The 144,179-nt window shown below is 43.0% G+C and overlaps 2 protein-coding genes and 1 long non-coding RNA gene across 10 annotated transcripts in view; 2 read left to right on the top strand and 1 right to left on the bottom strand.

The window, feature by feature from the left end:
- Window positions 1-10,174, bottom strand: part of ITM2A (integral membrane protein 2A) — an 11,634-nt gene extending 1,460 nt beyond the window's left edge. The window contains exons 1-5 of the mRNA XM_082208499.1: window positions 9,865-10,174; window positions 4,020-4,151; window positions 2,458-2,646; window positions 1,409-1,519; window positions 309-459 (exon numbers count right to left, since the gene is read on the bottom strand). Coding sequence (XP_082064625.1) covers window positions 309-459; window positions 1,409-1,519; window positions 2,458-2,646; window positions 4,020-4,151; window positions 9,865-9,948 — 667 coding nt within the window. The 5' untranslated portion in view covers window positions 9,949-10,174. The remainder of the gene's footprint in view (window positions 1-308; window positions 460-1,408; window positions 1,520-2,457; window positions 2,647-4,019; window positions 4,152-9,864) is intronic.
- A 39,884-nt stretch (window positions 10,175-50,058) lies between these two features.
- Window positions 50,059-116,120, top strand: LOC309524095 (uncharacterized protein). Of its 8 annotated transcripts, XR_014215779.1 has the most exons (5): window positions 50,300-50,513; window positions 52,672-52,784; window positions 60,805-60,962; window positions 96,943-97,003; window positions 116,009-116,120. XR_014215779.1 is itself a non-coding variant. In XM_082208492.1 (4 exons), exons 1-4 carry the CDS (start codon window positions 50,105-50,107, stop codon window positions 98,621-98,623), a joined length of 486 nt encoding a protein of 161 aa, XP_082064618.1. In that variant the 5' UTR covers window positions 50,059-50,104; the 3' UTR covers window positions 98,624-98,772. The 8 variants fall into 8 exon arrangements, 1 of the variants encoding a protein (XP_082064618.1); XR_014215782.1 differs by lacking the exons at window positions 96,943-97,003; window positions 116,009-116,120 and adding an exon at window positions 50,059-50,237 and having other exon boundaries at window positions 50,357-50,513; window positions 60,805-62,163; XM_082208492.1 differs by lacking the exons at window positions 50,300-50,513; window positions 52,672-52,784; window positions 116,009-116,120 and adding exons at window positions 50,059-50,237; window positions 98,490-98,772.
- A 9,748-nt stretch (window positions 116,121-125,868) lies between these two features.
- LOC309523850 lies at window positions 125,869-129,738 on the top strand. Its single transcript, XR_014215670.1, has 2 exons — window positions 125,869-125,946; window positions 129,631-129,738. It is a non-coding gene; the product is annotated as an uncharacterized lncRNA (long non-coding RNA).
- Window positions 129,739-144,179: the final 14,441 nt, after the last annotated feature.

Raw genomic sequence — 144,179 nt, 5'->3', positions numbered from 1 at the left:
AATTTCTGACTATCAGAATATTCATGCTTGAACTGCTGCTAGAAGTGTTAACATTGACTTTTCACCAGTTTAATTTAATGATTTAGTCTCACTATGTACCTCCACTTTCCCATATGTAACCTTAGAAAGAAAAAGCCTTTTCTATTAAAGGAAAATTAAAAAAGAAAAAACTAGATAGATTTATCAAGTAAAACTAGATAGATTTATCAAGTAAAGCTCTTTCTGGAAGCTTACAGAAGATTTTTAAATTTTATTTTTTTCTGCTTAAGATAAGAAGCTAAGTTTACATTCTCAGTTGAAATACTCACCATTGGTCTTATCTCTGTGCTGAAGCCTGAAAGTTTCCTTCCCTACACAGAGCTGGTAAATGAAAATGCCCAGATCCGACACATTATCAATCTTTTCTGTCACAACCATTTCTTCACGAACAAGGTAAGTCTGAGGCAAATAGGAACCAGTCTGTGGAAAAACACAAATATCACCAATATGAATATTTGCAATTCTTTTTTTTCAATACCCAAAGAAGAAGATTCACATTTGCAAAGGAACTTTAAATAAAGGGAGCAACTATACATGTGGAATCTATGAGAAAAGGTGAAAACTTCAGATGATTAAAGCAAGATTTATTGCAGATAGTGTGCCCAGACCTTGATCACAAAAGGTTGTTCCTTGGGGTCATGTTTCTAGGAGTTCTTACCAAATGCACTTGATAAAATTTTCTGAAGGATTTGTCCATGAATAATGATAATTTCTCTTGCTTCCTAGTATGGTGTGTGTGTGTGTGTGTGTGTGTGTGTGTGTGTGTGTGTAAACCTCTGGCTTTTGCATGGCTAGAATGTAGCCTCCTGTACAAAGGTAGTAGTTAAATCCATTACTCCACCTCCTGTTGGCATTTGGGTTCCAGGCTGCCCAGAAGTGAATGTGAACCTTAGACTGAAAAAGGCTCCCCACACCAATCCACTTGGAAGGAAGTCTTATTTTAATGTAGTTTACTATTTAAGTATGCTTGATTTAGGAAGCAGCCCCTGCCCGGGCTTGTAACAAAGTTAAGTAGAGATCTATTCAGTCTCACCAGCTGCCCGCTTCTAAATGCAAGTAAAAAGGTCTAGACATAGTTAGGCTTGTCTTATCTCTGCCTATAAATTCTGAGTGACACGAATAAAAACATTACGTGAATCATACTGAAAACAGTGTTTATACTTTCGGCATCAGTGATACAGATGCTCTCAATAAGCCATCAGTCAACCAACACTGGCCATCAACAGACTTTTCGTAAGCAAGCTACGTGCCAGCTAAAGAAAGATATCGCTGAAGAAAAGATACCATCGATAAGCAAGAATACATTTCACTGTCTTCATAGAAAAAGAAAACTCTTCCCCATGTTACACTGAAATATAACAATGCAAACCGTTAATTTTGAAAAGAGGTCCATCAGATTCCGTGGTGGCATAACAATGGACGTGTTCAGAGGGATCACATAGCAGTTACCCAGCTGCAGATCAAGGTAGGCAGTCAGGAGCTGCAAGAAGAAACAAGAAATCTCAGTAATTTGAATACATACCTTAATATGCCTGTTGTCTTGGTCTCTAAGATAACGGAAGGAATCTCAAGAGAAGGAAATTTTCCCATCTCCTCCTTTTTCCAGCAGCTCCATGTGATCAGTTCCACATTTTTCAAGAGGGTTCCCCAACCCTCTAGAGAGGCAGTTTAGGAGTCTTAATGAGTGAGTATAGGTGGGAAGAGGGGGCAGAAAACTTTCCTTCACTTAACTTCCTTAAGTCATCTTACGACCAAGTCATTGTTTTCAAATTAGTTCCTATAAAAATGTTCCAAGAGCTTTACAGATTAAATCAGTGAAATTATGTAACCGATTTGAAGAGAAGCAATAAAGTTTCAAGTATTGGGGATTTATCAAAAGGTTCCTTTCCAACACAGAGAAAGAGTCCTTTCCAATGGAGTAAGAGAATCTATTTTGGCAAGCAAAGATGCTAATAACTTTTTAAAACAGCCATTCTAACCATAGGTCTTAGAGTAATACATTCTTGACATCCATTTTGAAGATAAGCAATTTGCACATAAATCACTTACAACTCATGTAACAAGTTTAGGGGTGGCAGAGAGAAGATGACATAGTGACATCAGAACCAAGAATAAAAAAGGAGACTAATAATGGACAATTTAACACAAAAAATTAGGACTCAAAAAGGGAGAAACATTCCTGATCTTTTTTAGGCAAGACTAGTGGCCAGTAAGCTGAAACTGTGAATTATGTGCTTGTACTAACTTGCACCAGGTGAACCAAAATTAAAGCAAGCAACAAGGCTAGCTGTTACTAACATCATTTCTGTTATTTGATGTAGAAGGATGAGGGTGTTTGTTTTTTGTGTTGCCAATTATGAAAATTCAACAGATGGTGTAATTTTCAAAAAGAAAAGTTCTAGATTTGTCACAACTCACCCTTTCAAAGTCATGAACAATAGCCGCAGGATCACTGTCAGAGAATTTTGGAACAGGAACCTGAATGATGGCAATATTATCATCCTCACGAATGTCAGCTTCTTCAGCAATGGGCAAGAAGTAGGGTTCAGCTGCCTGCTCTTGCTGATCCTCTCCCGCGTAACACATTTGCCCACGCATCATTGCACGCTAAAAATAAATCACAGTAATCAATTATGAGACTTCTTTTAGGGACAGATTATCCAGTGCTATTTAGAGCAGACCCATTTAAAATTATTAACTTGGGTCTGTTAATTGCAATGGGTCTACTCCAAGTATAACTTAGCTGGGTACAACCCAGCATTGGTTTGCCACAATCATAATGCATTTTAGCAGATTTTCCACTTCTGTAGTGTCACCTGAAATAAAATCAATATTGGGCAAAAAAAACACCAACAACTAATGAGGGCAAGTGTTTTTGTGGTTCTGTTAGTTGCAATAAAGTCATTTAATTACATTTCAAACACAACAAAAAAATACAAAGAAATACAAAATACTTCCAAGTTTGTTGTTTTCCAGCAAAGATGCTGTAATTTTTTAAGTTAATGTGGAACAAATGTACAGGATACCGTTTCGCATTTGTTTAAGTCTTTTCAGTTTATTAGAGGAAGGCATTTCTCCATTTCATTGGATGCATGATAGAACTGTAATAAATGACATTCCAATTGTACCCAATCCCTTGTAAAATATATGTGCAAGACTGGTGCAGACAAGCAGAAAAGGTGACTTTCTATGTGTGAATTGTGTGATGGCACTGTTGTAACAAATACTTTTATTAAACATTTCCACAAATTCCTCCTGACTCAATGTTTTGTCTATTAAACTTTGTTCAGAACATGTGGCCTATATATATTCTGTTAATGTATAAGCTCACAGCAGTTTGAGTTGTGTTTGCAAAGTCCTTCAAGAAAATAGCAGATCTGCTACAATCACACAGTTAAATAAAAGTTTTGAACTTTTCTGCATATTTTTTTAAAAAATATTTTGGTGGGGGGCAGGAAGACAAGACTTGGTCCCCAACACCACTAAGATGTCCAAGACCAGCTTACCATCTCAGGATGCTTCAGTGCAGAGTCTGGCACCCAAATCATGGCAAGCAGCAGAACCGCCAAGAATGCCAGTCCTACTGAGGCAGACACGGAAGCTTCAGGGAAGGATGCATCTGAGATCCTGCAAGACCCAAGGATCTCACAGGGCCCCATGGGGCCTGTCACAGAACAAGGACAAGGGGGGGGAGCCAAGATGGCGGCTCCCAGGACTGAGGCCTCAATTCAGCAAGATAACTCTGGCTGTCCCAGTCACAAACATGAGAGGAATCCAGGCATATTCACTTTTTAAGTTCTTAGCTTCCTCACTGCCACAGCTTTGAGGCGCAGATCTAAGTTTAGACCCATATTCCAATTCAGTTACATATCATGCTTACACTGTGTGGAATATTTTGCTTATTTTGTATGTTTATATTTGCTTTGTCAATTTTATCTGCAAAAGAAAAAAAAAGGGAAAAAGAATTGTATTTCCATTACCCTTGGCATGAAGTACTTATAGAGGCAGGCTCCACCAACCACCACTCCTGCCAATATAAGCGCAAGCCCCAAAAGAATCAGCAGACATCTTCCAGATGAACTTTCGTGCCCATGTGTTGCAACTTCTGGATCCTTAGGAGAGAGAGAGAGAGAGAGAGAGAGAGAGAGAGAGAGAGAGAACTTAAGTTCTTTGTTGTCTTGGAGACAATGTTTTCTTTAACTAATTACACCTCACCTTGACTCAGCAGGATGATACTACAATTCAAGGTGAAAGCCAACAGTGCCAGACAACACACTTGAGAAATGTTTGACCCAAGGATGCCATAGTACACCTATATTTCATTCATAGGAGAATGGAACGTGTTTTGAGCCCTTTGTCTGTGTTTAAAAGAAGGATGCCATAGCATCTGCTTTAAACAAAACTGAATAGCCTTTAAAAAACTACAGATGGATTTGTGCCTCCTGTTAAATTACAGAACGGTGCTACAGTGAATTTTGCCTACTAGGCTGCAAAAATAAACTTCCCTTAACATAATTCAGCTCATTGTTCCCTTCCCTCCCAAGGCAATCCTTCCTTAAGTGTTAGGCAGGGATGGGGAACCTGTGACATTCTAAATGTTGAACTCCAATTCCCATCAGTTCCAGACATCATGGCCAATGGTCAGGGGTGATTGGAGCTGTTCCTCAGCAACATCTGTCAGTTATAACTTCTATAACTCTTTAAAGTTATAAAAAGTCAATTTATCTATTCAACAGCATTTGCTCCTTGCTCATATTTATGGCAAAGAACATTTAAAGGGGTTGTGGTTAACTGCAAATATACACAAAACCACAAAATTGTGATGACCTTCCAATCCATAGTTGCTAACATCAAGATCATATTTATGGGGTGTGTGACTTCAAAAGGAAGATTATTTCCATAATTCTAAAAACAAAAGCAGTATGACTCAATGACATGCATATTTAGCCTTGTTTGTTCAAGAGCATTATCAGCTGAGAGGTTTCAGTGTGGCATTTGCTTTTAACATTCAGCTAAGCACATTTTAAAAAAATAATGAGTTTTAAAACAGGAAATTCATATGTTAAACTGATTTCAAGGATCTCTGTCCACTCAAATCATCAGTACAATAGGACTATAAAAGTATTCAAAGGGTTGGCAAGATGAGACATTCCTCCTCCTTACCTCTCCACCCTCAGATTTAGAAGAGGAACAGAAAGTTATAAACTATCAAAAAAGAAGCATCAGCAGATTCTGAACTTCTACTATGCAAATAATATTCTAGTTCTTTGAGAACCTAATATGCTGTTGAAGCAATTTTGCCAGTTAACAATGCTAGATATGTGGCTTTTTTTTTTTAAAGGGCAATACTAACAGCCAAAACATATTTGCACTTTTAGTAAGCAAGTAGATGGGGTTCTAAAGTTTCAGAATCCATATAATTGTCTAATATCATTTCAGTTCTGCTCTACAGATAGTTAACTTCAGCTGTGTATATACAAGCCAGGAAGATTTCTTCACTAGTTTGCTCAAGCATCTTGAAATCTGATGCTAGCATGTTAAAATTAAATATGCTTTTCCAGGTTCAATTATGTCATTTAGTTGAAGCCAAGCATCTTCAAAAATCCAGAGTCAGGCACCGTGGTCAAGTTGTAACCTGCCTTTTAACTGAGCCAGTGTAAATGAAGAAAAGAGCAGGCACCAATGTGCTACCTGTACAATCATAAAATGTACAGCTCCTGCACAGTTCACAAGGAATTACTAGCAACACTGGTTATTTCCACATCAGCTTTTGGGACAACTACTCATGTACTATTGCAAAGATCAAGACAATTTTATTTCATGCACAAATATACATTTTAGTCCAGTCTAAGCCTGGTTTAATTCAACTTCATGTATTACAGAAAATCCCAATATTAGGAACACCAAGACCAAAATATTTACAATCATCTCTTTTTAGCCCTTTTCGCAAGGAACTCAGCGAATTGCAGGGTGGGGGACAACCCTGAAGCTGGAAAGCTAAACATTCTTCTGAATGTGCCAGACACAGGATAATACACAAACAGTTGCGCCCCTAGCCCACAGAAAAAAATTCAGAAAGCAATAAACTCGACCTTATTCTTATGCAATGTTAGACAGTTCAGAATGTTAAAACTGTATGTTCAAGTATAAGTTTTGCAAGACTGCAGATAATAAAATAGCATTCTGCACTAAATAGCAAAATTAGTATTAGAATGTAGCAGCCACAACAGTATTTCCTTTCTGCCCAAAGAACTGTCATGCGTCTTCTTGATATTTAATAACAAGTGAGCCTGCACATTAATTGGCTAATCTCACAATCCCAAACAGCAATTCATTCTTTTCAAGTAACTACCTGCAAAATTTCATTATAGTACTAATAGCTGCATGTTTAAACATATGAAGCTGACTTATAACTTGCCCAATATTGTCTATTCAGCAGACAATTGGTTCAACTACACAAATCAGTGGCAGATGCAGGCCAAGTGGATGTCTGCTGCAGTCCTGTCTAGAGGTGGGAGTAGAATATGTGATTTATATCATTAGAGAAAGACATGAAAATTAGTTATTCATAGTCTATAACCTGACTGGGAAACTTTTGAGGGACTGAATGTGGGAGCGGAGAGGATTAAGAGTACCTTTTGGCACATTACATTGTACCACTGCTTTACAGAGATTACATAGTAACCCAGCATTTGAAGACAGGTCTGTACCTATCATGTCTGCCTAGCAGCATCTCCTAAAGGCTCACAAATAAATCTTTCCCAGACTCTCTGCTCCAAGAAGTTCTTTGGCTGGTTATCAGGAATCAAACCAGGAATGTTGCATAAACTTTGCTAGTCATCAGTAGCCTCCACCCTCTGAATCATTATGCCAATACAAATGCTGAATTGCAAAACAAATTTCTCAAAATGCTTTTACTTGCACAATATCAAAAGTGAACTGTAACACTAGAAAAAGCAGGCCTGCCACTTGTTGGAAATTTGTAGGAAATAAGGGTTCAGGCACATTTCAGTTCAATTATTTCACCTAAAATGAAAGTAAGAAGAGAGGAAACATCTGTGAAAACAAAGCAACATTTCCATTTTATGTTTGAAAGGATTCTATTTATGCACCACTCGTACCTGGTTTTTTTACTGCTAGACAGGAAACTAGGCAAGGCTGTCTAGTTAGACTCCTCTTGGGTGAGGAGGATGCATGTGATGGTTATCTTTTTTTTGTTTTGCTAAGGGACATACCAGGCCTTATGTAGATTTTGTTTCCATGTAAATATGCTTAGAACCATAAAATATAGATCACCTGTAATGTTGAGACACTTTTGTATAAATGAAAACTCAAAGTTTTGGAACTAGGCCTTCACATGCCTCAAATTTAGGCATGAACTCTCCATCAGAGTCAAGACATATCTGCAAACCAATCAAATGTACATCTTAAATCAGAAACAAGCCCCACTGCATTTAGTGAGCTTTCTCTCAGGTAAAAATGGGCAGGGATAGAAGGCCAAATTTAAGATTATGTTATAAAGAGCTTGCATTTAGTTTCTAATGCATTGTGGATTTTACTGAAACTTAAGGATTTAAAATATTCAGTGATCACATGGGAGTTACAATCAACCAGCTTTCCACTACCTAGATCTATCCTGCAATGGAAGTGTAGCTATTCCCAACATGAGGATAAAGCAGAGATCTGTTGGCACTGAGGCAATTAAGGTTGCTTTACATGCTACAAAGTTAGAGATGGCACACAGCTATCACACGTGAAGCAAGTATTTGTGTCACAATGTGGTGTTCTTCAACTGCCTGCAGCTCCCCAGTACATGTTTGCAACCATTTCCAAATGCAATCATGCACAAACATATGCACTGTCAATCAATCACTTCTTTAAATTGAGAAGGAGTCACAACTTTTGTGCAGGAAAACACAGAAAAGAGCATTTGGCCAGAAAAAGGCAGACACTAGCTATCCTAATGTATATAAGCAAAACCCACCAACACGACACTTAGGGCAACTATGAAACAGGCAAAGCACCACCTGTGTGTTAAGTCTCAGCTGTGTGGTGTAGTGGTTAGAATGTTGGACCTAGAAGAACTTGGATTTCAATCCCCTCCTGAGTCATGACGCTCATTTGATAACAATGGAGTAGTCACCATCTCCCAGCCTAACCTCTATCACAGGGGGATAACATGTATGCTACCTTAAGGTCCTTGGAGATACTAAGGGAAGATGGCTCTGAACAGAGGCAGAGTGATATTAATGTGTTAAAGAAAACTGCACTTTCCATGCAGGCTTGCACCAATAATAATAATAATACCAGGAAAATTAATGCAAAAAGTTCCACTGTTGCTTTGCATGCAGCGAGTTCCAGGTTCAACTCCCAGCCCCTATATAGAGCTATGAAAAGTTCTCAGGGAACATATACAAAACATTGGGACAAGGGTGGTTTAAAAGAATAGAAGTGGTCCCCTAATGCATTTGAGACGGCTCCAGAACCTGAAAGAAGTGGAAGACTTATGCTGAAATCCTACCCTCACTTGCCTAGGGCTCATTCAACACTACCCATATGTGTACTCTGATGTATATATTTTGGTTAGTCACACTGATAAGTTGTTTAAAAGGCAAAGTAGAAACCCCCATAATGAACAGGTACATTTACACAGGTGCAACGCCCCCCCCTTACATGCGTGGGTGTGACCTACTTCTGCACTTTTAACTAGTGGACTTAGAATCAATGTCAGCTTAAACTACAGTGTCCCGGGATCTCAGACAAATGTCTTGCACATGCTAGCAGAGATCCTTTATGTAGCCGGAGAGGCAAGGGATTAAAACCTGGCAGCCTCTTCATGCAAAGCATCTGCCATACCATTGTGTTATGGAACACCAGCATCCTTTTATAAGGTGCAGTGTCTGGGATGCTTGCAGCAGGCTACTCCACAACTAAACCACTGCTGGGTTGCAAGACTAAGGGAGTCACTACACCCAGTCAAACGCAGGAGAAAATATGTTTTAATGCTATTGTTGTTATTATAAACCCCAGCAACTATTACTTAAATTTCACATACACTCAAGGCAGCTTTGCAATCCAAATCACAAGCAGCAGCAGCATTAATTCTCCCCTTACCCTTAAAACCACCACTGTCACTATCACTTCCTCTCTGTTTTTTGGTGCCGTCTTTTTGGGGAGTATGAGTCTGCAGGCAGAGGCTGTCGTGTATTATTATTATTATTATTATTATTATTATTATCATCATCATCATTATCACACACTTTATACGGGCCTAATGCAGGTGCGGGCTAGAAAAGCTAGGGGGGTCCGCGGCCTGATCCAAGCATAGCTGTCAACGTTTCCTCTTTTTTTAAAGGGAAACCCCCTTATTCTGAATAGGATTCCTCGCAAGAAAAGGGAAAAGTGACAGCTATGGATCCAAGGCACCTGCCGATTGCGAAATGGGTTTAAATAAGGGGGGGGGCAGATGGGTGTGTGAGTCTGAAAAGAGCTGTCCGGCTAGAGATGACAGGACCCGGTCTCTGAAGTGGCCAAGGGAGGCTTAGGAATGGGGCTGCCTTTGGGGTTAAAGAGGCCTTCGCCAAGGCAGCGCCACCATTATTTTGCTCCCCGAAGGTGCGTTATTGGGGTGCTAGTGCTGGTGGAGGGAGCGCTCCCGATGCGCGCCCCCCCCCCCCGCCTCGCACTCTTCGTCGTGTGTTTTTACTTCCCTTCTAATTCCCGTTCCGCTGCCGCCGCCGCCACCACAAAATGGCGCCGGTGGGGGAAGGGAGATTAAAGGGCGGCCGGTTACGGGCCGACGTCGCAGCTTCGACCCGCGCTCACCTTGTCGGCCACCAGCACCTCGGCCGCCTCCTTCTTGGACTGGTCTTTGCCGGCGAAGGGCGGCTGGAAAGAGATCTTCACCATGTTGTTGGCGGCGGCTGCGGCGGCGGCAGCGGCTGTGATAGGAGCCGGGTGTCCGCCTCTCGCGCGGCGGTCGTAGTTCGCTCTGCTCCGGTTCCTTCTGCTGCTGAGGCGGCTGCTGCTGCCACAAGCGCCGATAGGGCCTCTCGGTCGGCCACCTAGATGGAGGGGCGGGGCCTAACGCGGTAAAGATAAAAAGAGTCAGGCTTAGGTTAAAAACAACAACAACAACCACCTCAAAGTCTCCCTCTCCCGGCAGCGAAACGTGTTGGCCGAGACTGAAACGCGCGTAACGTGAGAATGCGCACACACGCGCACAAACACACGCACACATTAATTTTGTGTGTATATACACACACACATTCCGTTTAGAAGCACTTCAAGAAGATGTAGAAATGATTTAATACTGGAAACTCAGATGAACCGAAATGGACAAGATTCGCCCGTCCTTACGTATGCTACACACAAGTGGCATTACTGCCCTGTCAGTAGATCTTAAAAGAATTTCTGCCAGGGGGTGCAAACTTGAATAAAATACTGGGGGATGGGGATGGGGCCGGTGCCGCGCAGGTAAGCCCCACCCTGCATAATCAATCACATGATGTAGCACACATGCACTATTTGAATGGCAATACCCATCCACTTTATTTGGGGGGGGGCAGCCAAGGGGGTGCAACTGCCCCTCCATCCAGTAAATAAATGAATAAAAGTGTTTAATTAACTGACCAATCATGCTGCAGATAACTCGGTTCTGCCCGCCCCGCCCCCGTCCAACAAAGCGCCTCTACATCCATGCCTGGCCCCCTCAAATATTTTATGGGGGGCAAAGGGACCTCAAGCCCCTAGGAGTTGGCTCCTATGGATCCTGCAATGAAACGTGTAGAACTTTGGAATAAGCCTGCTAAACGTGCCTAATACTGTACTGTATTGCAATATACCCAGGGACCAGAAAGGTTCTTGTCTGACTCCCATTTTCAAAACATAAAAAGTTGCTGCTGCTCTTAAGATTAAATAGCATAACCTGAAATGAAAGCAAGCCAAACCACCAAGAAAACAGTTTCCGGATGAGGCAGGAAAATTACCCAGCAACATGTGCTGTATGATAGCACAGTGCCAGCACTCAGTCATCATTTTGTATCTTTCTGGTATCTCTGAATTTCATACAGCGCTAGTCAACTGCACACTCAGAGATGGGTTACCTCCGCTTCAAACAGATAGTGGAAACTTAGTGCAAGATGTTTTTGTGAGATGATCTGATACATTAACCACATGTCAGGGAAACCACATGTAAAGTGTGTGTTCTGTATACATTAGAACTTCTGCAAGTACTGTTTAGATAGGCCTTGGGTGTCTCCACATAGTTTGTTGTGGCCTCAGTGCAGCTCACACACGCAAGTTTGTTTGTTTGTTTGCAACAATCACATGACTTTATATTCATTAAAAATAGCACCCCATATTTCTTCCTCCCCTCATTTAATCCAGATTCATTGCTTCAGTTGTTTGTATGTACTTACCACCCTAGCAGCTCCTCTTAGGGTCCGTTTTCTGGCATTGTCTGAACACCTCATCTTGCTCTGTGGTCTATCAGCCCCTTGATCTCCTCTGCAGCACCTTCTCTTAACTAGGCTTTGGAACTTTAGGCTGATGTTGTGCCACAGTCCTTCCCCACCCGCTTCCTCATTTATAAGGATCATAGAACCCCATTGCCAACAGCTGTATGTCTCCCTCACTCAGCCCTTTCTTATTTGTCTCATCAGGTCCCACTGCAAGGAGGAGAAATGGTTGTTTGGTTGCAGGGTTGTTTCTCAGCTGATCTCCATCAGCAAGCCTTGCTCACCTGCATATTCACAAGATAGAAGCACAGAGCAGGGCAGTCCCTGGTTATCCTCCACACCAGGTCTAATGAGGAAAGAATATGGGATAGCATTTTGATGAAGACAAAAGTTATGTGGCTGCTGTGCAAAGCTTACATACATGCACGGAGTCCAGAATAAACTGTTACGTGGAAGCATCCTGTCATATGGAAGTCACAATCTTTTTAAGCTTTCATGTTCTGAAGAACTCATAGTCCCAGCATCTTCTTCGAAGCCCCTTGATCACAGTCTCACCAACAAAGGTGAGGCTGGGATAAATGGGTACACAGTCCCCACCTATGGAAGTTTTTAATGTTTGATGTCTTGTTATTTTTTATTATTATTCTGTTATAAGTGCATAGGCCTGCGCTTTCCTGGTCTGTGTATGAGCATTTTCTCCCCCTCTCCCATTTTTCCCAGGAAGACCCAATATCTACCAATGATTTGGAGCAAATGGCAATTCAAGTTTTCTGTGGATTATTGTTTGCTCCAGTTCAGCAGCAAAGAAGAGCACTTTCTCATGGAGAAAGTGTTGGGGCAAAAAACCCAACAACACTCTGACACAGACCTGGAAAGCCTAGAAATGTAGAGCATTGGTAAATGTGGGTGGAGCCTTACTCAACCTTTTTCTAAACCAAAAAGTCCCAGACACTGTAATTGTTCTTCATAATGGTGTTGGCATTAAATCTGGACCAAGACCTGTGTTTTATTTCATCCCAGACAAACTATGAGCAGCGCCAAGCTTTGTTCAGTTGCCTTTTTTGTGCTTTGTGGGCGACAGGGGGTGGGGGTGGGGAAATAAAAAAATGTACCTATTTCATGCTACAGTCATATCCACACCATGTATTTAAAACATATTTATAACACTATGAGTCATGGCTTCCCCCAAAGAATCCTGGACCTAATATGTCAGCGGTCCCTTTATCTTTACCTTTAAGAGTGCTTTAACGCTGCTGAAAAGTTCTGCAGGTTCAGGTTGGAGAGTCAGACAAAGATTATAGCCAGGATATAGAAGCAAAACAGCAGCCAAGGGGCTTGATCTTTATTGTTGCAACGATGACTCCAAACGACAACATAGGAGATACATAGAGAAGCCCTGAACAAAGGGTGACACCCTCTTTTAAAAGTTTTCCGGATCCTCCATAATCCCACATTGAAATCGTCACACATATGTTGCAAACTAGGAGTAGCATCTTGGCTGAAAACTGATGCCTTGTCCATCAGGGATAGTTGGCATCCCTGGCGCTAGTTGAGACAGGTGATACTAGCAATCTCTGTCTTCCCGGCCAAGTCAAATACCCCCCCCATTGCCTCTCCCAATATCCCAGTACACTGAAACCGGTTGGTTATTGTTCTCAGAATGGGTTTGAGTCTGGCACTCCAGAGTCGGGAAGGTGAGACTTAGCACCTATTGAGAATGGGCAGGGATACGTGACCATACGCCTGGGGGGGTATGGCTACCCCAGGCCTCACATTCCTCCTCTAGTTGCCATCTTTTCCCTGAGCAAAACACCGTTGGAATGCTGAAAATCCGTCACAAACGTGATTTTATATTGAACTTTAAAGCTTTATACTATAGAAAATAGACTACGGATCTACTGGGTACAAAATAACAAGGCTAGATACAATGTTGCAAGTGAGTTTCACACTTTCACTGACTTTCAGCAGGGTTCCTCTGCAAGTCTTAGCTGCTTTTGCGGGCACAGGCGCTAAACCCGGCCAGCTGTCCATTGTCCTCCCTGGCCGGGGATGGTTCAAAGGCCCGCCCAAGCAGGTGGGAGACACCCGCCCAGATGAGCCCCCGCTCGGTGCCGCCAACCCCGCCCACCTGTGGGGAAGGGAGCGTGGAAATTGCAGGTGCATGGTTTGACAGCGTCTGGCAGCTGCAGTACCTGCATAGTCTTTGTTAGGGGGCGCTGTTTCGCAAGCAGCTGTCAAAATAACAAATGTCAAGGGTCCGCTGTATGCTACGTTGTACAGCCCTTATCTACGGGTGTATGCTTATACTATTATTAAACAATAAAGGGTTTGAAAATTAAGACGTTGGTTGGTTCATTTTTTTTGTGTATTTCTTCTTTATTTTTTCCGGTAATATTAAATGTATGGCGTGGATGAGACCCAAGCCAAACAGTGGCATAGCTCACAGCATTGCAATAGCAGCCACACTGTAAGAGGAACAGAGCACCTGAGATATTCTCTGGGAACCTGCATGTTTGCTGTCTGCACTAAGTCATGGTTTCGTTCAGAAATAGATTTGACCAGGGCCAAGGATTAGAGTTCAACAACCAATCCCACATATACAGGGTCAAGGGTTAGACTACTTTGCTTCCACTGAGACTTCAGTCAAAGCACACATTCTTTGAGGGTGTGCAACATTTGCTGCAGTACATAAGCTGCTTTTATGGGAAAACATTATTGGCAAAGTTTGGTTGTTTGCTAAATGTTCTTCAAGAGCCACATCAAGCAAGAGCCAGGGGTATGATCTTGCTGAACACCTACAAGACCTTTTTTCTTATCATTTTGTCTGCAAATACTGCATGTCAACTTTGCCCTTCAGACTGTCATTGTGTCACTTCAGCAAACAAACTTTCCAGATAGCTAGCCCAACCAGCAGCATCAGTTCACTAAAACACTTGTTTTGCATTTGTTTTTCTTTTTACATATTATTAAAGATTTACTAATATTTACTCTAAGGCTGAATACTTGTTTGGCAGCAAGCCTAGCTGAACTCATTGGGAAATACTTCTGGAAAAACATATGCAGCATCAGCCTTCACGAAGAATTGCTTGATCAGAATGAAGGATTGAACAGAGAGCAACATGTAAAAATTTAGTGCTTATCCCAACTCAGATGCATACTTTTGCACCACTTAGAGAATAATCATATGCTCCCAGGAAGGGCATCCCAGGAGCCATGGAAACATTGGATATCCCCCTCCAAGGCTGGAAAGTCTGTGCCAACTTCAGAGTAGGGCTGGGCAATGTCTGGTTTTCAACACCATAGTATGTCACCAGCTAAACATCTTGATATACCAATATAACATGATGTCCAAAATAAGAATGGAGCTATATAGCGGTCTAAAACTTACACATTTTTACTTACCTTTAACATATTGTTATAACTGTTATTTTATAGTACAGATAATTTTTACACCAGCACATTTTCTCCAGAATTCAAACTGAAGAAGTAATTAGAAAACAAAGGTAAAGTGAGAGAATGTTCCCCAATCAACATTGGAGGGGGGGAGGGGAGAAAAGAGGCTTAAGAACAGGCAAGGTTGGATGAAGTAGATGGCCCTGTCTTAGCTGCTGCTTGTCCACCAGATTTCTCTTAAGCACAGCAACCCAGGTCATGTGGGCAGGGAGGGGCAGGTTTGCAGTGATTTTTAGGAAGCCACTAGCTTGCATTAGGCATCCAACTGGGAAGACCCAGTTTTCTGAGTGCATGTTCTGGAAGTTGGGCAATAGGGGCAGTACAGGATTGCTTCAGGTCGTGGTGGATGTTCTCCTGGAAACACCTAGTTTAGTTGTCCTAGGGGATTTTAACATCCAAGCTGACAAGACCTTACAAGGGGCTGCTCAGGACCGTGGAAAGCATGGCCTCCATGGGGCTGACCCTGAATAAGTTTGGCCCAACTCATAGTCACGAACATGCCTTAGACCTGGTGTTCACCTCTAGTGACGGGGGTGATCTGAAACTAAGAAAAAGTGAAACAAAAGAAGTGCCATGGTCAGATCACTTCCTGGTGCAACTGGACTTCTCCTTGACCCTTTCCCTCTGCAGGGAGGTGGGACCAATTTGGAGGGTCCACCCCGCCGCTTAATGGATCCAATTGGCTTCCAGAGAGTGGTAGGGGATGCTTTATCCCATGTTGATAGCCTTTCAGCTGATTCCATGGTGGTCTGCTGGAATGTGGAGTTAACCAGGGCTATCGACTGTCTGGCTCTGAAGTGCCCTCTCCAATTGCACGGAGTCCGGACAGCCCCATGGTTTTCTTCAGAGCTGAGGGCGAGGAAACAATTGCTGAGATGGCTAGAGCTTCGGTGGCAGAAAACTCCTTCTGAACCAGACCATACACAGACTAGAGCTCAACGTCGAGCCTACCAAATGGTGATAGCGACGGCGAAGAAGATTTTCTTCACTGCCTCTATTGCATCTGTAGAAAATAGTAGCAGGAGACGCTTTCAGGTGGTTCTCAATTTAACGGAACCACCTTTACCATTGGGGCCTAGTAAAGACCCAAGATCTTCTGCAATGATTTTGCAAAGTTTTTTGCAGATAAAGTCGCTCAGATTTGGGAAGAGGTAGACACCACCGTGGGAGCAGGGCTGGGGCGGGAGAGTGCTAGCGCCCTGTCTGGTCAAGTTGCATGGAATCAATTTCAATCCATTACCCCCAAGTATGTGGACAGGCTGCTTGGATGTGTGAAGCCAACCACCTGTCTCCTTGATCCTTGCCCATCCTGGCTAATAAAAGCAAGCCGGGAAGGGCTGGGCAATGGGCTGTGCAGGGTGGTGAATGCTTCTCTCTGTGAGGGAGCCTTCCCAGACCCACTGAAAGAGGCGGTCATTAAACCGCTTCTTAAAAAAAATCTTTAGACCCGGCCAATATGGCCAACTATCGCCCAGTCTCAAATCTTCCATTCTTGGGCAAGGTGATTGAGCGGGTGGTTGCTGAACAACTCCAGGCACGCCTGGAGGAAACGGACCATTTGGATCCCTTCCAGTCAGGATTCAGGCCTCATCATTGGACTGAAACTGCCTTGGTTGCACTGGTTGATGATCTCCAGCGGGCTAGGGACAAAGGTGAGAGCTGTTTTCTAGTTCTGCTGGATCTCTTAGTGGCCTTTGATACAATCGACCATAACATCCTTCTGGACTGTCTAGAGGAGCTGAGAGCTCTGTTATACAGTGGTTCCACTCCTTCCTCTTGGGCTGTGTTGAGAAAGTGGTGGTGGGGGATGAGTGTACAGACACCTGGGCCCTCACTTGTGGGGTGCTTCAGGGTTCCATCCTCTCCCCCATGCTTTTTAACATTTACATGAAGCTGCTGGGAGAGATAGTCAGGGGTTTGGTCTGGGTGTCCATCAATATGCAGATGATACCCAGCTCTACCTCTCTTTCAAATCAGAACCAGTGAAGGCAGTGAAGGTCCTGTGCAAGTGCCTGGAGGTGGTTGGAGGATGGATGGCGGCTAATGGATTGTGGTTGAATCCTGACAAGACAGAAGTACTGTTTTGGGGGGACAGGAGGTGGGTGGCTGTGGAGAACTCCCTGGTTCTGAATAGGGTAACTGTGCCCCCTGAAGGACCAGGTTTGCAGCCTGGGAGTCATTTTGGACTCACATCTGTCCATGGAGGTGCAGGTCAATTCTGTGTCCAGGGCAGCTGTCTACCAGCTCCACCTGGTACGCAGGCTAAGACCCTACCTGCCCGCGAACTGTCTCGCCAGAGTGGTGCCTGCTCTAGTTATCTCCCACTTGGACTACTGCAATGCACTCTACATGGGGCTACCTTTGAAGGTGACCCGGAAACTACAACTAATCCAGGATGCGGCAGCTAGACTGGTGACTGGGGGCAGCCACCGAGACCACATAACACCGGTCTTGAAAGACCTACATTGGCTCCCAGTACGTTTCCAAGCACAATTCAAAGTGTTGGTGTTGACCTTTAAAGCCCTAAATGGCCTCAGCCCAGTATACCTGAAAGAGCATCTCCACCCCCATCGTTCAGCTTGGACGCTGAGGTCCAGCGCTGAGTGCCTTCTGGGGGTTCCCTCACTGCGAGAAGCAAAGCTACAGGGAACCAGGCAGAGGGCTTTCTCGGTAGTGGAACATGCCCTGTGGAACGCCCTCCCATCAGATGTCAAAGAGATAAACAACTACCTGACATTTAGAAGACATCTGAAGACACCTGTTTAGGGAAGTTTTTAATGTGTGACATATTAATGTATTTTTAATCTATGTTGGAAGCCACCCAGAGTGGCTGGGGAAACCCAGCCAGATGGGTGGGGTACAAATAAATTGTTGTTGTTGTTGTTGTTGTTGTTGTTGTTGATAACCAAAGTTTATTTTTTCATGGTGGTGCCAGGGCTCTGGTATCCAAAGCCCTTGCACTGCCCCTCCCCCAAAGCCAGACTTCAGTAATCTTTTGAGGCCAATATGTGTCATTCCCCCAACTGGATCTTCTCAGTAATGGATCTTTTCAATATTACACTATCTCACCTCTCCCTGTGTAGGAAAACTGTCAGATCTCAGACTGCAACTAAGCAAGGTGCCAGGGAAGCACTTACTAGGCTTCTGGTTTAGGAAGGGTGGTACCAGGGTTCTGAGAAAGTGGTGCCAGCAGTGCTCTGATAGCATCCCAGGGAATCATAGAATCATAGAATAGAATCATAGAATCATAGAGTTGGAAGAGACCACAAGGGCCATCGAGTCCAACCACCTGCCTAGCAGGAAACACCATCAGAGCACTCCTGACATATGGTTGTCAAGCCTCTGCTTAAAGACCTCCAAAGAAGGAGACTTCACCACACTCCTTGGCAGCAAATTCCACTGTCAAACAGCTCTTACTGTCAGGAAGTTCTTCCTAATGTTTAGGTGGAATCTTCTTTCTTGTAGTTTGGATCCTTTGCTCCGTGTCCGCTTCTCTGGAGCAGCAGAAAACAACTTTTCTCCCTCCTCTATGTGACATCCTTTTATATATTTGAACATGGCTATCATATCACCCCTTAACCTCCTCTTCTCCAGGCTAAACATGCCCAGCTCCCTTAGCCGTTCCTCATAAGGCATCGTTTCCAGGCCTTTGACCATTTTGGTTGCCCTCCTCTGGACACATTCCAGTTTGTCAGTGTCCTTCTTGAACTGTGGTGCCCAGAACTGGACACAGTACTCCAGGTGAGGTCTGACCAGAGCAGAATACAGTGGCACTATTACTTCCCTTGATCTAGATGCTATACTCCTATTGATGCAGCCCAGAATTGCATTGGCTTTTTTAGCTGCCGCGTGACACTGTTGGCTCATGTCAAGTTTGTGGTCAACCAAGACTCCTAGATCCTTTTCACATGTACTGCTCTCAAGCCAGGTGTCACCCATCTTGTATTTGTGCCTCTCATTTTTTTTGCCCAAGTGCAATACTTTACATTTCTCCCTGTTAAAATTCATCTTGTTTGTTTTTGCCCAGATCTCTAATCTGTCAAGGTCGTTTTGAAGTGTGATCCTGTCCTCTGGGGTGTTAGCCACCCCTCCCAGTTTGGTGTCATCTGCAAATTTGATCAGGATGCCCTTGAGTCCATCATCTAAGTCGTTGATAAAGATGTTGAACAAGACCGGTCCCAAGACAGAACCCTGTGGCACCCCACTAGTCACTCTTCTCCAGGATGAAGAGGAACCATTGATGAGCACCCTTTGGGTTCGGTCAGTCAGCCTGGGTGCCATCCTCCAAAAAAGCAGAAAAAAGGGACATACTTGGTAAATATTCATGAAATGGTGCCCTGTGTGAGGCCAATATTTAGTACCCCAAAATAGTATTTCTCAGTTATGGATCTTCTCAATCTTGCACCACCTTGGCTAAGCGCCCTGTGCAGGGAAACTGCTGAGCAAGGTGCCAGGCTCTGGGAAGGCAGCTCCAGGGCTCCAAAGCTGGAATCCTAGTAAGTGCTCCCCTACCTTTGCAAAGGGAGGAAGGGCTCTTGGCAAAGCCCTGGCGCTACATTTGCTGAAGCAGGTGCCTTCCTCAGCCACAAGGCTGGATTTCAGACTCAGAGCTGAAGTGCTGCAATATTAAGAAGATCCACTTGGGGGAGCCAAATATTGGCCTCACAAGATGCCATTTTAACACAGATAAGAGATGAACCAGATAAGATAAACTTCATAAAATGGCACCCAGCGTGAAGCCCATTGGCGTCCCCAAGTGGATCTTCTTAATTTTGCAGAATCTAAGCTCAACCCGATGTTTGGTTTTCAACATCGTGATACTCAACATTGTGATACATTAACAGCTAAACATCATGATGTACCCATATTGCATGATGTCTGAAATATGGATGGAACTATCTGGAGAAGCACATTTAAGGAGACACAAAAACAGAGAGGCAGATAGACACCTCAGCACTGCAGATTGTGCAAAGAAACTGTTGGCACCACTCTAAATCCACCGTGGCTAAACATTGCAATATCCCGATAAAACATGGTGTTTGAAATTAGGATGGAACCACGTGGAGGTGAAGAGCATAATGTCCTGGCAACTGCTGCTTCTGAGGTTGTCTTGAAGTTACAAATTTCTACTTCCCTTTAATATATTGTTACAACTGTTATTTTATAGTACAACACATTTTCTCTAAAGTTAAAGCAGTAGAAGTAATTAGTATCATAGACCTCAATAGTAAGGTGACAGATTGTTCCTTAATAGACACGATGGTGACACAGAAACACACACAGAGAGAAACTCACAGAGAGACACAAAAACAGGAGGTGAAGGGAGGAAATAGGCTTAAAGAACAGGGGAGGGTTTTTTTAAAAAAAAAAACCTCAGAAGTAAACAATCCCAGTTTATTCTTCCATGGGATCAGCAGCGGCAGCTTCCAAGCAAGTCCTGGCTGAGGGCAGCAGCTGTTTAACAGGCACAGCTGGGCAATAATTGGGGGGGCATTTCAGAGGCAAGGGGGAAATTGGGGGACAGTGCCTCATTACAGCAGGTGAGTGGAGAAGTAAATTCAGAGAAGGAGAAAGGGGAAACCCACTCTCCATTTATTTATTCCCCTCCTTCCCACCCCCCACCCCTGAGCAAACCTGTGGTCAGATGAGGTCTACCTGGCTTTGTGAAGGTGGGGATGGGGTGGGAAGGAGAGCCCTGACACCGCCTATGTGCAGGTAAATGCTGGATCCCGCATTGAAGCAAATAAAGGTGTCTGATTCTGGGAAGACAGTTCCAGGGCTCTGGCCGGGTCCTAGAGCCCTTCTCTCCTTCCCAAAGCACATACTAGGCTTCTGGCTTCGGAAGGGTGGCACAACCTTCACAGAGATCGGCCTCACACAGCTCGCCGTTTTATATTAGATCACAAATAGACCACACAAAATGGACTTCATAAAATTGCGCCTGGTGTGGACCAATACTTGGCGCCCCCAAGTGGAACTTATTAATTTTGCAGCTGAGTGCACTGCATAGAGAAACTGGTGTCAGAATTCTAATTCCGCACTGCGGCTGAGCATGGCACCTGCTTCTGTGAAAGCAGCTCCAGGGCTCTGGCAGGGTCCTAGAGCCCTTCTATCCTTCCCAAAGCTGTGGGATTGCTTACTGGGCTTTGGGAAGGGGAATGGAGGGCTCTGGGGCTCTGCCAGAGCCCTTTCTCTACTTTCCCAAGATCGGCAAGGAGCCCTCCACACAGGTTTTTTCCGCATACAGCGGAGGTGAGGCAAGGGCTCCAGGACCCCAGCGCAGGAGGTACGTGTGGAAGTAAATACAGGAACCAAAGCTAGGATCCGATGATATTTTTCCCAGCTTTGGGGAGGCAGTGCCAGAGCTCTTGTACCCCAGAGCCCTGGCACCACCCTCTCAAAGACTGATAAAATGGATGGAGCTTAGTAATATTTTGAAGCAAATATGTTGCCCTCTTCAAAAAATGGATCTTCTCCATTATGAATCTTACCAATTTTACACCTGACCAGATCAACACCTATGCATGAAAACTGCAGGATGCTGCAGTGCAGCTAAGCAAGGCGCCTGCTTTTGGGAAGGCAGCTCCAGGGTTCTGGCAAGGTCCTAGAGCTCTTCTTTCCTCCCTAAGGTAGCACTAGGCTTCCGGCTTTGGAAATGCAGCAAGGGCTCCCAGATACGGCCAGAGCCCTGGCAACATTAAGAAGATCCACTTGGGGGCGCGAAACATTGGACTCGCACAGCACGCCATTTTAACAGATAAGAGATGAACCAGATAAAATGGGACTACATAAAATGGCAGCACCTCAGCTCTGCACGATGTTTGGTTTCCCAACATCGTGATATGTTACCTGCTAAACATCGCAATATACTAATATAACATGTTGTCTCAAATAAGGATGGAAATATCTGGAGGTGAACGGGGGTGATGTTCTGAAAACTGCTACTACTGACGGGGTCTAAATCTTACGTATTTTTATTTGCCTTTAGCATATTGATACAACCGGTATTTTATAGTACAGATAATTTTTACATCAGATGTTTTCTCTAAAGTTAATACTGTGAAAGTAATTAGTATCATAGATACTCCACACACAGAAATAGGAGGAGAAGGCATGAAAGAGGCTTAAATTACAGGGAAAGATTTTAATTATTTATTTTAAACTCAGAAGCAAGTAATCCCAGTTTATTCTGCCCTGGCTGAGGGACTAGCAAGGGAGCCCTGGCTGAGGGCAGCAGGGCTGGGCGGCAACATGGGAGGGTGTATTTGGGACCCGCCTTCACTGACATAATGCAACATTTAGAAGATCCACCTGGGGGCGCCAAATATTGGCAAGATGCCATTTTAATAAAGATAAGAGATGCACTAGACAAAATGTAAAATAGTGCCTGGCGTGAGGCCCGTTGGTGCCCCCAAGTGGATCTTCTTAATTTTGCAGCATCTCAACTCAACCCGATGTTTAGTTTTCAATATCGGCATAAATTACCAGCTAAACATCGTGATGTACCAATATCACATGATGTCTGAAATATGGATGGAAGTGGAACTATCGAGAGAAGCACCCTGGACAGAGAAACTGCTGGCACCACTCTAAATTCGGTTACTGTTGCTGAGCAAGGCACCTGTTTCTGGGAAGGAAGCTCCAGGGTTCCAGCAGGGTCCTAGAGCCCTTTTGTCATTGCCAAAGCAAGAGACAGGAGGGGTCTGGGATGCTCCCAGACTTAATGCCACCCTCCCAAAGTCAAGTAAACAGATCTCCACCTTGCTGAGCCCATTCTGGTGTTTTGTGGCTTTACACACCCCCCCCCCCATGTACGGGATCCTCCTGTACATTCAGTTGAGTGGGGCCTCTGATTTCCCCATCCCCCCCAGCGTCCTGCCCTGACAAAACCACAGATGAACATCTACCTGCAGCAAAATGAATAGTGGAACCACTGTTCATATCCTTCCCCCAATCACCTGTTTCTGTTCTTGTAGCACTAGCTCGCAGGTGGGTGATAATGCTGAGGCAAAGGGATATGCACAAGAAGGACCCCCCCTACCCACCCTCAATGTTGGTTTGGCTGCAATGGAAAGCATTGAAATGATCTCTCCAGCAGCACACAATCCTGGGCAATGTACATGGAAGTCCTGGACTGCACAGACAACAAGACAATCCCCCCCCCCATTTGAAGTAAACCTATTCTTCATTTATTTAATTTGATGCACACAGACAAAACTGTGCAAAACTGTGATCACATAATGTTTACCTGACTATAGGAAGGCACTGCCAAAGCTTACACAGCCCTCCCAAAGATGTCTATATTTGGCAACCCCAAATGGATCTTCTACTTCAGAGCGCCAAACATTGGTCTAGTGCTGGCCACCATTTTCTGCTCCATTTATGATCTGTCATAAAATGGTGCCTTTGGAGGCCAGTATTTGGCACCCCTAGTGGAAATTCTTAATGTTGCACCTCTTCCACTCCACACCCTAAATCCGCACTGCAGCTGAGCAGAACACCTGCTATTACAAATAATAATGCAATGCCATACTTCCCTGGTTTTTTGAAGGAGCGACGGGCTCTAGGACCCTGCCTGACCCCTGGAGCCTGCAAGAACAGAATGCGCTTTCCCCTGCCACCTCAAATGCACCCCAAGTTGCTGCACAGCCCTGCCTTTTGAATAGTATTGGCCTCTGCTGGAGCTCGCTTGGAAGCTGCCGCTAGTCTGGTGGAAGAATAGACTGGGATTATTTACTTCTGAGTAAAATAAAATAAAATAAAATTGAAACCTTCCCCTGCTTTTTAAGCCTCTTTCCTCCCTTCTCCTCTTTGTGTGTATGTCTATGTGTTTCCTTATCCATCCTGTATCTTCTAACAGTTTTAATTTTAGGGGAAATGTGCTTACTTAAAAATTATCTGTATGGTAAAATTACATTTGTAACCATATGTTAAAGGTAAGTAAAAATTTGTTAGTCTTAGATCCCTCAGTAGTAGAAGTGGCCAGGACATTATCCTGATCCCTTCTAGATAGCTCCCTTTTTTCAAACATCATGTTATCCTGGTATATCACAATGCTTAGCTGGTAACATATCACAATGAAACATCGCGCTCAGCTGAGGTGGTGCCATACTAAGAAGATCCACTTGGGGGTGCCAAATATTGGACTAGAACCAGCCACTATTTTGTCTGTAATCTGCCATATTATGGCGTTTTGGCGAGGCCAATCCTTAGCGCCCCCAAGTGGATCTTCTTAATGTTGCAGCACCTCCGCAAAGATGATGACATCCGAAGAGCCCTCATGCCGCCCTTCCAAAGCTGGAAGCTTAGTAATTGCTTCCCCAGCTGCGGGAAGGAGAGAAGGGCACTAGGACCCAGCCAGACCCCTGGAGCTGCCTTCCCAGAGCCAGGCACCTTGTTTTGCTGCAATGCGGGATCTGAGCTGAAGTGGTGCAAATTGTGAAGATTCATAATTGAGAAGTTCCACTTAGGCGTGTCACATTATGGCTTCAAAGATTATTCAAATCTGTCCATTTTATCCTTCTTTGGGATAAATATCCCACAGCTCTGGGATATAGTCAGAGCTAAGGCTAGTCCTCTGAAAGAATAAAATGTGTTAATTTACTTCTGAGTTAAAAAATAATAATAATGAAACCTTCCTCTGCTCTTTAAGCCTCTTTCTTCCCTTCTCCTCTTCTTTTTATGTTCATATATGTGTTTCTTTGTCGACCTCATATCTATTATGGAACATTCTCTCACCTTACTTATGACATATATGCTTCAAATTACTTCTACAGTTTTAATTATAGGAGAAATGTGCTGATTTAAAAAATATATGTACGGTAAAATAATATTTGTAACAATATATTAAAGGTATGTAAAAATTTGTAAGTTTTAGATCCCTCAGTAGTAGCAGTTGCCAGGACATTACCCTGTTCATTTCCGTGCAGTTCATCTTATACTGGTATATCACGATGTTTAGCCGGTGACATATTATGATAAACCGTGCATCGCACCAAGCTCAGGTGGCACAAAATTAAGAAGATCCACCTGGGGGCGCCAAATAGTGACCTTGAACTGGGCGCCATTTTCTGGAGTCCATTTTCTCGGGTCCACCTGTAATCTGCCATAACATGGTGCCTTTGGGATATCTGGTGCCACCAAGTGGATCTTCTGAATGTTGCACCACCTCAGCATAGGCGGCGCCAGGGCTCTGGTAGGCAGTGCTATGGGAGGTGTCATAGTCCTGGCACCGCCTTCTAAGAGCCCTAGTATCACCCTCCCAAAGCTGGAAGCCTAGCAAGTGCTTCCATGGCTTTGGGGAGGAGAGACGGGCTCTAGGACCCAGCCAGAGCCTGGGAGCTGCCTTCCCGGAGCCAAGGATCTGGCATCCTGCAGTTTTCCTGCAAAGGGCTCTAATCTGATGTGAAGTGGTTCAAAATTATGGAGATTCATAATTGAGACGCTCTGTTTAGGCATGCCACTTATTGGCTTCAATGATTATTAAAATCTGTCCATTTTACCTGGCTCTGAGAGGGCAGAGTGAAGGACCTGTGATGCTTGCTACAAGAGTTCTGGCACTTCCTTCCGAAAGCTGGGAAAACTTGATTTGAACCCAGCTTTGGTTGCTTTATTTAATTTCCCACACACCTGCACTGGGACACTGGCCTCAACTTCCAACCCCCCACCTCTTTCTGAGTGTGTATATTTTTCTGTGTATCCCTCCTGTATATTAGGGAACAGTCTCTCACCTTCTGATATCTGTATTGCCAATTACTTCTACTCCTTTAATATTCCAGAAAATATGTTGATTTAGAAATTATCTGTTCTATAAAATAAGAGTAGTAACAATATGTTAAAGGTAAGTTTAAAAAATGTGCTTAAACCCCTCAGTAGTAGTCGTTGCAAGGACATTATCCTATTTGCGTCTAGATAGCTCAGTTTTTCAGACATCATGTTATATTGGTAAATCACAATGTTTAGCTGGTAACATATCACGATGTTGAAAACCAAACATCGGACTAGACTGATGCCGCAAAATTAAGAAGATCCACCTGGGGGCGCCAAATAGTGACCTTGAACTGGGCGCCATTTTCTGGAGTCCATTTTCTCGGGTCCACCTGTAATCTGCCATAACATGGTGCCTTTGGGATATCTGGTGCCACCAAGTGGATCTTCTGAATGTTGCACCACCTCAGCATAGGCGGCGCCAGGGCTCTGGTAGGCAGTGCTATGGGAGGTGTCATAGTCCTGGCACCGCCTTCTAAGAGCCCTAGTATCACCCTCCCAAAGCTGGAAGCCTAGCAAGTGCTTCCATGGCTTTGGGGAGGAGAGACGGGCTCTAGGACCCAGCCAGAGCCCGGGAGCTGCCTTCCCGGAGCCAAGGATCTGGCATCCTGCAGTTTTCCTGCAAAGGGCTCTAATCTGATGTGAAGTGGTTCAAAATTATGGAGATTCATAATTGAGACGCTCTGTTTAGGCATGCCACATATTGGCTTCTATGATTATTAAAATCTGTCCATTTTATCTGTCTCTGAGAGGGCAGAGTGAAGGACCTGTGATGCTTGCTACAAGAGTTCTGGCACTTCCTTCCAAAAGCTGGGAAAACTTGATTTGAACCCAGCTTTGGTTGCTTTATTTAATTTCCCACACACCTGCCCTGGAACACTGGCCTCAACTTCCAACCCCTCACCTCTTTCTGAGTGTGTATATTTTTCTGTGTATCCCTCCTGTATATGAGGGAACAGTCTCTCACCTTCTGATATCTGTATTGCCAATTACTTCTACACCTTTAATATTCCAGAAAATGTGCTGATTTAGAAATTATCTGTTCTATAAAATAAGAGTAGTAACAATATGTTAAAGGTAAGTTTAAAAAATGTGCTTAAACCCCTCAGTAGTAGTCGTTGCCAGGACATTATCCTATTTGCGTCTAGATAGCTCAGTTTTTCAGACATCATGTTATATTGGTAAATCACAATGTTTAGCTGGTAACATATCACGATGTTGAAAACCAAACATCGGACTAGACTGATGCCGCAAAATTAAGAAGATCCACCTGGGGGCGCCAAATAGTGACCTTGAACTGGGCGCCATTTTCTGGAGTCCATTTTCTTGGGTCCACCTGTAATCTGCCATAACATGGTGCCTTTGGGATATCTGGTGCCACCAAGTGGATCTTCTGAATGTTGCACCACCTCAGCATAGGCGGCGCCAGGGCTCTGGTAGGCAGTGCTATGGGAGGTGTCATAGTCCTGGCACCGCCTTCTAAGAGCCCTAGTATCACCCTCCCAAAGCTGGAAGCCTAGCAAGTGCTTCCATGGCTTTGGGGAGGAGAGACGGGCTCTAGGACCCAGCCAGAGCCCGGGAGCTGCCTTCCCGGAGCCAGGCACCTTGTTCTGCTGCAATGCGCGATCCGGCACAGAGATCTGAGTTGAGGTGGTGGAAGATTGTGAAGATTCATAATTGAGAAGTTCTATTGAGGCATGCCACATAACTGGCTTGAAATATTATTAAAGCCTGTTCATTTTATCCATGACTTCACTGAGGAGGTGCAACATTAAGAAATTCCACTGGGGGGTGCCAAATACTGGCCTTGCACAGGGTGCTGTTTTATGACAGATCATAAATGGAACAGAAAATGGACTTTGTAAAATGTCGGCTTGTGTAAAAACAATGTTTGCTGCCCTGAAGAGGATCTTCCTAATTTTGCCCCACCTCAGATGAGCTGCAGAGAAATTGCTAGTAAGGCACTAAACTAAATGCACTGTAAATCTGGTACTGTGGATGAGCAAGGCACCTGTTTCTGGGACAGCAGTGCCAAGGCTGTGCCAGAGACCTAGAACCCTTCTGTCCTTCCCAAAGCAGAACAAGCACTTATGACAGGGGTCAGCAAACTTTTTCAGCAGGGGGCTGGTTCATTGTCCCTCAGACCTTGTGGGGGGCTGGACTATATTTTGGAATAAAAGAAATGAATGAATTCCTATGCCCCACAAATAACCCAGAGATGCATTTTAAATAAAAACATACATTCTACTCATGTAAAAACACCAGGCAGGCCCCACAAATAACCCAGAGATGCATTTTAAATAAAGGGACACATTCTACTCATGTAAAAACACTCTGATTTCCAGACCATCCACAGGCCGGATTTATAATGTGATTGGGCTGGATCCGGTCCCCGGGCCTTAGTTTGCCTACCCATGACTTATGGGCTTTGACAAGAGGCAGGAGGGCTCTGGCACCACCTTTCCACAGTGGGGCAAGCAGCCCCTCACCTTGCTGGTGCAGGTTCTGAGGTTTTGTGTATTTATTGGTGTTTTTTTTACATGTATGGGATCCTTCTACATATTCAGCTGTGGGGGTCCTCAGATTCTACCCCCCCCCCAACATCCTACCCACAGACAAACATATAATTGCAGCAAAATGATATGCACAATAAAGTGTCCCCCCTTTAATGTTTGTTTGGCTGCAATAGCAGTACTGAAGTGATCTCTTTGCAGCAGAAGGCTGGGCAATGTGTGAGGAGGTTCTGGGCAGCACAGAAGACAAGACCCTGTCTGAGAAAGTGGAATGCAAGGCGCTATCCAACCACCTTAGGGACTCCACTCAGGATTTATGTAGAGTTTACTCCTGAGCAGTTTCTTCTCTGGAAGATATCCCCCAACACTGAGATTAAAGTGAGATAAGGGTTTGACTCTCCTGAGTTAACAAAAGAGCAACCCTTAAATGCCACAAGCTGAAGGGCAACAACATTTCTCAGAAATAATGATTACAGGTACCACAATTAAGAAAAGTGGTTGTGTACTATTATATACTTATTCAATTCTGGAATTCCACTTACTGAAATAGCATAACAGTATGTAAGAATCATAACAGAAATAACAAACTAGAAACAGCATTAAGTACCACAGGAGTATCAAGAAAAGTAGATCCTACAGGCAATGTATTCTATCATATATGAGGTTCTGTTAACTGAAAAGGCATGCAGATTGACAGACTGAAAGAGCATCCTACGCAAACAAAGACAAAGGTGGTTGCAACAAGTTCTGGGCAATGTCTGGTAATGCAGAGCCCTGGCAATGCAAAATTGTGTCCAGTGAGGTTCTGATATTTGGTGCTCCCGAGGTCATCTTCTTAATATTGCACCACCTCAGCCATCTCAGAGCTGTTCCACCAGGCCTTTTGTCAGGGCACAGCCTGACCCCCTCCTCTGGCAATCTGCACAAAACTTTGCCTGATGGTTGCCATTAATTTGATTTTAATTTGATTTAATTTTATAATGAATGTTTTACAATGTTGAACCATTTGATTGTTGTTAGCCGCCCTGAGCCCGGCTTCGGCTGGGGAGGGCGGGATATAAATAAAAATTATTATTATTATTATTATTATTATTATTATTATTATTATTATCTTCCCAAAGTTGGGTAAGCAGCACTCCAAACATTTTTTTCCGCATATATGGGAAACTCAGACACATTTAGTTGAGTGGGGCCTCAGATTCCCCCCCCCCAGTATCCTATGCTGACAAAACCACAGAGGAACATATATTTAAATAATAATAATAATAGCTTATTCTTTATTAAACTGGCAGCTGCTTCCAAACAAGCCTTGCCTGAGGGCAGAAGCTGCTCAAAAGGCAGGGCTGGGCAGCAACTTGGGGGACTTTTGGGATGTGAGACCGTGGCCCCAGGGCAGACATGTGAGGAAGAAAATGAAGAAATCAAAGCTGCAATCAAATGAGGCTTTCCCAGCTTTGGGAAAGCAATGCCACGGCTCTGCTAACATCCCATATTCCTTGCGCCACCCTCTCAAAGGTGGATAAAATGAACAGGCTTTAATAATATTTCAAGCCAGTTATGTGGCATGCCTCAATAGAACTTCTCAATTATGAATCTTCACAATCTTCCACCACCTCAACTCAGATCTCTGTGCCGGATCCCGCATTGCAGCAGAACAAGGTGCCTGGCTCCGGGAAGGCAGCTCCCAGGCTCTGGCTGGGTCCTAGAGCCCGTCTCTCCTCCCCAAAGCCATGGAAGCACTTGCTAGGCTTCCAGCTTTGGGAGGGTGATACTAGGGCTCTTAGAAGGTGGTGCCAGGACTATGACACCTCCCATAGCACTGCCTACCAGAGCCCTGGCGCCGCCTATGCTGAGGTGGTGCAACATTCAGAAGATCCACTTGGTGGCACCAGATATCCCAAAGGCACCATGTTATGGCAGATTACAGGTGGACCTGAGAAAATGGACTCCAGAAAATGGCGCCCAGTTCAAGGTCACTATTTGGCGCCCCCAGGTGGATCTTCTTAATTTTGCGGCATCAGTCTAGTCCGATGTTTGGTTTTCAACATTGTGATATGTTACCAGCTAAACATCGTGATTTACCAATATAACATGATGTCTGAAAAAACTGAGCTATCTAGACGCAAATAGGATAATGTCCTGGCAACGACTACTACTGAGGGGTTTAAACACAATTTTTAAACTTACCTTTAACATATTGTTACTACTCTTATTTTATAGAACAGATAATTTCTAAATCAGCATATTTTCTGGAATATTAAAGGTGTAGAAATAATTGGCAATACAGATATCAGAAGGTGAGAGACTGTTCCCTCATATACAGGAGGGATACACAGAAAAATATACACACTCAGAAAGAGGTGGGGGGTTGGAGGTTGAGGCCAGTGTTCCAGGGCAGGTGTGTGGGAAATTAAATAAAGCAACCAAAGCTGGGTTCAAATCAAGTTTTCCCAGCTTTTGGAAGGAAGTGCCAGAACTCTTGTAGCAAGCATCACAGGTCCTTCACTCTGCCCTCTCAGAGACAGATAAAATGGACAGATTTTAATAATCATAGAAGCCAATATGTGGCATGCCTAAACAGAGCGTCTCAATTATGAATCTCCATAATTTTGAACCACTTCACATCAGATTAGAGCCCTTTGCAGGAAAACTGCAGGATGCCAGATCCTTGGCTCCGGGAAGGCAGCTCCCGGGCTCTGGCTGGGTCCTAGAGCCCGTCTCTCCTCCCCCAAAGCCATGGAAGCACTTGCTAGGCTTCCAGCTTTGGGAGGGTGATACTAGGGCTCTTAGAAGGCGGTGCCAGGACTATGACACCTCCCATAGCACTGCCTACCAGAGCCCTGGCGCCGCCTATGCTGAGGTGGTGCAACATTCAGAAGATCCACTTGGTGGCACCAGATATCCCAAAGGCACCATGTTATGGCAGATTACAGGTGGACCCGAGAAAATGGACTCCAGAAAATGGCGCCCAGTTCAAGGTCACTATTTGGCGCCCCCAGGTGGATCTTCTTAATTTTGTGGCATCAGTCTAGTCCGATGTTTGGTTTTCAACATTGTGATATGTTACCAGCTAAACATCGTGATTTACCAATATAACATGATGTCTGAAAAAACTGAGCTATCTAGACGCAAATAGGATAATGTCCTTGCAACGACTACTACTGAGGGGTTTAAACACAATTTTTAACCTACCTTTAACATATTGTTTCTACTCTTATTTTATAGAACAGATAATTTCTAAATCAGCACATTTTCTGGAAAATTAAAGGTGTAGAAATAATTGGCAATACAGATATCAGAAGGTGAGAGACTGTTCCCTAATATACAGGAGGGATACACAGAAAAATATACACACTCAGAAAGAGGTGGGGGGTTGGAAGTTGAGGCCAGTGTCCCAGTGCAGGTGTGTGGGAAATTAAATAAAGCAACCAAAGCTGGGTTCAAATCAAGTTTTCCCAGCTTTCGGAAGGAAGTGCCAGAACTCTTGTAGCAAGCATCACAGGTCCTTCACTCTGCCCTCTCAGAGCCAGGTAAAATGGACAGATTTTAATAATCATTGAAGCCAATAAGTGGCATGCCTAAACAAGGCACCTGAAGCTGTGCTGCCTTTTACTTGGCATTGGCAGGAGGGCTCTGGAACGTTGTCAGAACCCTTATGCTACCTTCTCAAAATTGGGTAAGCAGTCCACCATCTTGCTGCAGAAGCCTGGGCAGTGTGTGTGGAGGTCCTGGGCTGCTGCCCAAAGGAGGAGTACAAGACACAACCCAAAGCCATCCCGTAATGTCCCACTTTTCCTTAGGGTGTTCCTATTTTCTTTGAAGAAATGTTGGAGGGTATGGAGTAATTTGATCCCTGAACCATCTGAAGGCAATCCTGTATAGGAAAGGTATTTTAAAAAATGTTTTATTATGTTTTTATATATGTCAGAAGCTGCCCTGAGTGCTGGGGCAACCCAGTAAGATGTGGGGGGGCGGGGCGGGTGTAAATAGTAAAATTATCATTTATGGAATGGTACGACCCTATTTTCATCGGAGAAATGTTGGAGGGTATGAAACAGCAGCCCTTAAAGCCCACCAGCTGAAGGGCAATATAATTTATCAGAAATAATCATTGAAAGTACGTAGAACGATTAAGCACAGTGCTTGAATTGCACATTTTTGTGCAAAGTACACATGCAATTCTGGAGTTCCACCACCAGAGGTGCAGCTGGATAACTGAAATAGCATAGCTCTAAGTAGAAATGAGAACAGGAATAACGGACTGGAAACAGTGTTAAGTACCTCAGGGTGAACATACCATACAAAAAAGCAAGCCTTCTATGCAATGTGTTATATTAAATTTCTGCTACTTGCAAAGGCATGAAGAGCCACAGACTGAGCATCCTACAGAAAATAGTTCAAAAGTGAAAAGGGCCACAAGGAGGGCTGTGCAATGTCATTGTGATATATCACCATCTAAATATTAAGATATACTGATATAACATGATGTCTGAAATAAGGATGGAGCTATGGGGGGCAAATGGGGCAATTTCCTGGTGACTTCTACTATTTAGGTGTCTAAAACTTACAAATTCTTATTTACCTTTAATATATTGTTACAACTTCTAGATTCAGGTAGGTAGATGCTGTTGAAATAAATTAAAAAATTGTCCAGTAGCACCTTAGAGACCAACTAAGTTTGTTCTGGGTATAAGCTTTTGTGTGCATGCACACTTCTTCAGATATCTTCAGATATATTGTTACAACTGTTATTTTATGGTACAGATAATTAATACATCAGCACATAGTCTCTAAAACCACCAAAGTAATTAGTAGCATAGATATCAAAAGGAAAGTGGGAGAATGTTCCTCAATAGACACAAGGAAGACACAGAAACACACATGCGTGCGTATAGAAGCATATAACCAAAGTTTATATTTCTATAACTGGCAGGGGTTTCTAAGCAAGCGCCAGCTATGGACAGCAGCCATTCAAAAGACAAGCCTGGGCTACAGCTTGGGGGGATTTTGGGAGGAGAGCAGGAAAGGGCTTTCTTCTCTTGCAAAGGCCCTGAAGAGTCCTGTTTGTATGTTATTTTCCCCTTTCACACACACCTGCCCAAAGCTGGGATCACATGAGGTTTACCCGGCTTTGGGAAGGTGGTGCCATCCCAGAGCCCTTGCAGAGTCCACCCAAAGATGGACTTTAGCAATCTTTCAAGTCCAATATTTGGCACTCCCTATTGGATGTTCTTAATTTTGCACCACCTTAGTTTGACTCCTTATGCTGGATCCAGCACGCAGCTAAGCAAGGAGCCTGGCTCTGGAAAGGTGGCTCCAGGGTCCTAGAGCCCTTTCTCCTTCCCAGGTGCAATGTTAAGAAGATCCACGTGGGGTGCCAAAGACAGTATTGGCATGGACCAGAAAAAATGGCGACCGGCACAATACCAGTATTTGGTGCCCCCAAGTGGATCTTCTTATTTTTTCAGGCATTTGTACAGAGAAACTGTACAATAAATCTGGCACTGCGGCTTAGCAAGGCACCTGCTTCTGGGAAGGAAGGCCAGGGCTCCAGCAGGGTCCTAGAGCCCGTCCATTCTTACTAACACTGTGCAAGCGCTACCAAGCTTTGACAGGAGACAGTAGGGCTGCCAGAGTCCTTGCAGCACCTTCCCAAAGTCAGGTAAGCAGCCCTCCACCTTGCTGGGGCCCTATTCTGGGGCTTTATTTGGGGCACAAGCCTGGGCAGTGTGTGTGGAGGTCCTTGGATGCCAAGAGGGCAAGACACACACACACCCTTGACCTCACTGATGTGGTGCAAAGGAAAGCAGAGCAATACATTTGGCACCAGCTTGTCTGCAGGAGTGGCCCAAAGAAATCGTACAAGGTGCCATCTAACCGCCTTAGGGACTCCACTCTGCATTTATGTGAGGTTTGCTCAGATTGTTGCAGCATTACAAACACCCTCGACATAAGAGACAGCAGTAGGTTAAAGTGAGATCAGTTGGTAACTCTCCTGCAGTAACAAAACAGCAACCCTTAAAAGCCACCAGCTGAAGGGCAACCTCATTCATCAGAAATAATAATTTGAAGTAACATGATTAAGCTCAGTTATTCAATTGTACCTTTTTGTACAATTAAGTACTTATTCAGTTTTGGGGTTCCACCACTAGAGGGGCAGTTGGGATTTTTGGGCTGACTGAAAAAGCATAGCACTATGATGCAGGTGGCACTGTGGGTTAAACCACAGAGCCTAGGACTTGCTGATCAGAAGGTCGGCAGTTCGAATCCCTGTGATAAGGTGAGCTCCCATTGCTCGGTCCCTGCTCCTGCCAACCTAGCAGTTTGAAAGCACGTCAAAGTGCAAGTAGATAAATAGGTACCGCTCCGGTGGGAAGGTAAACGGCGTTTCTGTGTGCTGTTCTGGTTTGCCAGAAGCAGCTTAGTCATGCTGGCCACATGACCCGGAAGCTGTACGCCAGCTCCCTCAGCCAATAAAGCGAGATGAGCGCTGCAACCCCAGAGTCGGTCACAAGTGGACCTAATGGTCAGGGGTCCCTTTACCTTTACCTATGAATAAATGAGAACAGGAATAAAGGACAAGAAACAGTGTTAAGTGCCTCAGGGGTATTGTACCCTTCAAGAAAAGAAGATCCTACAGGCAACATATTCTTTCATATATGAGGTTCCGCTAACTGAAAAGGTATGCAGATTGTCAGACTGAGATTAGCATCCTACATAAACATAGTTAAGAAGAGAAGAGTGTTGCAAGGAAGGCTGGGCGATGTTTGGCTTTCAACATCATTATATATTACCAGCTAAACATTGTGATGTGCCTATATAGCATGATGTCTGAAATAAAGATGGAGCTCTCTAGAGGAGAACGAGATAATGTCTTGGCAACTGCTATTACTGAGGCGTCGAAAACTTACACATTTTTACTTACCTTTAACATATTGTTGCTATATACAACAAATACAATATTTTCTCTCAGAGTAAAGCTGCAGAAGCAATTAGTAGCATAGACATCAAAGATATGGTGAGAAAATGATCCCCAGGTGACATGAGGGAGACACAGACACACAGAAACAATCACAAAAAGGAAGAGAAGGGTGGAAAGAGGCTTAAACAAGAGGGGAAGGTTTAATTTTATTTTTTAAATCTCAGAAGCCAATACAGTGGTGCCTCGCAAGACGAAGAGAATCCGTTCTGTGATTCTCTTCGTCTAGCGGTTTTTTCGTCTTGCGAATCAAGCCCATTGAAGGATTAGCGGTTTAGCGCTATTAGCGGCTTTTAGCGGCTTTTAGCGGCTTTTAGCAGCTTATCTGCTGATCGGATCAGCTGATAAGCGGCTTAGCGGCTTACAAAAAGGGGGGGAAGGGAAAAAAAACAGCAGGAACTCGCAAGACATTGTCGTCTTGCGAAGCAAGCCCATAGGAAATTTGTTTTGCGAAGCACCTCCAAAATGGAAAACTCTTTCGTCTAGCGAGTTTTCCGTCTTGTGAAGCATTCGTCTTGCGGGGCACCACTGTAATCCCAGTTTCTACTTTCACAGGACTAGGTTTTTTAGGAGGTAATCAAAGTTGTTGAGCTCTCTTTTAGGAGATAGCTCCCTAAGTTGTTGAAGTTTTTTGGGGGAAATTACAGGTAAAAAATAACCCCCAAAAGAGGACATTATAGGGGGCTGGCTTTACTGGGGGGGGAGCTTATGCTGGGGCAGCAGAACCATTTTTAAAAATTGGTTTTCACATATTGCATTATAATACAGATGTACCAAAGCCAACACCATTTCCTCCCCATTCCCCCATACCTTTACATTTCTATTTCCTCAATCCATCAAATTATTTTTTTCTCCTTCCTCCCACATTCTTCTGCCCCCACTCAATTTCCTCCACATTATACAATTTACAATAATCTTTGCATTCTACAATCCTCTCAAATCATCTATATATTATCATTATCTTTCCTTACTAATTTTGCTTTCATACAGTACTTCACATTTTAATCTGGGCATATTAGTGTATCTTTTTTTGAGCAATATTTTGCCATATATTTATAAAAAACATTTCCACTCTTTTTTAAATTTTTGATATGACTCATTTCTTATTATAGCAGTTAATTTTGCCAAAATTAAATATTTGTTTAGTTTACAAATCCATTCCTCCTTTGTGGGTAGTTTGTGACTTCCACCTAGCAGTGATCACTATTTTAGCAGCTGTACTTGCATATAGAACACGCCCCCGTGGTATCTCTTAATCTATCAATCCAAGGAGATATATCTATGGTTTCTTTGTTACTGATATTTTCAAAAGTTAGTTGAGTATTTCAGTGCTTTTTAATAATTTTTGTGGATGGGGGGGACAGGAACCCGGGGTCTACCTGGCTTTGGAAAGGCAGTGCCAGGGATCTAGCTTCTCAGAATAAAGCTGCACGGCTCTGGCGGGGTCTGAGAACCCTTCCATTCTTCCCAAAGCTACACAAGCGGTTTCTGGACTTTCAGGAGATGGGAGACCTCTGGGGTACAGCATCCCAAAGTTAGGTAACCAGCCCTCCACACATTTCCCCCCACATTCAGCTGAGTGGAGACTCAGATTTTGTCACCCAGCATCCTGCCCTAGCACCAAAAGGAATAATCACTAGCACCAAAAGGAATAATCACAGTTTATTTTTCCACGGCACTAGCAGCAGCTTCTGAGTTAGTTCCGGCTGAGGACAGTGGCTGCTCAAAAGGCAGAGCTGGGCGGCAAGCTGGAGGATTTAGGGGAGGTATGGCAAGGGTCCCAGTGAAGGTGTGTAGAGCAGTTAAATAAAGAAACCAAAGCTAGGATCAAATGAGGTTTTCCCAGCTTTGGGAAAGCACTGCCGGGGTTCTGGTAACACCCCAGATCCCTCACACTGCCTTCCCAAAGGAGGATAAAATGGACAGATTTTAATAATCTTTTAAACCAATATGTGGCACGCCTAAATGGAACTTCTCAATTATGAATCTTTTTAATTTTGTACCACTTCAGCTCAGATCCCTGTGCTGGATCCCCGCATTGCAGCAAAACAAGGTGCAAGCTCTAGGGCTCTGGCAGGTCCTAGAGCCCGTCTTTCCTTGCCTAGCTTCCGGCTTTGGAAGGGCAGTGTGAGGCTTCCCGGATGTGGTCAGAGCCCTGGCAGTGACTTGCCAGAGCCCGGGCACTGCCTTCACTGAGGGATGCAACAGCACCATTTTATGACAGATCGTAATGGGAGCAGATAATAGACTTAATGAAATGGCGCCTGGTGTACAACATTGTGACATGTTACCAGCCAAACATTACAATATACTGAGATCACAAACTTATACTTTAACATATGGTGACATATTTTATAGTACAGATAGCTTTTTTACATCAGCAGATTTTCTCTTAAATTAAAAATTAAAATTAAACAACAGGGGAGGGGTGATTTTATTTTTTTCAACTTAGAAGCAAATAATCAGAGTTTATTGTTCCAAGGCACTAGAAGCAGCTTCTGAGTTTGTTCCAGCTGAGGGCAGTAGCTATTCAAAAGGCAGAGCTGGGCAGCAACATGGAGGATTTAGGGGAGGTATGGCAAGGGTCCCAGTGAAGGTGTGTAGAGCAGTTAAATAAAGATGCCAAAGCGAGGATTAAATGAGGTTTTCCCAGCTTTCGGAAAGCACTGCCGGGGTTCTGGTAATACCCAGATTCCTCACACTACCTTCCCAAAGGAGGATAAAATGGACAGATTTTAATAATACTTTAAGCCAATATGTGGCACACCTTAATGGAACTTCTCAATTATGAATCTTTGTAATTTTGTACCCCTTCAGCTCAGATCCCTGTGCCGGATCCCCGCATTGCAGCAAAACAAGGTGCCAACTCTAGGGCTCTGGCAGGTCCTAGAGCCCGTCTTTCCTTCCCTAGCTTCCGGCTTTGGAAGGGCAGTGTGAGGCTTTCCGGATGTGGTCAGAGCCCTGGCAGTGACTTGCCAGAGCGCGGGCAGTGCCTTCACTGAGGGATGCAACAGCACCATTTTATGACAGATCATGATAGGAACAGAAAATGGACTAAATGAAATGGCGCCTGGTGTACAACATTGTGATATGTAACCAGCTAAACATCGTGATATACTGAGATCACAATCTTTTACTTTAACATATGGTTACATATTTTATAGTACAGATAGATTTTTTACATCAGCACATTTTCTCTTAAATTAAAAATTAAAATTAAACAGCAGGGGAAGGGGTGATTTAATTTTTTTTCAACTTAGAAGCAAATAATCATGGTTTATTTTTCCACTGCACTAGCAGCAGCTTCTGAGTTAGTTCTGGCTGAGGGCAGTGGCTGTTCAAAAGGCAGAGCTGGGCAGCAACCTGGAGGAGTGAGGGAAGGTATGGAAAGGGTCCCAGTGAAGGTGTGTAGAGCAGTTAAATAAAGATGCCAAAGCTAGGATCAAATGAGGCTTTCCCAGCTTTGGGAAAGCACTGTGGGGGTTCTGGTAACACCCCAGATTCCTCACACTGCCTTACCAAATGAGGATAAAATGGACAGATTTTAATAATATTTTAAGCCAATATGAGGCACGCCTAAATGGAACTTCTCAATTTTGAATCTTTGTAATTTTGTACCCCTTCAGCTCAGATCCCAGTGCCGGATCCCCGCATTGCAGCAAAACAAGGTGCCAGCTCTAGGGCTCTGGCAGGTCCTAGAGCCCGTCTTTCCTTGCCTAGCTTCCGGCTTTGGAAGGGCAGTGTGAGGCTTCCCGGATGTGGTCAGAGCCCTGGCAGTGACTTGCCAGAGCCCGGGCACTGCCTTCACTGAGGGATGCAACAGCACCATTTTATGACAGATCATGATGGGAGCAGATAATAGACTTAATGAAATGGCGCCTGGTGTACAACATTGTGACATTTTACCAGCCAAACATTACAATATACTGAGATCACAAACTTATACTTTAACATATGGTTACATATTTTATAGTGCAGATAGTTTTTTAACATCAGCACATTTTCTCTTAAATTAAAAATTAGATTAAACAACAGGGGAAGGGGTGATTTACTTTTTTTTGAAACTTAGAAGAAATAATCAGAGTTTATTGTTCCAAGGCACTAACAGCAGCTTCTGAGTTAGTTCCAGCTGAGGGCAAGGCAGAGCTGGGCTGCAACCTGTGGATTTAGGGGAGGTATGGCAAGGGTCCCAGTGAAGGTGTGTAGAGCAGTTAAATAAAGATACCAAAGCTAGGATCAAATGAGGTTTTCCTAGTTTTGGGAAAGCACTGCCGGGGTTCTGGTAACACCCCAGATCCCTCACACTGCCTCCCCAAGGGGAATAAAATGGACAGATTTTAATAATCTTTTAAGCCAATATGTGGCACGTCTAAATGGAACTTCTCAATTATGAATCTTTGTAATTTTGTACCACTTCAGCTCAGATCCCTGTGCCGGATCCCCGCATTGCAGCAAAACAAGGTGCCAGCTCTAGGGCTCTGGCAGGTCCTAGAGCCCGTCTTTCCTTCCCTAGCTTCCGGCTTTGGAAGGGCAGTGTGAGGCTTCCCGGATGTGGTCAGAGCCCTGGCAGTGACTTGCCAGAGCGCGGGCAGTGCCTTCACTGAGAGATGCAACAGTACCATTTTATGACAGATCGTGATAGGAACAGAAAATGGACTAAATGAAATGGCGCCTGGTGTACAACATTGTGATATGTTACTAGCTAAACATCACGATATACTGAGATCACAATCTTTTACTTTAACATATGGTTTCATATTTTATAGTACAGATAGATTTTTTACATCAGCACATTTTCTCTTAAATTAAAAATTAAAATTAAACAACAGGGGAAGGGGTGATTTAATTTTTTTTCAACTTAGAAGCAAATAATCAGAGTTTATTGTTCCACCGCACTAGCAGCAGCTTCTGAGTTAGTTCCGGCTGAGGGCAGTGGCTGTTCAAAAGGCAGAGTTGGGCAGCAACCTGGAATATTGGGGGAAGGTATGGCAAGGGTCCCAGTGAAGGTGTGTAGAGCAGTTAAATAAAGATGCCAAAGCTAGGATCAAATAAGGTTTTCCCAGCTTTGGGAAAGCACTGCCGGGGTTCTGGTAATACCCAGATTCCTCACACTACCTTCCCAAAGGAGGATAAAATGGACAGATTTTAATAATACTTTAAGCCAATATGTGGCACGCCTTAATGGAACTTCTCAATTATGAATCTTTGTAATTTTGTACCCCTTCAGCTCAGATCCCTGTGCCGGATCCCCGCATTGCAGCAAAACAAGATGCCAGCTCTAGGGCTCTGGCAGGTCCTAGAGCCCGTCTTTCCTTGCCTAGCTTCCGGCTTTGGAATGGCAGTGTGAGGCTTCCCGGATGTGGTCAGAGCCCTGGCAGTGACTTGCCAGAGCCCGGGCACTGCCTTCACTGAGGGATGCAACAGCACCATTTTATGACAGATCGTGATAGGAGCAGATAATAGACTTAATGAAATGGCGCCTGGTGTACAACATTGTGACATGTTACCAGCCAAACATTACAATATACTGATATCACAAACTTATACTTTAACATATGGTTACATACTTTATAGTGCAGATAGTTTTTTAACATCAGCACATTTTCTCTTAAATTAAAAATTAAAATTAAACAACAGGGGAAGGGGTGATTTAGTTTTTTTCAACTTAGAAGCAAATAATCACGGTTTATTTTCCCACTGCACTAGCAGCAGCTTCTGAGTTAGTTCCGGCTGAGGGCAGTGGCTGTTCAAAAGGCAGAGCTGGGCAGCAACCTGGAGGATTGAGGGAAGGTATGGAAAGGGTCCCAGTGAAGGTGTGTAGAGCAGTTAAATAAAGATGCCAAAGCTAGGATCAAATGAGGCTTTCCCAGCTTTGGGAAAGCACTGCGGGGGTTCTGGTAACACCCCAGATTCCTCACACTGCCTTCCCAAAGGAGGATAAAATGGACAGATTTTAATAATACTTTAAGCCAATATGTGGCACGCCTAAATGGAACTTCTCAATTTTGAATCTTTGTAATTTTGTACCACTTCAGCTCAGATCCCTGTGCCGGATCCCCGCATTGCAGCAAAACAAGGTGCCAGCTCTAGGGCTCTGGCAGGTCCTAGAGCCCGTCTTTCCTTGCCTAGCTTCCGGCTTTGGAAGGGCAGTGTGAGGCTTCCCGGATGTGGTCAGAGCCCTGGCAGTGACTTGCCAGAGCCCGGGCACTGCCTTCACTGAGGGATGCAACAGCACCATTTTATGACAGATCGTGATAGGAACAGAAAATGGACTAAATGAAATGGCGCCTGGTGTACAACATTGTGATATGTAACCAGCTAAACATCGTGATATACTGAGATCACAATCTTTTACTTTAACATATGGTTACATATTTTATAGTACAGATAGATTTTTTACATCAGCACATTTTCTCTTAAATTAAAAATTAAAATTAAACAGCAGCGGAAGGGGTGATTTAATTTTTTTCAACTTAGAAGCAAATAATCACGGTTTATTTTCCCACTGCACTAGCAGCAGCTTCTGAGTTAGTTCCGGCTGAGGGCAGTGGCTGTTCAAAAGGCAGAGCTGGGCAGCAACCTGGAGGATTGAGGGAAGGTATGGAAAGGGTCCCAGTGAAGGTGTGTAGAGCAGTTAAATAAAGATGCCAAAGCTAGGATCAAATGAGGCTTTCCCAGCTTTGGGAAAGCACTGCGGGGGTTCTGGTAACACCCCAGATTCCTCACACTGCCTTCCCAAAGGAGGATAAAATGGACAGATTTTAATAATACTTTAAGCCAATATGTGGCACGCCTAAATGGAACTTCTCAATTTTGAATCTTTGTAATTTTGTACCACTTCAGCTCATATCCCTGTGCCGGATCCCCGCATTGCAGCAAAACAAGGTGCCAGCTCTAGGGCTCTGGCAGGTCCTAGAGCCCGTCTTTCCTTGCCTAGCTTCCGGCTTTGGAAGGGCAGTGTGAGGCTTCCCGGATGTGGTCAGAGCCCTGGCAGTGACTTGCCAGAGCCCGGGCACTGCCTTCACTGAGGGATGCAACAGCACCATTTTATGACAGATCGTGATAGGAGCAGATAATAGACTTAATGAAATGGCGCCTGGTGTACAACATTGTGACATGTTACCAGCCAAACATTACAATATACTGAGATCACAAACTTATACTTTAACATATGGTTACATACTTTATAGTGCAGATAGTTTTTTAACATCAGCACATTTTCTCTTAAATTAAAAATTAAAATTAAACAACAGGGGAAGGGGTGATTTACTTTTTTTGAAACTTAGAAGCAAATAATCACAGTTTATTGTTCCAAGGCACTAGCAGCAGCTTCTGAGTTAGTTCCAGCTGAGGGCAGTGTCTGTTCAAAAGGCAGAGCTGGGCTGCAACCTGTGGATTTAGGGGAGGTATGGCAAGGGTCCCAGTGAAGGTGTGTAGAGCAGTTAAATAAAGATACCAAAGCTAGGATCAAATGAGGTTTTTCCAGCTTTGGGAAAGCACTGCCGGGGTTCTGCTAACACCCCACATCTCTCACACTGCCTCCCCAAGGGGAATCAAATGGACAGATTTTAATAATCTTTTAAGCCAATATGTGGCACGTCTAAATGGAACTTCTCAATTATGAATCTTTGTAATTTTGTACCCCTTCAGCTCAGATCCCTGTGCCAGATCCCCGCATTGCAGCAAAACAAGGTGCCAGCTCTAGGGCTCTGGCAGGTCCTAGAGCCCGTCTTTCCTTGCCTAGCTTCCGGCTTTGGAAGGGCAGTGTGAGGCTTTCCGGATGTGGTCAGAGCCCTGGCAGTGACTTGCCAGAGCCCGGGCACTGCCTTCACTGAGGGATGCAACAGCACCATTTTATGACAGATCGTGATAGGAACAGAAAATGGACTTAATGAAATGGCGCCTGGTGTACAACATTGTGACATGTTACCAGCCAAACATCACAATATCCTGAGATCACAAACTTATACTTTAACATATGGTTACATATTTTATAGTGCAGGTCGTTTTTTAACATCAGCACATTTTCTCTAAAATTAAAAATTAAAATTAAACAACAGGGGAAGGGGTGATTTAATTTTTTTCAACTTAGAAGCAAATAATCACAGTTTATTTTTCCACGTCTCTAGCAGCAGCTTCTGAGTTAGTTCCGGCTGAGGGCAGTGGCTGTTCAAAAGGCAGAGCTGGGCAGCAACCTGTGGATTTAGGGGAGGTATGGCAAGGGTCCCAGTGAAGGTGTGTAGAGCAGTTAAAGATACCAAAACTAGGATCAAATGAGGTTTTCCCAGCTTTGGGAAAGCACTGCCGGGGTTCTGCTAACACCCCAGATTCCTCACACTACCTTCCCAAAGGGGGATAAAATGGACAGATTTTAATATTACTTTAAGCCAATATGTGGCACGCCTAAATGGAACTTCTCAATTATGAATCTTTGTAATTTTGTACCACTTCAGCTCAGATCCCTGTGCCGGATCCCCGCATTGCAGCAAAACAAGGTGCCAGCTCTAGGGCTCTGGCAGGTCCTAGAGCCCGTCTTTCCTTCCCTAGCTTCCGGCTTTGGAAGGGCAGTGTGAGGCTTCCCGGATGTGGTCAGAGCCCTGGCAGTGACTTGCCAGAGCCCGGGCACTGCCTTCACTGAGGGATGCAACAGCACCATTTCATGACAGATCGTGATAGGAACAGAAAATGGACTTAATGAAATGGCGCCTGGTGTACAACATTGTGATATGTAACCAGCTAAACATCACGATATACTGAGATCACAATCTTTTACTTTAACATATGGTTACATATTTTATAGTACAGATAGTTTTTTAACATCAGCACATTTTCTCTTAAATTAAAAATTAAAATTAAACAACAGGGGAAGGGGTGATTTAATTTTTTTCAACTTAGAAGCAAATAATCACAGTTTATTTTTCCACGGCACTAGCAGCAGCTTCTAAGTTAGCACTGGCTGAAGGCAGTGGCTGTTCAAAAGGCAGAGCTGGGCAGCAACCTGGAGGGTTTAGGGGAGGTATGGCAAGGGTCCCAGTGAAGGTGTGTAGAGCAGTTAAATAAAGATACCAAAGCTAGGATCAAATGAGGTTTTCCCAACTTTGGGAAAGCACTGCCAGGGTTCTGGTAACACCCCAGATTCCTCACACTGCCTTCCCAAAGGAGGATAAAATGGACATATTTTAATAATACTTTAAGCCAATATGTGGCACGCCTAAATGGAACTTCTCAATTATGAATCTTTGTAATTTTGTACCCCTTCAGCTCAGATCCCTGTGCCGGATCCCCGCATTGCAGCAAAACAAGGTGCCAGCTCTAGGGCTCTGGCAGGTCCTAGAGCCCGTCTTTCCTTCCCTAGCTTCCGGCTTTGGAAGGGCAGTGTGAGGCTTCCCGGATGTGATCAGAGCCCCGGCAGTGACTTGCCAGAGCCCGGGCAGTGCCTTCACTGAGGGATGCAACAGCACCATTTTATGACGAATCGTGATGTGAACAGATAATAGACTTAATGAAATGGTGGCTGCTCGATGCGATGTATTGTTTTCAACACCGTGATATGTTACTAGCTAAACATCGCAATATACCAAGAAAACATGATGTCTGAAATAAGGACCGCATCAAGTGGATGTCAGCAGGGTAATATCCTTGCAATGGCTCCTACTGAGGGGTCTAAAGCTTACAAATTTTTATTTACCTTTAAAATATTGTTACAAGTGATATTTTATAGTAAAAAGGTCAAAGTAATTAGTTCCCTAGATATCAAATGTAAGGTTTATAGACATAAACACACACACACACACACACACACACACACACACACACACACGAGAACAGGAATAATGGACTGGATGCAGAATTAAGTATCTCAAGAGTATTATACTCTACAAGAAAAGCAGATCCTACAGGCAATGTATTCTCTCATATATGAAGTTCTGCTAACTGAAGAGGCATGCAGATTCAGAAACTGAAAGAACATCCTACATAAACACAGTTCAGAAGATAAGGGGTCGTAACATCGGATATAACACATAGTCTAAAATAAGAATGGAGCTATGTTGAGGGGAACGGGGCAATGTCCCACCAAGTTCTACTCCATAGGGGTCTAAAACAGATTCCAAGGAAGCTCCAGCTAAAGGCAGAAGCTGTTCAGAAGGCAAAACCTGGCAAAAACTAAGGGGGGGCTTTAGGGAGATGAGGTAAGCGCCTCAGTGCAGGGATGTAGGGAAGTAAATAAACCAAAGCTGTGATAGTATGAGTTTTACCCAGTACAGTGGTACCACAGGTTAAGTACTTAATTCATTCCAGAGGTCCGTACTTAACCTCACACTGTTCTTAACCTGAAGACCACTTTAGCTAAAGTTCTTAACCTGAAGCACCACTCCCGCTGCTTTCACGCCGCCGGAGCACAATTTCTGTTCTCATCCTGAAGCAAAGTTCTTAACCTGAAGTACTATTGCTGGGTTGGCGGAGTCTGTAACCTGAAGTGTATGTAACCTGAAGCATATGTAAACCCTCGCACCGCCCTCCCAAAGACAGATAAAATGGAACGACAGCTGACTCTGAGAAAGCAGCTCCAGGACTCAGGCATGGTCCTAGAGCCCTTCTTCCTTTACCAAAGCTGGGCAAGCTATGACTAGGAGGGTGGTGCCAGGGCTCTGTGAAGGTGGTGCCAGGGCTCTGACACAGCCCTGCCTTCCCTGAGCCCTCCCACCGCCTTTACTGATGTGATGTAACATTTAGAAGATCCACTTGGTGGCGCCAAATATTGGCCTCACTCAAGGTGTCAGGTAATGGCAGATTACAGACAAAATATACTTCATATAATGTCGGCAGGTGTGGGTTCAATGTTTGGCGCCCCAAGTGGATCTTCATAATTTGACATCACCTCAGCTTGGTACAATGCCTGGTTTTCAACATCATGACTATTTTATTGACTGATACGTTATCAGTTTAACATCAAGATATACCAATACCACACTATATCTGAAATAAGGGCGGAATTATTTGGAGGAGAAGAGCAGGGGCAAAACTAGGCTTTATTTCTTCTGGGTCAAAGACCCAGTTTGGCACACACCCCACTCACATCTGTGATCACATACACACACAGAGGCTGGACCATCAATAGCCCCCCTCTGTAGGCTTTACATGGGGCCAAAAACTTGTTAGCCCCTGTTACTACTCATGGGGTATTAAATTTATAATTTTTTACTTACCTTTAACATATTTTTGCAATTGTTTTTTATGGTACATATAATTCTTAAATCAGCACATTTTCTCTAATATTAAAACTGCAGAAGTAATTAGTAGCATAGATATCAAAAGTAAGGTGAAAGATGGTTCCCTGGTAGACAGGATGGGGGCACAGAAACACACACAAAAATATATTTTTAACTCAAAAGTAAATAATCCATGTTTATTCTTCCACAGCACAAGCAGACCACTGGCAGATTTCAAGAAAGCTGGAGCTGAGGGAAACAGCTGTTCAACAGACAAGACTGAGGAGCAATTTGGGGGCAATTTGGGAGGCAAGGGGGAAAGGGCTTTCTTCTCTTATGAGGTCCCTGGTTTTGGGAAGGCAGTGCCAGCCTTATCTCCTTCCCAAAGCGGGGCGGGGGGGGGGGGGGACGGGTGAACAATTACTAGGGTTTTGATGGTTAAATATTTACAAAATCCACTTGGAGGCGCCAAATATCGGTCTGTACTGGCGCACTTTGTGACAGATTACAAATGGACTAGACAAAATATACTTCTTAAAATGGCGGCCAGAGCAAGACCAATATTTGGCGCCACCAAGTGGAATTTCTTAATTTTGCACCAGCTCAGTGCCCTGTACAAAAATACTGCTGGCACCACTTCAGCCCTGCAGTGGATCAAGGCACTTGTTCCAGGGCTCCAACAGGGTCCTAAAGCCCTTCCACTAGCTGCACAAGTGCTTATTGGGCTTTGGCAGGAGGACTCTGGGACATGTCCAGAGCCCTTGCACCACCTTCCCAAAGTCAGGTAAGCTGTCCCACACCTTTCTGGGGTCTGGACTGGGAAATTTGTGGCTTTACACATTTTTCCCCCATATACGGGATCCTTCTACACATTCAGCTGAGTGGGGCCCCAAATTTTGTCTCCCAGTGTCCTGTCCTGACACAGTGACAGACAAAGATATACTTGCAGCAAAATAAATAGTGGGTCCCCAGTTCATAAGCATATGCTCCACTCTGCCACCTACTTCTGTTCTTGAAACACTAACTAACTGGTGGGTAATAAGCCTGAGGCAAAGGGATATGCATAATAAAGATCCACCCTTAATGTTGGCTCGGTGGTATTAGCAGCACTGAAGTGATCAGTCTTCATAAACCCCCTCGACATGAGAGAGAGTAGTAGGTTAAAATGAGATAAGGGGGTGGCTCTTCAGAGGTAACAAAACAGCAGCCCCTAAAAGCCACCAGATGCAGGGCAACCTCATTTCTCAGAAATAGTCATTAGAAATATGACAATTAAGCAAAGTAGTTCAGTCGTACCTTTTTGTATGATTAAGAACTTATGCGCATCACAGGTTTCACTACTAGGGGCACAGTTGGGATTTTTGGGCTGGCTGAAATAGTATAGAACTATGTAGAAATGAGAACAGGAATAATGGACTGGAATCAGTGCTAAGTATCTCAGAAGTATTATACCCTACAAGAAAAGGAGATCGCTACAGGCAATGTATTCTATCATATATGAGGTTCTGCTGATTGAAAAGGCATCAAGAATGACAAACTGAAATGAGCATCCTACATAAACATAGTTCAGACGCTAAATCCACTGCAATGAAGGCTGGGCAATGTTTGGTTTTCAACATTGTAATGTGTCAACAGCTAAACACTGTGATATGCCAATATAACATGATGCTGAAATAAGGGTGGGACTATGTAGAGGCAGGGCAACATTTTTCCCAACATTAAAACTACAGATGCAATTAGTAGCATAGATATCAAAATAAGGTGAGAGAGTGCTCCCTAATAGAAGAAGAAGAAGAGAAGAAGAGTTTGGATTTGATATCCTGCTTTATCACTACCCTAAGGAGCCTCAAAACGGCTAACATTCTCCTTTTCCCTTCCTCCACCACAACAAACACTCTGTGAGGTGAGCGGGGCTGAGAGACTTCAGAGAGGTGTGACTGGCCCAAGGTCACCCAGCAGCTGCATGCGAAGGAGCGGGGAATCGAACCCGGTTCACCAGATTACGAGACTACCGCTCTTAACCACTACACCACACTGGCTCTAGTCAAACAGGAGACTCAGACACACCACACACACACACACACACACACACACACAGAGGAGAAGGGAATAAATATGCTTAAACAACAATACAAGGCTTATTTTTATTTTCTTAACCTCATAAGTAAATAACCCCAGTTCTTTCTTCCATGGGACTAGCGGTGGCTTCCAAGCGAGTCATGGCTCTTGGTGAGTCCAGGGTCCTAAGGTCCCAGTGCAGGAGGTGCAAGGGAAAGTAAATAAAAAAATGGACAGTGAAGGAATCCCACACTGCATTTATTTATTCCCCCATTTCCACACACACACCTGAGCAAAACTCAATCATATGAAGGTGGGGCCATGGCACTGTTGGCATCCTAGAACGCGGGGCTCTAAGAAGGAGGTGACAGCTCCGCACTATGTGCAGGAAAACTGCTGGATTCTGCATTGCAGCAAAACAAGGTGCCAGCTCTAGGGCTCTGGCAGGTCCTAGAGCCCGTCTTTCCTTCCCTAGCTTCCGGCTTTGGAAGGGCAGTGTGAGGCTTCCCGGATGTGGTCAGAGCCCTGGCAGTGACTTGCCAGAGCCAGGGCACTGCCTTCACTGAGGGATGCAACAGCACCATTTTATGACAGATCGTGATAGGAAAAGAAAATGGACTTAATGAAATGGCGCCTGGTGTACAACATTGTGATATGTAACCAGCTAAACATCACGATATATGAGATCGCAAACTTATACTTTAACATATGGTTACATATTTTATAGTACAGATAGGTTTTTTATATCAGCACATTTTCTCTTAAATTAAAAATTAAAATTAAACAACAGGGGAAGGCGTGATTTTATTTTTTCAATTTAGAAGCAAATAATCGCAGTTTATTGTTCCACGTCACTAGCAGCAGCTTCTGAGTTAGCTTCTGAGTTCTGAGCTTCTGAGTTATGACAGATGGGAGACCTCTGGGGTACAGCATCCCAAAGTTAGGTAACCAGCCCTCCACACATTTCCCCCCACATTCAGCTGAGTGGAGACTCAGATTTTGTCACCCAGCATCCTGCCATGACAAAACCATATACTAGTACCAAAAGGAATAATCACAGTTTATTTTTCCACGGCACTAGCAGCAGCTTCTAAGTTAGCACTGGCTGAAGGCAGTGGCTGTTCAAAAGGCAGAGCTGGGCAGCAACCTGGAGGATTTAGGGGAGGTATGGCAAGGGTCCCAGTGAAGGTGTGTAGAGCAGTTAAATAAAGATGCCAAAGCTAGGATCAAATGAGGTTTTCCCAGCTTTGGGAAAGCACTGCCGGGGTTCTGCTAACACCCCAGATCCCTCACACTGCCTTCCCAAAGGAGGATAAAATGGACAGATTTTAATAATATTTTAAGCCAATATGTGGCACGCCTAAATGGAACTTCTCAATTATGAATCTTCGCAATTTTGTACCACTTCAGCTCAGATCCCTGTGCCGCATCCCCGCATTACAGCAAAACAAGGTGCCACCTCTAGGGCTCTGGCAGGTCCTAGAGCCCGTCTTTCCTTCCCTAGCTTCCGGCTTTGGAAGGGCAGTGTGAGGCTTCCCGGATGTGGTCAGAGCCCTGGCAGTGACTTGCCAGAGCCCGGGCACTGCCTTCACTGAGGGATGCAACAGCACCATTTTATGACAGATCATGATAGGAACAGAAAATGGACTTAATGAAATGGCGCCTGGTGTACAACATTGTGATATGTTACCAGCTAAACATCACGATATACCAAGATCACAACTGTCCCAGAGCCCTTGCACTCTATTCCTAAATTCAGGTAAGCAGCCCTCCACCTTGCTGCCACCCCATTCTGGGGATCTGTGGCTTTACGTACCCCCCCCCAATATTGAGATTACAGTTTATTTTTCCACTGAACTAGCATGGCCCTGCCTGCAGAGAGAGCCCAAAGGAGGAGCAAGGAAGAGGGAAAGAAGTTCCTAGCAAGAACCGTAAGGCATCTCGCACTGGCATCTCTCTCATATCGTACCAGCCTGGTGCCTGGTGCTTAAAACAAGAAGCTCATGGTATCTATATTACTAAGGAAAGTTCCCAGGTAGGCTGCTTTCTTGAGTGCCTGTTCTTGTGGTTTGCTGCCCTCTGCAGGAAGCAGGGGACAGTTGAGGCAGCAGCAACCACAAGAGAAGTGATGACCAGCTTCACAGACCGGCTCCGACACTGATTTTTTTGACATACCACATGCACATATTGTTATGTATATCACCACATGGAGTATGATGATCTAATGTTGAACTCCCCCTCTCCACTGCCCTGGAAACTTCCACAGCCCTTGTGCTACTAGGGATGTTGGATAAAATCTGTTCCGTTCACTTTTAATGGAGAATCTCGCTAACCCACACTTCCTGAATCAATACAAGAACCAAAATGCAGCCATCCTTTGAAATTCACGTCTCCAGATTTTGCAATGCAGTTCTCCAGCCAACAAATCACTTTTGTTCATTTTCATTCACACACACACACACACACACACACACACTGCTATATCATGAAAAATATCAAAGTGGTTTACAATAATATCTATATAGTATAAAACCACATAAAATTATAAGCTTTTCTGAAAGATGTATAAGGTTAGCTGAACAGAATTGATTAAGGACTGATTTAGAAGGCACCTGTTGAATCTCTATTGGCAGAGTATTCCACAGCATCGGGTGGATGTGTACAAAATGTCGTGTACCATGTGTACCAAAATGCTGAGGTAATGTGCACATAAAAAGGCAGATTCATGGAAAAAAACATACAAAATGCATTGTAGTGGTAAAATTGCTTTCCAAGATGTATATATAAGGATACATTTGCACTAAATGCTGATGAATTTTCATGAAGTGTGTGTGTGTATCTCACAGACTGATGTGGAAATGTGAATAACTGAATTTAAGATTAAAAAAAAACAAACAGGAGAAGCTGAGAGAAGCCAAAATGTACATATTCACCCAGTTCTGGGCCCTACTGAAGTCAGAATCCTGACGTCAGTAGACACAAAAAGTAAGAGCATGGCTCTGAAGACTGTTTGGAAACTTCAGCTGGTGCAGAATTCAGCGGCCAGGTTGTGGGCAGGATAGTTTGAGCATATAACACCAATTGCAATACCTCAAGGACCGCCTCTCCCCATATGACCTACCCAGACCTTTAGATCATCTTTTGAGGCCCTCTCCTCCAAGGTCCAGAGGGTGGCAGCATGAGAACAGGCCTTTTCTGTAGTGGCTCTCTGCTTGTGGAATGGCCTTCCCAGGGAGGCTCACATCACGCTCTCATTACATACCTTTCCTCTTCTCCTACGACTCTGGCTAGTTAAACAATCTCTTAAACTGTGCAGGAGAGTTATTGCTTTGTTTGTTTGTTACTATGCTATGTATTTTTGCCTATTGTAAACTGCCCTGTGATCCTCAGATGAAGGGTAGTATAGAAAATAGATAGATAGATGATAGATAGATAGATAGATGATAGATAGATAGATAACTCTGCCCTGCACATTACCTTTCCACAAGCAATTGCTCTGGCTGTTTCTGCTGCTTCAAGCTCTGATAATGGAAGTGAACCAGGATGAAAGGAAAGTTGTGCATGACCCCCAAAGAGGATACAGTGGTACCTTGGGTTACAGACACTTCAGGTTACAGAGGCTTCAGGTTACAGACTCCACTAACCCAGAAACAGTATCTCGGGTTAAGAACTTTGCTTCAGGATGAGAACAGAAATCGTGTGTCAGCAGCACAGTGGCAGCAGGAGGCCCCATTAGCTAAAGTGGTACCTCAGGTTAAGAACAGTTTCAGGTTAAGAACAGACCTCCAGAACGAATTAAGTTCTTAACCCAATGTACCACTGCACCTCTTTTGCATAAAATGTCCATGTGTGTGGACACACATATATTAGGGTTGCCATATTTCATAAAGTTAAAATCTGGACAGGAAAGTTGTTGAGCTTTTTTCTTTTTGCCCAAAGTTGAGTTTTGCTTTGTTGGTTTTTTTGCAAAATTTCCCAAATAATTTTTTTGCCTGGACACTGCTTGGGGTTGCAGTATGCCAGATATGTCCAGATGTATGGCATTCCTAATACACACACAAACACACACACACACACACCCTGCAAATTTAAAAATGATATAATTTAAATATGAAGACACACCTTACTATAACAGGGAAAACTGTGTCTGGGTGAGCTGTGTCTTTATTTATATATTTATTAAATTTCTACAGGAAATTACTGTAGGAGATTGTAGGATATGGTGACTTCAAGCTGCTGCAAACACCCTTTGGATCATCACTGCTCCAACTGCCCAACACCAGGTCACATAGGAAGCTGCCTTAAGGTTAGTCAGACTCCTAGCCCATCCAGATCAGTACTGTTTACACTGATTGGAAGTGTCTGACCAGGGTTTCAGAGGAGTCTTAACCAGCTCCATCTGGAGATGCCAGGGACTCAACCTGTGACATTCTACCATGTTCTCTACCACTGAGCTACCACCTTTCTTCAACCAGGAGGTACACAGGAAACTGCTTTACATATTCAGACTGTTGAGCCATCTAGCTCCATATCATCTACACCAGGAATAGGAAACTTGTGGCCTTCTGTATGTCGTCAGACTACATCACCCCTGACCACTGGACATTCTGCCTGGGGCTGGTGGGAATTCAACTGTAACAAGTTTTGGAGGCGCACAAGGTCCGCATCCCTGGTATCCACTGACTGCTGGAAGCTCTCCAGGGTTTTAGACATGGGAGATGCTGGGGGTTGAACTTGAGACCTTCTATCTGCAAAGCATTTGCTCAACCACTAAGCCATTGATCATAAAACACTAGACCGAGAATCCCCCTTAATCCTGGAATTGACTCTGCCAGGCTACTCTCTACTTCAAACATAAGCAGCAAACCAGTGCACAAAGAAGGACATGTCACTTGGCTCTCATTTTAGCACCATCTTCACCAACCTAGTAACTTTCAGCTCTTTTGGATTCCAACTCCCAATAGCCCCAGGCAGCTTGTGGCTGGTTGGTGAAGCTTGGCCTAGCACCTCAAGCATCAGAAAGCTCTTAAGATCTACATAGGGGTGTAGGGGCATTCTGTCCAGAACCTGAAATTGTCTCTGTTGCGAGCCCAGATTACTTCTCTTAGGCTCTTTGACTGTAATCCTGGGTCACCCTGATGCTGTGGGTGTTTTCCCATATTGCAACAGGAAACCAACAGAAATGGCGCAATGTGTGGTTATTGCTAAGAACTTGAGATCAGAAGTCCTATGCCATAGTTCAAATCTTGCCATAGCCATGCATTCGCTAGGCCTATGACAGTTTCAGCCCCAGAGTAGTAACAATGCTCCCTCTGTTTAAGTGTTTTCACCTATGCAGTCAAAAGCAGCCCAATAAGAGTGAGGAATCAGCCAACTAGGGGAAGCCCTGAAGTTTGCATAAGTGCAAAAATATGTTTGGGGGTGGGTCTAAAGGGAAGGAAACCCCTGAAACAGTCCAACAAGGACTGAACATGCTGAGTAGCCACATAATATTGGCTTATTTTATTTTTTAAGTGGGGTGGGGAGAGAGGAGAAAAACTGGGAGGAGGAATTGAATGGTGTATCTGGAACAGGAGAACTCATCCAATACAGCAATATTTTGATTATAATGGCTAGTTGTGAGAGGCATATATTAGTTCTTATGCATGCGAAGGGAATACAGTACAGTGGTACCTTGGGTTACATACGCTTCAGGTTACATACGCTTCAGGTTACAGACTCCGCTAACCCAGAAAGAGTACCTCGGGTTAAGAACTTTGCTTCAGGATGAGAACAGAAATTGTGCAGCGGCGGCGCAGCAGCAAGAGGCCCCATTAGCTAAAGTGGTGCTTCAGGTTAAGAACAGTTTCAGGTTAAGAACAGACTTCCAGAACGAATTAAGTTCTTAACCCGAGGTACCACTGTACAGATAATGAAAGCTCTTTTATCAATGTTCTCCACCCTGTTCTTTTCCCACTTGTATCTTTTTGATACAGATGTGGAATTATTATTATTAAAATAATTTGTTTTCAAGACTGAAAAGTGACTTGAGAAGTGAGGAAAATCCTCACCTTTACAGGAAAATCATATAATGATAAATATTGCTTCTTTTGCAATTGGAGAACTGTGTAGCTGAAGAAAAAGAAGAGTCTGACTGAGATTACCAATTGTGCAACATAGTAAAAATGAAAGGGGGGGGGCAAATCCTCCAACATATACACCTATGTAATTACTGTATTCTGCTAACCAAACACTGTGGAGAATTGTAAAAGCACTGAATCACAAGACATTCCATCAATAGCTTTTAAAGTTTCCATGACAAATCCTGCGCTATAGAAATAAGCCAGATGACTGTGAGCTAAGGGCCATTTCAAAGGCAAAGTTCCTCTCATAAGCCACACACTGCCCACTGGCAAGAAGCTTTCTGCTGTTTCAGACAGGTGACATTCCTAGTCTTACCGGGAGATACAGGGGATGGGACCTGGGACCTCCTGGTTACGAATCAGATGCTCTGCCACTGAACCTGTAGATCTTCCCTGGGCCTAATGAACTGCAGTGAAGGGGTGTTGGGCATTTGGCTCTGGGATAACTAACTCAGTGGTAGTGCCTATGCTCTCCTCCCATATGCATGTCTCAGGCCAGGTCATCCTTGCATAGGGATGGGTGGGAAATTGGATTCAGTCTGCATTTAAAGGCGAACCTACCAAATCCACTCTTCCTGACAAACCAGAACACAACCATTTCTCTAAATGCACACTACCTCAAATTTTTCAGTAGAGTACCACAAGTAACACATAAAACAATGCATTTATGAATGTAAAGTCTGCATCAAAGTGCATACAGTAGTGAAAACAGCATGCAAAAATGCATTGTAATGGGAGAAGTTGCTTTGCAAAAATTTACATTAGCAAGATTTGCAAGGGTCTCTCCCAGCCCAACCTGGAGATGCCGGGGATCGAACCTGGGACCTTCTGCATGCAAAGCAGATGCTCTGCTGCCAGTCAGACTTCTGTATATGGAGCGTGTGTGTGTTTGTGATACCATTTCATCCTTTACACAAGACATTAAAAATGTCTTGGTCTCAGGTTCCAACTCCAGAACCTCCAGCTAAAAAATCTAAGGTACCAGGGCTGTGAAAGATAGATGACAGTTGAAGTAGGCAATTATGGAATAGATCGCTGGGTTTACTGCACAATAGCGTCTTCCACCTGTCAGTCCAGTGGTGTTATTGCACCAGAGACAAATTTGGCCAAAGAATCAAGTCTTCAGGAAAATACTTCCCAAAGAAATCCAATACAGAATCCCTCTCTCCGTTGCCAAAAACAAACCTACTATTGTTGCAATTTAAAAACATATATATGGGGTGCGGGGAAAGCCAACCAATACTTCTGCTGAATTCATAAGGAAATGAAGAAATACAGCAAGAAACTAGAATTCGGCTGAACCAAGCAAAAGAAACCCAGAACACCACGTTTTACCTTGGCTTTCAGGGGTGTCACTGGAGACCTTTCTTTCTCCCTCTCAATCGCCTTTGGCACTGATGCCACCCTCAGGGGCTCCATGTTCCAGCAACCCTTTTGCTTCTGCCACAAGTGGGCAAGAAGAACCAGCTTGCTCCTTCTTCTCTCATCAATCTGTTGGTCCTATGCATTGTTGGCCCTGAGGAATAGCTATGCTGGAGAGCGATTGCGGATGGCCCTGTCCAATCTCCTGGCCCTCATGCGGCTGAGCGGAGATTTACCTGTCAAACGCCTCCACCCCACCCCACCCCACCTTCTTTATCCTTGGGCTTCGCTTGATTTCCCAATGGCCTCTTGCTTGGTGACTCTAACAGTGCTGTGTCTCACCTTTCACCCGGAGTAAAAGGACAACTCCTTGGTCGGTTTGTTTTAGTTATGGCTCAAAACTGCCTGGAATGTAGTGAGGCAGAGGAATAAGGTTGCTGTCCTGCCATAGGCAACTTTTTGCTCTATCTCACTCCTTGTTGTCCACACCAGGGAAAGTACCTTGATGACGAGGGTGCCTGTTGATGAGGGCAGCAGCTGAAATGGCACAAGCAAAATTTTTTCCCTGCAAACTAGTCATCGGTTGCTTTTCCCTCCACAGAGGAGGGAAAAAATATGTCTACAAGAGTCAGTGGTCGCTTAGTGGGGGAAAAATAGTCCTTGTTAAATTCAGCATCATTTTAGTGCAAATTTTTCATAATATGCATATGCTTGTATGCACTTTGTCTAATATACACATTTTGGAAAGTGGTGTTCCTTCATATAATCCATTTGTGTATATTGTTTTCATGGGTACATTCATTTTTATGCTCACTCTCCCCCAAAATGTGCATAATGGAGTACTGAATTGCTAAAAAGGAAGGAAGGAAGGAAGGAAGGAAGGAAGGAAGGAAGGAAGGAAGGAAGGTGTGAATTGTGAACAATGTCTGTTTCATGTATTGTTTTGGAAAGTGAATATTAGGTATAGATTCATATTTAAATGCAAACTAAATTGAGTTTCTCCCTCATCCCTATGGGAGAGACAGTGTGGACAGACAATTGGATTCAGATATGGAAGATGTGAATTCACTGGGGTTTCCCCAAAGATAATGCTGTTCCCTAGTCTCAATTTGTAAAACAGGGGAAATTGTAGTTTACAGGTTTGGCAGGAGAACAAAACTATGAAGCAGATATTGAGAACTTGTGGCCTGCCATGTTGTTGTTGTTTAATCGTTTAGTCGTGTGTGACTCTTCGTGACCCCATGGACCAGAGCACGCCAGGCACTTCTGTCTTCCACTGCCCCCCGCAGTTTGGTCAAACTCATGTTTGTAGCTTCGAAGACCCTATCCAACCATCTCGTCCTCTGTCATCCCCTTCTCCTTGTGCCCTCCATCTTTCCCAACATCAGGGTCTTTTCCAAGGAGTCTTCTCTTCTCATGAGGTGGCCAAAGTATTGGAGCCTCAGCTTCACGATCTGTCCTTCCAGTGAGCACTCAGGGCTGATTTCCTTCAGAATGGATCGGTTTGATCTTCTTGCAGTCCATGGGACTCTCAAGAGTCTCCTCCAGCACCATAATTAAAAAGCATCAATTCTTCGGTGATCAGCCTTCTTTATGGTCCAGCTCTCACTTCCATACATCACTACAGGGAAAACCATAGCTTTTACTATACGGACCTTTGTTGGCAAGGTGACATCTCTACTTTTTAAGATGCCGTCTATGTTGGCCATTGCTTTCCTCCCAAGAAGCAGGCGTCTCTTAATTCCGTGGCTGCTGTCACCATCTGCAGTGATCATGGAGCCCAAGAAAGTAAAATCTCTCACTGCCTCCATTTCTTCTCCTTCTATTTGCCAGGAGGTGATGGGACCAGTGGCCATGATCTTCGTTTTTTTGATGTTGAGTTTCAGACCATATTTTGCGCTCTCCTCTTTCACCCTCAATAAAAGGTTCTTTAAGGTTCCTTACTTTCTGCCATCACGGTTGTGTCATCTGCATATCTGAGGTTGTTGATATTTCTTCCAGCAATCTTAATTCCGGCTAGGGATTCATCCAGCCCAGCCTTTCGCATGATGAATTCTGCATATAAGTTAAATAACCAGGGAGACAATATACAGCCTTGTCGTACTCCTTTCCCAATTTGGAACCAATCAGTTGTTCCATATCCAGTTCTAACTGTAGCTTCTTGTCCCACATAGAGATTTCTCAGGAGACAGATGAGGTGATCAGGCACTCCCATTTCTTTAAGAACTTGCCATAGTTTGCTGTGGTCGACACAGTCAAAGGCTTTTGCATAGTCAATGAAGCAGAAGTAGATGTCTTTCTGGAACTCTCTATCTTTCTCCATAATCCAGCGCATGTTTACAATTTGGTCTCTGGTTCCTCTGCCTCTTCTAAATCCAGCTTGCACTTCTGGGAGTTCTCGGTCCACATACTGCTTGAGCCTTCCTTGTAGAATTTTAAGCATAACCTTGCTAGCATGTGAAATGAGTACAATTGTGTGGTAGTTGGAGCATTCTTTAGCACTACCCTTCTTTGGGATTGGGATGTAGACTGATCTTCTCCAATCCTCTGGCCACTGCTGAGTTTTCCAAACTTGCTGGCATATTGAGTGTAGCACCTTAACAGCATCATCTTTTAAAATTTTAAATAGTTCAGCTGGAATACCATCACTTCTACTGACCTTGTTATTTGCAGTGCTTTCTAAGGCCCATTTGACTTCACTCTCCAGGGTGTCCGGCTCAAGGTCAGCAACCCCACTACCTGGGGTGTACGAGACACCCATATCTTTCTGGTATAATTCCTCTGTGTATTCTTGCCACCTCTTCTTGATGTCTTCTGCTTCTGTTAGGTCCTTACCACTTTTGTCCTTTATTATGGCAATCTTTGAACGAAATGTTCCTTTCATATCTCCAATTTTCTTGAACAGATCTCTGGTTCTTCCCATACTGTTGTTTTCCTCTATTCCTTTGCATTGCTCGTTTAAGAAGGCCTTCTTATCTCTCCTTGCTATTTTTTGGAAATCTGCATTCAATTTCCTTTATCTCCCTCACATTTTGCTTGCCCTCTCTCCCCCGCTATTTGTAAGGCCTCATTGGACAACCACTTTGCTTTCTTGCATTTCCTTTTCATTGGGATGGTTTTCGTTGCTGCCTCCTGTATAATGTTGCGAGCCTCCATCCATAGTTCTTCAGGCACTCTGTCTAGCAAATCTAAATCCTTAAACCTGTTCCTCACTTCCACTGTGTATTCATAAGGGAATTGATTTAGATTGTATCTTACCGGCCCAGTGGTTTTTCCTACTTTCTTCAGTTTAAGCTTGAATTTTGCTGTAAGAAGCTGATGATCTGAGCCACAGTCAGCTCCAGGTCTTGTTTTTGCCGACTGTATTGAGCTTCTCCATCTTTGGCTACAGAGAATATAATCAATCTGATTTCAATGCTGCCCATCTGGTGATGTCCATGTGTAGAGTCGTCTCTTGTGTTGTTGGAAAAGCGCGTTTGTGATGACCAGCTTGTTCTCTTGACAGAACTCTATTAGCCTTTGCCCTGCTTCATTTTGCTCTCCAAGGCCAAACTTGCCAGTTGTTCCTTTTATCTCTTGATTCCCTACTTTAGCATTCCAATCCCCTATAATGAGAAGAACATCCTTCTTTGGTGTCACTTCTATAAGGTCTTGTAAGTCTTCATAGAATTGGTCAATTTCAGTTTCTTCAGCACCAGTAGTTGGTGCATAAACTTGGATTACTGTTATGTTAAAAGGTCTGCCTTGGATTCGTATTGAGATCATTCTATCATTTTTGAGATTGCATCCCAGTACTACTTTCGCCACTCTTTTGTTGACTATGAGGGCCACTCCATTTCTTTTGCGGGTTTCTTGCCCACAGTAGTAGATATGATGGTCATCCGAACTGAATTCACCCATTCCCGTCCATTTTAGTTCACTGATGCCCAGGATGTCAATATTTACTCTTGCCATCTCATTTTTGACCAGATCCAACTTACCCAGGTTCATGGTTCTTACATTCCAGGTTCCTATGCAATATTTTTCTTTACAGCATTGGACTTTCCTTTCGCTTCCAGGCATATCCGCAACTGAGCGTCCTTTCGGCTTTAGCCCAGCCGCTTCATCAGCTCTGGATCTACTTGTACTTGTCCTCCACTCTTCCCCAGTAGCATGTTGGACGCCTTCCGACCTGAGGGGCTCATCTTCCAGCGTCATAACTTTTATATGCCTGTTGTCTTTGTCCATGGAGTTTTCTTGGCAAGGATACTGGAGTGGCTTGCCGGTTCCTCCTCCAGGTGAATCACGTTTGATCAAAACTCTCCACTATGACCTGTTCATCTTGGGTGCCCTGCTCAGCATAGCTCATAGCTTCTCGGAGTTCTTCAAGCCCCTTCGCCATGGCAAGGCATATGTTTGTGGCCTGCCATATGTTTGTTTGTTTGTTTGTTTGTTTGTTTATAAAGGCATTATACAGGGTGGCCCCAAAGTAGGTATACAGTTGAATAAATGAAATTCATCACAACAGGTTATATGGGTACACATTACTGGCACACAACAAAGTGGCAGTTAAATTTCAGGTTGGTAGTCGGAAAGAATAGTGGAGTCAGATAAAAGGATTACCGGTATTTTTCTTTACTGATACTGTGACTGATGACAGTGAACATGAGTCAAGAACAAAGAAAGTGGATTCTAAAGCAGTACACCTACCTTGGGGCCACCCTGTATGCTACCATATGATGAATCAGGACAGTGTACAATGATAAAACACAATGAAAAGCAGTACAAAACAATTGCAGTGAAAAGCAGTACAAAACAATTGTTAAAATGACTGGCTAATTGTGGGTCTTCATCTCCCATCAGCCTCACCCAGCATGACTGATAGCCAAGGAAGACTGGAGCTGGAGGTCAGCAACATCTGGAGTGCCCACAGGTCCCCACCTCTGCTGCAAAGCATTCAGTGGTGCTGTCAGAACAAGACTTTGGGGCAGATGTCCAAGGCCCCACTCAGCAACTTTGCAGTAAGTGAAGTAACACAAATTGCCATCCAAGGACCTTTCTAATCCAGAGAAGACTGGTGTTTTATTGCAGGAGAATTCTGCAACATATGGTTGACATAATATTAGTGCACGGGTGGTGAGTTTATTCTGTTTTTGTTGGTTCTGCAATGTTTCCCTATTGTTAACACATTATTGCTGCCTGTCCAGGGGGGCTACGGCAAAACAAAAGCAGGACATAAATAAACCAGTTATGGATTTTGGCAGGAAGTTACAGGATATGCAATGACTGGATGTCAGATGTGCAGCAGGTAAGGACAGGGCTTCAAAAGAACAACCAGTCACTTAGAGTGGGCTGCTGATTGCTCCTTTGCTGGCACAAGGTGTGCTCCCAATGGGCCCTAGGAGCATGCCTTGCTCAAGGAGTGGAAAGCAGTTTAGAATAAATATAAACTGCTTCTCCTTCTTAAACTGCTCTTTGAAACCACAGTGTGCTGTTCATTTCAACCTCCAGTTTTTGAGGCTTGCAAAAGGCTTTGTGAGCCATTTCCCGCTGCTCCTTTCAACCCCTGAAATTAGGCTGACAAAGCCCCTTGCACTGTGGTTTCCGAGTTTGGGGATCCCATGCAAGGGATTTTAACAGGTGGGGAGGACAGCCCAGCTGTCAATCCTGTGATATCATATTGACACAATATGATTGAGAAATAAATAGGTTGGCTCACCTGCCTGTCAAAGCTGGCACCCAAAGTAAAAAACCCCAAACTGATTTATTGCCTCTGCATTTGCTAGCATAATCCTCTGTGTCTTAGAATAATAAAGTTGTAGAGTTGGAAGGGACACCTTGTCCAACCCCCCACAATACAGGAATAAATTGTATATCCCAGTGATATTCTGAATATGCAATATATTAGTGTTTTGATGTATTTTGTTATCACTTTGTTGTTTTATTGCTTTGTGTGGTCCCAATTTTTAAAAATGTAAGAAAGAAATCAGAAAAGAATTGCGGACAATTTTTATTTTAATTAGGACAGCCTTGTTGTTATTTTACAATCTTTTGTAAATTTACAAAATTAAACGTACCCATTTCATTACAGGACCGCCCTATTGCAGATCACCATGCCACACTGAAACTTTCTTAAATGATTCATTTATTTACTTATTGCATTTATAAACCAACCAATTTGAAAATATTGTAGTATTGTACAAAAAAGAAATAAAAAACTAAATGCTGTTACAACAACAAGAATACATTAAATCCCTCTGCAAAATCAGCATGAAAAATATCCAAAAATGCTACCCCTAAAAAGTCTGACTAATATATGTATATAGCACTTGAAAGAACAAAATGTTGATACCATTCTGATTTTAGGTGTTGGTGTGTTCCAAAGTGCAGGTGCTACTTGCACCTGCTCCAGTTAATTCTTAAACAGGCCATGTGAAACCCACACAAATGACTTATATTTGGATGTTATCCCTGCACTGTTATAAATAAGAACCTTTTGTACATTGAAGGGTAAATTTTGTTGCTTTGTGGTAAACCCAAAATAAGGCTGTTATGTCAAAAATAGAAAGGGGGAAAAATCACAGGTACACCTGCAAAGCCTCTGGCCTTCTGTCTCCTTCCTGAAAATTATGTCAAATACAAAGGGCACACTTCACCGGCTGTTTCACCCTCACAAGGTCTGCTGAAAAGAGTGCAAGGGGCACATGAATAATCAGCTTCCTAAGCATGACACAAATGAAGAGAGTCCTGCTGGATCATATTAGGGACCAATCTAAGGAAGTATTTTGTTTCCTAAAGTGGTCAATTGGACAAATCCCTTAAGTAGGGCAAGAAAGCAGTATTTTTGTTTGTTTGTTTGTTGCATTTATGTCCCATCATTTCCCCCAAGGAGCTCAAGGAAACATAAATGGTTCTCCCCCCTCCTCATTTAAACCACAACAACAACCCTGTGAGGTCAGTTAGGCTGAAACACAGTGACTGGGCCCAAGATCACCGAGTGAGCTTAACAGTTGAATAGGGATTTGAACCCTCATCACCCAGGTACCTAGTCTGATACTCTAACCATTACACCACACTGGCTCTCAACAGCCCCTCTTCCATTGCTGGCCCTACCATTAGGCAACTGCCTCAGGTGGTAGTCGCGGTTATTCCTCCTGAGCCCCCAGCTGTTGCTACATGGCCTCTCCAGGGCTCACTAATCTGGCCTGATGCCTCAGGTGCGGTGGACAATGCTGTCCCACCAAAATAAGATTCAACTGCCAGCCCAGTTGGCTCTGAAGTGTGGAATCAGGAGGGGGTACCATCTTGTCCTTCACCTCATGCAGCAACATTTCTGATCTTCAGTAACTGCCGCGTGTCATACTGCCTTTGTGGTCGGCTATCATGGCTAATAGCCACTGACAAGTGGAAGCTGCCACACAATATTGCAATATATCCCCTCAGGGACAGGGATTTTTTTTTTTTTTTCCTGTCAAGGACTGCATTCTTCACAAATTATCTGTCAGGGGCCATGCTGATAGTGGGCAGGGCAGAAGTCAGTGTGTGGGGGGGAGGTGTCGCTATTTGTCCTTCTCTCTCCCTTACTCTTTCAACTTTTCTCTGCCATCCTACACTCCACTTTGCCTTCATTGAAACTGGGGCAGGCCCACCAATAAAGTGGGTTGAAGCACCTACCTCAGTTGGTGGAAAAACAAAGGACGTTTTCCCACCTGCCCCACTGCTCCCACCAGTGCCAGAAACTCCCCCCCCCTTCTTCCAGTGAGAGGGAGGCATTCTGGTGCAGTGTTGCCCCTCATCTTCCCCCCCTCCTGTATCACTCTAACAACTACATCACAGAGGCTGTCTTCTGGCAACTAAATTCATAATCGGATGTAGCATTTTTTAAAGCATTTGATAGCAATGAGGAAGGCAAATATAAAAAGCAACCTCACCTGCCCCCTGTGTTGAGTGAATGTTCCATAAAGAAAATTTCTTTTTAGATAGAGAAATTGGCTATGTGAGCAAAAGGTTCCTAGCAGAGCCAACTTAAATGCCCCTTTCCTCATTGTTTGTTTGTTTATGTATCTTTCTGGACCAGAGAGCTATATCTTCAGTACAATGGTAACCGTAGTGTTGAATTCAGGGAGTGTTGCTGTAAATTATTGCACCAAAGGAGACTCAGGAAACACTGATGATGATGCAAGCACCTTATTTAGAGTTAACTTTCTCTCTCTTTTTACTGGCAGAGTTCCAGGTCCCTTAACACAATTGCATGATCACATATCGAAACTGAACTTTGGAGCACCCTTATATGAAGGTTTAAAATTACTCCAGCCAGGGTTGGCATCAGTTTTGAGAGGTCCCCTGGTGTCAGGGAGGGACCATGAGTAGTGCCTAAGATGAGGCAGGCATTGGGAGTCATAATGGGCAAGCCAGTGGTCAGGGACTGAGGAGCAAACCAGAGGCAGGATCTAATAAGCAGTAGAAAGCGAGGACTAAAAAATATATAACCAAGGATGGAATCCCAAGCCCAGGAGCCAAATATAGGCCTCTAGTTCTTTCTGCTTAGTCCTTAGTTAACCCTAGTTGTGGGCAGGGTTGGTGAGGTCTCACAGGTCCCATTTAACACCCAGGCTGCCATGCTAAGCATCCTCAGGCTGCTGGATCTAGCCACCCTTTCAATTCCTTTTTTGATTAGAGCATTTATTATTACAGGCAGGTTCACTGATGTGCCACCTGCAAGGGTGCCCCTGAGTTGCGTCTCGCTGCTCAGAAAGCCTCTGAGCCCCAGCTCCCCTTTCTCTGTGTGACAGCTCACCTGTGGGAAAGTTCTGCTGAATTTGAAAGCCTGTCAAAATTTTGTGACCTTTTGGTCTGTCCTAATAAAAATTATTTGCCCAACAGTGGAGTTGGGATTTTTTTCTCAAGCTGATATTAATACCACAGTCCCTTTGAGGGTTAATAAAAAAATTCTAAAAGTGGCTGTCCATACAGTGATTTTAGGTGTTTATCAGTGACGTAAATAAATAGGCTTGGATTGTTTCTCAGTGCCATTGCAGGCTTTAAGAACCTGCTGCTGTTGTTTTTGTTTATATCAAGTGAATCTATGGTTTATGCACAATTACAGACCTTTACTTAAGTCAATTAATTTTCTCCCCCTAAAACAATACATTCATATGCTTTGTTAAGTAAAGCTGGAGCTAGACAGGGTTAAAAGCAGTTACACACATACACACATATATTTCTTTTTCCCCAATATTGGATTTTGGTCAAATATATTTTCAGATTTTTTGAAGCTTTAGGGGGGAAACAATGAACCTGTTTACTGGAATAAAAAGGTGGTAATTGTCTACCACACATTATAACGCACACCCCCTTTCTAACTACCTTCCTTTTTCTTGGGGGGGGGGGGAGAGAATATTATACAGTAATATTGTCTGCATCCCAATGTATTTGAATGCTCCACCTTGTGGCAGTTTGGAACAAGTGCAACTATACTCCATTCATCAATTCTGAGACTTGTATGAATTCAAGTCTGTGTAGCCCAAGCATAGGAGCCAATTCCTGGGGGCTGAGGTTCCTTTGGCCCCTCCAATAAAATATTTGAGGGGGCTGGGTCCCTGCAGAGTTGATGGGCATTGCCATTCAAATGGGGTGTGTGCACCACATCTTGTGATAGATTATGTGGGGCAGGGCTTATCTGCCCCTCAATATTTTATTCAAGTTGGCAACCCTGAACCCAAGACTTGCTTTTCTATATGAATATAGAATTTTGAATTTCTTATTCAAATGCGTGTTGCTGAAGTCAATGCGTGTTGCTGAGGTATGAACATTGCCTGCATAAAGTAGCTATAAGAAATATTTCATCCAATGAAATCAATGTACGAGAGATTGAGGACAAACAGGGAAATACCTTCTTACAACACATAAACCTGCCCAGGTATTAAGATCATCAAGACAAACCTCTGTTGGAAGTGCCACCACCCTTCATAGTTCAAAGGGTGAGAGAGAAATTCAATTCAATTTGCATTTGAATGAGAACCTACCTAATTCACACTCACTGATAGATAGCTGCAAACCAAAATGCAGCTATCTATCAAAATTTGAACTTATCCAAATGTTGTGATGCAGTTCGTCCATCCCTGGGTCATGGGCATAGCCAAGGGGTGTGTGTGGAGGGGCAGCTCCCCCCCCATCAAGTAAAACAATAGAAATACTTAACTAACTAACCAATCACGTCGGTTCTGCCCCCCCCAACAAAAGTCTGCCCATGCTCTGAATGCCTTCCCCATTTACTTCGATGAACCCAATTGCTCTAAGTGAACTGAGGTAAAGGTAAAGGGATCCCTGACCATTAGGTCCAGTCATGACCGACTCTGGGGTTGCGGTGCTCATCTCGCTTTATTGGCCGAGGGAGCCGGTGTACGGCTTCTGGGTCATGTGGCCAGCATGACTAAGCCGCTTCTGGCGACCCAGAGCAGCACACGGAAATGCCGTTTATCTTCCTGCCGATGTGGTACCTATTTATCTACTTGCACTTTGACGTGCTTTCAAACTGCTAGGTTGGCAGAGTAGGGACCAAGCAACGGGAGCTCACCCCATCGAGGGGATTCGAACCACCGGCCTTCTGATCGGCGAGTCCTAGGCTCTGTGGTTTAACCTACAGCCCCACCCGCATCCAAGCCACTTTAAAACAGGACAACCCCATATGCATATCCAGAAGCCGCCCCCCCACAAGAAACACTGTTATTGGAGTACTGGTACTGGTATTGGAGTACACTGATCAGCCCTTATCTCCCACCCAAAAAAATAATATTTGAGATATCCTTGTTTGATGGCTCCTGAGAGCTGGGGACTGGAGCACTGACAACCCCAGGAAGCCATGGCAGCTTTATTTACTTAGTGTGGAGAGAAATATTACGGCTAGGAAACAATTATCGCATTGAAATATCATTCCCTCTGTTTGCCTTTTCATTGCCCTCTCATGCAATATTGAGTTACTAATTAATGTGGCATGGCACTGTACTGGATTGGAGGCAATCGTTTTTCTATGGTATTCTTTAAGTTGCATTATTAAAGATCACTATAAGGAGTGCTAACCTTGAGGGTTTCACCTGGCTTTTAACTAAAAGAGCTGTTGACATGTTACATTCAATGAGTGTTCAAGCTATGCAGAAATGGATGAGCTGTACATTCATTCAATTATTCATGTGTAACATTCAATGAAGGTACAGTCTGGGTACACAATGGCTGAGCTACACAAATAAAAAAATACACTCACATAAAAGCTTGTACATGTGGAGAGACACCTTCTTACTCCGTTCAGTGCAATGGTGTGAACAAACCCAAATCAAATCATCAAATAGGAAACTTGGCAAATAGGAAACTGGCTTTTTGTAGTTCCTTGCATAATATATGTCCTACTCAGCTCCTGTATGGTCAGAACATTAAGGGGCAGGTGAGGTGTGCTAAGAAGAGCTTGGCCAACAGGCAGGTTTTGGAACAGAATAGGGTGACCAAAATGATCAAGTGGGGTGGCGCATCTAGCATAGGAAGATAGAGCAAGAACATTTGAGACTTTTTAGCTTGTGAGTGGGTTGGGGGAGATGATAAATTATGTGTGATGTACAGAAAGGGAATAGAGATAACTTTTTCTCCCTATCCCCTAACCCAGGAACTTGGGATGACCCAGTGTAACTGATTGGCAATAGAACAGATACCACCATGAACAGGTCTCCCCATCTTCAAATCACCTTGTTAGAATTCCTGCTCTGTGATTACAGTCATGGGATTGTTGTCTTTCACATGATGGTGTATGTTTTGACTCCACAGAGTGGGAAGTGACGGAGACAGGATGTTTGTGTTACTGTGTTCCATGAAGTGGGACTATTGACCTTTGTTCTCTCTCTTTGCTGTCTGATGCTAGAGAGAGAGGGAGCCATGTTGCAGTGCTCTCTGTGTGTTTATATGTAAACAATGTAGATTAGCCAAAATGCTGAGTTGCTGAGGTCTGTTATGCGAACTGAGCAGACTCTGCAGATCCCTAAGTGTGCCGCTATCTGTTGGCATCGGTCGCTGTGATGTTTGGGCAGAAGAAAGCTTTTGAAGCTCCCGAACGATTGACCAAGAGGGAGAGAACATGACAGTCAGGCATGTATCTCTGCCAGGGTCCTACTTGAGAGGACAAGCTCCTGAAACACCTGACATCATAATGATGTCAGGTGTTGGACACCTATCAAAGTTTTGGGGTTGCTGTAACTGCCAATCAGCTGATCGTGGGTTAGAGCAACTGCCTTTGAAGATACACTTTCAGTTTATTGGTGCTGGGGGACACACCTTCAAAGAGCCTACCTGTTCATTGGTCAAGGGGAGCTCCTTTGAAGTCTCTGCTGTTGTGCTATTGTGCAGTGCTTTCCAAACACTCAACAATGATGGTACAATGCTTCCAAAACACCATGCACAGGGCTTGCAAAGTGTCTTGAGCAGTGCTTCTGAAGATCATCAATCAGTTGCTTGTTGGTGCCTATGGTTCCTTTTCCTGTCTTTGTCCATCTTTAAAAGAATCCCTATCCTATATCCCATATCCAGAGCTCTTTGTAAGCAGAACATGGATAGGAAACCTTGTGCCTCACCAGATGCTGTTGGATTCCAGCTCCCATCAGCTCTAGGCAGAAACGCCTGTGGTGAGGGATGATGGGAGCTGTAGTCCATCGGCATCTGTACTCAGTACTGAGGGTGCATTCGGACGTGGAGAATATTGCTTTAGTTTTCCAGATTATAATCCTAGTGCCTCCGTCCCATTTTCTAATGTTTCTGCAGACATGCTGTGTTATGTAACTATGACTTCATTACCTTTATACCAGCATGCCATGCTAAATTTCATTCGCACCAGTGGGCATGGTGCAACATCTTTGGACAACGCTGTTACTCCCCCACTCTTTTATCCATGGAAACAGCAGGAAAGAACTGTATGCCAGTATGCCACCCCAAATTTTCTCACTTTACTCCCATAATTTTCAGGGTTAAGGAGGCTGCAGTTGGATTTTTTTCTGGAATCAGCACAGAAATTATCTCTAAACATGTGCTATATTCCACCTGTCTTCTAGAAGTGGCTTTTACAACATGTGGAAGCTCAATTATAACACAAAAATTAACAGGGAAACATCGGGAAAATGCAGCGTGTGTTAGATGGACCAATGGTCTGATTAGGTATAAAGTGGCTTCCTGTGTCCCTACTGATTGGGGAAGGGTTGTAATAGGAGCAGTGCTTGTGTTTTACATGCAGAAAATCTCAGGTTCAATCCCTAGCATCTTCAGGTAGGCCTGGGAAAGACCCTAATTGGAAAGCCTGGATAGGCACTGCCAGTCATTGCAGATCATACTGTTCTCAATGGACCAATGATCAGTCTCAGTATAAGGCACCTTCTAATGTCCCCCTCCCCATTTTTTGTATTAGCCTGCCAATAAGCCAACAAATTGCATCTACCCAATGACATTTCCGTTGACTTGAAAGCACACTGATCCCTGCCTTGTCCTGTACAAGTTGAAATGTGATGCTAAACCCTCCGTCATCTTACATTTTCCAGTCCTTTTGTCCCTCGCTGCGTAGTAATTGCAAATGGCTTGCAAATAAACACCCGGGATTGTTTTTTTCCAGAAGGTTGGGCATTTCCTTGAGAGGCTGTTCTATCTATCAGCAGCCCATTTAAGTGCTTTTGAAGGCTTGTATACAGGTTCCTTTTACAGTGTATTTGAAGTTTGTAATCCTGCTTAAATACACATAAATAGGAAGGATTAACAAACTGCTGTGCAGAGGCCAAAAGAAGACAGAGCTAGAGGCAATCAAGGGCTGGCCTATCAGATGCAGGGAATGAAATGGGGGGAAAGTGGGAAACTGTCAACAAAAATAAAATGTTACCGATCCTCGGCCCTTTCTGTTTATGCTGGAGGAAGCTTAAAATAATCTGTGGTTTCTGATGCTTGATTTAGTTTTCCACAAGCCTAATTAGCACCAGATTAAGTTTGCTGCCACTCTCGCTTAGGACGGAGATTGACAAATTCTTGCTGTTTATTTGTTTTCCGTTTTTAAAAAAAGGACCGGAGGCCATAACAACATGACACATTTAATAAGGCTGAAAGTAATGTGGGGAAAAACATTCATGTATATAGAAGTTTGGCAGCTGAAAGGAAAGTGGAGATTCCTCGGATCTCTTTGCTCTTTGTTAAGAAGAGTATTCTGTTGACTGACAGTTTTAAGGAACAATAGCGTGATCCAGCCAAGGTTAAGCATTCCTAAATCCCACTGACTTCAAGATTTGAGATGGGCTCATTATCTGTTCTAAGAAGCAGGCTTGCAGCTTGAGGACAACTGCTGGATCCAGTATTGCTGAGAGATTATCAGGTGGGCTGTGGCTTGGGATGAGTGAATCTGTCAATAATGGTTTCTTTCAGTTTCTCATTCTTCCACTCTTAAATTCAGTTCTCCGCATTTCCACAGCAATCTGCCATTAAAAAACAACACAAGTAGCATTTTAGTGCAAAGTTCTCCAAATATAACCACCTTGGAATTAATTTTTGCCTAATATATACTACACACACACATACACACACACACATTTTCATACTTTTTTCTGCTAATATTTGCATTCATATGCATAATTTTTGTACACGTCGCCTGGCTGGAGAACTGCACTGCTAAATTTGGAAATTTTGAAGAATGGCTGTGATTTGGTTTGGGAAACTGTGAATTAGATGTGTTCATCTATATATGTGAACGGAATCAAATTTCTTTCTCATTCCTGTAATGGTATGTATACAGTAGTACCTCGGGTTACATACGCTTCAGGTTACATACGCTTCAGGTTACAGACTCCGCTAACCCAGAAATAGTGCTTCAGGTTAAGAACTTTGCTTCAGGATGAGAACAGAAATCGTGCTCCGGCGGCGTGACAGCAGCAGGAGTGGTGCTTCAGGTTAAGAACTTTAGCTAAAGTGGTGCTTCAGGTTAAGAACAGTTTCAGGTTAAGTACGGACCTCCGGAACGAATTAAGTACTTAACCCGAGACACCACTGTAATAGTAATAATAACAACAACAACAACAACAACAACAATAATAATAATAATAATAATGATAATAATTTTTTATTTATACCCCGCCCTCCCCAACCAAGACCGGGCTCAGGGCGGCTAACAACCAATAATAAAAACAACTTGATTAAAATACAATTTAATCTAGTTGACAGTAGTCATCTTGCAGGGGCTTGGGACTCATCAGATACTCAACAATTGCCATTTCTGACAACAATGGCCATTTCTGATTTGCACACCATTTATGGATGCCAGTTTAGCTGAACAGGCTTGGAGTTTAATCCAACTGGAGAGGGGGGAAATGGACTTTAAAAGTTTGCCTCTCACTTGAGATGGGCTTCTTTGACCCTCCAAAGCTTCCTCAGGAGAACTTTACCATATCTCTAATAGCTGCTGCCCATGCATAATCCTCTTCCTCCTTTGCCACTTAAGGGCGTAAGAACCCTGCTGGATCAGGCCAGTGGCTCATCTAGTCCAGCATCCTGTTCCCACAGTGGCCAAACACATGCCTGTTGAAAAACTGAGAACAGGACCCAAGCAGGAGAGCATTCTTCCCTTCTGTAGTTTCCAGCAGCTGGAATTCAGAGGCATAATTACTTCTGACTGTGGAGGCAGAAGCATTTCCCTTCTGCTGGAAAACTTTTCTGATATGTCTGTCTCAGACTTTAATGTATCTCTGTAACTTTAAGTTTTGTTTCCAAACATGCAAGCAGGGTTTAGGTGTAGGCAAGTATGCCTGCAGTGAACCAACTGGGCAGCTCTCTCCAGCTGGGAACTGTCAGCCCCCCCCTCACACTGCCCCTCTGCCTTATCCAAAACTGTCAACAGCTGTTTCATGCACACATACACACATCTGGCCCCTCCCTCAGTTGGAGGAGTCATTTTCTCTAAGGCACAATGGGTATCTCCTTCTAAGGCATGGGGAATGTCCAAAGGAAGATCTTATAATCAGGAGCTTCCTTGAACCTCTCTAAAGGAACCTTGTTATAAGATAATGGTCCCATACACTAGTGGGACTTGGGTAAATTATAAGGGTGGATTGTAGGGTGCCTCCAAAATTTCGCTATTTTGCAGGAGGGAGTCAAGTGCATACAAGGAATATAGGTTTGTGCAATTAAAGTAGATTCATAAGCTTTGTCATCTTAGCACAATAAATCTACTTTTAATATGTGTGTTTATACGTTTGTGTGTTTGCATGACTTTTTATGCTTAGGAAAGTGCTAGTGAAACGCACTGAAAAGTGTGGGTTGTATGAATAATGGGAAGACTTGTAAACACTCTGAAAGTAAATTAGGAGGAATGTTTTTGTCCTGTAACCACGCTGTAAACAAATCAGTAAAGACTAAACATCGTCTGAACACCATGTAAGCTTTGTGCAAGCAAATCAGGACCAATGCTGAATACACAGGTCATCTGAAGGGCCATTTATTTATATATGGAGTGGTATTACCTTGTGTCCAAGCCTTTTGGAAAGATGTATAATTCACCCTACAAAAATTAAACTAAGCTGAAACTCTATACACAAGTATCTGGGAATTTTCTCAGTGCATTTCTATGTGTAATTGCTGAGAGGTGAGCCTCACTGCAAGGCTTACTTGCAAATACATGTACATAGGCTTACAGCCTTAGTGAGATGTCACATATCATCTACACCTTTATTATGCTTTTTAGGTTTTATAAAGGATTGTATTATGGCAGGCAGATCCTAACTGAAATATTGGGAACAAACCCAGTTTCCATTTTTAGGTGTACAGAGTCCAGCTTACAGTGCTTTTGAATAATTTTGTGTCCTATCAAAACTCATGGAAAGGTAACTATAACCCTGTCTCACAACTGTATGAATAATTGCATCTATTTATTTAATTTTGGAACACTCTTATACACAGAGACAACTTATTAAAAAAATGTGCAGGCAGAAATGCTACATTTGCTATTGTGGCCTTCACTTATCCTTTTCTGATGTTAGTTTTCTGGCAAGAATATACTTAATTTATTTATTATGGTGACTTTTATCACCATAGCTATATGTGCACATTCATTATTTTTCTTCTTTTGATTAAGAGAACCTTCTCAAATAAAAACAAACACAAAGAGGTCCCCAAAGGCCACATCATAACCCAGGGATAGCCTTCTAGAAGTTGTTGGGACTACAACTCCCATGATCCACGGACCAGAGACCATTCTGGCTGTGCCTAAGGGGAATTTGCATCCAACAATATCTGGAGCACCACAAGTTCCTACAAGCTTCCACTTGATGAAGCACCATCCTATTATCTTGAACAGCTAACCAGAAACCTGCCTAACAGTAAGGAGCCTTAACAATAGACTAGATCTAGAACATTACCTTCAGCTGGTCGGTCAGGACCCACTATTGGGTCATGTTGTGATTCTAAGCAGGTTGCAACAGAAGCACTACCACCATGCAGATATATGGTAAAGGATAAAGAAATGGGTCCCCAAACACATGCTTGGGTGAAACGTGGGTCCTGGGTCTTAAAGGTTTGAAAATATGTGGTCTCGAAAGTATGCAGGCAATTTCTGAAGCTCAGGTGGTGATGTTGTTGAGGAGGATTCAGAATTTCTAGCAGGTAGACTGAGTGGGGGAAGATATACCTGAAGGGCTGTCACATAATAAGGGGCAAAGACTTGGGGTTGTATCCTATGTTAGTGATGCTCAAAAGAGATCTACTGAAATTAATGAGCATCTTTAGCAAGCCCATAAATTTCAACAGGTCTTCTCTCAGTATAACTTAGGTGGATGCAATCCCCCTTCTCTGCATCTCCAGAAAGCAGTACTAGAATAGGTTTAATTTATAGGAGGATAGATTTTGATAGAATATTGGGAGAAATATATTGGATTATGTTCAACAACAGTGCAATAATTTCTCATTGCACAGTGGAACATCCTCCCCTCTCCTCCTCTGCTGCACTCATCTCTAAATCTCTTCTGGGGATCCCCTCAGCCCCCTGGAGCAGATTTGTGGGTGATGTGCCCATGGGCAGAGGGGTGGGGGAAAATGCTATCATGCTAGCACTAATAATTGAGTTTTATTTAGCTGGATACTGGCTCCTGACAGTAAGAGCAGTTTGACAAGAGAATCAGTTACCAAGGACCACTATGAGCTCTCCCTCACTTGAGGTCTTCAAACAGAGGACATCTGCAAAACCACACACACACACACACCTAGTTTATTGGCTCCAACAGAAGGCTTCTTTCAAACTTACTATCAGCAGGAGAGAACCCTACAGGTAGGGAAGGCCTCTATGGGTGCATGTGCATATTGACAACACCCTGGTATACAGAAAGAGAACTTTGAATGCTTCTCCCACAGTTTACCACTGGGGAGGTGAGGAAAGACCATCTTCAGGAATGAGGAATGAAGTCTTCAGAAGAAAGAGACTGTCATCGTCTTCTTGCCGACCCTATCCTTTAAACATTTTTTTTTTTTTTGCATCAACTCTGGGGTGATAATGTTACTGTTAAATTATGCAGCCTGAGGCTTAGCTTGGAGATAAACAGAAGGAGAAGCGGGGGTGGAGATGGGGGGGGACTCCACTCTAAGCCATCTCAGATGTCTGATGATAAAGGCAAAAGCCAAGGACTTAAAAAGCATTTGTTGCCTATTCCGAACTCTGCTAATAATACAAAACCCTGATTGAAACAGTTTGTGGTTTGAGGTATGACATAAACGAAAAGATATTTCCTGAAAATCAAGGTGCTGCTTGAGCTCTTCCAAATGGAAACGAGAAGGAAGTCTATCTGGTAAGGTTTTTCTTCAAAGGTCACTGCTGCAAAACACATTAACACCCAGGAAAGATGAACAACACCATCCAGTAGGTAAGGCTCTTATCTAAGGAAGAAGTTTCCATTTGAAGTGCGGGGGAAACTGAGAGCATGTTAATTAGAAGTTAGTAAGGAACTGAAGAGAGGGACTATGGTGAGGTCAGTGAGATATAATAAAATGGCTGAGAAGCTGGGAGCCATCCAGGGAGCATCTGACGATAGCCATCATGTGCTGAAAGTGAAAATAATGCAGACAGGAAGAAGAATGGCAGAGACAATGGGTGTGTTCACACTTCCCTTAGTGATACCAGGATAAGTACAACTAGGGATGGAGGAGAAATTCAATACAGTTCACCATTTACAGACAGACGTACCAAATCAACATTTTTTGAAACAACATGTGGACTGAAACACAGCTGTTCTTGAATAGTCACACTTATCCATATTTTGCAATACACATATACATTTATATGTGCCCTTTACCCACCCACCCACACATAACTTGGTAAAGGATGCATACAAATGCATATATTAATGAAAACAATATATGGAAAAGTATTTTAGCAGGGAAAATGGCTTTGAAAAAAATGTATATTAGGCAAAAATGCAGCTAAATGTGTATAGTAAGAGAAAGGCAAACAAAAAACGTAGATGAATTTTCATGAGGACTTTAAGGATTTTTTAAAATGTTTTTTTACAAAGTGATGTAGAAATGTGGAGAACTGATTTCATCTCAAATGTGTGTGTGTGTGTGTGTGTGTGTGTCAGTGAGAGAGTGAGTGAGTGAGTGAGTGAGAGAGAATCTTCCTATATACATAAAATTGTAAGGCTGTTGTCATGCTGCAGTTCACATGACCACCAGCAGGACACACCAACTCCAGCATGATGACAGAATGGCAGGCAGGCAGGCAGGCAGGCAGGCAGGCAGGCAAGCAAACAAGCAGTGTGAGTGCAGGCAGCCCATGTGAGCTATTTAATTGAAAAGGGAGTTGTTTCACAAGTGTGGTTTGGCAAGTCTAGGGGTACTCCATATATGTCACTAGAGGCCCAAGTGACCCCTGTGGTCAGGAGTGATTTTCAGTAGCACCAGCTGCAACTGTTCCTGGACCACAGCAGCCTGACCACAGCACCCCATGCTTTGGTAACCTCAAGGCTTGATTGTTGCAACATGCTTCATGCAGGGCTGCCCTTGTATCTGGTCTGGAAGCTAAAACTAGAAAAGAATACAGTGGCCAGATTGCTCAGAGGAACATCAAATTACAGTCAAACCTCAAAACTTGAACATAATCCATTCTGGAAGGACGTTCGACTTTGAAACGTTCGAGTTTTGAGGCGCAGCTTCTGATTGGCTCTTGCACTTATCAGAAGCTGCATCGGACATTCGTCTTTTGAGGAACATTTAAAAAATGGACTGTTTTCGACGTTCAGGAGCCGAAACATTCAGCAATGGAGCAGTTCGAGAACCAAGTTTTGACTGTATTAACATAACCAGCTAATATTCAGCAGTTCTACATGTGCTCTCCTGGCAGTAAGTACCATTGAACACAGTGCAGCTTGCGTAGTCATGCATAGAATTGTGACAGAAAAAAGCAAATAAGTCAATGTCCATGCGGAAGATATGGAGCATAGTGGCTAACAGTTCAATCCTATACATGTGTACACAAAAGTAAACTGCACTATAGTCAATGGTGTCTTCTCCCAGATATGTGCACTGCAATCCTATATAGGCCCCAATGAGCTGAATAGGACCTGGGAAAAGGTAAGCATAGGACTGCAACCTAAGATTATTGACTTAATTCCATTTTTAAACCTGTACCAAAGGAGCTTGCTTTTCAGGGATGCAAATATAGAAACAACTGCATCAAGGACTTAGCTGCTAAATATTTTCTAATTCTGTTGCTCTTGTTGTTTGTTGATCCTACCACCATCTGCCACAGAAGATGGCATGATATAACAGTGATTTCTCTCCTGGGCAAAGTTCCTGGAGCCTGGAGCATTTCAGGCCTTTCTGCCTGAGCCAAAGTTGCAGCTCTGAGCCTTTGATGTCTGCTGCAAAGGCATCCAAGGACAGTGTTTTGAGACTTTTGAATCTGTGTGAACACAGAAACTAACCTTAAGACTCCAGGATTGGGAAAATGTTTTCAGTGCAATAGTGGCATGTCAAGTTTGTGTTTTCATTGAGAAAGACTTGGGGGCCTGGAGAGTAAGGCATGGAGAAACAGTGGCGTAGCTAGCCACTCAGGTGCCCGGTGCGACACGCGTGTCCTGCAGCTGGGGGCGGGGTGAGCCACCCATGGGGGCGAGGTGAACTGCCCATGGGGACAGGATGCACTGCATGGAGCCTCTCCGCCGCCTCCCCCTCAGCTATGGGGCGGCTGAGGGAGGGTGGTGGGCAGATGCAAGCCCCACGCAGCCGTTTCAGGCAGCACAGAGCCTACAGGCACCCAAGCCGCCACATCACTTCCAGGAGAGCCACGTGGCTCAGGCATGCTGCAGACCCCATGGTAAGTGCTGGCCCCCACGGCGTGGCGCCCAGTGTCAGCCACGTTCCGTTTGTTGAGTGAACTAAAAAGTTTTGTGAGCCCAATTTTTTGTAATTTTGTCATCCCCTCCTTCAGTGATGACACCCGGGGCGACCGGCACCACCCGCACTACCTTCTTCTGCCACTGGGTGGAAGGTACTGCAGTATTAGGAGAGCTAGAGCAAAATTAAAAAGAGAGGGAGCAAGAACTACAGCCCTGTTTCACACCTCTATCTATAACAACAGGGTCTGACACCTCGTCCCCTGGGATTATTCTTGTATGACAAGTATTATTTGAATAAAGCTTTTTAATCAGGTAAAGTAACCTAGGATCTAGGCCCAATGACTCCAGTTTGGACCATAACAGCCCCCTATCGACTGAATCAAAAGCAGCCTTAAGATCTAAAAAGGCCACATATAGGCCTTCTTTATGTTGCCGCGAGTACTCGGGGGCTAAATGGGATAACACTAAAAAGTCCTTATGAAAATTCATTGGTATTTGTAGTGTGATTTATTTTATTTTATTTTTATGCAGATCATTTTTTAAACCTTTTTTACCTTTTTGTATTTTATTTTCATTAATATGTGCATATGTATGCACACTTTATCCTAGTATATGCATTTTTGTGACACATTACTTGCCTGGAAAATTGCAAAATTCAGAGAGGTGCAAACATTGAGGGATGGCTATGTTTCGTTTTGCACATTGTTTCAGAGAGTGAGAATTTGGAAGGTTTGCCTTTACGTGTGCACTGTATCGAATTTCTCTCCCATCCCTATATTGGAGGACCATTTCCTCTATTTCTATAGCACCTTTACAAAGTAACGTATGCACACATTTTAAAAAGACTGGGTGGGCCATGCCCCAAGGAACATACATTCTAGCATCGTAATAGTGCAGCTATCACAAGTCCAGGTAGTGCTTGTTGACAGAAGCATATGAGACAATAAATGTTTTCTGACCCACAACAAGCAGACAACAGATGCATTTTTTAAAAAAGCATGGCAGTTACTGATATCACTGCCAAAATTTCAGACTTATGGAGGCCACAGGACCTAGTGCGTAAATTTAGATGTCCCAAGTGAGGCAGCCACACCCTAAATTCAAGCGCACAGTCTTGTGCAGGCAATGAAACTTAACTTCTTCAACAAGAAAACTTTACCAAAGAGAATCTCCAGATGCTGTAGTTTAGCCATTGCTTTGTTCCCATGGTTCCAGCAAGATTTGAAGCTTGTGTTGGTTTGTCTTCCCATCTGATTACTGAGATAGTTAATTAGCCAGCTCTCAGCTGCAAGGCTGATGGCAGTGACACAATTACTTTAATCAACTTAAAAAAAAACAAAAACATTTTTGAGTTGGCTTACCTGTAACAGCAAGTTCTCAACATCATAATCCAGCTGCTGCATTTAAATTGTTGACTGAGATGTATCAGGATGCACTTCATTACTGGAACTTCCCAGGTCATCATGTTCCAACTAATTACTAAGGGATTCCAAGGGTTCTTCAGCCACAAGGACACTCACGCTACAGCTGCCAGAGAAATGCTGCCTTTCTTTTTCTCTTCTTTACACATCTGGGCCAGATTTATGTTCAGAGTCGAGTGAAATGATCTCATGCACTTGGAGTCATAGGATCACAGGGTTTGGAAGGGGTCTTCTAAGGCCATCTATTCCATCCCCCTGCTTGATTCCAAAAATCTTGAGCTAGAGAATCCTCAACACAGGGTGGTTCAGCTCCTAAAGGAAGGCCTCAAATAAGGGACACTCTGCCACCAGGTTATTGGTTCCATTGCTGAGCGGCTCTTATAATTTCTCCAAGTGTTCAGCCTAAATCTGCCCTCTTTCAGCTTAAACCCATTTGATCTAATTCTGCCCTTTGAGGCAGAAGGAACCAAGCCTGTTGCCCTCTCCTATGTGCCAGCCCTTCAGGTACTTGAAGAATGTGATCGTGTTCCCTCTCAGTTTTCTCTTCTGCAGGCTAAACATACCCAGTTCTTTCAAACTTTCATCATGGAACTTGTTTTCCATACCCCCAAATATCTTTGGTGTTCTCCTCTGAACACATTCCAATTTGTCTATGTCCTTCTTAAAATGTGGCAACCAAAAATGCCCACAGTACTTCAGATGCAGATTAAACTGAAATTATTACTTCCGTGACTTGGAAGCAGTAGCTCTAAGGATGCAATCTAAAATTGCTTTAGCTTGCAGCTGCATCGCACTGTTAGCTCATGTTGTGCTCGTGGACCACTACAATCCTAATATCCAAGCATTAAACTTGTATGTTTAATTGTTGTTGTTGTCTAAATGCAGGACTTTACATTTCTCTCCCTTGAATTTCATTCATTTTAGTTTCAGCATAGTTTTCTATTCTACCAAGGTCACTTTGAATTTCATTCTTAAAATTCTGGATTCACCGCTTTGAATTGCATCCCTGCATTTATCCCCCTAGTAGTGAAGTGTGGAGGATGGTGGCAGAGAACGGGGCTGCATCTACACAGCTATTTTAAAAAAGGCTCTGGAAATGCTCTGGGAAAAACTGTTTTAAAGCTCACAGTGGAACATTTTATAGAGTTCTGATTTCAGCTCTACAGTGCCATCTGGTGTCACCATGTTATAACACATTTACAATGTTTATTTTTACTAATATAGCTGAGTCCCATGACTTTTCAGTGGTGGCTCTCCATTTGGGAGTATTCTGCCCAGAAATACTCTGCTTGGTACCATCACTGTCTGTTTTTAGGTGCCAGACAAAAGCATTCTTATTTACTCAGGCTTATGGTTTTTAATTGGGAGGGTAGTTAGATGTGTCAGTAGCCCCTATTCTGCTCAACCTTTAAGTGGGGTGGGCAGAACTTGTTCCTTTTAAATGGATTGTCAGATGCAAGCAGTGCAGTTATTTAAGTATTTTATTATGCATTTTGTGTTTTTTATATTATACCGTATTTTTCGCTCTATAGGACACACTTTTTCCCCCTCCAAAAATGAAGGGGAAATGTGTGTGCGTCCTATGGAGCAAATGCAGGCTTTCGCTGAAGCCTGGAGAGCGAGAGGGTTTGGTTTGCACCGACCCTTCTCGCTCTCCAGGCTTCAGGCAGCTATCCGCAAACCTTCTGAGTGAGACAGGAGTTGGTGCTGCGCTCCCCGGGCTTCAGGCTGCAGGCAGCTATCCGCAAGCCTTTGGGCTCTGAAGGCTTGCAGATAGCAGCCTGTTCTTTGGACTGGGGTCGGGGGAAGCTCGGACTTCCCCCGTCCCCAGCCCCGCAAGCTCTGGGAGCGGCAACGAGGTTGCGCACAATCTTTCCGCTGCTCCTGGACCTGTTCTGGGGGCTGGGGTCAGGGGAAGCTCAGGCTTCCCCCGCTCCAGCCCTGCAGCTGGGTTTTTTCCCCTTTATTCCCCCCCCCTAAAAACTAGGTGCGCCCTATGGTCCGGTGCGCCCTATGGAGCGAAAAATACAGTAATTTTATGTTGTGAACCACCCTGACATCTATGGGTATAGAGAGCTATACAAATTTTAATAATAATAATGGTGGTGGTGGTGTTACATGGTCACAGCCAGGAGCTCTGCTCCACATAAATGTATCTTGCGATGTATAAAAATATATTAGTTTGAGATTTGCCATTATTTCTCTTCTTTTTGTTGCAAGGTTACTAGTGTGAAGTTCTGTGGTCAATGCAGACTGAACTCTCCTACTCCTGCAGATACAGGGATACTGGGTTTCAAGGAGATGGGATGTTAGGCTTCAATCCTACACAGACCTCACTGGGAAGAAAGCCACATTGAACATTATGGCTTTCTTCCAAGTAAGCATGCATTGAGTTGCATTGTTATTAACTTATTACATGTCTATCCCACATTTCCTCAAAGCAGGCCAAGAAGACATTCACAGTCTCCTCCCCTTCCCCCATTTTATCCTCACAAAAACCCTGGGAAATATGTTAAGCCAAAGGATGGTGACTGATCCAGGACTACTCTGTGTACTTCATGAAGGATATGGCCATCAATGGCTGCTAATGTTCTGTGTCACAAGTTGAAAGAGGGCTGCTGTGCTCAGGTTCTGCTATAGGCTTCCCCTAGTAGTCATCTGATCAGCCACTGTGAGGACAGGCTGCTGGACCAGATAGGCCTTTGGTGTGATCCAGCAGGACTCTTACTTAGCTCTTATTAAATCACCGCACAGTGTACTTCAGCGTTGATCAGCCAAGTCCAGCAGACCTCAAGGGAAGCCACAGAGATGCATTTGACGTGTTAAGCACAGATTAAAGGAAGCTGTGCAGACATTATTTCATTTCACATTTCACATTATTACCTGGCTGGCAAGTGAAAGGAGCTTCAATAAGATTCCTTTAATGGTTGTGAGTTTTGCATAAAATATGCCTATATTACGGAAAGGCAGGGAGATTGTCACACCCCAGGGACTCCCCAAAATTGCAATTGCTTCAGGGCCCCTAATCTGTCCCACCTAGAAATATAGCCATCCTGGAAGGGCAGAAAATTATTTCGGTCTGGCTAGCATTAATGTGCAGGCTATTTGCTTTCCTCTTAATTGCCTAATTAATTCATTCCCCTCTGCAAGTTTGTGCTTTAGATCATCGTCCAACATTTCAGTTGGAGTTTGTTTAGCTAGTGACAAAAGATTAGAACTGATAGATGGAAATGCATTTGAAGTGGCTTTGATAATCGCAGATTTAGAACAGGTTGATGTTTCAGTGGTGGAAATCCTTCCTGGGGATCCCCTCCATATTCTTTCTACTTAATTTCACTTGCTTCATGCCATCTATTGTACGAAGTGATCCATATGTTCAAACTTTTCCATTTAATTGCCATGGAAATTTGATAATTTCATCCTAAAGGAAAGTGGAGGAAAACTCAGGAAGAGCTCCAATTACTTCAAGGGGGGGGGTGTAATCTTGATTAAAGCACTTCCCCCATGGAAAGAGGGACCTCCTGAACTTTGCGGAGAGCTGACTGCAGAGAAGCTTATCAACCTCCACCCATTTTAGGGCCTGAATAACGGTACAGATTTATTATTCTAGATGTTGTTTCCCCCGCCCACAACCAACCCTGTCCCACTAGTCCTGAAATGTAAGCACCTCACAAAAGCACCTCAAAACCTGTCAAAGTTGCTGAATAGGATTTATATTGTTTTCTTTCTAGAACATTTATTACTTATTTAAAGGCTTTTTATGAACCGCTTGATATTTCAAAAACCTCCAAGTTGTGTATGGTGTAGTATAAAAACCATACAATGTCTCATCAAAGCATTAAAACAAAAAGATAACCTCAAACCAGTAAAACAGCAGTATAAAAACACATAAAGGGATGTAAACATGTAACCCCGGGTCAGGGAAAAGCCTAGGCAAATAGTAAGTCTTCACAAGATGTCTGAAGCAACTGAGAGTTGTTAAATGGCAGAGAGAATAGCATTCCCCAATCCAGAGGCAATAGCAGAAAATATCCATTTCCAGGTCACTGCCCTATGATTTGTTGTACATTACCCCAATCTTGGAGCGGTACAAGATTCCAAGAGTTCCAAGCACTTACCCAGGGTTCATGTTTCCTTTTTAGAATGAGGGATATCAGAGACTGTGGCATCTTTATGATATGTGCTTTATTTACACATATGTACAACCTGAGTCTATGATGGTGGGGCTCACAAGCATTGACATCCCAAAAGGGTCTTGTTTCTTCCACAGCAGCAACCCTGGATTCAAACTGAAATCAAACATTGCTCTTTCTCTCCAGCTTGCTGCTTTCCCCTCTATCTCACTTCAATGCAGCTTTTGATCCTAAACTCTGGCTTCGTCTGTTGAGGGAAGGAGCCCCCACACACTTTCCATCTCGTACAGAACCTCTTTTGTTTCCCCATAATGGCTCATCACCCAGGCTATCATCTCAACAGGAGGCCAGCCTGGCGATTCCAAGAATTAGAAGACATGGTTAAATTTTAACACTTGAATTCATAACAATATTCTCTATTTCATGGTCCCATAAGTGGAATTTTCGAAGATGGTCTATTAGCTCTTACAGGGTTGGTGTTTCTCAAACACCAAAAGGCTTTTCTGAACAGGGAAATTTGTGCAGACATACCACCAGTCACAGTAGGGCTGGTTCCAGATTTGATGGGGCCCTTAGTGTGTATATATGCCCAACTCACACAGAAGCAACCCTACTATGAAACTGAAAGTTGGGTTGGCCATTACTGGCTGTTATCTTTGAGGTGTGGAAGATAGATGTGACCTCAGGACCACAATTTGTTGGGAAGATGGCAAAGAAAATCCTGTAGATTGGGGATGGGAAACTTTTTCGGCACAAGGGCCACATTCCCTTCTGAGCAACCCTCCCAGGGCCATATGCCAATGGTGGTCAGGGTCAGGGCCAGAGGCAGAAGTGGGTGGAGCAACAAATGGAAATGTAAGATCTCCCTTTTCCCCTCACCTATATGGCCCTTGTCTCTGAATATGTGAACCTAGGTCTCTGCATCAACACAGATTGTGGGATGGCCCTCTGTCATGAATGCTTCAGTTGAGATTCCTGCATTGCAGGGGGTTGGACTAGATGACCCTCAAGGTCCCTTCCAGCTCCTCAATTCTACAATTCTATTATTTGTGCTCTAATCATATTTAGGGTGAATGCAGATATTGTACAGATGCCCTCTCAAGATGGTTTGGACTACAATGACCCTGTTGGGTGGGTTTGATGAGACTTGTTGCCCAAATCATCTGGGGTGATGTTTGGTGAAAGTTGTTCTACAGGATGGTGGAAAAACAAAAACGCAATGCATGGTTTTTCAAAATGGTTGGGAGGGTGGGGTATTGTTTTCATTTGTTACTATGCTATGAATTTCTGTGTTTTTATATTGTAAACCACCCTGTGATCCTTGGATGAAGAGAAGTAAAGAAATAAAATAAATAAAATAATAAATTTAATTATGAGGCTTTTGTTTTCAGAGCAGGGAACCTAGGTTCAAACTACTTCCCCTATGCTTAGAAGAATGCATAGGGAGGAATCGCCCAATTCCGATTCCATAACACCAAAAGTATAAGGGACATGTCCCCACAGAACACCACACCCTCTACTGCATGGTTGGTCTGAATGAACAGGTACTGAGGGTGGCTGTACATGTGTAGGACTGGGGATCCTGATGGCCAAACTGTATGTACATAGGAGTCTTCCTTGTGATGAGAAACCCTGACTGGCCAGACTACACACACGTAGGGCTTGTTAAATATAATTGTTTAATTGTATGTTGTTTAATTGTATATTGAAATGGAAAGTAACTCTGTATGCGTATTGCTAAAGGTTTAACATTGGATAATTCCACTGAAGTAAGACCAGCTGAGTGCTTAACAGTTGATAATTAACTTAGAATGTATCTCTGCCAGCTCTCGTGATGTACAGTCATACCTCATGTTACGTTTGCTACAGGTTGCACGTTTTCAGGTTGTGTCCCGCGGTGACCCAGAAGTACTGGAAATGGTTACTTCCAGGTTTTGCTGCTCACGCATGTGCAGATGCGCAAAATGACATCATGCGCATGCGCAGAAGCAGCGAATTGCAACCCGCACGTGCACAGATGCAAGTTGCATTTTTTCAGGTTGCGAACAGAACTCCGGAACGGATCCCATTTGCAACCAGAGGCACCACTGTATTTAACTTAGATCACATGGGGTATTCAGTTGCAAATCTCCATTTTGTGTGATTTCATCATTGTTCTCTCTCTGAAGCATTTGGGTAGAAAGGTATGCAAATGATTTTCTCTAAGAATACATTCTTAGGCTGTAATGGAGGCTGCAGCAGAGGCAGAGCTTTGTTTCCAGCTCTGGATGAAGTAATTTCATATATCTAAGATGCTGTACCTGTGCTTGGAGAAGCACGTGATATTATGCAACTATTTGGATGCAACTTCAATGTTTTGAGTGTCTGTTTTGGAACAAGTTCTGTTAGTAAAGCTTTGGAACCATATTTTTTGACTGGACAATGTTTATTTCAAGAAGAGTAGTTTTTATGCATCCTATTGCTTCCATATGCACAATATTAATAATTGCAATAGAGGTTTTCCTCACATTTAGGAATCCTGATTGGCCCAAAGTTACCAAATTTCCTCCACTTTTCCGAGGACACGTTCATCTTGGCTACTTTCCAATCTTCCAATCCTGGAGGCTGATCCGAGGAACAAGTTACATAGAAGACAAGCAATTTCTCATTTGAGTTCCTTGAGAACTCTCCGGTGGACACCATCTGGGTTCAGATATTTGTCAGCCTTTATTTTTTCCATTAGGGACAAGGGTGGCGCTGTGGGTTAAACCACAGAGCCCAGGACTTGCTGATCAGAAAGTCAGTGGTTTGAATCCCCGCAACGGGGTGAGCTCCCATTGCTCGGTCCCAGCTCCTGCCAACCTAGCAGTTCGAAAGCACGTCAAAGTGCAAGTAGATAAATAGGTAGCACTCCTGGGGGAAGGTAAACAGTGTTTCCGTGCGCTGCTTTGGTTTGCAAGAAGCGGCTTAGTCATGCTGGCCACATGACCCGGAAGCCGTATGCCGGCTCCGTTGGCCAATAAAGCGAGATGAGCGCCGCAACCCCAGAGTCGGCCACGACTGGACCTAATGGTCAGGGGTCCCTTTACCTTTACCTTTAATCTGTCCATTAGGCCTAGAAGTTCATCTCTCATCTCCACTATCCGCCTCAGTTCCTTAGACTCAGAGACTTCCCATTATGTAGTTCAGTCTCTTTTCTGTATCGAGCACACCTTTCTGTGGATCTGATCTATCCCACCGGGTGCAGTTGCAATTCAGGTTTGATATGTAAGCAAAAACTTTTAAAAGGGCGGCAATTTAATCTCACTTCCACCCTGATGCGGGGATGGCATTGCCCACTGCACCTAAGGGCAGCCTGCTATCTGAGGAGATGCCAGGCAGATGAGGTGGCACAGACACCTTTGTCCTCCAACACCTTGCCACCACTCCCATTCCCTAGCATCAGCCACCTGAGATAGCTGCCTCATTCCGCCTAATGATAGGGTTGACCCTAGCAGCTGTGTTGGTTGGACTGGCAGTGGCATGGACAAGAGACCTGACCCTTTCAGCTGTATTAGGCTAGGCATTGCGAAACAACATTGGCATTGGGAACACACTGCCAATCAACAGGATGCTGCTTTTCACTCAATTTCCCAAGGGACTTCTCAGTAGCTGCTCCCAGATTTTAGAACTTGCTCCCTAGGGAAGCTAGGCTGGCTTCCACCTTCCTGTCCTTCTGCCGGCAGGTGAAGCTCTTGTTCCAACAGGCTTTGAGGGACTGACTCCTTTTCATTAAAGGGCTGGTGTCATGCTGTTTTTATTGTAATTACTGGTATGTTTAAGGCAGATTTTGTATGTTTGTAATTTGAATTCTATCAATGTTTAATAGCATTTTAATGACTGATTCTTCTGTTTTTAGCAGTCCTTATTTTTTATCTGTATGTTGCCTTGCGTCCCATCAGGGGAAAAGTCAGGGTATGTATAAATAAATAAATAGTCTGTAGGGTTGCAAATTTAGAAATAATTACTGTAATTTAAATAGAAGTATAATACATCATTTATGGATGCAAATTTCTAAAACAATTACTGTCATTTGAACAGAAGTACAGTACATTTCATCCTAGCAGAGGAGACTATGGTCTGTGTGCCTTCTTAGTGTGCCATCCAGGAAACCATGGTTGATGGGAAACTTCAAGGCCCCTCCTCCTGCTCGCCCTCCTTATGACTCTATATCTTTAACCCAGACTTTGACTGAATAGCCTTCCAAAGAGAAGACAGTCCAATGACAGCTCTTCCAATAAACATCTGCCCTCTACAAAGTAGGACACACAGCCACCATCATAGGCAGGGAGGTTCCTGCAGAAAAGATCCACATGAGTTCTTAATAAGCACCTTGAACGTGCTTAACTTTGACTGGGTCATGCCCAAATTTGAAACAATTTTGAACCTATTAGCAAGCAAGATTTCCATCGCCCATAACTCAGCCCTGTAGGGAAGGCATTTGGTTCCATCAATAAGCAGTAGTAATTTGAGGCCTGCCAGGGTTTCTTGCTTGTAAAGACGTGGGTTTTTGTTTTGTTTTGTTTTGTTTTAAATACAGATGTGAATTCTGCCTCTACCCTCCTTTGGACCCAAGGCTAGCATACTATAAGCCCTCTGGAGCTCAGACCGCTTCCAGGGACGGCTCCCCCACCCCTCCCTGGACTTGATTATTTCATTGACAGCAGTCAATATCTCCCTGCATAGGAATGCATTTACTTATAGGCACATAAGTAATTCATTTATAAAATTGAATTATCCGACTAAGGGAGATTGTATGTTTTGATTGTGTAGCAGTACTTCTGAAACTGACTTAAAATTGATAAAAGCCAGATGGGAAGCGGAAACGGTCCATTTCATGACTCTTTAAACGTTTAAATTTCTTAACCCTTGGACTTTGAAAATTTCCCTCCAAAAGTTAAGAGTGTAGTGTGGAAGCAATTTGTTGAAAGGGTTCGTGGTATGCAAAACAGGTAATAAGCACTTAACAACAGTGTGTTGTGGAAATCGGGGAAGGGGGGTATTAAGTCTTTACCCCCTGGCTAAAATTAATCTCTTTATTGGGTGGGTGGAGGAGGTATTCTGAAAAGGAAGATGTCTGTCCAGAGAGGTATTTGTGCTGGCAAAAAAAAAGGGGGGGGAGTTAGACTAAAATGCTGGGGGTGCCACTTCCATGGAGGTCTCCAATCCAATAATTCAACAATGGAAGAAGTGTTGTGAAGGCAGAAACTCTTTTTTGCAGTGTAGAAGGCAGTTTGGAAAAGGATTGTGGGACAACAGGCATTGGATAGGAGAGGGTGCACAGGTCTGTTTCTGAAAAATCAGGCCCAGACAACCATATTTGACCCAGATAGTTTTTTTGGTGTTACTTTTTCTGTCAAAAGAAGAAGAAGAATGGGCTGATTCCCTTTTGATTGATTGCCCGAACAATTTAGAAAAATGAAAGAGGCTGGAGAATCCCCAATAGCAGGGTTGAATAACACACACACACACACACACACACACACACACACCCTTGCTTTGTCAGACCCAATAGGGCTGGCCTTGTGATGAGGCAGAGTGAGTCAGCTGCCTCAGGTGGCAGATGGTGAGGTGCGGGGAGGGAATGCAGTTGTGAGTGCCATGTGGTGTGCGCTGTACCCTCTGTGCTAACTTGCTGCCCTCCAGTGCAGTGGAAGGCCTCCAGTGCAGTTTTGTCCTTCACCTCAGGCAGCAAAATGTCTTGAGCTGGCTATGTGGCCAAAGGTCTATATAGTTCAGTGTGCTGCCCACACAGTGGCCAATCAGATGCCTGTGGGAATCCCATAGGTACGACCTAAGTGCCACAGCAGTGCTCTCTGCACTTGTAATTTACAGCAAGCAGTATTCACTGCCACTGGTCCTGTGGGTAGAACATAGGTGTGAGATGCTGTTTTAGACACTTCTGTAATGAATATTGGGGGGGGGGGGTTAATTGTAAAGACACTGGATGTATATTGGATATTTATAGCGGACTGTGTTTTATCTCCTTTTTTCATTGTGCTAGTGAATGGTGATGGCCTTGGTTGAGCAATCAAGATTTGGATTTCAGAAAGGGACCATTAGTTTTGATGTATTTATATGTATTCTGGGTTTTTTTCTGGAAAACAAAACCATGCAAAAAGAGGAGGAGGTAGGGCTGCCATAAACTCAGTAACTTTTGGGGTATCCTGGTTTTTACTTTTAGAAATATGATAACCCGAGGAGGAGGAGGAGGAGGGGGAGGAGGAATCATAGAATCATAGAGTTGGAAGAGACCACAAGGGCCATCGAGTCCAACCCCCTGCCAAGCAGGAAACACAATCAGAGCACTCCTGACATATGGTTGTCAAGCCTCTGCTTAAAGACCTCCAAAGAAGGAGGCTTTTTGCTCACTAGCTCTTGCCTTATCCAAGAATGAACATACCAACTGCCCTCACCCACAAAAAACCCCCACCTGGGACTGGCATAGTCAACAGGTGAGGTAGAATCATATCTCCATGATAGAGCACATGATTTGCACGTCAAAAGCTCTAGGTTCAGGTTCAAGCACCACCATCTCTAAGTTAGACTTGGCAAGTCTTTTGCAGAAATTAATTTTGCACAGTTCAAAGCAAATGGAAGCATAAGAACTGCCTCCTTTTGGAAATGACTCATTGTCCAGGCCCTTAAATATAGTAGTCAAACTTTTACTGGCAGAATTCTTCAAAACAAAACATAAGCATCATAGACACAGCCGAAATATCCATACAATGTATTGTACATGTACATACAATGTACAGATGCGGCATCTTACAAAATATGAAATAATCCGAACAGACATATAAGCAAAGGTCTCTCTCTCTCTTTCTCCACAGCCTGCATTCCAGCCTCCATTGGCCTTAGGCTTTTTACTCTCCCTTCTGGAGAACTTCATTTACATCCTTCTACAGCCACCACCCTTCCAAGATGACGGATTTGCAACTCAATACCTTAGTTACCTGATCTAAGGTTATAACAGTTTATAGTAGCAGAAAACAACCAACAGTTATTCATTAAGGAGCTCAGAGTCCTTTGAAAACAACTGTGGATAAAGCAGTTTTCTATCTTCCTTACTTGGGCAATGCAGTAAAACAAGGGTGGGAGAATCTGCAGCCTTCCAGGTGCTGCTGGGAGTGCAACTTCCATCATCCCTGTTGACCAGGTTCAGACTGATGGGAGATCACAGACTGCCTGCAGTAAAGAGAATGTCCTCACCTGTTGTTATATCTATACTGATATATCAAAAATTGTGTATCATTGTCCTTGTATTGATTTCCTCTGCATTCTAGAAACTGCCATTTGTCCCTGTGCTCTCAGCTGAAGATGAGTATCTTTCATGTGTCCAGGAACACAGTTTGTAGAACTGTATTCTTCCAACGCATTTGCCTTCAGTCAGAACAGGGTCGCCTTTTTCCAGTTTGGAGAAACAAAATCTATCAACAATGCCGTGTTTAAGATTTTGTCCTTCCTGCTCTATTCATATTTTCCAAAACAGTTTTCAATTTTCCTCCTTCCAGCCATTGCCAAAAAATATATTTTGGCAGACAGCAGGATAAATTGCATAGCAGACACAGGGAAATCATTTGTTTTTATCTTGAGGCATTAGAGAAAAGCCGATAATTTTTGATCACTTGCAAACATGTTATGAACCATGCTGACATCCAGCGTGCTCATCGCAATGTCTCTTCATTTTATCTAAACTTTTCTGACAATGCACTCTGATGTTTGGCATAACAGGGAAGAAATTAAAGAGGATAGATTGCTCCTGACTAGGACTGGATTTCTAAAGCCAATTGCTCAATTTGTATAAAGTAATTGCATATGTTATTGCTATATACTATTATTATTTTTGAAATCATTGTGAAACAAAGGCAACTTGCAGTTGTAAACAGCTGTCAAGCATCACTGCTTTTACTCTAAAGCAGGCAGATGGAACCTGGTGCCCACCAGATGTTGACAGATCACGACTCACATCAGCCCTGACTGTTGGCTATGCTGGCTGGGGCTGATGGGAGTTGGAGTACAGTAAGACCTGGAGAGACACAGTTTCATCTCTCCTGTACTAAAGATATACAGTAATAGTCATATCAACATTATAAGTATCATTACCTTCCCTTCACCATTAGGTCTCAGGGGGTGGTTGCAACTGTTTAAGATGCAACTGATTTCATTTTTGTTTAAACATAATGCTATTGCAAAATATGGTTTGAAGCTCAACATCAAAAAAACGAAGATCATGGCCACTGGTCCCATCACCTCCTGGCAAATAGAAGGGGGAGAAATGGAGGCAGTGAGAGATTTTACTTTCTTGGACTCCATGATCACTGTAGATGGTGAGAGCAGCCACGAAATTAAAAGACGCCTGCTTATTGGGAGAAAAGCAATGACAAACCTAGACAGCATCTTAAAAAGCAGAGACATCACCTTGCCAACAAAGGTCCGTATAGTTAAAGCTATGGTTTCCCCAGTAGTGATGTATGGAAGTGAGAGCTGGACCATAAAGAAGGCTGATCGCCGAAGAATTGATGCTTTTGAATTATGGTGCTGGAGAAGACTCTTGAGAGTTCCATGGACTGCAAGAAGATTAAACCTATCTATTCTTAAGGAAATCAGCTCCGAGTGCTCACTGGAAGGACAGATCCTGAAGCTTAGGCTCCAATACTTTGGCCACCTCATGAGAAGAGAAGACTCCCTGGAAAAGACCCTGATGTTGGGAAAGATTGAGGGCACAAGGAGAACGGGATGACAGAGGACGAGATGGTTGGACAGTGTTCTCAAAGCTACCAACATGAGTTTGACCAAACTGCGGGAGGCAGTGGAAGACTGGAGTGCCTGGAGTGCTCTGGTCCATGGGGTCACGAAGAGTCGGACACGACTAAATGACTAAACAACAACAATGGCAAAATCTAGAGGAATAAAAACAGCTTTCAGGGGGAAATTGTCATTTTCTTCTCCTGCTACCTTGTCTAAGAAATGGTAAATCTGCCCAGTATACATAGGTTTCATTGTGTCATACCCTCCAACTATGTTCCATCATGCCACATCCTCCAGCATTTCTCCAATGAAAATAGAGACATCCATGTTCAATGGAATACTAAGCTTGTATTGGGATTGCAGCTTTAGTTGCTCAAAATTAATGCCATTGGGTTCTTTATTGCCCCTCTTTGCATTTTATCTGCAAGTATTTGCAATCAATTGTTCTCTTATAGTGGAAATGAAGGTTCAGACACTCTTCTTAGCTCTAGTCCAGACTCTGCCAGCTTGGCACTCTCAAATGGTTTTTGAATTTCAGCTTCCATTAGCCCCAGTCAGTACATAATGGCTGGGGTTGATGGAGGTCACTGTCCAAAACATTAAATATTAAACATAAAAAACCCATCCCAGAAATAACAAAAAACCCCAAAAAGTTGCAGTCCAAAACACTAAATTCTAAATATAAAACAACAAGACACCAGATACTAAGATGATAAATATGAAGACATAAAATACAAAAAATAGTCTCTAAGTGGTTTACAAAAATAGCAAGTGTGTGTGCAATGAATCTGTAAAACCACAGTAGAATATTATAGAAAACTGCAGTTCAATAATATTAGCTATCTGGTTATTACAGCAGCTCTCACACTATTAATTAGCTAGGACAACCTTTGCCAGTGCTGGCTGGGGCTGATGCTGATGAAAATTGCAGCCTAAAATACACAGAGAGCACCAGGTTGGCAAAGGCAGTCCAGTCAAGGGTGCTCAGAGAGAGAGGGAGATATTGAGAGCAGAAAAATGGTTGTTTGCATCCCATAGCTGTTCCTGGTAATATTGCAACTTCTTTTCACATAGCTAGAGCAGGCTGCATGTTTACATCCTTTGCAATAGTGACATTTCTTTTTCTTTCTTTTATGTGGGTGGGGGTGAACAAACAAGCAAAAAAAATATCATAAAGGAATTACAAGAGTATGCTTTCTCACTGTTTTCTTTTTTCTGTTTGAAATATTTTTTTATTTGATTTTACAAGTGTAAAGTTATAACAATACCAAATATTTAGATAGTTCTCTGAATCTCCTGACTTCCCACCATCCCCTCCATGGGTCCTATTGTCAACATTTTCAACTGCATATTATTTCATAATCCATAGTATTACTCCATACGGTCCATAGCATTTATTATGAGTATTATTAAAATTCTGCTAATGTTTTCATCTGCTTACAGTGGTCACTTTCTCACTGTTTTCAAACAAGACAGCTGGCAGTACTTGGAGTAAAAAGTACTAACTCACACACCTTGACAAAAGTAGCTCAGTTAACGGAAAGTTTATTGAGAGACACGCAGTAGAGTGTCTTTAAACATCAGTCTCAATGAGTACAAAAGAAGGTGCCTTATACCAAGTCAAACCATTGATCCAGCTACACTGACTAGAAAAGACTCTCCAGCGTTTCAGACAGGGGCATTCCCAAGCCTATCTGGAGATGTCAAGGAATGAGCCTGAGACCTAATACATGCAAATCAGATGCTCTACCACTGAGAGACAATGCTTCAAATGGTAGCCAATCTCAGTCACCTGAATGACTTGCCAGATTTCCTTAAATATCTATGGGGAGATAAGGCAAGCCAAACTTCCTAGGGAAAAGGGCAAATACTCTTGCACTGATTCCAGAAACCACCAGACAAGACCAGTAGTTTCTTTTTGGTTCTAACAAATTGGTTCTAAGTCTCAGCAGAACCCCCAGTCTTTTTCCCCAGAAAGCAAACAGCAGGTATCAACTTTTGGAGAATACTTGGGACAGTCTCATGGTCTTCTGCTATACACTGTTAATCACAGCTCTTTTTAACTCTACCACCCTCAAATAAAAACCACTATCAGTAACAAAATGCTCACAAGTTATCTCTCTCTTTCTATAACTATGTCTTCATTGCACAACCACTTTACTCGTGGTGCAGAAACATTCATTGACTCTATGCCTTCATTTATCCTCATTCTCTGCACACATTTCTTAGCAATGCCCACTAGGTGGCAGACGAATACATTTAATTGACAAAGGTCTATAAGGTGATATAACAATATTATTTTGGGATTTTCAGGTATCAAAAAATTGTTTCTCACAGCTAGTGCAGTTCTCCAGAAATTTAGGATTAATAGGCCAAAAAAGGAAAATTGAAAAGCAAAGGAAGTAAATTTGCATTGATCAAACCACAAGGCCTGTTCTCAATCTATGCAGTTTTGTCTGTATAGTGCAACTGCTTGATAACTGCAGTGCAATTTCAAGAGGTAACATCAAACCCCACATTTGGGAGTCCTGGATTGCCTAAAACAAAATGGACCAATAAATGGAATAGTAATCCCCAATCCCAATTGTTCTGATGTTTATTTCTGAATGTATATAAGGCACCACATGCACACTTCAGCACCAATTATCAAACCTTCAGTTCATTACCAGTGTGCAGATATGCATGAATACAACTCAGCAAGAGAACAACTTTGTTGTGATTGTGCATCCAGTTGCATCCAGATTCTTTTGTGCTATGTTTTACTAATTGGCAGGGGTGCCTGTCTGTGTGTGCACCAATAAAACAAAATGAAATGCCTCATGCAATTATACCTATGATTGTATCAGAATTGCTTCTTCTTTTTGGCAGTGTTTTCTCAGTAGGCATAAGTGTAAGGGAAACAGTTTTGCCGAAATATGTCAAGGAACTTGAGGAACCGAGATCTATGACGTATTCTGCTTGCTTCAGTTCTGGAGTTAATTGGAGTGAAATTCATCAATCTAAACCAGAATTCCTTCTTTCAAAGATGTGTTTATTAAATTTTCAAAAACAGCAACATAAAAACAAGATGAACAACAAAGAAACAAAGAACAACAACAGCTGTGTGAAGCATGTTATCGCAGTTAAAATAAGCAGAAGATTCAACGAACGTTTGCAGAAGTAATGAGACAGACTCCTAAAAGGGACACTTTTGGCAGTAAGAACCCCACACAGATACGGTGGCCTCGCCCCATAGAGGCATATGGTGTTTGTGGGGCTATACAGCATGCTTTTCTTTTTCTTTTTAGGAATATAAATAGATACCATACAGCATCAAAATTGTTTTCTTTTTCAATTCCCATTAAAGCCAACCTAAACAAGTGACTCTTTGGGCAGAGAGAACTAGAGTAATGTGGGATGTGGGGCCTGAGGTCCCCCAGATATTGTATGCATTTGACTCCCAACTAGGGGCATCTTACCCTAGAGGCTAGTGGTGTTGGGCACCAGGGCACCAAGTTCTGGAGGGTGCCAGGGAAGAGGCAGAGGCTGGACGCGCTGCCTCCCGGCATCAGCTCACCGCCCTTGCCTGCCTCCGCCATGCCACCTGTGCCAAAGCAGCACCGTGCCCGGAGCCTCCATGACATGAAGCAGTCAGCTGAACTGGGAGGCACCACGTCCAGCCTCCGCCTCTTTCCCACCAGAGGAGCTGCCCTCCAGCCACTGCCCACCTCCTCCAGCCCCGCTGGCAGTGCCGTCCTCCCTAAAAAAGGTCGACAACTCTGGGAAACGATGGGTGGGGTGGGCTGCCAGAGGGAGCTTTGCACCATGGCGCCGGATATGCTTAAAATGGCCCTGCTCCCAACAGCCCCACCATCAGGGCCAATGGTCAGGATTATAAGAGAGAGATATGTACAGTGCTTTTCTTCTAGAAAAAAGGTGCCGGTACTCACCATGAAGTTGTTACGAGTGCCACATTTTAAACCAGTGCTTTTCTTCTAGGGAAAACTGGGTGCCGGTACTGCTTACCCTTGAGTGCCCCTGCCCAAAAGCTGTACTGTATATACTGTGTAGTATATTGGTTTTCATGAGAAAATAACAATATAGAAACAGGTAAGTCCCACCCCACCCTCACAGTAGAACAAGCAGTTGAAAAGCTTCCTGAGGATATCCAAAGCAAAAGAAATTACAGCGTCCAAATGGCAAAGGACAAAAGCCATTTCAGCTGGTGTTCAACAGTCTCAGGAAAGCAGATAAAAGAGCCTTGTATGTGTATTTCTCCCTTAGCATATTTCATGAGTGGAATCCAGGTAGAAAAAAAGGTCAAAAGGTTTTGCTTTTCCTTTGGCTAATTTTATACGGAATGTTAATTTTCCTTCAATGTGCCAAAATTCATGGAGCCATTGCTCAAAGGTTAAGCTAACTGTCGGCTTCTAGGTTTTAACAATTTCTAGTCGAGCAGTCAGTAATATAGGTGGTACATGACCCCAGTCAAGCTAGCAAAAATTTACCATTTGCCTGATAATAAGTGTTGGAAATGCAAAGAAACTGAAGGTACCTTTGGTGGATGTGCCCGAAGATTAAGGCTTTCTGGGAAATGATATATAATGAAATGAAAAAGGTACTTAAATGTACTTTCCCTAAGAAACCAGAGGCCTTTCTCTTGGGCATTGTCGGCCAATTGGTGCCAAAGAAGGACAGAATTTTTTTTATGTATGCTACCACAGCAGCAAGAGTACTTATCGCAAAGCACTGGAAGACTCAAGATTTACCCACTCTGGAAGAATGGCAGATGAAGGTGATAGACTATATGGGACTGGCTGAAATGACCGGCAGAATCTGTGACCAGGGGAAAGAGACGGCGGAAGAAGATTGGAAGAAATTCAAAATTTATCTTAAGAAACATTGCAAAATTAATGAATGTTAAAATGTTGAGGTTTTAGGGGAAAATGGGGGTTACAGCTGTAAAAGATTAAGTAAAAGAAAAGAATAAGGGAAAAATTTGATAAAATCAAGTGTTAGGATTTGCTGAAATAACTTTGGAAATTGGAATGCAGAAAGGGGAGGTATGGGGAAGTCGGCGAAGTAAGGTTTAAGGAAAAAAAGGACACGAAATTATACATGTTTGTTTGTGTGTGGTTTTTTGTTTGTTTGTGTTTATAAAAATTTTGTAAAACCAATAAAAATTTTATAAAAATAAAAAAAAGAAAGTTCACAGAAAGAACATTTATTGTGTCTTATTCCACAGTGTTCAGGAAACAGGAAAGGGAAGGGTGAATATATTCATTTCTGAGTCTCTCTGTTTCTCATTTTTTCCTGTCTTAGGTTCTGTTCTCCACATTTCTGCATCATTTTGGCATTTTCTTGAAGAAAGACCAGCATTTTAGTACGTATTAATTTCTCCTCTCACTTACACATTTTTGTAGGCAATGCCCCCTAATATACACATTTTCACAAAGAAATTTTCCATAATGTAATGCATTTCAGTATGTTATTTTCACAAATACAAGCATTTTTATGCATGCTCATATGCAATTTTGGAGGATTGCATTGCAGTTTTTAGAGAGGTGCAAATTCTGCAAGGTGGCTGTGTTTCAGTTTGTATATTATCTCAGAAAGTGTGTACCCATCTCTAGTGGTAGTTGTGGCCACTGAGGGTGGGCAAAAGAGGGCAAGTTGGGAAATTTTTCACTGATTAATTTGCTTCCATTCATTTCCTTAAATTGTCTTGGGGTCCAAACCTCTTCCTTACAAGTATCTTCATTTGTAGTTCAAGTGAAAGCAGAAGAGTCTTTTCAGTGATGGCACCATTCCTTTGGAATGACCTTCTCACTGTGTTGTGTCTCATCCCAATTCTGCATAATTTAAGATGCCAGTTAAAAACTCACCCTTTTCACTGAGATTTTAGTGTCTGACATGTTTAAGTCACTTTTATGGAGTACTTAACCATGCTGCTTATACAATTTATTATAATTTTTGAATGCTTTTGTTTATTATGTACTATGTTGATAAGGAGATCTCTTACTAAATAAATAAATGGACTCGAATTAAAGAACATATAAATTTGGGGGGGAATGCTGTAAGCACTCTCAAGTTAGGAAAATGTGCTCTAGAATCCACACACACCCCAACTAAAAAAACCCCCCAAAATACCTACATTCTGGTTAGTAATATAAACCATTTCGGTTCAGGAAATTGTAAAGAACTCCTTATGTTACTCTTCCTGGGACAGTTAAATTAAATTGATCTTGAATTATCAGTATCAAGGAATTCTGCAAATGAAATTGTTGATGAAATCCCCCGACCGGAATGGACAGGAAGCTGGACCTCCACTGAGTCTTTTTGGAGGCAATGAAATTTTCTATTGACCACAAACTGTGCCCCTGGAGGTATATAAACTGATGACAACCACAAGTTCTCGGAACAGAAAGCAGCATCCTCAATTGTCTCCTCATCCCAGTGTAAGTCAACCAACTGCGATGGGGAGAATTGAGCCAGCAGAAACATTAAAACTTTACAATCTTAAAGGAATATCCCCATGAGCAATATAAAGCACAACAGTCTCATTTAAATCTAGGACCGTGGGAATGACAGGCTGTCCAGTGCATGTGTTCAGTCGCTATTGTTCTAACAGGAGGCTAAGTGCCTGCCAAGCGTTTGCATATGTTCAGCATCTGAAAGTCGTATTGCTTCTGACAGCAAAGAAAAGGCACTTTAAAAATAAATAAAAAATAAAGATAGCAGTTGTTAGATGAACTAACTTGAATTGCTGTTGTAAGGAGTTGCCACGTGCCATTTCATGTATCTCTGTTTTCTGAAAACTAAGGCTTGATCAGCATGCTTACCCGTTCATTCATTTCTTATCTCTTAAGACACTCGCGGTGCATCCAGACTGTTCCTTCCCCGCCCCAGGAGGGATTCAAATGCACACCAGAGCACAATTAAAGTGTTTTTATCGCCCAGAGAAGTACACATTTGCTGCAAAGCGAGCAAGTACTTCGAGTGAGGACGTCGCACTGTATCTTTAAAAGCTTGGTGGTAGGGCATGGGAACTGTTGGGACACCTTTGTTGCTTCTGTCCAGTTGTGTACATCTTGCCTGATCCCTAAACTCCAGAATCGTGCCTCTTGAACTCTGTCTGCTGCTAATCCTGTGCTGTTAAAGGTAAAGGTAAAGGTACCCCTGCCCGAACGGGCCAGTCTTGACAGACTCTGGGGTTTGTGCGCCCATCTCACATCTATAGGCCGGGGGCCAGCGCTGTCCGGAGACACTTCCGGGTCACGTGGCCAGCGTGACAAAGCTGCATCTGGCGAGCCAGCGCAGCACACGGAACGCCGTTTACCTTCCCGCTGGTAAGCGGTACCTATTTATCTACTTGCACCCGGGGGTGCTTTCGAACTGCTAGGTTGGCAGGCGCTGGGACCGAGCAGTGGGAGCGCACCCCGCCGCGGGGATTCGAACTGCCGACCTTTCGATCGGCAAGCCTTAGGCGCTGAGGCTTTAACCCACAGCGCCACCCGCGTCCCTAATCCTGTGCTGTTAGTTGCTTGAATAAAGAACTCTTTCTTACATTTAAGAGCCTCATTGTGTGTGTTGGGTGAAAAGCAGGACAATGGGCACAGTTTTCGTTACCTGTGTTGTTATCTTTTTGGGGGGGGGGTTGGTGGCAGCAGCAGCAGAACTGACTTCATTCATTGCTTCTAGCAGCTGCCATTTCCCATTCAAAATGCAAGTTGCATTTTTCTGAGTTGGTCCTGGATGGTAGTGGAAATGATGGCTGCCACCAGAGTCCTATGTTTCCCCTCCTTCCTTAAACAAATGAATGGTGGGATGAAATAAGTTTGTAGTGATGAAGTAAGGCAATGCAGTGAGAAACACATACCCCTAACTGAGAACACTTACCCAAATGTGTGAACTTCCCATTGAGTAGATATTGCATTGGATCCAGATTATAGGGTTGGAACCAACGAATTATAAATGGAGAGAAAATAGACATGATTGCTGTTCTACAAATTATTATTTATTAAATTTGTATACTGCCGTTCAACCATAGATCTCAGTGTAGTTCATTGCATAAATGCTAAAAAATAAAGTACCATGGTAGATATGGTTCAATAACAATTCTCATACTTAAGCAACTCCATGAAGTGTATTACACTAGCAGAACGACATTTGTGGATTTAGTTTCACTTTTCTCATATTGGTGTTCTATGGCAAGGAACAAAATCAGATTTTGTGAGCCGAAGATTCTTTTGTGAGCAGAAGGACAGCCTAGGATACAGTCAGTTGTGCTTGTTCTGACATTAGGTGTTGTGAAAGTGCTCTGGAACTTTGCTACGCTCTACAAGTGAGAGAAAAATTAATGTGATTTTGTTTAGCCATATCTAAAAACAGCAACCATGATCAACCTACAAATAAGCAACCCAAACTAAAACAGAATGCATAAAACAGCAGAAGATCTGATGAAGATCTGATCTTAAATTCATGAACATGAACAAAAACTGCTTTTAAAAAAATTAAAAATAAGATTGTTGTAATAAGTATTTCATATCCAATGCTCCATTTATTATCAAGTTTGAGAGTGATGTATGCCAGAATGTACAAAAATTAAAGTGGTATAAAATAGCAGAGAAGATAACAATCAATCTTACACTTGAAAACACTCTTGTCAGCGAATTTATACGGGTGTTTATAAAGTCTAATTCTGGTTTCTTCTGGGTCATCCATCTTGCAGAATCCCACAAAATTGGATAAATAAATTTTAGTATTGAAAGAGGTACTCAGATATGGGATTACCGTATTTTTTGCTCTACAAGACTCACTTTTTCCCTCCTAAAAAGTAAGGGGAAATGTGTGTGCATCTTAGGGAGCGAATGCAGGCTGCACAGCTATCCCAGAAGCCAGAACAGCAAGAGGGATCGCTGCTTTCACTGCGCAGCGATCCCTCTTGTTTTGGCTTCTGAGATTCCGAATTTTTTCTTCTTGTTTTCCTCCTCCAAAAACCAGGTGCGTCTTGTGGTCTGGTGCGTCTTATGGAGCGAAAAATACGGTATATATTCTAGCACTGTATCAACACAAAAGCAAAAGCTCACTTTGGACGGAGTATGAGAATAATGCCCATCTAACAATGCAGAAACCTTAAAGTGACAGCTGTTCTTCTGAAGAAGTATGGCTGATGTATTAAGTATTTCTCCAGTTCCTACTTAAATTTAGAGCAGTCAGTGAATGGTGGACAATGGTGTCTGAAATTTAGGAGAGTTTCTGCTTGATAGGAGGGATAGTGCTCGTTTAGATTTAGGGGTGAGAGAGAGAGAGATTCAGTTCAGTTCTCACTGTTTCATATGCAAACTGAAACGGAGCCCTCATTCAAAACCACGCTTCTCTGAATTTTGCCATGCAGTTTTCTAGCCAAATAATGTGTATGGAAATGGACATATTAGTGAAAATTGTGTATACAAATGCATTATAAAAATGAAATTGATTTGCAAAAATGTGTATATTAGGCAATCTGCTTACAAAGAAACATATATCAGGGGGAAATCTATGATCAACTGTTTGAACTCTGAATATGTTCAAATGCTGATTTTGAGATTAGAATCTGAAAGGAACTTTCAAAAAATGTTAGGTGCCATCCTAGACATGCCTACTTACTAGTAAGTCTCACTGAGTTTAAGGGGACTGTGGGATCCAAAGAACTGTTTTAGTTTCATCTTGTCAGCTTAGATATGGTGCATCTGAGGCAACATTTTCACCAGATTTCTATTTCATCAAAACCCAACCATGTCTTAGAAAGTTATCTTTATTAGTTGATATCTCCTTCTCTAAAAGATGCCCCTTTTTGGGCATCTTTTTTGGCATACAAGTTTCAGGCCATCAAAAGGCAAATTTTGGAAACTACCTGTTTATAGCATTCTGGAATATGGGGAATCAAATGTGTGTGTCATTATATAATGATTATATGGTTTCATTCATATTTGCACCAGAAGGGGGAAAATGTATAACAGTACTGCTTGTACATCGCATTAATTACAGTAATTTGATGAAGTGTTTATCTTTTATCAAATAGGGGATGTTTATCACTGGTGGAGTTTGTGTTTTGATGTTGCTACACTCATTTCTTCATTTCATTTTGGTTTGATACCATCATCAATCCTCATGGTGGCCCTAGGCTTTGCATCATTATCTTAGAGTTGCCATACAGCTGGAATTTCCCGGACATTGCCAGAATTAGGCCGTCAGAAACTGTGTCCGGGCCGAAATCCCTGAAATGTCCGGGGAAATCTGGACATAAGAAAACCCATGTCGGTAATGTCAATTTTGGCGAATTTCCTTAAAAGGTATTTTGGTTTTGAGATTTTGCCCAACAGCTTTTGTGTATGGATTTTCACCTTTTGAAATATGGCAGCCCTACGTTATAGGCTGCTAAATCTAAAATGGTGATCTAGAGTTAGACTCTAGTGCATTTGCAGAAAAGGAAATACAGAGGCCCTTATGAGCACTTACTGCACCTGTGCACCTGTGTGCACAGATCAATGAGCTGTGCAAATGTACATTCTTTCACACACGTTGCACGTGTGTCAAGACAGCTTATACCTGTGTTGGGAGGTGTTCTGGGAAAATAAGCTGCTGATGCTGTTGAAGAAGAAAAGTAAGCCTATATATGCGCACAGAGAAATATATATTGGGACAATATAAGTTTGAATTCTTACAGGCAAATTTGAGTAAGGAAGTTTTGCTTTGAGATTGTTTCTGCCTCCTTCCCTTCAAATTAGTTCCAGCCCTATTTTTGAGCATTTTGCTGCTGTCCTAATGAATTGTCCTTGTATGTATTATTTGTTGTTTAATGTAATGCGCAACAGCGCATGAGAAATGTGCATGCATAGTATGCGTGGGAGGCTGTTTGAATTTGCCATGAGCAACAGACCCCTGAGCCTCTTTCTCATTAGTGATGAAAGCAAAATAATTGGTGCAGGAAAGATGCATTTTCTGTGCAGCTAATAAATCACAGATGCTCCATCATATGTTCCCATTACACCTTCCCAGCTCACCCGCTGGACGGTTATTTCTGTTTGCAAGAGATCTGTTTTGTTCCTTGTTCACCAGGAACTTCTGTGTCTTCTCAGATGGGTCCTTGGGGAAACAGCCCTATCTCTCAGCCTGACTCAGTACTCCTGAACTGACTGATTACCTCCCAGAGGTTTGAAAAGAGGAACAATATAAAAATGGAGAAATGCTTTTCTCAGTTAGAGGAAGCAGGAGTGGCTATAAAAATAAAACCAAAGCAAATATAATAAAGTAACACTGAGGCATCCTTAAATCATGACTAGTAGGGGAAGGCTGCAACACTTATATGCACATACCTGCTTGCTGAAGGATTTGCAGGTTACTAGGATATGCTCCAGTGGAGAGTAAGTAGCTTGCTTCCATGAATGGAGTTTTCAGGGGAGGCTGACCCATTGGAGTTTGTAGGGCACAGTCTGCTCTCCGCCAGCCCCCAGCTGCCTGTCTTCCTACTTACATCTAGTCCATGGGGTGGCCCTGGCTGTCAGCTTCCTCTTCCTCTGTCTCAGCATTTCCTTTGTACAACACAGCAGAGAAGAAGATGGGGACAAAACTAGAATTAGTTGCCTCTGCCCACCACTGACTCTGGTTCCATTGGCCATTGGCCTCTCTGCTTTCTGGTCTACCATCCCCTATAGGCACCACCACTGGTGTTCATTGAGGGATCAGTGCTCCTCAAGCATGCATATTTTTCACAGTGTCACATGGCATCGCTGGCCTTAAAATGTGACTCAAGACTCCAATCCCCCAGGGGCCACCTATCTCCACATGTACCAACACGGACCATGTGTTGGCCATCTGAGGCCCTTCTTTATGTGCCACTCCAAGGGAGGTACAGAGGATGGCTACACATTGAACAGGCCTTATCAATGGTGGTTCCCCAGGGAGGCACGCCTTGTGCCATCATAGTCTGTTTTTTGGCACAGACAAAAACATGCTTATCTACCCAGGCTTTTGGTCCTTGCTTTGGAGAACAATCGAGTGTGCCTATAGCCCATTCTGTAGTCATCCTTTTAATGGGGCAGAGTGGACCTGTTTTTTGTTTGTTTTTTAAATCTGTGGGTGAGCATTTTAGGTTATTGTTCTTCTATTTTAATGTTTCTTATTATTTCCATCCTGTCACACATTTATGTAAAAAACTATGAGACAACAACAATTGCCAGCCCATATCTCCTCCCCCCCCTTACAGCCATTTAATCTGGATTTACCGTTTCTGAGGGAAATCTGACAAATTAAAAAAACCACACACACACACACTCACACACAATTTCCTGTTTGTGATATCTGAACAGCCAATATTCAGCCCCCAACTGGCAGCACCAAAATGTTGTTTTCCACTGTTCTTCTTGTCAGTTTAATATGCTGATTATTTTAACTGAGGTTCCATCTGCACTACACAGTTAAAGTAGTATCATACCACTTTAGGCAGTCATGAGCTGCATTCACATGGCAGTTTATTCCATTTTCACAACATGTCCCTTGCTGCTAATTTTCACATATTTGAGCTATCCACACACTGCAAAAGTGGAATATAGTGCAATTTTCACACTCCCATATTATTTGCAAATGGCTTTCTTCTGGAAGCAAATAGCACAGAAATGAACACTAAACTTGTGCTATATTCCACTACAGTTCCAGAAGTGGCTTTTATGAAAATTGTAATGGCAGCCTTGGTTTTCCCCAAAGACTTCTGGAAGGTATAATCTGTTAACTGTGCTGAGAGTTGTTAGGAAACTCCTATTGCTTTCACAAAGCTATGGTTTCCAGAGTTTCCTAGGAAGAGGGGTTGATTCTGGGAATTGTAGCTCTGTGAGGTACCTTAACCCCACGGAGGACTTAAGGTCCATAAATAGCAACATCATAGAGGTCCCGGGCCCTAAGGAAGTCACATTAGCCTCAACCAGAGCCAGGCCCTTTTCAACTCTGGCTCCGGCCTGGTGGAACTCTCTGCCTCATGAGACCAGGGCCCTGCAGGATCTGATTTCTTTCCGCAGGGCCTGTAAGACAGAGTTGTTCCGCCTGGCCTTTGGCTTGGAATTAACGATCCCCTCCCACTCTTTCTTTTTTTCCTCTCTCCTTCTGTGATGGAACTCCTATTTGGGGATTTTCTTGGCTTTTTTCTGGCCCACGTAGGACCAGTCTGGATAGTTAGCCTTGGTGAAGACTTGACGTTTTCATCCCCCCAAAAGTTTTGATTTGAGTTTCTACTGAAAGGAGGCTGTATTTTAATCTTGTTTTTAAAGTTGTATTTCAATCAATTGTTTTTGTACCTGGTGTTACTCGCCCTGAGCCCGGTCTTGGCTGGGGAGGGCGGGGTATAAATAAAATATTATTATTATTATTATTATTATTATTATTATTATTATTATTATTGCATCCTCCAACAGCTCTCAGGAAATAAACCACAGTTCTCAAAATTCTTTGATCCATACAATTTCTTAAAATTGTGTCATGTGGGAGGCTCCCCCATATGATCTAGGCACAGCCTAAACAATGTGGGGAGCTTCTACAGGGACAGGAAACTTCCCACTTTAGAAGTTTACTGTCTTTGGAAGACAATTGGACTTTTTATTTTATTTTATTTTTTTATTGGATTTGATTTGATATGTTAATTGGATGTTCTTATTGGAAAATTAGTAAACGCTTTAAAAAAGAAGAAGAAGTTTACCCTCGAGCTCATAGACAGTGCAGGAGACAGTAGCATGGTCATCTGACACCATTCTCCCTGCTAGCACTTTGCTTTACTTGAAGTCTCATTTGTATGATCTCACTAAATAGAAGAGATTCAGGGCCAAACTGATTGTGACCCTCAAATCACATGAATTCCCTTCTCCTGGCCTCATTTCCCTCTTTCTTACAAAGCAGTCATAGGAGACTTCAAGTTTTAGCAACCAGACAGCAAACTGGAGGGTGAAAACGCTGCTAAACCCACCCCCACCCCAAGAGTGTTTCCTGCTCAGAATCAGCCCAATATGCCCTGAAAGAGAAAAGAGGCAGGCAACTATATTTGCTCCCTGTGGATGGAAAGTCAGCTGGAGGGGGCAATGCTGAGTGAGGAAACAACAAGAGGTGAAAAGTCTATTCTGCTCATGGTTGCAGGCTCTGTGGCTGCTAGCTCCAGCAGCCAGCTGATTATCAGTGCTTGCAAAGCACCGTGCAGAAGCACTTTCCAGGTGCTTGCAAAATGCCTTTGGCCCAGTTCTGCTTTTACCTGATCCACATCTGATCCACATCCACATGAGATATCACGTGTACAGCAGATGGTCTTGGTTTGGTGAAATGGAGAGGCCTGGTGGGCCTAATTAAGTCCAAGGGTTGGAGGTTCCTCACCTTAAATGGTTGGATGGGGGATGAAGCAGGGGACACATATCTATGCATCTATATCTATCTGTCTCTATATCTATCTATCTATTATCTATATCTATCTATCTATCTATCTATCTATCTATCTATCTATCTATCTATCTATCTATCATCTATCTATCTATCATCTATCTATCTATCTATCTATCTATCATCTATCATCTATCTATCATCTATCTATCTATCATCTATCTATCATCTATCTATCTATCTATCTATCTATCTATCTATCTATCTATCTATCTACCTCTATCTATCTATCTATCTATCTATCTATCTATCTATCATCTATCTATCTATCATCTATCATCTATCATCTATCATCTATCATCTATCATCTATCATCTATCATCATTATCTGTCTGTCTGTCTGTCTGTCTGTCTGTCTGTCTATCTATGGCTTGAGGCCTGATACTGATGACCACGAGAGTAATTTTTCAGACAGTTTTACTTTCTTAGCTGAGTGCAAATAGTCTGTTCTTCTGCCTTCTATGGAGCTGTTCTACATCACTGATCTGGACCGTAGATTTAGGTTTTAAAGGACATTCACTTCTGTGCTGTGCTGGATACAGAACCCGTTTTGGATGTCATGCATTTGCACTTACTGACCCAATAAAAATATATAGATACAATTTCACTCTGTTTTGTGTTGCTTTGACAAAGCAGTGCAGTTAAGTAACCCTAGACTCTGAACTTAATGGTGTGGCGGGTGTTGGTGGTGGAGATCTCTTAAGATGATCTCGTGTATTACTTTACACACTTCAAAATGTGCTGTGTTCGGCAGCACGCCTGCTCAGTCTGCTGAATGGGGCCCTGAGCTCCTGTCCCAAAGTCCTGCCCCAGAGGCACTACTGCCATTGATCATTACTATAAAGAACAGGTGGATCAGAATTCAAAGCTCTGGGTGATTGTGAGCTTTTAGCAATGAAGTGCTCCCTTTTCTTTGTGGAGGTAGGATCCGCCTCAAAGAACCAAGGACCCCACAGAGCTGGCTCTCCCCATATGAACATGCTTCAGTGGAGTGTTGTATCATTTGTTATTAATTCTATCATCTATGACTGAGACGGGAGGGGGAGAGGGAGAGGGAGAAAAGCAAGAAATGAATCTCATTTCATGCATCCAATTGTTTGGGCATTGTATGCCACAAAACATATGGCCCTCGTTTGAAACTCCTCCAAACCATAGAGGTCCATGTGCAACTGATAAAGCCCAATTTAGCTGGAAAGGTGGGGAGGAGAGTGGGGGGAGGACAACTCTCAAATCAAATTCGAGAAGGACGCCCTATATGCTTCCTAAGTGCTAAACCCAAGGGAAATTACTTCATCAAACCTGATCCAGACCACAGTAATGAAGACTGTGATATAGCTAGTGTTCGGCCATGTTGACTTTACAGTACTGGAATTAATCCATCTGCATAGCAGTTCAGTGAAATCATTTCCAGGCCGTGGAGTCTCTAGGGGTGACCATTTCTTTTTAAACATTTTTTTTTCCAGGCCCAGATGCCTAACCTTTCTAGCTGGGGGAATGAATGTTATAACTGATATATTGTTAACTTTTTTTAAAAGAAAAAGAAAAGAAAAAGAAAATTAAAAGCAGTGACAGCTGTCTGTCTTGATGGGATCTTGTCAAATTTTCATTAAGAGGATCATAACCCTCAAGTTCCAAAATGAATTTCAGTGGCAGTTTGCACACCGCTGTCAGCCTCTTCCTCTTTTCAGCTGCACTATATTGTCGGCGACCTTTGGGGGCCTGTTTAGCCGTTCCAAAGTTCTGCTAATTTGCTTGGATGGGTTTTCATGCCGCTTAACATTTCGCACAGCTGGAGACAGGAGCACACTCAAATTTGGGGAGGAGGGGTTGGGAGTTTCTCCTCTGAGAAGGACTTCAAGCTAATCCTGTTGTGATGTAGGTCTATCCAATGTGTCATTAACATAGTCTGATCTTTAGTGCAACTGGTGCTACTCTTACGGGTGGGTAAATCTGTCATTTTTTTCATTCTCTCAGTTTCTCATTCTTCCAATCTTAAATTCAGTTCTCCACATTTCCACATCACCTCTTGCTTACTATCCACAATTTTTTGCAAAGCAGTTCTCCCTAATATGATGCATTTCTATGTTATTTTCACGAATATGTGCATTTTATGCACACTATATGCATTTTTGTGCAGATTACTTGACTGAAAAACTGCACTGCAAAATTCAGTGAAGTGCAGTTTTTAGAAGGATTGTTGTGTTTTGGTTCACACATTTCTTTGGAAAATGCAAATTAGATAGGTTCACCTTTATATTATTATTATTATTATTATTATTATTATTATTATTATTAATTCATTGACGAAGCAAAAGCCATTGACTGTGTCGACCACAGCAAACTATGGCAAGTTCTTAAAGAAATGGGAGTGCCTGATCACCTCATCTGTCTCCTGAGAAATCTCTATGTGGGACAAGAAGCTACAGTTAGAACTGGATATGGAACAACTGCTTGGTTCAAAATTGGGAAAGGAGTACGACAAGGCTGTATATTGTCTCCCTGCTTATTTAACTTACATGCAGAATTCATCATGCGAAAGGCTGGACTGGATGAATCCCAAGCCAGAATTAAGATTGCCGGAAGAAATATCAACAACCTCAGATATGCAGATGACACAACCGTGATGGCAGAAAGTAAGGAACCTTAAAGAACCTTTTATTGAGGGTGAAAGAGGAGAGCGCAAAATATTGTCTGAAGCTCAACATCAAAAAAACGAAGATCATGGCCACTGGTCCCATCACCTCCTGGCAAATAGAAGGGGAAGAAATGGAGGCAGTGAGAGATTTTACTTTCTTGGGCTCCATGATCACTGCAGATGGTGAGAGCAGCCACGAAATGAAAAGACACCTGCTTATTGGGAGAAAAGCAATGACAAACCTAGACAGCATCTTAAAAAGCAGAGACATCACCTTGCCAACAAAGGTCCGTATAGTTAAAACTATGGTTTCCCCAGTAGTGATGTATGGAAGTGAGAGCTGGACCATAAAGAAGGCTGATCGCTGAAGAATTTATGCTTTTTAATTATGGTGCTGGAGAAGACTCTTGAGAGTTCCATGGACTGCAAGAAGATTAAACCTATCTATTCTTAAGGAAATCAGCTCCGAATGCTCACTGGAAGGACAGATCCTGAAGCTTAGGCTCCAATACTTGGGCCACCTCATGAGAAGAGAAGACTCCCTGGAAAAGACCCTGATGTTGGGAAAGATTGAGGGCACAAGGAGAACGGGATGACAGAGGACGAGATGGTTGGACAGTGTTCTTGAAGCTACCAACATGAGTTTGACCAAACTGCGGGAGGCAGTGGAAGACAGGAGCGCCTGGCGTGCTCTGGTCCATGTGGTCATGAAGAGTCGGACATGACTAAACAACAACAACAATAATAATAATAATTAATGCAAACAGAATCAAATTTCTCCTCCATCTCTGCGTACTTCCATTTCATGCATTCATATAAAACTTAAAGTTTTCCAATTTAAAAACCCAATAACAACAAAAATCTCCAATGGGCTTTCTTGTGCACATCCTTCTCAGTAATCCTTTATGGTGGACCTATAGAGTTTTAAATGGTGTAGATAAAGTGGTTGTGAGACATTTTCTATTTAACCCTCCTTCTCCCATAATATTAGAAGTCACGACCACTTCATGAATTTGACAGGCAGTTGATCCAGGAGAGAGGGAAATTATTTAGGCAACATGCAATTCATATGGAGCTTGCTGTCACAAGATGCAGTGATGGGACAAAACTTAGGTGGCTTTAAAGGGAGATTAGACAAATTCATTGAGGCGATGGAGCCTCCCAATAGCTATTTGTCACACAGTTAGATGAAAGCTCCATGTTCAAGAGCAGTATTCCTCTGAGCTACAAATACTTGGTCATGAGGCAATAATGAGAGAGAGCTCTGTACAGTGGTACCTCGGGTTACATATGCTTCAGGTTACAGACTCCACTAACCCAGAAATACTGCTTCAGGTTAAGAACTTTGCTTCAGGATGAGAACAGAAATCGTGCAGCGGCGGCGCAGCAGCAGCAGGAGGCCTCATTAGCTAAAGTGGTGCTTCAGGTTAAGAACAGTTTCAGGTTAAGAACAGACCTCCAGAATGAATTAAGTTCTTAACCCAAGGTACCACTGTATATGGTGCCACATTTACACACAGTTTAGAGCCTCAGATTACGGGCTTGTCCACACTTCCATCTGTGCAGTGATTTCTAGGCATGAATTCAAGAGGGGTCCCGTCCCCCCTCCTAACCAGATACCACTCAGAATACCCATGGTTTATTATTGATTTAGAACAAATATCAATCGGGTTTTCTGTAGATTGGCATTTGTTCTGATTCGGCAGTAAAAGACGGATTTTCCCCGAGAAAGTGGCGGGCTGAAAGAAAAACCTCTTGCACCTTTTGAAATGTGCATGAGCCTTATGAGGCACATCTAACTGGCAAAAAATCACTGAATTGCAACTTTTACCTAAATGGTTAAAAAACTCAACAGCGAAAGCAGAGTCAGAAGCAAACAGTATCATTCAGACATGGCAAAAATATACTCAATGGCTAAGTGATTTTTTTTTCTCATATTTTGCTTATTAGTATGTGCAGAAATGACTATAATTTATATTACAAAAATAATTAGTTCAAGTGTCCATTTCTATTTTCATTGTCATTTCTGTTAGAATACTATACATTTTTTATAATGCTATGGGATTTCTTAAACTTGACATAGCTTTGGGATTCAGCATGTCTTAATCCAGCCTTGGCCATATAAAATAAGAAATAAAGAAAAGTTCAACATTTGTCCGTCATCCCAATGCTTTTGCACTCATTGGTCAGGTCACTGGAAGGCAAGAGCAGGTTTACTTCCTACTAAGCAATTGGGTAGTACACTGTGTATAGATACTTTTCCTTATATCTCCAATAACCAGATATTATTTAACAAAAATACTTGTAGAAATGTGTATTTTGCAAAGAAAGGTCTTTAAAAATATGTGACTAAATGTTTGTTCAAATGTGTGCTTTAATGTGGATCTGTTGTTTCTTTCATTGCAGGCTAACTCATAAACAGATTGGAAAGGACTTATGAGTGAACACCTGCATATGCAACACAGACCAAGGATAGACAGATGCATCTATACCTTGGAGAGTTGCTTCCATTCATGACTGACAGTGCTGGGGCAGATGGAACGCTTAATCTGGTTCAGCAAAGTTCCCTAGAATTGCCAGATGACACAGGTCAAGGGTGTCTTTTGATGATGGTAGAGATTTAGGAGCTGCATAAGATAGCACTTCTAGCTTCTAGATCTCTACAATAATCCAAGACGACATTTTGCCACATCATCTAGCAATGCCACTGAAACTTGCCGAAGCAGATTAAGTGTTCCATCTGCCCTAGTACTGTCAATCATGAAAGGCAGCAACTGTCCAAGCTCCAGGACAGAGAAATACACACACTTCTTTCTAACCTTATACATGTCCTGTTCTTGCTTGCAGAGTTGCCAGGTCATAACACAGAGGAGCACTGTGTCTCTTTAACAAGGTCTCCAGCTGTGATAGAGGATGCAGCTGTGGACTCCTCTGCCTTCCTCTTCCCTATGGTCCCTTTGCTGTCCCCCATACCCCACTCAGGATAATGTGAGAGTTTGGTAGGAGAAGAGATAATTATACTAGTGGAGGAACAATATGAGGGAGGCTGCATCTGCATTACCTTTCGCTGTGGTCTGATTATGTGACAGGGACAGGACAGCCTCTTCCCCAAAGTAGGAATGCTGTTGCTGGGCCTGAAGAGAGTGTGGCCTCCATAGCTGAGTACCAGAGTGCACGCAGAAGGCCCCAGGTCCAACCCTCGTCATTTCCAGTTTAAAAGGAACAGGTATCTGGGTACTTAAGGACCACCTCTCTCTGTATTGACCCGCCTGGACCCTTAGATCATCACCTGAGGCCATCCTCTGTGTGCCACATGCAAGGGAAGCCTGAAGGCTGGCAACAAGAGAATTGGCTTTTTCTGCTCCTGATCTATGGAATGCTTGTCCTAGCCTTCATTTTTAGTGTTTGCATTTTCCTGGGCATTTGGGCAGCACCAATGATTGGATGCACAATATAGGAATTGGGCTGTTAGTGTTGTGGCATCTGCCTTCTGGAATCCCTTCCCATTAAAGCATAGACAGGCACCATCTCTGCTGTCTTTTCAGCACCTACTGAAGCACCTGCTTCCCTATTCTTGTAATTTTAAGTTGTTTTAAACTGTTTTTTTATTATTGTATAATCTTGTGCTTTGATTGTTGTAACCTGCCCTGGGATCTTCAGGTGACTGGTGAGCAATAAATTCTATAATGATAGTGACGATAAGCCATCTGTATCCTGTTGCTTTTAGAAGAATACTCTTTGATGTGCCTTCCCTCAGCTCAGCTTCCTTGTGATTCGAAAACCACAAGGAATTGTGCTGCAAAGAGGAGATTTTTGCACATGTGCACATGAAAGCTTTGCTTGGCATGCAAAAAGAAGTCATCAGGTGAAGGTATCCTTGCCCTTACTCTGATGCTAACAGCAATGGGAGAAAGCGACTTGGAAACGCAGCAGGGGGAAATGACCTTCCAGCATTTCAAATCACAGATGTGAACATAAGCCTAGTGCAGAAATGCCCTGTGAACTTAGGGGTCACCCAGTCAGACTGATGAGCAGTAGATTCAGAAAAGGCAAACCAATGCACTTCCTTCTTTGCACAATGCATACTTAATTCATGGAGTTCACTGCCACAAGATGGAGTGATGGCCTTTTGCTTAAATTAAAACAGGCGTCAGTAACCTGTGGCCCTACAGATGTTACTGGACGCCCAACTCCAATCATCCCTGACCACTGGCCATGCTGGGTGGGGCTAGTAGGAGTTGGAACCCAAGGACCACAGGTTCCCCATCCCCACTTTAAAATGAGATTTAGTAGATTCATGGGCATTAGCCATCACTGCTGTAAGAGCTTCCATCTCCTGTCATTGCTAAGATATTGGCAGTGGAGCAGAAAAAAAGTACAGTGGTACCTCAGGTTAAGAACTTAATTTGTTCTGGAGGTCTGTTCTTAACCTGAAACTGTTCTTAACCTGAGGTACCACTTTAGCTAATAGGGCCTCCCACTGCCACTGCACAATTTCTGTTCTCATCCTGAAGCAAAGTTCTTAACCTGAAGTACTATTTCTGGGTTAGTGGAGTCTGTAACCTGAAGCATCTGTAACCTGAAGTGTCTGTAACCCGAGGTACCACTGTATACGGTATAAAGTATTTGTCAGTGGGAAGCATTTAATTCCCATTCAATTCCATGGGGCTTTGACAGAAAGGTTATTGATGGAATCCATCCCACATGAGCAAAACAACCAGGCCTTTGTGTATGAAAAAATTAAGCAACTGAATAATAAGCCATTTAATTTATTTAACTACTTCCAAGCAAGCTATGAGCAAAAAACCCAACTTTTTTTTGGTCACAAGTTGATAAAAGTTGTCTCATACAAAGGTTTTGAGAAAGAATGACCAAGTTCACTTTTTAAAAAAAATTAAAGGGATCAGGTTACTCTTACAATGCTAGTATAATCCAGTACTTTTAAATCAAATTACATTGGACGGCTTACCAGTATTCCTTCTAAATTGAGTTTACTCATCTGTGTGCTTTCCTTTTTAGAAAGAAAAACAAATGAGATGTACATAATAAAGTTTGCAGCTCAATCCATAGGCAACAAGAGAACAGTTTTCCAAGGTCAACGTCCAGGGCACTGTCACAGGACACTGACAAGGAATTGTGCAACTATTTGGGGCTACTTCATTTCAAGCTGTTTTCTCCTTACACTTATTTACTTTGTGTATTCACTCAGCTGTTTTGAAGAAACCAAAAGATAGGCACATGGGGTTGTCAACGTGTTTTGAACTACAACTCCCATGAGTCCCAGCCAGCATGACTGGATAGCATCAAATTGGAGAAGGCTGACATATCTGAAGGATCACCTTCTCTTTGTCAAGGCTGAGTGATAGACAGCTTTCAGAAATAAATCAGGAAGTCGGAGCCAAGAAGATCACTCCTGCTCAGCCCAAACAGGAAGGCCAAACAGGACAGCCAATGCCACCTCCTGGATTCATAGAATCATAGAATCATAGAGTTGGAAGAGACCACAAGGGCCATCGAGTCCAACCCCCTGCCAAGCAGGAAACACCATCAGAGCACTCCTGACATATGGTTGACAAGCCTCTGCTTAAAGACCTCCAAAGAAGGAGACTCCACCACACTCCTTGGCAGCAAATTCCACTGTCAAACAGCTATTACTGTCAGGAAGTTCTTCCTAATGTTTAGGTGGAATCTTCTTTCTTGTAGTTTGGATCCACTGCTCCGTGTCCGCTTCTCTGGAGCAATGGATCCAAACTACTCGTTTTAAGTAAGAAGGTGAGCAGGTGCTGGCAGACTGAGGTTGGTGTGGCAGTGCCCCATTTTCTTTAACAGACCAACTTGCACTGCTTGCCACACAGTGGGGTCAGGACCATCAGGTCCAGGGGCCAAATGCAACCTTCAAAGTATCTCTGTGTGGCCCTTGTGGGACTATCCGCAGTTCACACATACGCTTGAGCCACACCATCTTTCCCCAGGCCACACCTTGCTGGCATTGTTTCAGATATTGCTTTAGTGTCCTTGCCCAGCTTGACTGTGCCCTCGAACTCTCCGAATGAGTCTTGCTTACCTGGATGAAGGACAGAGGGGTGTGTAAGTGTGTAGAAACAAGCAATTTGTACAAAGCGGAAATTTATATTGCCCTGTCCTGCCTGACATATCACCTCCAAAAGGTTGCACAGAAGAGAATGTGGCCTTCAGGATGGAAAGGATCCATACACTGGCTCAGCTTCCCTTCTGACTCTTCTGAGCTTGGATCCCCAAAGTGGAGCCCATGGGCACTGTGGGGGCCTCATGCATCCCCCTTGGTGTCTGCACCAGGGGAAGGGAGGCTGTGGGGATCTGTCCCAGCCAGGAAGCAAGAATCAGAGGCAGGCAAAGCTTCATAACTGGAGGAAGAGGCATGCCAAGTAAGTGCAGGGCTGGGTTCTTCCCCAGCCTCTTCTGCACCACTGTCTTCCAGAACCAATAGAGAATTGAAGTGAGAGGAGCCAAAGAAGCTTTCATGCAGATGTAGTCTCTGACTACGTATGCACAGCTCATCTGGAGAAGGTACATAAACTGGGAGTGGTCTCCAGTTGCTGCAACTGCTCCAAGGAGAGCAGACCTGGGAATAGCTGCCTATATGCTGGATTGGTGTGCATAGGCTTCCAGAGCTGCAGAAGTGATTTTATTGACAATAAAGAGTTACTGCTGTCCTGTGTGCATTCATTGGCTGGGAAGTGCCTTTGAAACCAAGGCTGTTTCTGACATTCCCTGGGGAGAGTGTTCCACAAAATTGGGGCCACCACTGCAAAAGCCCATTCTCATGTACCCCCCTTGGATGAGGCACGTAGAGTGGACCCTCTGATGAAGACTGCAGGCTGTGGGCTGGTTCATGTTGTAACAGTAACAATTTCTAAATGTTTGTCTATACATATAAATGAGCATATACACAATTTATCCAAGTTAGTGGCCTCTTTTGTCCTCTCTTCTGAAGATGGATGCCATCTTTTTGCATGACACCTAGGATGCCTCCAGCCAGGTATTTTGCTTAAGGGTGCACAAAAACTTGGTATCCCTGCAGGCTGGGAATATGACATAGTGCCTCTAGATGGAGAACTACACCTTCTTTTGATTTTGCAAACGCTCAATGGTTTTCCATTTGCAAACATTCTTCTGGGTTCTAGGAAACTGGAATAAAACTGGAGTAATAATTTAAGCATTAAGGGGGTAGAGGAGGGGGGGCGGAATACAAAACTTTCCCTATAAAAACATTGATTCTAGGATGACTAACCTGAAGTCTGTAAATCTTGTGATTATTTTCAGATTTGATGGACACTGGACTGCTTCCTTCGTGACCCTGAATTCTGCAGAATAAACACGCAGGGTCAAGTGATTACGTCTATGAATTTATACATGCATAACCACTAAATTGTTCTCTGTCCCCAGTTCCGGGATAGCATCGTACAACTGCAAACCTCGTCAGCATTTTGAGTTATTTGTTTAATTTCCAGCAGGCATATCCCAAAGGCCACAGTTTAAAGGAAAAGTTTGAAACACAGCCCTGGGCCATATGTATTCACTATTCATAAAATCAGGGATTTGATATTTCTGTTTTTTTGTTTTCCAGGGAAATTAGAGTAAATCCATTATCCCATATGTGGAAAGGCTCTGAAGTCTAAAGAATGGGGGAAAAAAACAAGAATAGCCTGATGGTATGGGAGGGAAGTACACATCTGAAACAGTGGGGGAAATCTGCCTTCCCATTAGCCTCTGTTTCAAGGTTTTCTGAATTAAACCAGTTGCTTAGATCCATTCCTGTCTGGCTTTAAGACTGGTATTTGAAAAGAAACTGCTTTGATTTCTTTGATGGGTCACCTGCAGTGAAGGATAGATTGGGGGAGTTCTCTGCCTTGTTGGTTCTCCTGGAACTCTTAGCAGCTTTTGAGACCACCAGGCATGACATCCTTCTGAGCTAAATGATAAGGATGGAGAAATATGATACTGGTCTTCAGTGGTTCCTTGGCTTGGTGGTATTCCCTAAACCTTTGCCATCCCTGGATGCCCAATTGGCAGTGGTTGCTAGGAGTGCCTTCTATCACATTTGGCTCATAAGGCAGCCAGGGTCTTTCCTAGAGAAGACTTGGCTTCAGCCACCCATGCTTTGGGTACTTCCATGCTGGATTGTTGTAGTGCAGTTCTACATGGAAGTGCCTTTTGAAGCCAGTCTGAAAGCTTCAATAGTGCAGAAGCTGCCAACTTTTCTGGTGGTCATAGGGCCAAACATACATCTCTATTTTTACACCAGCTCAGCTGGCTTCATATTTGCATCTGCCTCAATTAAAAGGGCTGGTTTGAGCCTTTCAATCGCTAAGCAGCTTAGCACCAGGTAACATAATATGTCATGCCTCAAGTCAGGCCCAAGCCAGGATAATATATAATTTCTAGCTCCAGGGGTTCCTGTCTCCTGACACAGGGATGTTCCCACTGGGACTAGCTGCTATTCTGTGTGGCGCTTCAGCAGAGCATCAGACTATGACATCCTCTTGGGCAGTAAAATATTCTTAGGTTCTTGATTGGCTTCACCCACCATGTTTAGCCTCTGCGGCCCTTGAAGGAAGGAAGAGATAAAAGGGACGTTCTGTTTGGGCTAAAACCGTGGCCCTCTTCAGGCACTCTGCTTGTATGCAAAAGTAGCATGCAAGCAGGAATGACTGCACCAAGATCTGCCTGGATACTGGGAATAATTTTTATTATTATTTTCCTTTCTAAAGGCAAACCTACCTAATTTTGATTTTCCAAAACACTATGCAATAAAAAATGCAGCCACCCTAAATTCACATTTCTCTGAATTTTGAAATGCAGTTCTCCATCCAAGTCATGTGTACAAAAATGCATTTATTAGGGTAAAGATGATGGGTGGATTAAAGCACACCTTCTCTCTCTCTCTCTCTCTCTCTCTCTCTCTCTCACACACACACACACACACACACACACACACTTTTCATTCAAGCTACAGAGGTTTGAAGGAGAAGTTGGAGTGGGGTAGCTTTAAAGCCCTTTGTAAGCAGTCCCACAGTTTGCTTGCTTTGAAGTAGCAAGAATCTGGACCTCAAACAAAGGAAAGCACCTGGTGTCACTATGATGCCCTATGGGGTGGAGGAGATGAAGATCTGGCTCTCTGGCCAGAAAATGTTCCCTACTTCTATGGTACACTGACTAGTAGCATCTCACCAGGATATGAACATAGAAGGTTGCTTCATACCAAGTCAGACTCATCAGTCCATGCAGTTCAGTGTTGTCTATACTGACTGACAGTGGCTATTCAGTGTTTCAGGCAGGGTTCTCTAGCAGTGCAACCTGGCGATGTTGGGGAATGAATTTGGAACTTTCCACACACAGTGCCGTTGCTTTGTCACTAAGCTTTGTCCCTTCCCTGAATATGGGAATAAAACTACTAAACTACTTGGTAAGTATAGTAAACATGACTGAGATTATATGGGCTACTATGAGCACTCCATGCTGGTATGATTCCATTTGTAATTTGCTGTTGCTACTACTACTACTACTACTACTAACTAGGGTAATACATGAATGAAGTAGAATATAAGTGGGAATTTGATCCTCAAATCACCCTTCCACTCAGCATAGATTGTTTCGTTGAAACACTTTGAAAAGTCCCTTGTTACTGTTTTGCTGGATGAATGCCCAAAAGCTTTAGCCAAAGCAAACAAAAATCAATTGAGAAATTTTCCCATTCACATCCATTCATATCAGGCTTAGATCAGTTCTCAAATGCAGAGACCTTGCAACCGTTTTGCATGCAGTTGCCAGAGGTTTTGGCAGATTGACTGTGTGCCCCTTTGTATCTCCTTGAACCTTGGCAGGATCACACAACCTCTCACACAAAAGCAGAACGCTTATCTTAAATTGCTTGAATTTTGGATGGTTTGCTTTCTTAAAACTAAGCCACACTTAACTTTGACTCTGCTGTGACATAGAGGACCCATTGGCTGGATATAAATGCAAATAAAATAAAATTAACAGTTCCATAATTAAGATGTTGTTGATTTAAGAATAGCCATTCCCTCCAGCCTTGGGGTGGATGTAAAGTGTTGTTGTTGTTAAATGAACAAGAACTTTTTAGACACTGGCTTTTGGGTTTTCTCCAAAGCACAAGAGTTATCGTGACCTTCAATCTCAAAGCCCACAAGTGAGGAAGCTCAAGCCCAAGAGCCAAATACAGCCCTCCATACCTGTCCATCTGGCCCTTAGCACTCAACCAAACTCTCTCACCAGCCACACCCTTTACCAGCTTTGCTTCCTACCCTCTTTGAGCATTTTTGCATTTTGAATCAGAATCCATGGTGCAAGTCAGTTGTCAGGGACTGAGGAGAAAACCAGAGGCAGAACTGAGTGGTGAGTTCACAAGTGCACACTCATGAAGAGATGAGTATGGAGTATGGAAGGTAGATTGAGAGTATATGGGTAAAACATGTAGGAGACAGAAACAACAGTGACCTTACTGTGGGTGTCTGCTGTAGACCTCTAAGCCAGACTGAATATTTGGGTGATGCCTTCCTAGAGCAGATTGTCAAACATTCAAAAAGGAGAGATAGAATAGTCATGGGAGACTTCAATTTCCCCAATATCTGTTGGAACTCAAACTCTGCCAAGAATGTAAAGTTCAACAAATTCCTTCATTGCTTCACTGACAAATTCATTTCCCAGAAGGTGGAAGAAGCGGCAAGGGGGTCATCTCTCTTGGACCTGGTTCTCACCAACAGCGTGGTGTAGTGGTTAAGAGCGGTGGACTCGTAATCTGGTGAACTGGGTTCGCTTCCCCGCTCCTCCACATGCAGCTGCTGTGTGACCTTGGGCTAGTCACACTTCTCTGAAGTCTCTCAGCACCACTCACCTCACAGAGTGTTTGTTGTGGGGGAGGAAGGGAAAGGAGAATGTTAGCTGCTTTGAGACTCCTTAGGGTAGTGATAAAGCGGGATATCAAATCCAAATCCAAACCAACAAGGAAGAACTGATTGATGAAGTGGAAGTACTGGGAACCTTGGGAAGAAGTGCTCATGCCCTTTTGGATTTTGTTATAAGCAGGCAAGGGAAATCTGAGTATAGTCGGACAAGCACACTGGACTGATTTCAAAAAACTTAAGGAACTACTGGGTAAGATCCCATAGTCAGAACTACTCAAACAGAAGGCAGGCCAAGATGGATGGGTGTTTCTTATAGGTGAAATACTGAAGGCACAAATGCAGACAATTCCAACAAGAAAGGAAAGGGGGGCCTCTAAATAAACTGGCATGGCTACCTAAGCAACTTACAGATGGGTTGAAATTTAAGAAGGGCATGTATAACAAATGGAATAAAGGGGAAATCATGAAGAAAGGGAATACATGAGTAGCCAAGGTTAGGCAGGCCAAAGCTCAGAACAAGCCCAGGCTTGCAAGAGAGGTTAAAAATATGTTTTTAAGGTTTCTTTGACTATATTAGAAGCAAAAGGAAGAACAACCAAGTAGGAAGTCCTCTTTATGAAGAAGACAGAGAAATGCCATCAGGTGACAGAGAGAAGGAGGAACTACTGTTGCATAGTATAGTAGTTGAAGCAGAGTTCTGATCCTCAGTTATCCCTGGAGCTCAATGAATGACCTTGGGCCAATCTAGCCTTACTAGAAATGGGTACATCTGTTAGTGTCAGTTTCTCTCATTTTTACAATCTTAAGTTCAGTTTTCCAAATTTCCACATCACATTTTTTTAATCAGCATTTTAATGGAATTTTGTACATTTATGCTCAGCAATTATCCCTAATGAATTTTTTAATGTTATTTTTAACTGATATATGCATTTTTGGTACGCATTACTTCTTTGGAAAACAACATTGCCAAATCTGGAATGGTGCTGATTTCAAAACGTGTCTGTGTTTCAGTCCGTATATTGTTTTGGAAAACTTGTTAGGTTCACCTTTAAATACTAACTGAATCAAATTTATCCCCCATTTCTAAGCTTGCCCTACTTCACAAGGTAGTTTGAAGCTCAAAATGAGTGTTTGTGTAGATGCTGTTTTGTAGGAACAGCGTAGTAAAGGGTAATGAGAGTTGAATAATGATGATGGTGATGGCAACTGGCCATCCATGTAGAGAAATTTGTTTACAGACAGTTTCCTGTTTGTAACAGAGTCTTGATGAAATTATGCCTTTAAAAAGCATTCATATAAATCCAAGACAGGGACCCTGCGACCCTCTAAACTCCAGCTCCCATCATCCCTGTCCCCTGGCCTTGCTGTCTGGAACTGATGGGAGTTGGAGCCCAACAACACCTGTAGACTCAGTTATTCCTTTTTATATAAATGATGATTAATCATATTCAGGATTGTCAGAAAAGAGACTGAGCCACTAGCATTGGGCCTTTGTATGAATTTGTGGCACGACCTCATTTGGAGTTAGATTGCACTACTTTGCTTTTATCATTGTGCTGGTTTGTGTACTTTTTGGACATAATTAGATTTCCCTGTGTTTTCGTTGTTTATTGTTCAGTTTTATGGTTTGAGGGGTGACCCGCCTGAAAAGATTTCTAGAAGCCTTTTAAATAAGCAACGGTGTGTACAATTTCAGCCACTCCCCATCTCAAAAAAGGACATTGCAGAGATGGGGAAGATGAAGGAAAATGCCAACCCAAATGATAAGAGTGCACCTTCTATAAGAACATAAGCAACTGGTATTCATAGAATCCAGAACTGTAGAGTTGTAAGGGACCTAACTCTTCCCTCCCATAAGGCAGGAATCATCACTGACCCAGCAGGAATCACCACTGCCTCTGACCGCATCTATGGCTACTAGCCATGATGGCTATGCTCTGCCGCCACAGTAGGAGGCAGCAACGCTTTCTGAATACGAGTTGCTGGAAACCGCAGGAGGAGAGAGTGCTCTGGTGCTTGGCCCCTGCTTGCAGATTCCCAACAAGCATATGGTTGGCCACTGTGAAAACAGGATGGGGGACTGGCTGGACCATTGGCCTGACCCAGCAGGCTCTTCTTGCATTCCTATGTCAACCCAAATGATAGAGTACACATTTCCCATGGGATAAGGCTAAAATGTTTGGGACATTTTAGTTTTAGGCTTTTTAAAAATGACTATGGAGAGGCGAAAAAAAGGCACAGAAGACCCCAGGTTCATTCCCTGTTGTCTCCAGGTTGGGATGGGAAAAGCTCCTGCTCAAAACCCTGGAGAGCCTCTGCCACTAGGAATAGACAAAACTGAACTAGATGGACCAATTGGTCTGACTCAGTATAAGGCAGTTTTCTATGTTCCTCTGTTTATGGATGTATGTGTGCTGTTTACTTCAGGGATAGGAAACTTGTGGTCCTCCAGATTGTTGGACTATGAGTCCCTGATAATTGGCCCTGCTGCCTGGGGCTGATGTGAGTTGCAGACCAATAAAATATACAGAGGATCACAGTTTCCCCAGCACTGCTTTGATTTGTTTAAACTTTCAGCCTTCACTCTGCCATCTTATAGCAACGTGTAAAACATTGTGTTCTGCAGTAGTGCAGAGCACCATCAGAAGTGGGACCCTTATTTGCACTTCTCCTAAGCTGACAAATATAAGGATCTCATTTGTAATCAGTAAAGTTGCAGGGTTGGGGGGGGAGCTGAATTTGCAATACAGTAGAGAGGGGATTTAAAATTCAGGCACTAGTTAATCTTGGCCTCTTGAGTTTGCCTGTCAAAATCAGCTACAACTAGTAATAAAAACCACCTAAGGACCTTTTTGTACTGACCTTGACTCCCCATAATCCAAAGGTGGAGCTTCTTTCTGCCAAGTAAATCCCTTGTTAATGTTGCTGAGATTGAAATTTATGGTCATGGAAGGTGTTGAGCCACCAGAACAGATGGTTACTTACTAATTTGGGGGTTATTTGGAATGTTTTTTTGAATCTGAGCAAAACTGTCCCATTTTGCAAGCTGAAAGGGCCATAAGTTTAAGGGGCTCGTATATTAAATCATTGTGTGTTTGCCTTATTGCAAAAGATTATTTGCAGGATAATTTACAGCCCATTGTCTGATCATCTGCACAGCCGGAGGCAACTGAGATAATACTTTAGGGACAGATTTTTCTGTCCAGTGATCAAACTGACTCATGAAAATGTACAGCTTGCTGATCACTGAAGCTCTAGTTGGTTTTTCTGTTTCAGGATAACATCTCTATTAATCCATGTTATAAAAAGAAGAAATACATTTTAAAACTACCAACATCCTCATTTGTATTAAAAAACTACGCTGATCTACATTTGTCCAAATAAGCTGGTGTTTCTAGGTGTCTGGTCCATCACTTGCACTTATTTATTACTTTAAAATTAAAACCAGGAAATAATAACCAGAACCCCTCAGGGGATTATCTTAAAAAGCATGCTTTCACTCATGTTTTCATACAGAGGGTTCATGCGGTTCTAATTTCCAATACAAAGAATATATAGCTCGCTTCGTGGTTGACATCACTTTCCACAGAAAGTTGCTTGGTGGTTCTCTCCCCCCACCCTTCTTTGTTTCAATAAGATATTATTATTTTATCCTGTTGTCAGATGTTTGCATTGGCAGATCTCATGCAGTGCAAACGATCATTCTGGCTGCATTTCCAAAAAGTTGCTTTGAATAAAATGCTTAGCAAATTAACATGAAAATTAAGATGGAGGTTCTGAGTACAATGGAAAAGCTTCATTAACTACAGATTCTATTGTTCTTTAAGTAAGAGGCTATGACCTTCCCTATTTTTTGCTTTCCCCTCTCCTCATAATGTTACTTTTCCCACTTTTCATTCATTGGAACAAGCCAGGATCCAATAACAAAATAAAGTTGAGTAATGAAAATTAATAGGGAGTCTTAATATCCAGGCGTGTGGAGTCTATCCATGGCAGATGAATTGTGCCAACCAGTAATAGCATGATATATTTACATGGGCTTTTGTACTTCTCCAGTACACAGCTGAATCAGATGGATTTGGAATGCTTCAATGTGTTGCCAGCTATAATGGTCAGCAGTGGAGGGGACCTGAAAGTCTTCCTCACTTGGACCAATGGTAATTCTTTCACCATATGAAAGTTACAAGATTCCTCCAGGGAGATGGACCCAGCTGCAACTTGTTTGAGCTGTTGAGCAAAAGAGAAATATTGGGCCTTTGGAAAGAAAAGGTTTCATCAAGATCTTAATACACACACACAAAATGAAAGACACAAACAGCCCCTCTATAAAACACAATTGATTGTCCCTGTGGGTATTAGGAGATATATAATAACTCCAGCACTTTCTGCAGCTGTTCTCTACCTTCTACATCTGGCTTCATAGGTAAGAAAGAATGGCGTGCATAGTAGAGTCATCATCACCACTGTCCCAGAGCGGGGAAAAGATCCAGTCAGGGGCATGGGTGGAGAGAGAATAGATTCCTATGGAATTCATTAAATCAGACAATCAATTTATGAGCATCAGCTATGTCCAAGTAGCTACATTGCAGACTTTAGGACTAGCCAATTTGGATTCCCTACAGACTACATCCCCCATCAGCCCCAGCCAGAATGGCCAGTAGTCAGGGATTGTGGGAGTTGTAGTCCACAACATCTGGAGGGCACCACATTGACTTTGGTCATTTAGCTGTTGCTGTTTTTGCTAAGGATGCTTCGGAACTATATGTTTTTCTTTTGCTTCAGCATCAAGGAGGAGGAATAATGGGTGTACTGACTGTGTAAAAAGAAAAAAGTCAATATCATAGTTAAATGATGCTCATATCATTTGAATATTTCCAGCAACCCTCAGAATAGTCCCTTAGAAAAAAAAGTAAGCCATCACTTAAACAATGTAACACCGTTATATCTCCAGGGCTACCAAACAGTTAAAGCAACTAGCAGCCCCTTGTGGGCTCACGAAGCACCATTATTAATTTCTTAGCAATGATGACTGCATACATCATTTTTTATGAAATAGCTGAGGCTCAACTCTGCAACATGATCTACAATTGTTGCTGGTCTCTTTCTGGTAAAAGGCTCCATAAACTTACTGCAGTATTATTATCAGTGCTTTTTTTCTAGGAAAAAAAAGGTACCCTCACCGTGAAGTTGTTACAGTAAGTGCCACACTTTTTAACAATTAAAGTACCCCCTTAAAAAAGCACTAATTATTATCATTTACAGTGGTACCTTGGTTTAAGAACTTAATTTGTTCTGGAGGTCTGTTCTTAACTTGAAACGGTTCTTAACCTGAGGTACTACTTTAGCTAATGGGGCCTCCTGCTGCCGCTGCGCCACTGCTGCATGATTTCTGTTCTCATCCTGAAGCAAAGTTCTTAACCCGAGGCAATATTTCTGGGTTAGCGGAGTCTGTAACCTGAAGCATATGTAACCTAAAGCGTATGTAACCTGAGGCACCACTGTATTGCTATATATATATATATATATATATATATATATATATATATATATATAGAAAAACTCTTCACAAGCTCAAGAGGTCAAGACACAAAAGCTTTAGCAACTAATCTACACTTAATGACCCACCCAGTGGTATTCAGAATATCACTCATGAAATCACTCAAGATATCCCTCAAGTAATTAAGGAACAAAAGAAGAAAAGGCACACTAATCTAGGAACTTCCTCTCTGCCCAGAACGTTGGAGGCTATACACCACACCCCTCAACAGTATTTATAGAAACTCAAACACCAGATTCTGCTCTGTTCCAGTAACAAGAAGCCGAAAGCACCAGCCTGAAGATGACGAGTGAGACCTCGTCGAAACGTCGCACAGACACCCCGACTCTTACACGGGAAGACACCCGAAGACACCAAAACCTGCATATATATATATATATATATATATATATATATATATATATATATATATATTTGTCTCAGGTTGATATACGATAACCAAAAGCAAGCAAGCAAACACTTTTAAAATCATGCAAACTAGACATTTGTTGTAAATATTCATTTATCTAGCTGGAAAAGCCTATTGGAATAAATTTATATTCAGTTGTTTCCATGAAGAAGGCTAACTTAAGCACTTAGCTTCCTGAGTCTCTGCTACCCAGGCCTTCTGTGATGTCACAACAGCTGAGCCAATGGTGGCCAGACATCATGGCTACATCAGCTGATGGTATTACCAGTGGTGTGGCAGGCAGCAAAGTCAGAAGTAAAAGAACATGCTAGCTGGGCTGATGGGAGTTGAAGTCCCAAAGATCTGGAGGATTCCAGGTTGAGCAAGACTGGTAAACCTAATGATAAATGGATGTTTAAAACAGTTTCTTATAGATTTACCAGATTATCTAGCTGCTAGGAATGGGGGAGAAATTCAGTTAAATTTGCACTTACTGGCAAATGTACCTCCTTCACACTTTCTGAAATTATCTGAGAAACAAAACATCCTGAATTTCCTTCTGCCCATATTTAATGAAGGTTATATTTTTGTAATAGCTGCATAAAATGGGCCATATGTGAAATTTGCTGCCTTGCTGATTTTAATTTTCCATTAAATTCAATTCCAATTTACATCTCCCCCAAGTATAATCTCTGCTTAAGTAAACTTCCCCAATTTCTTAAGCCCTTTATGAAGAAAATTGAGCTGTCTCTTCACTCGGTGCCTATAGCGACAGTAACGTGACCATTGTGTGTTTTTCCAGGACTTCTTCAACAAATAGGCGTTGGCCATTTTCATCTCAATAATTCCCGCCCCCTGCCCCCCAAGTCTAAATCTGCACCTATTAGTATTGCCACACCCATGTGGTATTTGAGGCAAGGACAATATTTACCAATTCTTTTGTTAGTAGAGATGTTATTTGAGATATTCATTCTGTAATAAATATCTCTAACTATTTGATCTGTTTCCCAGTCTTTATCACTTTAAGCCTTGCTGCATGTCTGTACTGTATCTGTGGGATGTTTAAACTCTAAGCATCCAATGTGTTTCAATGCCAGTCATATCTATTTGGAAGAGCTCTGAGACTCGAAATTCCATTCCCCCCCTAATCCTAGCTGTTGGAGGGCTTGCTTCTTATCAGCCTTCTTCCTCCTCCAAATCACCATCATTGTCTTCTTTGTCTAGGCCCCCAGCCCTTATTCCTTCATGTAGTTCCAAGTGCAGAATCTATACTTGGTTGCTGTGTGAGTGTCTCCATTGTGGGGCACCACTAAATGAAAGAGAAATCCCTAGTAATATCAGAACCCCACTTCCTGGAGCTTTAAAGTAATTGTCATCTGTAATGTTTCTGGGGCTACGTCTAGGGCAGTTTCATGTTTTTTCCTGTTCTGGTTTTACCCTCTACCCCAGCTTCATTTTCGATGAGGTGGCACAGCAGTCTATTAATTCTTGTTGGAAAGTCTTAAACTTCTGTGCCACCTCCTCCTTCATAGCTGATTTCAAGGCCACTGAGGTTACTGGTGTGTCCTCATTCATTTCTTGTGGCTGGTCCAGCTGGGTGTTCTGACGCCATTTTAGATGCTGCGGCATCACCCTCAGGCCCCAAGTGACGTTCTTTGTATATCATCGCAAAATGGACTCGAATGTTATGCTTCTTAGATTTGCTTGGTCCCTACAGCATACCCCGTTCTATAGACAAGATTCAGGGATAATTTTCATAGACAACGGAGCTATCAGCCTACGCCACCATCTTGTTGATGCTCAAGCTCCTTCCCTTTCAGGAGGATTCTTTAAATAAATAAAAATGTGGAATTGTTGAGAACAAAAGAACTGAAAAATGAGAAACTTAAGAGAAACAAAAATTGACAAGTTCACCCATCCCTTCTAGCTATTGATTAAAATGGACCAAATCAATGCACAAGCCAGGGAAAAGTATAAATTTCCTATCTAAACATAGCCTTTTCCTACCAGGTTTGATTGTTGTGCATGTAGAAGTTCATTTTAACCCATTACATGAATGTGAAGGGACACCCCCAGGTGAAATTATGCCTGAAGGACAAAGCCCTAACCTGATATGCAATGGTGTCAATCTATAATGACCCAATTTTGGTTGGTGAAGGAAGCATGGATTTATATTTGAGCAAAGGAAATGAGTCAAAATCATTTTCTCTCTCCCTGTCCCCCTCTCTCTCTCTTTATTAAATGCCTAGGCAAATTTCTTTGAGGTGGTTTCCCTTAAACCTCTCTGTGTTTTTTCCCTTTTAAATACAAAAAATACCATTTGATTTTCCTGGACGCTAACCTAGACAGCTGATAGATTTTCCCTCATTACATGTGACAGGTAACCCCCCACCCCACCCCAATCAAGTGGCCTTCAGAATATTTTTTCATTTGCACAAGAGAGAACCTAAGTTCACTTACACACACACACACTCTGTCCTGGAAGCAAGAGCACATTCTACCATTCTCCATTCCAGTACTCCTCCCCAGGGTAAAATTGGACAGAGTACATTTAAATGTCACTCAAACCCCCCTCTTTTTTCCACTCAGTTTTAACCATATGGGTTAATTTTACCCTCTCTCTAATTCCCCTATTATTACACATTCTTTAAGTATTTTTTTAAGTATTATGAGGAGATTCAACACATGTTGAGGATTTCCCCCTTCAATTAATGGGAGAAAGGGAGGCTGTTAGGTCTCTTTTTGCAGTGTTTCAGAGGGAGGGGTTCAAGAGAAAGGGTCTTTCATTGGGGATTGCAAAACATCTCATGGCAAAGGTCAGCAGGGTAACAGGAAAATGATTTGTGTTTGCTCTCTGAAGAGGTGCATCAAGAAAGAGTCCAGAAATGCTTGCAACTTTTGTTTAAAAAGCAAAATAAAATTGCATACTCCACCAAACATGCTGTTTTTAAAAGTATGTCCCATTCTTTTCCATTATTTGATTAAAGTTAGTTGAAGCCCTAAAGCAGTAATAATTTTGAGGATCCCTGCTCCACCATTAATACTTATTTTGCATTTAGGAAACCCAACTAGATGGCGGAGTATTATTAGTATTAGAATTAGTATTAGCATTAATAATAATAATAATAATAATAATAATAATAATAAACATATTTCTTTCTTGCTTTTTCATCCCCAAAATGGATACTCAAAACAGCTGGTAAAATTTACATTATGTGGTGTGGCACTTTAGAGCAGCTGTGGGCAAATTTCAGGTTTGTGGCATCTACTTTGTAGTTTGTCACATGGAGAAGCCAAGTGCAAAATATTGGTGGGACTGGAGCCAAAAGCAAAAAATTAATAATTGTGACACGGGGGATGGAACCCATGACCAACACATCTGGCTGGTTAGAATGCTCCTGTTAGGAGTTAAGGAAACACTGAAACATCTGCTTGAGATCCCTTTGGTTAAAACCAGTCCATATTCATACGGACCTGGAATCAACAGTTGGCATGGCTTCTGGGCTCAAGCTCTTGCATGGGGACCCAATACCTATCAGATCTAGCCGTAGGACCAATGCTATGTTGTGTTGTGATAAAACCAAGCTGAAAAATGTACCCACCCAGCTACTAATTCCTCTTTATCTGGAAAGAGCTCGTATCTAAAAACAGTTTTAGGGATGGAAGAGGAAATCCTGGAATTTTAACATGAATGGATAAATTTAAAGTGCATCCTATTGCAGTCTACTCAGTGGTAGTTCAGTAGGACTTACTTCCAGGTGCATAGGATTGCAGCATTAGATCTATCAATGGTTGGACGAATGGTTAATAATCCTGCTCATGGTTTCATCCAGTGCTCATTATTTGCTTACTTTTCTGAATAGCACCAAATAACAGATTATAATTAGGATTTCCATTTTTATTCATGGGTATAATATACTGGTGAGGGGTGCATGGTCAGAAGAAACATTTCCTGAGAACCTATCAGTGAAAATTACTCCCCTTTTTGTTCTGTTACCCCTACGTGCTGTTGCTTCTGCAACATCCACTCCACCTCCCACCCTTTTCCTTTCCTCTTCCTGGGTTTGCCACATAGGAAATTCTAACCAACTGGGGATCACAGAATGAAGTGGATGACATCGTGCAGGTCTTCAGCCAACCGTGTTTGGCTATGCAACATAAAACCATCAGTGAGGACAAACAACATTAACTGAGAGTGAATGTATTGCTTCCTGGAATAGTCACACACAGAACCCCAATGAGTCAAGGATCATTGCAATGAATGGGATGTTTTCATTATACTATTTAGCCAGGTTTGGCTATGTGTCCGTATCACTGAGGCCAGGTTAAGGGAAGGGAGAAAGAAATGAGGGCAATGTAGATGAATAGGAAGAGGGGGCAAGGGGGTGTTTTTTTCAATACTGCCCAAATGTTTTCCCCAAAACACTAAATAGTTATGGCATAACCTTAATTACAGTGCTCGTGAATTTATGGAGCAGGGGCTTATTAAAGTTCATTATGAGCCAGATAAATTGGAGGATGAAATTATAGCTATCCTGTGGGACTTGACATTTGAGCACATAAAGGAAAAATAACTTGGGCATGACTGAGACTGGACTACTAGGGATGGTTACTGCCAAGTTTTTACTACCTTTAAAAAGAAATTAAAGCAAGCCCAGAATTCAGAGAACCACATGATGGAAGAGACACACGCAAGAGATCATTAGACATATAGCAGTTTGTATTTTGACTCATAGCCTGAAATTCAGTTTACATTTTTCCTAATCAATGAAGCTAATATTGCTTACAGCTCAGGCATATGCCTCTGCTCAGAAGCAAGTCCTGTTGATTTCAGTGGGGTTTGCTACCTCATCCGTGGGCAACGAGCTAAGACTCAAATCTCCCATAAACAACAGTAATTACATGTGACAATAAATTGTGCCGCAATGAAACCAACCACCATTCCCGCCCCCAAATGGTAAAAACAGATCTGAAATGTTTCCCTGCTAAGAGTTCCTCAAACTGGAAGGAACAATTTATGAAAGCTCCATGTTGGAACTGAAGGCAAGTTAGTATCAGATTTATAACTGCAGTGCTGTATACATCCAGGGCATTATGTCAGATGGAGATATAGAAGATAAAGGTATCAGGCGCCTGATGAAGTGCAGGTGACCAGTAACTCTGTACTGTAAGCTGAAAGTCATATGTCAATTCTTGCCTCTCTCTCTCTCTCTCTCTCTCTCTCTCTCTCTCTCTCTTTTTGTTCTTGTTCAGTGGAAAAAAGTAGCATTAGCAAGCCAAATGTTCCTCCATCAAAATCAAAGGTGCAATCTGTCAAATGCAGTTGCTATACAACAACCTTCACAGGGTTCTGCCAGGTCTGTATGGTGCAATTGGTTTCTGCAATAGGCAATTTAAGATTAATGGATCTCCCTCCCCACCCCTTCTGTTCCTTTATTTTATTTTTATTTTTAAATAATGTATATTAAAGATTTTCCTCATTTACAAAAGCACATGCATTGTCTCTTTCTTCAGGTTGTGTTTTCTATGGATCGGTTACATTTGTTGTGAGACATTGGTGTTATATGCAGTATAAGGTTGGGAAGGAAAGAGGGGGGATGGGAGAGAGGGAGTGGGGTGGTGAAGCTTATGTTCTTTTACTTAGCGTATATATGTGGGTTTTGTGTCAGTGTCACTTGGGTAGGTTGTCTTTCTATTCACTAGTTATGTTTCCTTGGTGGTAAGAGAGGTTGGGGAGGCCTGGGGTGTGGTTGGTTGTCTTTGGTTGGCTGCAGTGGGATTTGTTTGTGGGGGGGGGGTTGTTGGGTTAAGTTAGCCATACTGAATTGTATGCTGTCAGTGGGTTCATGCTGTTTGTTAAGTTGTGGGTGAACATATCAGACAACACAACGATTCTCCAAACAGCTCTTGTTTATTCACAGGTCAGAACAGAACTGAACTGAAGGGTTCAGCCAGCCTGCTTATATAGAGCTCCACTAGAACAAAACAGTAACCACTTTCTGTAACTATCCAATCACTTTCAATCCCTTATTTGCATATGTGGACCTGAGTGAAAACTACCGTATCTACAGTATCCCCCTGCTGGCCCAGGGTGAGAACTTCAGTACATAACACTGTTGTCTTGTTGGGCTGTGTATGTGATAAAGGGGAGCCATGCTGGAGTGAAGGCATCCTCATCTATTTCTCCCCGTGTCAGTTTCAGTCTACTGGTTAGTAAGGCTGTTTCCCATACTACTTGATACCAGTGTTCCATGTTTATTCCTGACAAGTTCTTCCAGTGTCTGGCTATGCTGTTTCTGGCTGCTGAGAGAAGTGGGTTATGAGCTCTTTATAGGTGAGTGGGCATTGTTATCTTGGAAGATGTTCAGTAGGGCCAGTTCTGGGGTGACTTCTAGTACCTGTTTAGTTATTTTGCTTATTTCTTATATGACTGTTGTCCAGAAGAGTTGGGTTTGGGGGCATTCCCACCATATGTGGACGTATGAGCCTGTGAAGGTGCAGCCTTGCCAGCATTTTGGTGAGGTTCCTGGGTGTATCAGCACCACTTTCCATGGTGTTAGGTATAATCTGTAAGTGAGTTTCAGAGTGAGTTCTTTTCTTTTCACTGATATGGATTTTAAGGGAGGTTTAGACCACATTCTAATTCAATTGGTGGGGTTATTTTCATAGCCTATGTCATCCTCCCATTGTTTTTTGATTGCGTCAAGGGGTTTGGGGGGGGTGTTTCACAGCCGTGTTTTATATATTGTGGATACCATCCCCTTGCCACATCCTGTTGTTGTTAGGAGAAGGTTTTCAAAGGTGGGCAAGGGCCTAGTGGCTGTTGATTTTACCAATGGGTTGTTTAAGAAGGCATGTAGTTGGCGGTTTGTTAGTCAAGGTATTTGGGTGTCCCCTAGTTTGTTTTGTGTTTCTTTTTTTGATATGGGTTTGCTATTTTTAGAAGTCTGCTAGGCGATATAGGCCTTTGGTTTACCAGGTTTTTATCTGGAGATCTTGTGCTGCATGGTGGAATAGTGGGTGGTGAGCCAGAGGGATTAGTGGAGATTGGGTTGGGGACAGTTTGCCTACTTCTTCCTTCCATGCTTTAAGCATGATCTGTGTGAACCTGTTTAGTGTGGTGGGGATTTTCCTTAGTTTGTTTTGGAGGAAAGTGTATGCTGGGGTGGGAGTGTTTTCGTTTATATCTCTCTCCAAGTATACCCATTGTTTTGTCTCATCTTCTAGAATGTATGGATTATGTAGCACACTTGGTTGGCAATGTAGTATAGTTCTGTGTTGGGGATTTCACATCCTGAGTAGGGGAGGTGCAGGTGTTTGGGGCTTATTCTTGGCTTTTCGTGTGAGAAGATAAATGAGTGTCGTTTTTTCTGCCATTTGTGGAGTTGCGTTGGTGGAATCCAAATTGGAAGGGTTTGGAATAGGTAGGTTAATTTTGGAAGGGCGGTAATTTTGATCACGCCTATTTTATCTGAGAGAGTGAAGTTGGTATTGCTCCATCTCTTCAGGTCTTTGTTAATTTGTCACCATAGGGGTTTATAATTGTTGAGGTTTCTGGTTATTTGTACCCCTAGGTATTTGAACTTGGTGTGGCAGAGTTTTTTCTTTGTGATATTGGTGAATTCTTTTTGGATATGGGGGAGGGGAGTGTTGAAGCACATAGCCTCAGATTTTGCAAAGTTTACTTCTAGGCCCGATACCATTGAAAATGTGTTGGGTTCTTTGGTTAAGGTAGTTGCTCTGGGGGTGGGTCTAGTGCAGGGGTCTGCAACCTGCGGCTCCGGAGCCGCATGTGGCTCTTTTACACCTTTGCCGCGGCTCCGGGGCGGATACTAGCGAGGGGAGGAGGCTACATTGTAAGGGGCATGTACGCTGGTCACTGTTTTGAAGGGGAGTGAAGAACACACACACACAAAAAGGTAACTTGTTAATTTAACGTTTATTTCTATGAGGAGGAGTAATTCTGAGGGGTCAAACAAAGAAATAATAAAAAGTGACAAAAAAGTTATTTTTATAATGACGAGTTTTGCGGCTCCCAGTTTTTTTTTCCTTCGGAAATGGGTCCAAGTGGCTCTTTTTGTCTTAAAGGTTGCAGACTCCTGGTCTAGTGTCATGACCATCAGGTCATCTGAAAAGAGCCCTAATTTATAGGTTTTGCCTTTTATTTCCACTCCCTTGATGTCAGGGACTGCCCGGGTTAGGATTGCTAGGGGTTCCAGGGCCAGAATGAATAGGAAGGGAAACACTGAGCATCCTTGTTTTGTGCCTCTTTGGAGTGCTAGGATATTAGAGTCCATGTTGTTAATTCTGCATTTTGTGGAGGCTTGCAAATATATTTGTCAGAGGGTTTGTAGGAAGTTAGGGCCAAACTTTATGTTGGTTAGTACTGCTTATAGGTAGTTCCATTCTAAGCAATCAAAGGCATTCCCCTGTGGCCTCCCTGACTCATGATACAATCATGGAAAGTACAAATGCATCAGTATTGCTTTTTATTGCAGAGTTTCATGAATACCCAGAAGGGAATGTGCACACCTCTAAACCACAGGGTTTTCTGCCAATAGGAACATGCCCCTCATTCATGCAGTGGGGGTTGTGGGGTGGGCATGTGGGATGGAACTGAATGTGTGGTGCATTGGTTCCACTTTAGAAGCTAGACCAGGTAATTTGGAACTCCAAAACTAAGGAATTCAGATGGGGAGAATTTTGAGGACATCCCATAAGAAACAATGGATTCTCTTCTAACCCACCCACTGCATTTCTTTCCGTTGCTATTTCTTTGGCTTGATCTGCCCCTCTTCCCAAATTTTTTGTTCAGCTGGCAGAATTTCTAAAATTAATTCAGCTTGCCTTTTGCTAAAACCTTTACATATTTCCTTCTCCCATATGCATTGGCCACACAATTGTTGTGCATAAAGGTGTGGGGTGGGGGTGTTGTTAATGTAGGCTTGATGCAATCACAAAAAATAAATGTTTCAAAGTGTTGGTCCATTGTGGTGTTTTGTTTGTTTGTTACATTTACATCCTGTGTTTCCTCTAAGGAGGTTACAGTGGCTTCCGTTGCTCTCCCTCTCCTCATTTCATCCCCACAACACCTTTGTGAGGTAGGTTAGGTTGAAAGACAATGAGCGGCCCAAGGTCACTCAGTGGGTTTAATGGCTGAGTGGGAGTTTGAACCCATGGTCTCCCAGATCCTAATCCAACACCGTAACCACTATACTGCCGACTGTTGAGCTGGTCGTGCACGGTAACAGAAGCATCTGCGGTTGAATACTGATAGTGTTTATTGAAAGATAGGCAGACTATGTACAAAAGCAGAATCCTTTCACTTTGTTCTTCTCACCACCTTGCCGTTCTCACACTGCAGATTGCAGGCTCGTCCTGCAATCTCAAATGCCTGAACGTCTCACTTCAGAGTGCAAAATGCTACTGCCTGCTACAAACTGAGAGCAAATTGCCTTTATCTCAGCTTCCAATGTCCTTGAACCTTAGACATGTGCTGTAAGCCACCCAGAGTGGCTGGGGAAACCCAGCCAGATGAGCAGGGTATAAATAATAAATAAATAATAAAATTATTCTTTTTTACTACTACTACTGGTGCACTGGCCCTGAGCCAAGTACTCCAGTTAACTGTTGCTGAATGTGCAAATTACTGAAGTATACTGAAATGCCTCTTCTCAACGTATATGTGTGCATTTGGGATGTAGAGGAAGGGGAAGTGACTACAGCAAACTTGCATACACAGTGTTTTGTGCAGAGTCCAGGAATGAAACAAGAAGCATGACCTGCAACTAAATGTTGCAGCATGGAGTGTTCATTTTCAGTGTTTCAAACAGACAAAGCCCTCCTGCAAGACACTCCATTCTGCCCCCACCCACCCACCCAATTGTCCATTACCAGCCTCTTACAGATGCATGCACAGTCCTCATTGGGTTGTTTGAGGAGTTTTTATGGTGCAGCTGCATTCGGATTGGTGTGTACAGTTCTGGTTGCCTCAACTCAAAAAGGATATTGTAGGCTTGGGAAAAGTTCAGAAAGGGGCAACAAAAATGTTCAAGGGGTAGAGGAGGAAAGGTTACAGCATTTGATGCCTTTTAGTTTAGAGAAAAGGAAAGCAAGACCTGATAATTATAGAGGTAAGTTTTCCTCCTTCTCCCATAATGCTACAACCTGGAAATACTAAGGGAACCTGTATGTTCTAGGCAGTGATGATGGCCACAAAAATGAATGTCTTCAAAATAGGACTAGACTATTTTGGACAAGGCAATCAATGGCTACTAGCTAGGATGGCTATGCTCTACCTCAACCGTCAGAGGCAATGCACCTCTGAATACCACTTGCTAGGAATTGCAGTTGGGTAGAGTGTCCTGCTTTCAGTCTTTCCGAGGCATCTTGTTGGCCACGGTGAGAAGAGGATGCTTTGCTGACCATTGGCTTGATCCAGCAGGCTGCTCTTGTGTTCTTACACTTCTTGTGGGGGGCAGGGCTCCTAATGATTTTTAAACAATTCTGCAAACCTTGGAGTTTCCTGGAGTCTTCTGATAGCTGCCTCGTGTGTGTGTGGATGGTGCTGTTTTGAGTACCATATATAAAGAACAGCACTTGTTCTCGAATGAATGATAGACAATCCCTTAATACATTGGTTTCACTTTTGGTGGGGAAAGTCTAGGTAATTCAGAAATTGAACCTTTGGACAAGAAGTCAAAGAAAGAGAATCTTTGAAGCATCACCATGAGATGATTTCTCTATTTCTTGATGACAGGAGAGCAGGGCGTGAGGTCAAATAATTTGCAAATGACAATAGATCACAGAAAGGGGCTCAGCATCTGTCTGTGAAGATTAAGGCTTTCCATATTCATTGCATTTCTTTTCTTTAGGAAAAAAAGGATAATACTGCATTAATATGACCTAAGCTTCCAAACCATTCCTGATTATATCATCCTCAATCATGTTTTGCTTTTCTTTAATTCTTCACCATAGGAAATTTAAAAAGTTTGGTTGATCCCTGGCCAAGTTTCTTTGGTTTTCTTTTCCTTTTTTTTCAAATGTGTTGCAGTGTGAAGGAAATAAAAGATTACTTGAAATAGTTTTTTTAAATAACATGTCATCTCAGCAGAGATAACAGTTTCTTCATAATACTCTCAGCTGGCTCCAATTAGAGTCGATAAGAGAACAAAGGAAAAAAAACAAGTGTGTACACTCTTTAAAAACCCACATTTCATCCTTGAATTGTAATACTCCATCATCACCAAAAAAAAAAAACAACCCCAACTCCAAAAAAATCCCTATGACCACATTTCCTACATTTTAAAACTAAAACACATAGACCTGGAAACAAAATGATCAAAACAAAAACCTTATGGCAGAGTGATGCAAATTCCATCTGTGATTGTATCACAGAATTTGGCAACACTGCTTGGCATCCTGAGATTCTTGGTGGTACTTCTTTTCAAAGTCAAGTTGCTAGTCCTTATGGATTAAATTGATACATTTGAAAGCACACCAGTAAATCTCAGGAGGCAGAGGAGGAATTATGAACAGGAATTTTATTGCTTGAAGGGCTCCAGCACTCCTTATCATTCCCAGGTAGTGCAGTTAGGTAAATTTAGACTGTGACTTACTTGTCTTATGTGGTACGGCTGGGGAGCTCAGTGAAATCTATTATCAGTGGAGGCTAATCCATTAGGGTGAATGGGGCACTATCCCGCCAACACAGGCTATCTATCCCCAGCCAGCCCCTAACTGCCTGCCTTCTTGCTTACATCTAGTTCAGGGGGTAGAAGCATTGCCTCTCAACTTCCTTCTCCTCCTTATCAATGCTGCCCTTGTAGAACTCAGCAGGGAGAAGGATGTGGACAAAACTGGAATTACAGTAGCTGGATCGGTCTTCATTGACTCTGGCTCCACCTACTGTTAGCCTCCCTGCCTTCTGCCCTGCCAGTTTCATTGAGCACCAGCCATCACTGTCCAATTACATTATTAACTTCAAATATAGCCAGGTCTGCTATGTTTGGTCATCCTGCTGAGTAGGGCCCTGGACTTCTGCCCCAAAGCTCTCTCCTAGCAATGCAACTTCTTAAGTCATAATGAGGACAGGCCCATGACTCAAATGTGTATAGGTTAATTTACAGAGGGGAAGAAATGCACATTTAGGCTGACATGGGAAGGGGATGAGGAAATGAATTGTGGCTGTTAGGGCTTTATCTGAGTTCAGGAGTGCCAAAAGGGTTTTCTGTGTCCAGCGAGATTTGCTCCCCCCACCTTTCAATCTGCAATCTATTGGTGAGAATTGCTGTTTAATGCCTAGTAAAACATAAACAACTGCATATGTGAAAATTAAAGTGCTAGGTGGCTAAGGTCCCACCAGTATTGCACTTTGTAACTTGCTCAGTCAGCCTTTACTACTACTACTAATATGATAATTATACAAAAGAAGAGGTCTCAAAGTGACTTGCCAAGGTGAAATACAACAAATAAGAACAATTTTAATGGGATAGCATTGAAATCCTTTCGGTATGTAGAGTGAGCAGCCTTTAAGCTTGTGAGCCTTGGTTAGAGAGTAGAATTTACTTGTTGCAGTCACACACCGAGAAAGATGCTTGTAGATAATAAAATAATAAAGTTGTTTGTAGCACATTTTTTTTTAAAAAAAAAAAACTTGAATAGAAAATTTTCATTTCTAGCCTAAGTAACCAACCTAGAGAAGAACAAGGCAGCCATGCTTTCTCCTTTGTTCTCTGAAGTTAATTCCAAGGTAAACTCTCATCTAGAGATCTGAGAGAGAAGTGGGAGGAGGAGGAAGCTGTAAACAGGATGTAATCTAATGCAGTATTTATCAGCCTAAACAACAAAGAGATAGAGAAGTAAACTGATATGTTAAGGGTACAAGGCTAGTCTGGGAATGTTGTTGTCCTTCACTCTATCGGCCTTAACCCTATGCTGGCGTCTCTTCTGCAAGGTGAGTTGCACCCAAACTTCCAACAAATTTTAAACTTTGTTGTTGTTGTTGTTTAGTCGCTTAGTCGTGTCCGACTCTTCAGGACCCCATGGACCAGAGCACGCCGGGCACTCCTGTCTTCCACTGCCTCCCGCAGTTTGGTCAAACTCATGCTGGTAGCTTCGAGAACACTGTCCAACCATCTCGTCCTCTGCCGTCCCATCTCATCAATTTTAAACTAGAAAACCTTAAAACACCAGATCTCCTTCCCACACACCTCTCCTAGCTATTTGTTTAATTGCATTTTAAAATGCTAATTAAACATTAGTTCCAACCTTAAACTTACTCAGGACCAGATCCAGGGTAGAAAGTGGTCCCCAGGTCAACCCAGGATGAGTCACTGTCAACCAGATGTCCCCTCTTAATTGGAGTCACAGTGCATGTGCAACCCTATTAATTACCAAAGGCCTGGGTGAACAAAAAGCTGTTAGCTTGGTGCCTAAAGGCTGACAAAATACCACCCAGTATGTTTCCCTGGGTTGAGCATTCCACTGGTGAAAAGGCCATTCTCATGTTACCATCACCAGTACCTCCCTCAGGTGGGACATATGGATAATTGCAAGCAGAGTTAAATATAATAACAACTTTCCTTTTAAAAAAAGTAAAAAATAAGGAAGGGGCAAGCACAAAAAGACCCAGCACAAAAGATTTCCACAACACCCACCAAAAATGCGTCTGGCCACTCCCATGACACTTGGACATCTATGTTTCTCCTCTAAAATTACTTACTTTTTTTCAAATCAAAGGCACTTTCCTGTACTATTGCAAGCATACTGCAAAACAGACCTGTCTCCCTGAGAATTTAATCCTACTGCTTTCATACTACCACCTTCCACCCCTGCAGTGTAGCCACTGCCTAACTCATAGCCAGGATGGGGAAGGGAATCCAATAGTTCCATATCTTTAATTATTACCGTAATTTCAGTCACATAATTTGTTGTTGTTTTTTTCTGGGTGAAAATGTGGGTTGCTTTAATAAGTAGAGTGGCATGCAGCCTTAATTTTCAGTAGCTTGAGAAGGCTTCTAAGACTCTCCCTGGAGCCCAACAGAAATTGAACTTCAATTCCCCTTTGGTCTTCCAGAGGATGAACCCTTGTTTGTTCCTTTCCGCCCAAGAGATTTTGCATAGCACCTAACAGAGCCACATTTGAATGGCTGCTACCTCCTCTTGCATTCCGTCTTGAGGTCAATGCTCAAGGCTTCACCCTCAGCCAGCCTTTTCCTTTCCCCTCACCTAGTGGCGGATGGGGCACTGCCCCACCAAGCCTACTGCCATTAGCCATTTGCCTGTCTTCTTTCTTACTGCCAGTTAGGGGGTGGCTCTGCTTGTCATTGGCTCTGGTTTCTGCTCTACCAGTCTAAATGGGCACTGGCCACCTCTCCCCTGCTTCTTTGTTGTTGGTGGTGCTGTCTAGCCTGATCAATAGTTCTAGAGAACTCAAAAACATGTACACTATTTTGCGGTATTTTGATTGGCCTAACAAATGTATTGTCTGTTTCATTATTAGTATTAGTAGTAGTAGTTTTAATCTGAATGGTTTATTTAATTAGATGAATATATTTAGACTTCATTTTATCTATTAAGCAATGCTTCTTGTGATTGTGCAAACATATGCAAATCTACTCATACATAGGTCCTAAGACTTACTCTCGGGTAAAAGGTAACAAATGGAAACTAATGCAAAACACTTATAGAAATTGTAAACAGTGCTAATATTCTCTCTTCCATATCATACCAAAAGAGCTCCCTCTTCGAAATTTATGCCTTTTAGGCACAGGTATAATCTAAAACAAGAGGTATGCTTTTTGATCCAGGGATGTTATTTTACACTCATGCAAATTTATGCAAATTTAATAGCCTGATCAATTGTAGGGAGTTTTAAGTGGTTTCTTTAATCAAATAAGAGTCCTAAAAAGATTGAATTGGGAAATTGCTCTTTGGGATTTTTGCAAACTGGGTTTTGCAAAGTACTGGGGGGGGGGGCGTGTTTGTGTGTGTTTTGCCTGAGAATCTTTATCCCGTTCCGAGTCGGATATTCTTTTTTCAGTTCTGCTTGGCGCTAGATGTTCAGTTCAATAAGCAGTAGTGATACTTGAGTTCCTAAATGTACTTACGTACTGAATGTAAATCGCTGGCTCCCAAATGTAATATCCACGATCAAAACTTTGAGGCTGCCTTTGCTGAAATAAAAGATAGACCTAGTGGATGATTAGCGATTTCTGGGCAGGAAAGAACGTCACTGCCAAGCTGAGAGCGAATTCTTTCAGACTGGATAAACGGCAAACGCCCCTCTCGATTTGCTTGAAAGATCCTGGAACGTTCTAAAATCGAATGTTCCTTTTCCTCCCAAATAGCTCCAAATTCGCCTCCGCCTCCAAACCCGCTACCGTGCGCTCCGGTTTAACTTCAGTTTCCTCATGATCGACTGGTTTTGTACAGACAGCCTTGCCTGTTCTCAGAGAAAGAAATAAAGGATCAAGGAATGCTCTGAGGTTTTCAGTGGAAATGTACATACTTCCAGTATTTCTTTGCAAAGGCTTTCTGTCTCTCTTTAATTGTGAGCGCTACCTTTTGTGAAACTTTGTGGAGGATAGAAAAAATTCCCTTTGGCTCCGTGTGATGAGAGCCAGGGTTCTTTAAACCTCAGCCCTTGAATCGAATTGGAGCGTGGGGATAAAGGTTTGGAACAGAATACCTCGCTTTTGATCAGAGGCGGTTTCCAGAGACTTGGACGAGATAAAAGGTAGAATTGGGTAGGTCAGCTCCTATAACAAGCAGAAGCAGGTGTAGCACACAGCCGCTAAGCCTTGCTTGGGCTACAGCTCCTGGCTGAGCGGACACTATGAAAGACCAGGGTTTGTCTCTGAGCAAGGAGCAAAACGACCTGGTTTGGAATATTCGGACTGAATACATTTTTTAAATTGTAAACTCCTTGGATCCGTTAAGGTTAAAGGGAGGCTTATGCATATAATAAGTAATCAATAACATTAGAACTCAGGAGCATCCAATGAAGCGGAAAGTATTTCCTCTTACGATGCAGAGTTGAAACTAAGGAAGTCCACTCGCAGATGATGTCCATTTGCTTGGTATTCCACAGGGAAGAGCGCTATTGCGCCCAGGTCCTCCTTACAATTCCTCCCCCCGGGCATTGGTTTGCCACTGTGACTAGGTGGGCTCTGATCAAACAGGACTGGATCTTAGATATGTAAAGATATAGCATAGAAGGAAGCACAGACACCATTCAGTAGCAAATCCCAGCTGAATGTTGATGCTGCTCTGCTGTCTCTTTTATTCATTCCCTTAGTCGCCCCCCACTTAAAGTTATCACGATGTAAATATGCAGTCTTAAATTACTTGTGTGCAATTAGGGAAAGAGCGAGCAAGCTTCTTCCCTGTGTTCCCTCCCACGTCCAAGAAATGTCACGTCCAAACGCGGCGGCGAGAGGAATTCAAATATTTCCTTCACTTGTTTCCTTTCTCCCACCCGCGGCCCCTTTTCGTTGTGTTCATGTGAGACTTTAAATACAGTGGTACCTCGGGTTAAGTACTTAATTCGTTCCGGAGGTCCGTACTTAACCTGAAACTGTTCTTAACCTGAAGCACCAGTTTAGCTAATGGGGCCTCCTGCTGCTGCCGCGCCTCCGGAGCACAATTTCTGTTCTCATCCTGAAGCAAAGTTCTTAACCTGAAGCACTATTTCTGGGTTAGCGGAATCTGTAACCTGAAGCGTATGTAACCTGAAGCGTATGTAACCCGAGGTACCACTGTACTACACAAGCTTACCAGGGAGTAAGACGCATTGTATAGAGAGGGGATTACATCTAGGGAAAATATGCATAGTATCCGGCTGGAAGTGCGCGAAACTTTATGGACTGGAAGAATAAATGCCACGCCTTTTTTAAGAACAAAACCACAAACAACCCTGCAATCTAAACGTGAAAATTGCACTACAAGTGACTTTTGTGTATGCGCGCATTATATTCATTAGTCGATAGATGGTAAACATGCATTGCGCTCTAACACGCTGAAATCCCTAGTTCGAATCTTGCCTCGGTGGGTATTTTTTTCACGAAATGGCTAGATAGCCTCCCTTAACTGCCGCGCACGGGAATACAATTTTCATCTACATTTCAGGGTTGCTGTAAAGATTTGCTGGGATACTGTATTCGCGGGAGGTGTCTTTGAACAACCCGAAGGCTGGATAGTTAATGCTGCACGAATTCTTGTAATTGTGTGAAGAGTATTGCTGAACACCCAGAATTGCGGAACGGGTGCAGGTACAAATCCTAATCACTCTAGAAATCGGTTTGAAAACAACGGCAAAGAGGGATTGAGGAGGGATTAAGGGATAGGAAACTCGACAGAACCAGATCACATGCTGCCTTGATAGGTTAGAGGGAGCGTCACCACTGCCATCCCTTTCACAGCTGAAATTGTGTATTCCTACCCTTTCCGCACTATCCCGTGAGCTAGATATAGATAGATATAGATCTATCTATTTATGCATCTGCTTCCCATCTAGGCTCTAGCTGAGTCGATATAAGAGAGGAAATCCTTATTTGGAAACCAATCTCAGCATGTCTGATGCTTTGGAGGCGGCGGGAGGGGTCCTGCCCCTCTCTTTCTCCAAAACTTGCGGATGATCCCGCCCTACTTCGGCCTGTTGACATTTTACTGACAGCCCTCCTTCAGCGCAAACAAACAGGTGGAGATCGGATCACTCGGTCTCCACGCCCCGTACCCCGCGCCCGTCTCTTCTCTCGGAAAGTGAAATCGAGAAAGGCGCGCGCTTTCTCCGCCTCGTAATTGACATGAGATTTTGTCAATTACGAGACAACTTGCCCATTACAAGTCAGCGTGGCTTTCGCTTTCCTACCCTGGAGGGAGTTTGGTAATCGGCTCTCTCCTGCCCTTGCCACTTTATCAGCCATGGGTCACTAGCAACGCTTGCGATTTTCCAGTTGGAGAGAGAAACCAGGGGTGCGCAACCTGAGCTTTCATTCTTTCTTTCAAAGCTTCGCAGGAAATGAGCAACACAACCCAAAACACTAACAAAGAAAGCTGTTTTCACTGAGTCAAACCATTGGTCCATATAGCTCAGTTTTGCCGACACTGACTGGCAGCAGCTCTCTATGGTTTTTCACGGCCCTGCCTGGAGATGCCGGGACCTTCTGCGTGCAAAATAGTGGCTCTGCCACTGAGCTAGGTCCTTCCCCAAAGATTATTTAAGGCGTTAATATTGGGAGCTGTCCTGTCCGGAAGGCTTTGGGAGGAGTGAACTGCAAGGTTTTTGATCCGATCTCTCTAGCTGCCTCTTAACACGTGCGTGTTGCTGCGCCTTCGAAAAGTGATTTCTAGTGATTTCGGCTACGTGGACCAGCCTCTAGATCAAGGGCCGGGGACACAGTTTTCCTTATCGCCTGGAACGCTGCGCTTTGTAATGGACTCACACATCCAGCTACTACTGACGAAGTGCTGAGCAAGGAAGAGATGTGCTGCATGCATATGTGAGCCAGGTGCTTGTCGATAGGCCATAAATGAAAATCGTAATAAAAAAAAACCCTCCTAACAAACCCGTTTTCCTATCAAAGGCAACCGACCCCCCAACAACCAAACCCCGTTTTTCTC

This window comes from Podarcis vaucheri, assembly GCF_965113315.1.
Source record: "Podarcis vaucheri genome assembly, chromosome: Z".
In the NCBI taxonomy this organism is placed as follows: Eukaryota; Metazoa; Chordata; class Lepidosauria; order Squamata; family Lacertidae; genus Podarcis; species Podarcis vaucheri.
Note: the sequence above shows the minus strand (reverse complement) of the source record. Positions and strands in the feature narration are given on the sequence as shown.

Bases quoted from the DNA above. Each gene is read 5' to 3' on its own strand.
- LOC309524095 (XM_082208492.1), top strand. From the start codon at position 50,105: ATGATAGGAACAGAAAATGGACTTAATGAAATGGCGCCTGGTGTACAA. The intron at 50,238-60,804 runs GTAAGCAGCCCT...ATCTCCCATCAG, and splicing joins CACTCTATTCCTAAATTCAG to CCTCACCCAGCATGACTGAT. The intron at 97,004-98,489 runs GTACGTATTAAT...TTATCTCTTAAG, and splicing joins GAAGAAAGACCAGCATTTTA to ACACTCGCGGTGCATCCAGA.